The sequence below is a fragment of the Rhineura floridana genome, chromosome 11 (genome assembly GCF_030035675.1).
Source record: "Rhineura floridana isolate rRhiFlo1 chromosome 11, rRhiFlo1.hap2, whole genome shotgun sequence".
NCBI lineage: Eukaryota > Metazoa > Chordata > Lepidosauria > Squamata > Rhineuridae > Rhineura > Rhineura floridana.
This window is the reverse complement of record NC_084490.1, coordinates 24,944,898-25,073,138: the sequence shown is the minus strand read 5'-3', so window position 1 is coordinate 25,073,138 and position 128,241 is coordinate 24,944,898. Positions and strand designations below refer to the sequence as shown.

At 43.1% G+C, this 128,241-nt stretch overlaps 5 protein-coding genes and 1 pseudogene across 7 annotated transcripts; 1 reads left to right on the top strand and 5 right to left on the bottom strand.

Annotated features, from left to right (window-relative positions):
• Positions 1-7,964: 7,964 nt before the first annotated feature.
• LOC133367561 (vomeronasal type-2 receptor 26-like) lies at positions 7,965-22,948 on the bottom strand. The gene is made up of 6 exons (XM_061591654.1): positions 22,731-22,948; positions 21,240-21,531; positions 15,986-16,843; positions 14,052-14,279; positions 10,513-10,639; positions 7,965-8,866 (listed from the first exon to the last, which is right to left on the bottom strand). Exons 1-6 carry the CDS (start codon positions 22,946-22,948, stop codon positions 7,965-7,967), a joined length of 2,625 nt encoding a protein of 874 aa, XP_061447638.1.
• A 10,316-nt stretch (positions 22,949-33,264) lies between these two features.
• On the bottom strand, positions 33,265-48,985 carry LOC133367560 (vomeronasal type-2 receptor 26-like). The gene is made up of 6 exons (XM_061591653.1): positions 48,771-48,985; positions 47,315-47,606; positions 45,748-46,605; positions 37,801-38,028; positions 36,954-37,080; positions 33,265-34,166 (listed from the first exon to the last, which is right to left on the bottom strand). The coding sequence occupies exons 1-6, from the start codon at positions 48,983-48,985 to the stop codon at positions 33,265-33,267; spliced, it is 2,622 nt and encodes an 873-aa protein (XP_061447637.1).
• Positions 48,986-54,728: 5,743 nt separating this feature from the next.
• Positions 54,729-73,391, bottom strand: LOC133367559 (serine protease 27-like). The gene is made up of 7 exons (XM_061591652.1): positions 73,382-73,391; positions 70,144-70,166; positions 62,657-62,683; positions 62,519-62,571; positions 59,617-59,888; positions 57,048-57,220; positions 54,729-56,175 (listed from the first exon to the last, which is right to left on the bottom strand). Exons 1-7 carry the CDS (start codon positions 73,389-73,391, stop codon positions 55,936-55,938), a joined length of 798 nt encoding a protein of 265 aa, XP_061447636.1. The 3' UTR covers positions 54,729-55,935.
• On the top strand, positions 70,055-108,174 carry RNF112 (ring finger protein 112). 2 transcript variants are annotated; one of them, XM_061590264.1, is made up of 16 exons: positions 70,055-70,302; positions 73,485-73,542; positions 77,997-78,085; positions 78,497-78,571; positions 84,667-84,970; positions 86,746-86,961; positions 91,439-91,576; positions 92,471-92,575; positions 93,103-93,153; positions 94,163-94,219; positions 95,404-95,490; positions 96,598-96,718; positions 101,377-101,507; positions 103,755-103,808; positions 104,536-104,610; positions 106,213-108,174. In XM_061590264.1, exons 4-16 carry the CDS (start codon positions 78,549-78,551, stop codon positions 106,744-106,746), a joined length of 1,896 nt encoding a protein of 631 aa, XP_061446248.1. In that variant the 5' UTR covers positions 70,055-70,302; positions 73,485-73,542; positions 77,997-78,085; positions 78,497-78,548; the 3' UTR covers positions 106,747-108,174. The 2 variants fall into 2 exon arrangements, with proteins under 2 accessions (XP_061446248.1, XP_061446247.1); XM_061590263.1 differs by lacking the exon at positions 73,485-73,542.
• On the bottom strand, positions 72,208-72,326 carry LOC133368151 (5S ribosomal RNA; annotated as a pseudogene).
• A 633-nt stretch (positions 108,175-108,807) lies between the features above and the next one.
• Positions 108,808-124,752, bottom strand: MFAP4 (microfibril associated protein 4). 2 transcript variants are annotated; one of them, XM_061590275.1, is made up of 7 exons: positions 124,558-124,752; positions 117,698-117,775; positions 116,846-116,930; positions 114,495-114,650; positions 112,775-112,871; positions 112,137-112,319; positions 108,808-110,567 (listed from the first exon to the last, which is right to left on the bottom strand). In XM_061590275.1, the coding sequence occupies exons 3-7, from the start codon at positions 116,852-116,854 to the stop codon at positions 110,320-110,322; spliced, it is 693 nt and encodes a 230-aa protein (XP_061446259.1). In that variant the 5' UTR covers positions 116,855-116,930; positions 117,698-117,775; positions 124,558-124,752; the 3' UTR covers positions 108,808-110,319. The 2 variants fall into 2 exon arrangements, with proteins under 2 accessions (XP_061446259.1, XP_061446257.1); XM_061590273.1 differs by lacking the exon at positions 117,698-117,775 and having other exon boundaries at positions 114,495-114,655; positions 124,558-124,744.
• Positions 124,753-128,241: the final 3,489 nt, after the last annotated feature.

Below are 128,241 nucleotides of genomic sequence, written 5' to 3'. Positions count from 1 at the left end.
ACTGCACCAAGAACATTACTGATAGTTGATAAAAGAAGTGTTGCACAGTTAGTACTACTTTCATTGATGAAATTGACTGTCGCTTCTTCGGCTTGTCTCAAGATCCATCTGTTGTGGAAATTGATCCGGGTGTAGGTACCAGGGCAGTTAGGGGTGACACACGCATTCCCCTCAGCAGCCCCAGCCCAAGCCCCAACTCACTAGCAAATCAGTAGTCCTTCCAAATCCCCCTGTAAAGAAAAAAGGAAATTAAGGGGCACCGCTAAGGGCTATTTCATCTTTTACATGACAGCTGTTTATAAGCTAAAATTTCTCTTGTGTAATGCAGGGTCAGCCATTGTGAAGCTCTCTTTTGAACACAGTCCAAAAGGTTTTATCAATATAATCCAGGTGTGTTCAATATATTATGATGATACCAGACTTCATCTTCAGCAACATCCGTCAGTGGCATACAGTATATTCAAATATACCTTAACAATGCCTTAACACATACTATCTAACTAGATGAAGGAGGAAGTAAGTAAAGCCTGAAAAAAGCAATCCATATATATCAACAAATAGTTTATTACAGAAGAAATCTGTGAGGAAAGAATAGGTTGCCTTTCTATCAGCCCCATTGATTCAAGATTCTCGTTACAAGCCTTGGTGCTTTACTCCCAACCCTGGTCTGTAGCTTTGGAGGAAGTGGCAGTGTCAAGAGGCAGCAGCCAACCCCTCTGTCATTCATAATGCCAAAAGAGGGATGTCACATTACCTTATGGGGCCCATGGTACACATTGCCACTGACCTCTTGTCCTACTGGTCATCCCACAGCCATGTTTGGCATGACCTGGCCCAGCTTGCTTGGGAAAGTCTTTCTTGCCCACCAACCAGTGTCCTGAATGACTGGATGTTTTCTGTAGTTGGTGACATAGTTACATTCCACTGGGTCAACTTGGATGCTGAACTGACGCCGCAGTTAGAATTTTTTTTAAAAAAATAAAGTTATATTATACAGCTGTGAGAGGGGCTGTTTACCCTAGCCAGCATGGATTGTTCACCTTCCACCATGTTAAAATAAAAATACACCTCATGCCATTCTGCTGCTTCTCATCCTCTCTCCCTTTCCACTACAACCCCCCCTTCCCCTTCCTCTCTCTCTTTCCCCTCCCCTCTCCCCTTCTCCTCCTTTCTTCCTCTCCTCCTCCTCTTCCTTCTACCCTGCCAACCAAAGTCTGCCCTGCCTCCTGAGTGGTCAGTTTCCCCTATGTTAAGCATGATTGCACTGGAGTAAAACACACTGAACTCCATAAGCATGAAAATGATCAAATCTGCCCTCCTCCCCTCCTGCCTGCCCCCTCCCCCTGCCTGCCCCTCCCCCTCTTCCCCTCCCTCCTCCTCCCTGTGGAAGAAACAAGGCTTTGCATTGTGGTTAAACCAAATATTGCCACACTCACTTTTATTGAAAGGAAAACAAACAGCTGTTTGGGGGAAAATTCAAACAGTCTAGGAGGCTTCCTGTCAGTTCAAACAGTTCTCTGCCACTGACTATTCTCAGCTCGTTCCTATAGCAACATTTCTAAGGCATGCAGAAAGCAGATTTCTATCATCACTCAAGAAATGATGAGAAAGAAATGCCCAAGCTATGCACATGAGTTTATCTTTTGTGTGATTTTCTAGAAGGTTGAACATCAACAGTTTTCTTGGAACATTCGGTAACACTCCCTATACAAGTACTCTGAAGCATTTCCTCTTCATTTTATGCATTATTCCCTTTGTGTATGAAAGGATCAGACCAAAGTTTTGAGGGCCATAGATTTTTAATTCCACAATTCCTCCCTTATGAGCTTCTACAGCTCAACACAATCACAAAATTCTAATTGTATTAAATTTTTGATTTCATCCTTCTCGTGTTCTTTCATTTCTATGATCTCCATACACATGTTATGTATTTCCTGTATTAGTTCAAAGACTTTTATATTTGTTTCTTGGTACAACTTAAGCAGCAATGCACAAGCAATACAATAGCATAAATTCCAACTAATACACCTAGTGATACTAGTAAGCCATATACCCCAAGAAGCCCACTCTGCTCCTTCCCTGATGGTTTTCTGGAGACTTCTGAAAATGATCTTGTTCCGGAGAGCCTTTGGGACGGACTGGAGGTAGAGCCTGAGACTGATTTTATGGCTTCTATGTCAATTTTTACCTCAGTAGTCCCTTCAGTACCACTCCCTATACATGCATATATGTGTGTATGTGTATATGTATATATTTTACTTTATGTATTTTAATTGCATTTTATGTATTTTAATGTTTTTGTGATTTTTATTGGGTATGATTTTCTTATGTATGTGCTTGATTTTATTGTTAGCCGCCCCGAGTGCCCTATTATAAGGTAGAAGGGCGGGATAGAAATATTTTAAATAAATAAATTAATTAAATATATTAGAGTACAGCCAAGTGATTCAAAAATAGAACTGAACCATGACCACAAATCCCGTTTGTCTGCCTGATGGAGCTTAGCAGCTACTTTTCTAATATATGTGGTTATGTCATGAAATGTTTCAGAATTATATGGGATGTACTATATATTTGACAAGAAAAGATTATATCTCTCTGAATTCTGCAAGCACCATATTTAGCATCATGGATAGTAAAGGAGGGACTTGTGCCCTCATTGGAGAAGAATGTGACAGTTATATCCTAGATCAGGGGTGGCGAAATTTTGGCACTCCAGATGTTGCTGAACTACAATTCCCATCATCCCCAGCAAGCATAGCCCATGGGCACAGATGATGGGAGTTGTGGTTCAGCAACATCTGGAGTACCAAAGGTTTGCCACCACTGTCCTAGATAGTTCTGAAACCATTCACGACTTAACCAGAAACATTAGAAAAGAAGCTGCTAAGCTCCATCAGACAGAGAGATGGGATTTGTGGTCATGGTTCAGTTCTATTTTTGATTCATTTGGCTCTTCTATAATACATGGCTTATTAGCGTTGCTAGCTGTATTGCTTGGAATTTATGCTATCATATTGCTGGTGTGTTGCTGCTTAGGTTGTACCATGAAACAAATACAAAACCCAGAACTAATACAGGAAATACATAACATGTATGTATGGTTTTGCTCGAACCATTAAAAAAATCAAGCTGTTGTCTACTATATTACAACAACTTAGCAACGACACAGCTGGTGCCCTTTATAAATTAACTACTGAATTATTGGCCATCAGGCCATGGTCCTCCCAAATAGAATAGCTTAAGATTTCAACTTGGCCAGCAAAGGAGGGACTTGTGCCCTTAGTGGAGAAAAATGCTGCACTTTATTTTCTGGTATGCTGACATTTATTATTAAGAAAAACTACCGATTTTTTTTTAAAGAAAGAGGTGCAAAGGGGAGAGAAATGGCATGACATAAGCTAAGACAGAGTAATGATGGAGAAACATGATTTGCCAAGAATTGGTTAGAGGAATAAAAAGCTGAAATCTACTCTCTACCTGTGATAAGGGAAGTGTGGATCTGTCAGTTTTGGTTTCTGTCAGTTTCTCCTTTCTTCAAGCTTCAGTTCTCTACAATTCGCTATCAATTTGCAATGTTGTTTAAGTCCTCATAAAATTCACCACCATTTTAGAGCAAATATCTGTTAATATACAAATTTTATGCAATTTCCCTAACATACATATTTTTGCAAACCAACTTTCCCTAATACAGTATAATGTAGTTTTCCATGTTAATATATTCATTCATATGCACACTTTACCCTAACACATGCATTTTTGTACTCATTACTTAGCTGGTGACTGCCTTGAAAATTCAGAGAAGTGCAAATTTTGATGGATGGTGCTGTTTTGGTTTATGTATTTTTTAAAACATTTGCCTTTGAATACAAACTGAATTGAATCCTCCCTCCCACTCTTACATGTGACCATCCACCATGACTGCAAAGGTATAAAAGTGATGTGTGTTGGAGGAGTGAATTCTACTCCCCACAATTCTGGATTTCACACTCTCAAAGTTTTTCTTCTACAGCTTCTTTATTCTCAACTGATTTAGTTTATACTGATGGAGAGTTTATGAAGTTCTTAAAGCTCACCTCATTATTGAGGTAGGCTTTAATGAGCCCTAGAACTATTTTTCCAATCCTGGCTTGGATAAACGCTGTGGACATCCTATCCTCAGAGGTTTTAATTTAGGAAAGGGGGTCTAATCATTTTCCCAACAATATTACATATCCATGTATGATTTCTGTAGTCCAGCAACATCTGAAGGTTATCTCTCCCCCCCCTCCATTCATCCTAGAGTCTGAAGCACAGTTTGTGTTGAAAGAGATGGGATATGACACATCCCTGCTCTGGAAATTCTAATTAACAAAAGAAATCAAACAACTGGAAATCCAGACCACAGATGTCTCATATCCCATCTCGTTCAACACAAACTGTGTTTCAGCTTCTGGGGATGTGGGGAGAGATGTAACCTTCAGATGTTGCTGGACTACAATTTTCACCATCCTGGATGCTGGCTGTTGCTCATGCTGGCTGGGGCTAATGGGAAATTGAGTTGAGTAACATCTGCAGAACCACAGGTAACTCACTGCTGCGGTAGAATTAAACATTTCAGTGACCAAAGAAACAAAATACAAAATACAAAATTGAAATTGTGAAGGTCTTACTTAAGCTCTTCAGACAATGGTGCTGAGTGTTCTTTGGTGAAGGCTTCTGAACTAGGCATGATGACAAAGTTGTGAGAGGCAATACTGCCAATGATGATATCCCCTTTCTGATTATACTGATGAAATGGAGTATGGGGATCATGGACATTGCATTTTACAGTGTGAGGCTTTCATATTGCCTACAGAAACAGTGTCAGCAGCAATACCAATAATATCACAATCCTACATACAAATACTGCCTCTACACAGAATTCCCCCAGTATAATTTGTCTCTCTGACATCCACAGTGTAAAAACAGAAAAATAGTGATGGATACAGGTGGGACCTTACCTGTTCTTAGTCCCTAATTCCATCTGTGATTGCTGGAGAGGATATAATTATACCAGATGTCTCCAGCCTATATCCTCCAGATGTTTTAGATTTTGATTCCCATCATCCCAAGATGGTTGCAGCTGATGGAGTCGTAGGATACCAAGTAGAGGTAGATTGATTTATATTTTCACAGACTACCTCACTGTCTTTGTTAGTTCAGTGCAAGCCAATGGGTTTTATTTTTATTTTATTTTTTTTTTTTCAATAATTTTTATTCAGATTTTCATAAAACATACAAGACAAAACCACAAAACATTCAAAGACAAAAAACAAAATCAAAAATAGTTAAACAAAAAGAAAAAAAAAGAAAAAAAAAAAAAACAAAAATAAAAAATAAAGAGTAAAATATTGACTTCCCATTTGTCAAAGATCAAATCAGTTATAAGTCTATAATATATAACAATCCTGTCTCTTAAGTCATATTATAAAATCACTTTCCTCCAGTAGTTATCTTACTTAATCATCAAATCTCATAAACATTACTTTATTCTTTCCACAAAAAGTCAAAGAGAGGTTTCAATTCTTTAAGAAATATATCTATCAATTTTTTTTTTCCAGATAAGCATATCGATTAATCCATCTCATTACTAATTATGATAATCTTATTGTCATAACCATAGTCAAAATAAACATTTCAATTAATCCATCACATCAGAATCTGTTAGGTTCAATAATTTCAGTAGCCATTGTTCTATTATCTCTATTAGTTCCATTTTCCATCTTCCATCTTCAGTAGTCTTGTTAAGTCCAGTAATTTCAATATCCAATCTTCCATTATCAGTATTCCATAATAATCTTGCTGTCAAAGCCATAGTCATATAGTAAGAGTCTGATGGGGATTACCTCTATCCCAAATATTTTCTTGCCATCCATTCTGAATAAGTTGCTGAAATACTGCTGTAAAATCATATCTCTGTTCTTTTTTTCAAAATACACTGGGTCATCTCTTAAAAGTTTTTCCATTGTCACATGGCTGCAGTTAATTCCATAGATTTTCTCTATATTGGGCTCCATCACATCATTCCAGTCCAGAAGATTATCCATGCCATTGATAACTTTATCTCTAGAATCTTCATTCATTTCTTCAGAGATAACATTGAGTTCCAAACAATAGATTTTATTTCTAAAGTCCATAGACTCCAAATCTTGTTCCTGTTCCACGTTGGTTCCAATCTCCGGGATCTCCTCTCTCACAGGGACCCCTATTCCAGTCTCCAGGGTCACCTCTCTCACAGGGACCCCTGTTCCAATCTCCGGGGTCTCCTCTCTCACAGGGACCCCTTCCAGGGTCACCTCTCTCACAGGGACCCTTATATCTTTAATCTCCTGCTTCATTTTACTCAATTCAATTTTCATTATCTCAATCTCATCCATTATTTTCTGAAACATAGTTATTTCCAGATTTTCAGCCACTTTCTTAATTGCCATTTTAAAAGAAAAATATAGGAAAACCACTTCTTATTTCAGCAACAATTGGGTTAATACTCCAAACTTGGTGACATCACAGTATAAACAGAGCAGACAGCCTTATCTCTCCAATAGTTAAGTAAACAAAATGCAGTTCCCAGGATCGAAACAATTAATGGCAATCGTCAAGAAACAGATTCGTCAAAATAAAATAGACCAAAAAGAGAGTAGTCTCAAAACAGTATAATATTTTTCAAAATAAAAATCTGGAATAGAAATCCCTCTTCTGTGTATATCTTTAGAATGCAAATCCAGGACAGCTTTTTGCAACAAAAACAGAGATAAGCTATTAATTAGTGCGTAGCAGAGAGAAGTTATGGCTCCCCAGTGAGATGTCAAAAACTGATCAATCTGGCAAATCTCTTTTAAACAGCAACAATTTAAGTCAAGTAAAAAAAAAATATAGAAAGAAGGGTGCTTGCCTGTTAGTGCGTTCTCTCTTAGAAGATAAGGTGAACGTTCGCTTTATCAGATAGAGCTTGCTGTTAAAAATCCGTCCCACCTCCGTCGGCTGGACCTCGTCCCATAAATTAATGAGATCTGGTCGTCCCAACAAAAATAGGCTTTGAGGTTAATCTCTTCGTTTCTCCCTACCCGGGAGAAGTTTAATCAGTCAAAAAAAAAAGAAAAAACTGACTGATATATCTGAATAAGCTTCTTTTGAGGCAGGAGCCCGTCTCAAAAGCAGGCACAGGCTAAGTCACCCTTCCCGGAAGTCCGGTTTTATTTTTATTTTTCTATGAGAGGGAACATTAATTACTGTCCTTTAATAATAATAATAATACATTTAATTTCTTTGTCGCCTATCTGGCCGATGGCCACTCTAGGCGACTTACAAAATCGTTAAGATACAATTGATAAAATACAGTAATACAATATAAAAACAATACATCTGCAACAACAATATTAAAACTGGGCAGGAGGCATTACAGTTATAACAATTAACCCTCCCCGGATACCCCAAAGGCCTGTTGAAAGAGCCAGGTCTTTAAGGCTTTCCGAAATGCATTTAGGGAAGAGGCGTGCCGGAGATCTTGTGGGAGGGAGTTCCAAAGAGTGGGGGCCGCCACTGAGAATGTCCTCTCCCTTGTACCCGCCAATCTGGCAGTTTTTGTTGGCGGGACTGAGAGAAGGCCCTGTGTGGCCGATCTTGTCGGGCGGCATAATTGGTGGCATTGAAGGCGCTCCGTGAGATAAACTGGTATTTCAGATAATTAAATGGTAATGTCAACTTGTTTCTTTCATTTAACAGTTTTTATTTCCAATTAGGTGAAATGGATCATTTGGTTTAAATGAGAAACTAGAAAAAGATGCTGGAATTAAAGATCTGGGTCTGGAACTAGAGAGAAAATGAAAAGTTATCAGCTTGGATGAGCAAGTTTAATCTAGTGGAACTCCAGCTCAACTGGGCCACACTAGTGTAGTAAATGACATATATAATAATACCACAAATGACACAAATATTTGAATTCTTTAGTATTTCCTTTTGATTAGCCGATCCCTATCATTCAGGTGAGGCCTCAGCAAAATAATGTAACATTTTGGGGAAAAGATGCAACCCAGTAACCCAGCACTGGAGGATAAGATAGAAAAAATCTCCACAGCCACCGTGTATTTCCCCTTCGTGCTCAAGTAGGTTGGGACAAAGGAAAGCCAAACACTGCAAAAGACCAACATGCTGAAGGTGATAAATTTGGCTTCATTGAAACTGTCAGGCAATTTCCTAGCAAGGAAAGCCATCATGAAACTAATAACAGCCAGAAAGCCCATGTAGCCCAAGACACAGTAAAACAGAGACACCGAACCCTCATTACATTGCAGTATAATTTCTTCAGGCATTGACTTCATGTCAACATCTGGATAGGGGGGAGAGGTCGCCAGCCACACAGTGCAGATGACTACTTGGATAAGGGAGCAGGAAAGAACAATGGAGTTGGGCAGTCCTTTCCCCACCCATTTTCTCATCCTGGATCCTGGTTTGGTGGCCATGAAAGCCAGAACTACTGTGACAGTTTTTGCCAACACACAAGACACAGCCACTGAGAAGATGATGCCAAAAGCACTTTGTCGGAGGAGACACGTCAGTTTTTGTGGCTGGCCAATGAATAGCAGAGCACAAAGGAAATTGAGCATGAGGGACATGAGGAGAGTGTAGGTGAGGTTCCTGTTGTTGGCAATGACTATGGGAGTATTGTGGTGCTTTGTAAATGTTCCCAGCACCAGAGCTGTGATCAAAGAGAAGGAAAGAGAAAAAGAGGCTAAACTGAGGCCCAAAGGTTCTTCATAAGACAGGAAACTTGTGTCCTTGCGAATACATAAATTCTGGTTTTTATTTGGATATTTTTCATCTTCACATTTGTAACAGTCATTCATGTCTGCCAAAAAAGAAAAAAGGTTTTAATCTCAAAAATATGATGCATGTTTTATGTTACAAATCCAAACACAAGTTCAAACAAGACAGATGGTAAATGATGGAGCCTCTCTCCCCAACCTCGCACCACCAAGGCAGCCTATCAGATATACAGAACTGGCTGAGGAAAAATGTAGTAGGGAGAAGTTAAGTTCCCTTTCCTGATTTCCTAGCACATCAGTCAGAAACCAACCAGGATTTCCAAGTCAATATTATGCAATCCCTCCCTAAAGCATCTTAAGAGGGAATTCATCAGTGGATACATATGTATCTAGCAGCTCACTCTTTGTTAATCAGTGAGTCATTCATTTAAGGAACTATTATCAAATTCAGTCTTTGCCAATTTTGATCTGCGATGATCCGATCTACTTCACTTAGAGTAATGTGTGGATTGGAATTTAGCCCTTCACTGGTTTTTGTAGTTCTTCAAACACTGTGACAGAATTCTCTGAATCTTAAAATTATCAAAACATGAATTTAAATATTGTTATAGGATTGAGATGGATGATGTCTTTGGAGGCCCCCTCTCCAGCTTCTGTTTGAGAATCTGTATAGATGGAGTTGGAGCAAAGAAACCTGCTCCACTAGTCAGACTAGTTCCATTCATAAGTAAACCATGCGGGTCAGTGTCTTTCTTTGCTGGATGGACCAAATCTGCATATGTAAGAATGTAGTCCAGAGCAGAGCTTGGAAAAGTTACTTTTTTGAACTACAACTCCCATCAGCCCAATCCAGTGGCCATGCTGGCTGGGGCTAATGGGAGTTGTAGTTCAAAAAAGTAACTTTTCCAAGCTCTGATCCAGAAAAGACATAGGAAATCTTGCAAGAGACATTCCCCCATACAACAAGGAAGCAGTTTCTGTGTCTAATTTAGAGTTTGTCTGAGGAGAAGCTGGGAACTGGAGACAGAGAGGTTTGCCTGTTCTGTATGCCATGGGTCTGGGGTGCCTTTCTGAAAGCCTGATCAGAAAACAGTGATCTGAGGGACTGTTAATGCTGAGAACCCCTTTATATTATGCTGAAGTTGTATATATGTGTAAATAAAACCATATATCCCAAAGACAGCACAATCGCCACTGACCTTCATTCCAAGGACACCAAACCCTGGATAACCACTGCAACTTCTGGAATTCTTGCACTGCTCAGAGACTGAGGTGCATGCAACAGTATGTTTTGTGAGAATAAACACACACCTGATTTTTATTTTGAGGGGAAATATACATTTAAACACATTTTTGAAAGGAGTTTTTAATTTAAAAAATCACAAGTTATAAAATGAGCAAAAATATGTGAAAGTGCCAAGGAGCAGAAATAGAAGAGGTATCCAAACAGATTTCAAGGACAAGAAGAAATATATATCAAAGTTTTCAAATATAAATGTATTGTAGATGAAGTGTGCAGACGTCTTATTAAACATATCAACTGCAACTAAATAAGCACACACTGCCTCACACACACACACGAAACTGCCTCTTTCACTAGGTCTTTCTCCATCGAAATCTTTCTACCGTGTTTTAAAAACTGTAAAAGGAACGTTGGTGAATGCATAATCTTTATGTGTATGTTCTTCTTGAATACAGGCAACAAATTATACATTTGTACAATTCTTACCCTCCTGCTCTGAAATCTTCCCTTCTGGACATGGGATGCAATCGTAGCAGCAAAATGGCTCCCCCTCCTTCACTTTCTTGCTAGAACCAGGATGGCATCTCTCAGTACATACAGAGTTAGGCTGTGTCTAATTCATAAATGAAAAAGATAAAATGATAATCCTGAGAATATTATGTTTGCCACCCTCAAGATTTGGCGTATTTGCTTGTGTTGGTGAAGTAGCAACGGATGCTGCTTCAATTTAATTTCACTTTATTTGTATGCCTTTCCCGTTGATTTCAATGTGCAAACACCAATTCACTGTTAATATTTTAATTGTTAGTAATTTTATTCTTATTGTCAGTAGTAAGTATATGACCAGATAAAATTGTGAGTTAAGACCTTTCACGCTGTGTACTTTTTTGTGGTCTTGTAAAAAACAATTTTAGATGGCAAAGGCCTTAATCTGCTCTTTAGTTGTATCTGGAAATTTAACACTCAGAGGTAACAGGGCTTGAGCTTTTATTGTGATTCTTCTGTAAAAGTTGATGTCACATCTATGTACAGTATCTTCCTTAACTAGGCATGGCCATAGATTTGGGGAAGAGACAAAGATAGGTAGCTCAAATTTTGCAGGCATTATCTTGTGAAACCCATTGGGTAGAATTTGGAATTTATAAATGCCAAAGCATGAATTATGAACAGAGCTTGGAAGATTACTTTTAAAAAGTAATAAATTACAGTTACAGTTATATGGCCCAAAAAAGTAGTAATTACCGTTACAATTACAATTGCTCTGAAAGTAACTGATTACTTTACTTTTTCTCAAAAGTAATCACTACAGTTACATTTCAGTTACTTTTTCAAAAAAAGAACACCTAGGGGTGCTGACCTTGGCTGCTGCACATCTAAGTAGCCTAAAACAACATTAAAAATAAACACACACATACAGAGGTAGTAGAATAGTTCTGTTTATCCATGATAGCAATGGTGGTCTCTCCGCTGGTAAGGGAGGTGGGGAGGGAGGCAGAGGCCACTACTCAGATCTTTGCACGTCAAACCAAGTGCAACCCCCCCACTCAGCCAGCCAGCATAATCTCTCTCACTTAACCACCTCCCGCACCCTGCCTTGCCACCAACTAAGGGACACTCACCCAAGAAAACATTTTCCCCTGAGATGCAAAACAGTTAAAATACTGCAAATGCAGCACAATAGCCAGAGAGGGTGGTGGAGGCCACTTTGTGTGCTAAGTGCAAGCACACACGTCATCTTTCACCTCCACAGTTCTTTATCTCCATTCTGCTGCTGCCTCCTTCTCCTCCTTTATCCATGTTCTTGCCCTCCAGCTCCTTTTTCTCTCCACTTCATTTTTTAAAACAATTATTTTCTCCACTGCACCGTCTCACTCTCCACCTCCTTCCTTGTCACCTCCTACCCACCCACAGACCATTATGATAATGAAAGTTAAAGTAGAAAGCACAAAAGCAGGAATACAGCTGAATGTCAAGAAAACTAAAATAATGACAACAGAAGATTTATGTAAATTTAAAGTTGACAATGAGGACATTGAACTTGTTAAGGATTATCAATACCTTGTTACAGTCCTTAACCAAAATGGAGACAATAGTCAAGAAATCAGAAGAAGGCTAGGAGTGGGGAGGTTCGCTATGAGAGAACTAGAAAAGGTCCTCAAATACAAAGATGTATCACTGAACACTAAAGTCAGGATCATTCAGACCATGGTATTTCCGATCTCTATGTATGAATGTGAAAGTTGGACAATGAAAAAAGCAGATAAGAGAAAAATCAACTCATTTGAAACGTGGTGTTGGAGGAGAACTTTGTGCATACCACGGACTGCAAAAAACCCCACAAATAATTGGGTGTTAGAACAAATTAAACCAGAACTGTCCCTAAAAGCTAAAATGATGAAACTGAGGTTATCATACTTTGAACACATCATGAGAAGACCTGATTCACTAGAAAAGACAATAATGCTGGGAAAAACAGAAGGGAGTAGAAAAAGAGGAAGGCCAAACAAGAGATGGATTGATTCCATAAAGGAAGCCACAGACCTGAACTTACAACATCTGAACAGGGTGGTTTATAACAGATGCTATTGGAGGTCGCTGATACATAGGGTCGCCAAAAGTCATAATCCACTTGAAGGCACATAACAACAGCAATAAATGACATGATCACTGCACATCTTGGAGACCATTGTCTCTTTTATGTCCTACTCTAAAATAAATGAAGTATAATTTACTAAGCTTTTTAAGGGTGAAATGACATTGTGTCCAGAACCAGAAATAAGGAGGCGAGTCACAGGTAAATGGACTGAATTAGGACCACATTTATTTCCAAGCACTTCAGCAGAGGAAACATAGGGGAAAGGTTGTGACTCAGCTGTTCAGTGTCATAAGAATATAAGAACATAAGAGCATACAAACATATGAAGAGCCAGCTGGATCAGGCCAGTGGCCCATTTAGTCTAGCATTCTGTTCTCACATTGGCCAATGGGAAGCCTGCAAGCAGGACATGAGAGCAACACCACTCTCCCCTCCCTTTGTTTCCAGCAACTGGTATCCAGAAGCATACTGGTTTAAGTGGCATGGCAGGGGGTCTGGGATCCAAACATACCCTTGTTCTACCCCGGGCATGACCCTAAACTGTCCCTGATATGCCCCCTTTAACCCTACTGACATCTGTTCTCTAAGGCCATATCTGGCGGACAAGTGGCAGACACAATGGGATGAATGGGGGAGGCAATGGGATGAGCGGGGGAGGCAATGGGACGAGTGGAGGAGGCAACAGGATGAGCGGGGGTGGCAGGATGAGCAGACTGGAAAGGGTAACACACACACATCGTCACTCACCTCCATTCTGCTACTGCTGCCTTCTCCTCCTTTATCCTTGCTCTCCAGCATGGTCTGGCTCTTGACTTCTTCCCTCGTGCCTCCTGACAGACAGCACAAGGGAAGGAAGAGCGACGCTGTGCAGAAGCCAAGTTTGAGGCTCATGTATTTTGTCTACCAATCAGAGCAGCAGAAGACTTCCCCTGCTCCCCCCCAGTAACGTCCAAACGTAACGCAGGAAACGTTACCATTGCTGCTAAAAAGTAGGGAAATTACTAGTTGTTCTGTTACTAGCAAAATGTAATGAAATTACCCACTCATTGCTTTAAAAAGCAATGAACTACAAGTAACTCATTGTTTCTAACGAGTTACTTCCAAGCTCTGAATATGAATTGGTATATCTTCAATATAAACAAAATCTAGTTAGAATTCACTTCTCCACATTATCAGTGACTTTATTCCTATTCAATGAAACAGGAACCATTGTATAATTTGTAAGCCTAGCTTATGACATTGATTTACCCTGTATACGTTACTGTGTAATTTTCAATTCCAAGATTTGTCTGTCTGTCTGTCTGTCTATCTATATCTCTGTCTGTCTGTCAAAGTTGAATAGTGATCAGTGAACTTCATTGTCTATGTTACTCTAGAGTGCTCATTCCAAGTTGGAAAAGTTCACAAATGGCTGACAGTTACACCCTACCTGGTTGAACCAGTTGTGCCATGTTATGGCCTTCTCTTTGATGGTGAAGACTTGATCTGGAGGACCCTGGGGATCCATCCTCCCAACTTTCACTCTGTGAAAAGATTGGTTTGGGAAAACAATCCAATTGGTGACATCAAATCCGGCTAAGATCTCCCCATTCTGGTCAAAGGAGACCTCATCCCCAGCATTGTTGTTAAATGAGACACCCCTCAGAAAACAATGCAGCTAGATTGAAAAGGAAATGGCAAGCATTTAGGAAAGGCTGCAGATCAGCAGGGCATAGTGATGCTTTGCACCTTTCAGACTGAACTTTCTAACTGTTGCCTCTGGATGGAAACAACTTTCTATCTTTCTATCTTTCTGGAAGCAAATTTGTTTTAAATATTTTTTTTCCCATTCCTGCGGCAGCTGTTTCAAAAATCAATTTGGAATGCACACACAGCTGTAAAGATTTTGGCAATTTACAGAAAGTGGGTGCTCTGTACATTTCATTGTTTATACATGGTGGGTTTATAGAGCCTCCTAAATATTTATCTGCATTTTCTCTAATTATAATTAAATTGAAAATGCTCTCCCATGCCATTCTGATGCTTCCCATAAGCTTATTTCAAAACAAAACCTTATAAAATGTATAGCCCTGAACTCAGAAATGCTTGCTTAACAACTCTATAAAATTTCATGCCAATACACAAAACAGAAAGAATCAAGAGTTCAAAGTCTAAAAAGAAAGAAAACAAAACCCTATCCCTTTTGGACTTTTTTTCTGTCAGAGTTCTCATTATTTGTTGAAATTAATTAAAAATTAGCCACATTCAAAGAGTACCTGTAATCCTATTACTGACCTTGCCCCAGACTCTAACCTTAATCTTCTGCAGTTTAAAAGTTAAAAAAAAAAAGACTGGCTGATTTTCAAGTAATTTAAGAAATTTAGCATTGGAGATAATGATAAGCCCACACTCAATAAGAACCAACTGTCATTGTTCTAAAAGCCAGACTCACAGCTGCTTGGCTTGGCTAATCAGTGGGCCACACCCACACCAGACCTTTATTTCACTTTAGAGAGTCCTGGCTTCCCCCAAAGAATTCTGGGAAGTGTAGCATGTATGAGGTGCTGAGAGGAGACTCCTATTCCCCTGACAGAGCTCCAGTGGCCAGAGTGGTTTAACAGTCAGCTGCTCTGACAGAAGCTCTGCAAAGGAAACAGGGCATCTCCTAGCAACTTTCAGTTACAAGCTACTCAGTATCAATTTCAAGCTACACAGGAAGTGGATTGAACTGTGCAATACCAACCCACATTGTGTTTGCATTTTTAAAAATTGGTAGGGCAGTACAATATCTCAGACAGGATGCCAGTTCTCCTGATCCCCTGGTGCATTCACTATAGCTGCCCAATTTCCCTGCTTTGTAAAGTTTGATAGAAATATCTGTGGGCTAAAGGGACATTCTTAAACTGCAAGGTTTTTTGCCTATTAGTGAATATTCTTAAACTCATCTAGATCAGCAATATTCACAAATTTGTGTTGGCAAATCAGGCTTAAGCAATGAACCATATGAAGTCGAGATTTTGTCACCAACGTGTCAGCAGTTCCTAAATGATGTGTTTACATTATGGTTCAAAAAGAAAGTGCTTGACCTGAGGTCAACTATGAGTTCTCTTCCTCACTTGTAACATTTAGTATAACTGTTTTGAATCTAACTTTTCCCATTACATGTCCATAACGTCATATTAACAAGCAATATAATAAAACAAGCTTATGGACTTATGAGTGAACATATATAAGGGTGCCATGGGCCAGAAATAGATTGATTTCTTAGTTCCTCATTTAGGACCAGTGCTGTAGTTGCATGTGACAAAGTGGCAAAAGGGACAGACTGAAAGGCAACCAGAATATGTCTTACATCTCCTTGAGTGAGAATGTTGAGCCCATTACCTGCCACAGCTGTTGGTTTTGAAACCTCAGTCCTCCTCTCTCCACAGTTACTCTCTGATTGACTCTAGAGAACATGGCATGTAAAGCATGCGCCACAGCATACACAGCATTGTAGATGCTGTAGCTGTGACCAGTCATGCTCATTTCAAAAAAAGGCCCAGGAAGCCTCTCCAGTTTCTCATCTCCAGTGCAGATATCCCCGTCCACTTCACCCAAAACAGTGTCAGGGAATACACAGCCAAATGCCTGTTGCCAGAAGTCCCTAATGAAACCATCTCCTTTTGTGTTGGAAGGGGTTTTACTCTCAACAAACTGGTGAAATCCTGGGAGATCTTTAGAATGAAGGCTGCAGGAGAGAGCCCCATGGAGTATTTCTGTATCCCAGGTCCTTTGGTAGACAAATGAAGTGAACTCCATCTGAGCTGTCAGAATCCACACTTTACCTTTTGGCTTTCTTGCCATGTGTTCTTGTTTTGATAGATAAGGCAACCATCTGAAAAATGGCACAGCATACGATTCCCCATAGACCATAATTGCATTGGCTTTGCTATCAATGATTCTATCATGTATTTTGGCCCCATTTTCAAACAAGGCATTAAACTCACTAACATAAGTAAATTTCTTAGTTCTTTCTGTGAAGGCAAAACAGATACCACTCTGGGAGAAAAGTGGAACCACAGTTTCTACAAGTCTATCTCCATATTCATCTTCAGAGGTAAGGATCCCAACCCATGTCCATCTGAAATGCAGAAGAAAATACAGGATCCCCTCATATTGAAGGTCTTCCTTGGGGGTCATCTGATAAAAGGAAAGGCCTGGAGTTTTATCATTCATCACTGGTGCAGAGCCATATATGAGCTAAAGAGAGATGTGGAAAAAGTGGCAGGCACAACAATAACAACAACAATTTTGCATACCACTTTCAAGTACTTAGAACACTTGAAATATAAAATATCAATTCAGGTCTCCAAATTTCTGCACCAATTTCTTTTTTTAAAGAAAACCTCATGAAAATTCTTCAGCATTTTAATATGATTTTCCCTAATAGATATATTTTAGCACACATTTTTGCAAGGAATTTCTCCTAATAAAATAAATTTAAAGTTTAAACTTCAAATGTAGTTGACAGAGAACCAGAAGAACTATGGATTGAATTCAGAGACATGATCACAGAAGAATGCAAAAAGATAATACCTCTAGTTAAAAAGAAAGACCTCAATGGATGACTGACAAAACACTTAAAATGAAAGCAAAAGGAGATAGAAACACTTAAGTCAGAACCCTAAATGCAATAATACAGCAACTAGTACGTAGGGACAAAGAGAACTATTACACGGAATGCGTTTTACCATCTTCGTCTGGTAGCCCAACTACGCCCCTATCTGGACAGGGACGACCTCGCCTCCGTTGTCCACGCTCTGGTAACTTCAAGATTGGATTACTGTAATGCGCTCTACGTAGGGCTGCCCTTGAAGACAGTTTGGAAGCTTCAGCTGGTGCAGAACGCAGCTGCCAGATTATTGACGAGGACCAGTCGGTCTTCGCATATAACACCTGTCCTGGCGCGTCTGCACTGGCTTCCTATTTGCTTCCGGGCGAGATTCAAGGTGCTGGTTTTGACCTATAAAGCCTTACACGGCGTGGGACCTCAATACCTTGTGGAATGCCTCTCTCGCTATGAACCTACCTGCTCACTTCGTTCAGAATCTAAGGCCCTCCTCCGGGTACCAACCCATCGGGAAGCCTGGAGGGTGGTTACGAGATCTAGGGCCTTTTCTGTGGTGGCCCCTGAGTTGTGGAACAGCCTCCCCGAAGAGGTACGCCTGGCACCTACACTTCCATCTTTTCAGCGCCAGGTAAAGACCTTTTTATGCTCCCAGGCATTTTAATCTTCTTAATCTTTTTAATCTTTTAATCTGTATTTTTAATTTTTGTAGTATTTATTTTGTTTTTGCTGTGCTTTTTGTTGTTTGTTTGTATATGTTTTTGTATTTTTATTATGATATATTGTATTTTATCTTGTTTGTTCACCGCCCTGAGAGCTATTTTGCTAAGGGCGGTATATAAATTGAAATAATAAATAAATAAATACAACAGTTATTGTATAGAAATAGAAGAGGACAACAAAAAGAGTAGAACAGAGCCCTATTCCAAAAGATTAGAGAAATGAAAATGAAATTTAAACCACAAGTAGGGATGTTAAATAATCAACAGGGGAATACACTGACTGACCGAGATGAAATAAAAGGAAGATGGAAACAATACACTGAAGAACTCTATAAAAGAGATGCAAGGATGACAGATTCATTCACGGAGGAACCGTACGATGAACCAGAAATTTTAGAATGTGAGGTGAAAGCTGCTCTTAAAATACTTGGAAGAAATAAATCACCAGGAACATATGATGTACCAATAGTTGCTACAAGCTATTGAGACTGAATCTGTCAAGATTTTGACAAAAATTTGTCAGCAAATATGGAAAACTAAACAATGGCCCACAGACTGGAAACGTTCACTATACATCCCAATTCCAAAAAAAGGGGACACCATGGAATGCAGTAATTATTAAACTATTGCCTTAATATCCCATGCAAGTAAAGTAATGCTCAAGATTCTACAACAAAGGCTCTTACCATATATGGAGCAAGATATGCCAGATGTCCATGTTGGATTTAGAAAGGGAAGAGGTACCATAGATCATATCACAAACATAAGTTGGATAATGAAATGGACCAAGGAATTTTAGATGCAAATCACCCTGTGCTTTATAGAACACAGCAAAGCCTTTGATTGGGTAGATCATGAAAAACTGTGGAATGCCTTAAAAGAAATGATGCACAACCTATACTCTGGACAAGAAGCTAGAGTAAGGACAAAATATGGAGAAGCCTATTGGTTCTCAATTGGAAAGGGTGTGAGAGAGAGGGGTGTATTTTATCACCCTACTTGTTTAATCTATACACAGAACATATCATACAGAAAGCGGGATTGGAACAAGATGAAGGAGGTGTGAACATTGGAGGGAGAAATATCAATAATTTAAGATTTGCTGACAATACCATACTACTAGAAGAAACTGTCATGAACCTGTATATGTTCATGAGTTATTAAAATCCATAAAGGAAACATCTTGGTTCAAACAAAGAACTCTGGGAGCTTAAATGTTAAAAAAGACAGGCCCCTGATAGAATATCACTTTAGGTTTCGGTTTCCAGCTGAGGACGGTTAAGAAGAAGCCTAAACAAGCAGCACCTGGCTATCTGTGCTGATTAACAAGTGCCTGGCACCCAAGGTCATTCTTGGCCTGTACAGTGAAACACCGGTTGGGAGGGGGGCCTGGAAGGCGCGAAAGAGTGAGAAACATCTAGAAGGGGGTTACATCAGACATCTTCTGATTGGTTTCTGAATCCTGGACCGTTAGGATTCTTTCCCTTAAGTATAGGGCTAGAGACCCATAGCCTTTGTTCTCTGCTGACTTGGTTCCAGAGTTCCAATGCTTTCTGCCTTTTATGGTTCCATGGTGTTGCCTAGGGGAGGTAACCTATGCCTGGTTCCATCGTTTTGTGGTTAACATCCATCTCTCTTAGGAGAGTTGCCACTGCAACCAACTACCTCATGTGTAAGTAGCTAGGTAAGCTAGTTTGTTATTGTTGTGTGTATGAATTCTCTTGTATGTACCTAAACCGCTGTTTGGGTGTATGGTCTTAAAGAATTACTTGCTGCTATATTTGATGTGCACTTATATATTTTAATAAAGCTACTTCTATTTAACCTGGTGTGTTCATTGAGAGAAAGGGTGGTTCTGAATTTAGCACCTTAGACCATCTCAGTCACATACTACCAAAGAGGGAAAAAGAAGTTAAAAGCTTAATTCTACTTTGTGGGTTTTACCAGAGGTTTCCTGACAAGGAGTGTAAAGTTTGGCTCTTGTCTTTTTGGACCTTGGTTTAACTAGTGTCTGGGCTCAAAGATCCCCTGGCTCTGAGTGGTACCAGTAAAAGGGGTGGTGGCAGCCTACCTTTCTACCTTGCAGGGTTGTTGTGAGCGTACACAGCCTTGGCAAGGGGAAATTGGTATTTTTTCGGTTCCAGTCCCATTTCCCTAAGGGTGGGGTTGGGTCTGACGCATGGTCCTTGAGCCTTGATGGCAGGGATTCATGACAGAAACCACTAATTATTTCAAACGAATGCTGATAAAAGTTAAAGAGGAAAGCACAAAAGCAGGACTACAGCTGAATGTCAAGACAATGAGGTCATTGAACTTGTCAAGGATTTTCAATACCTTGGCACAGTCATTAACCAAAATGGAGACAATAACCAAGAAATCAGAAGAAGGCTAGGACTGGGGAGGGCAGTTATGAGAGAACTAGAAAAGGTCCTCAAATGCAAAGATGAATCACTGAACACTAAAGTCAGGATCATTCAGACCATGGTATTTCCGATCTCTATGTATGGATGTGAAAGTTGGACAGTGAAAAAAGTGGATAAGAGAAAAATCAACTCATTTGAAACGTGATGTTGGAGGAGAGCTTTGCGCATACCATGGACTGCGAAAAAGACAAATAATTGGGTGATAGAACAAATTAAACCAGACCTATCACTAGAAGCTAAAATGATGAAACTGATGTTATCATACTTGGGATGCATAGTGGGAAGACAGGATTCACTAGAAAAGACAGTAATGCTGGGAAAACCAGAAGGGAGTAGAAAAAGAGGAAGACCAAACAAGAGATGGATTGATTCCATAAAGGAAGCCACAGACCTGAATTTACAAGATCTGAATAGGGTGGTTTATAACAGATGCTCTTGGAGGTTGCTGATTCATAGAGTCACCATATGTTGTAATTGACTTGAGGGCACATAACAAAATGAATTTTTGTATTTTTTTTTCACTCATACAATCATTTTCATGCACACTTTCCCCTAATGTATACATTTTGTAAGCATTGTTTTGTTGGAGAATTGCAATGCAAAATTAGATTAACTTTAATTATTTCATAGGATAGATGCATTATAATGATGATTATGTTAATGTTTATTTATATATATTCCTGTTGTTCACTAATAGGTTGCAGGGTAGGATACAAAATCTAAAATACACTATTAAAAAGAATTAATATGCATTTCAATAGAGTATGAAAACATACATCTCACAAAGTCCAAGACCAGAATAAAGAGTTGTGTCTATAGCATTTATCAAAAACTGTACAGCATTAAGAGAGAGAGAGACAGACAGACAGACAGAGATCTCCCACCTGTGGAACCTTATAGATATCCAAAACTGTTGCCACTTGAAGAGATGTTTGGGAGTCCAGTCCCCCAATGACGGCTAAGAGGTTTTTCTCAAGGCCACACAGGTAGTTTGGGATAAATGTCTCCAATGTGAATATAAGTAGCATTGTGGCATGATAGGTCCACTGTGCATTGAAATAGCTGTCATAGATGTAGAAACCCAAGGTGACATTGGGTAATATCCGAGGGTTTTCATTGATCTCCTTCATTGCGAATTGCAAGGCCAGGATATGCTGGTAATTCTTGGGCACGACACTAAAATGAGAGTTGCATTTTGTATCAGAAAGATATAGTAAACTTTGTAAATATATATTCAACATCATCTACACTACTTAGGTTATTTACTGCTTGAGAAAATTCTTATTCCCAGGTAGTGTTCTATACCCAAATATTAGATAAACAAGGTAAATGCTCATCTATAGAACAGGAAGCACCCTCTACTTTCTTTGAAAGGTACAGCCACATTGCAAATGTTGGGAGCCAGAGCTTTTATGGAGCCTCAGTTTGGTTCTCTGATCTTACATTCTCTTGTTTTTTATTTATAGAAATACACACTTAAGGGGGAGGGGTTCACAGAATTACAATCTTCACAACTTTAACAGTCCATCAGAGCTTGCTCTCCATTGCCAATAGCTTTGGGGGTCCAGAGAGAAAGCAAACCTCTCTGTCTGTCTCCCTAGTCCCCAGCTTCTCCTCAGATTAGACTAAGAACACAAGCCTTCCCAGGATATGGGGGAGAGAAGGGGAAAGGGCCTCTCTCCTGAAAATAAGAACAGGATCTGTCTGGCCCAAAATGTATTCACCTGTTAATGGGCACTTGACAGACCCATCAGCTCACCTCGCCACTCTATTAGATTGACAAAGGAGACTAGCCTGACCAGTGAAGCAGGTGTCCTTCTTTGCAGGTTGTATCTCTTACAGGCACACAATTATGAATTAGAAAGAGTCTCACAGATACTATCCAATCCTTTCCCCCCCCCATCCTATGACAATATTACATGTTTTTGTATGATACCTGAATGTTTCCCTCGGTGGGTAAAATGGCAACTCTGGTTGGAAGGGGGATGACTAAAGGAAAGCAGTGTGGGGGAAAGGGTGAACCCATCCCCCAATGCTATGACCCCAATCCAAAATCAGGGGAACAATGACTGGTATTAACATTTTGTCAAACAACTGGAAATCCTGATCCCAGGAATAACATATCCCATCACTTTGGACCCACCCAAACTGTACGTCAGCCCCTAGGAGGGGTGGAGAATCTGTAGCCCTCTGTAACCCTCCAGGTGTTCTTGGACTGCAACTCTCGTCATTCCTTACCATTGGCCATGCTGCCTGGGGCTGATGGCGTCCAACAACATCTGCAGGGTCACCTGTAGTCACCCCTGTTCTAGGACTGGCACTCCATTGGCCAAGGAAGGAATCAACATGCAAAACTGAAATGATTAATGTCATACTTCAGCTCTTCAAGCAGTGCTGGCGGGGGTTCATTGGTGAAGGCTATTGAACTAGAGATGATGACACTGTGAGAGGCAATAGCACCAATGATGAGGTCTCCTTTCTGATGATACTGGTGAAGTGGAGTGTGTGGATCACGGACATTGCATTTCACAATGTGAGGCTTGCATGTTGCATGAGGAAGTAATATCAACAGGAAGACCAGGAACACTACCATCCTTGGTACCAGCTTTCCCGCTACACCAGATTCCCCTATTTCCATCTACAACAATATTATTAGAGCCTCTAAGACTAAAATGGCCTCACTTACTTGGCCATTTAATGAGCTGATATGTCTGAACTCTGAAGTGTAAAATCTAACATAGCAGTGATGGGCCTCAACTGTTCCTAGTGCCAAGTCATGCTGTGATTGCTGGAAGGAATATTTATGCCATCATTCAAGACTGTCTGATTCTTTTTTGCTAGTGGCCTCTGCAAGTCCACAAGAGGTTCTGACAAGTGGAACGTTAATTATAGTCTTTTTCATAATTGCAGCTGAAGGTTCAAAGTTGGGAATTCCCTGGGGTGGCAAACATGTTTGTCAGATCTGAAAAGAAATGTTCATTTCCACCTAGTATACTGCACCAAGAACATTACTGATAGTTGATAAAGGAAGTGTTGCATTATTAGTATTACCTTCATTGATGAGATTGCTTCTGGGGCATGTCTCAAGATCAATCTGTTGTGGACACTGTTCTGGGTGTAGACATCAGGGCAGTTAGGGGTGACTCACACATTCCCCCCAGCAGCCACAAGCCAAGTCACAATTCACCGGCAAATCAGGAGTACTTCAGTATTCCATATAAATAAAGGGGGAAATTAAGGGGCACCAGCAAGGGCCATTTCATCTTTTACATGACCAGCTCTTTACAGGCTAAAATTGATCTTGTGTAATGCAGGGTCAGCAATGCCTTAACGCACACTATCTATGTAACTGACTAGATGAAGGACCATAGAAGTAAACCCTGGGAAAAGCAATCTACATATCAACAAATAGTTTATCAAGGAAGGAATCTGTGAGGGAAGAATAGGTTGCCTTTCAGTCAGCCCTGTTAGTTCAGGATTCTCGTTACAAGCCTTGGTGCTTTACTCCCAACCCTGGTCTGTAGCTTTGGAGGAAGTGGCAGTGTCAAGAGGCAGCAGCCAACCCCTCTGTCATTCATAATGCCAAAACAGGGATGTCACATTAAAAGAAGATTAGACAAATTCATGGAGGACAGGACTATCAATGGCTACTAGCCATGATGGCTGTGCTCTGCCACGCTAGTCAGAGGCAGCATGCTTCTGAAAACCAGTTGCCGGAAGCCTCAGGAGGGGAGAGTGTTCTTGCACTTGGGTCCTGCTTGCGGGCTTCCCCCAGGCACCTGGTTGGCCACTGTGAGAACAGGATGCTGGACTAGATGGGCCACTGGCCTGATCCAGCAGGCTCTTCTTATGTTCTTATGTTCTTATTGCCACTGACCCCTTGTCCTACTGGTCATCCCACAGCCATGTTTGGCATGACCTGACCCAGCTTGCTTGGGAAAGTATTTCTTGCCCACCAACCAGTGTCCTGAATGACTGGATGTTTTCTCTAGCGTGTGACATAGTTACACCCCACTGGGCCAGCTTGGATGCTGAACTGATGGAGCTGTTAGTATTTTTTGAAGTAAAACTCCAGCTGCTGGGATACTCCAGCCTGCCTGCTTGTTGCATGCCTGCCTGTGCTCTGTCTAAGCCTCTGACTGTGAAAGCTGTCTGCACTGCTACTGCGGTAAAATAGTTATTAAACTACCTCGATACTTGCTGCTACCTGCCTAAACTACCACTGCAATAGCTGCTGCCTACTTGCCTAAGCTAAAAATATCTCAGGCGGCTGCCTGCCAGTGGCTATCTACTGCCTGCCTGTACCCATCTCCTTGCTGCAGCTTTGCCTGTCCACCTTGCTGCCTTTAAATTCAACTCTGCACTCAGCAGATGCATTTTAGTGCCGCCTGACGAGGGTGTTATCTGTTTTTCTTACCTGTCTGGGAAACTGAATTGCATGTGTGCTTGCCGTAATTTGTTTTCTAAAATATTCATGGAACAGGCCAGACACAGGAGCTTGAGAATCAGGAGGATTTAAAAAAAAAAATGGCCATGAGAGTGGCTGTATACTATAGCCAGCATGGATTTTTCACCATCCACCATGTCAAATTGAAAATTCATCGCATGCCATTCTACTGTTTCTCCACTCCTCTCCCCTCCCCTCCTCCCCCCTTCTTCCTCTCCTTCCGCTCTTTGTCTTCCTTCTACCCTGCCAACTAAAGCCCTCCCTCCTTTCTCTGTGATCAGTTTCCCCTTTCGTAAGCGTGATTGTATGGGAGTAAAACCCACTGAACTCCATAAGCATGCAAATGATCAATTCTGCCCTCCTCCCATCCCCTCCTCCCATTCCCTCCTGCCTGGCCACTCCCCCTCCTCCCCTCTGCCCTTCCTCCTACCCTCCCTCCTCCTCCCTGTGGAAGAAACAAGGCTTCATGTTGTGGTTAAACCAGATCTTGCCACAGGCACTTTTACTGAAAGGAAACAAACAGTTGTTTGGAGAGAAAATTCAAACAGTCTAGGAGGCTTCCTGTTAGTCCAAACATTTCTCTGCTATAGACAATTTTCAGCTCATTCTTATAGTAACATATCTAAGGCATGCAGAAAGCAGATTTCTATCATCACATGAATATCTCTTGCAATGAGGAATCAGAGAGAGAGAGAGAGAGAGAGAGAGAGAGAGAGAGATTGCCTGATTACTTGGAATGTAGATACAACTATTGGGCACTGAAATAGCTGTCACAGATGTGGAATCCCAAGGGGTCATCGGGTAAGATCAGAGGGTTTTCATAGATCTCCTTCACTGTGAATTGCAAGACCAGGATGTGATGGTAATTCTCGTTCACTACATTAAAATGAGAGTTGCATTGTCTATCAGAATGATGTGCTGCACTTATCACAACTATGTTCTGCATCATCCTCACTAATTATAGAATTTATATAACATTACTTGAAGCAATTCTAACCCCAAGGTGGTGTACTGTATCCAAAGATTAAACAATTAAGCAACCACAGTGTTTGTTTTCAGAGCAGGACACACCCTATACTTACTTAATAAAGGATAGCCATATTGGTGTGCACTGCAAATGCTGTGAGCCAAATTTCATAAGCAGACTTACTCTGGTTCTCTGGGCTAAAATATTCTTTAGAAGTAACCCAGTCCTCCTTTCTTACAGCTGGACTGAGTACACCTAAATGTGTTGCCAGCACTGCCTTTAATTTGCAAGGTGAATTTAGTTCATTGAGTAGCTTAGCATGGATATACGCCATTCATTATTGGCTCCAAATCTGCACCTCTCCCTCTCCAATCTCTCTGGCATATGAGTTTCTACTTCATTTCTTTTGTGTCTACATGGAAAAGAGAGTATATGGGGAAATTTTGTGTTGTTGGTCTGTCCCCTCTTTATCTGCTATCTTTGGATCTAGTAAGGTATCTATTTAGAGGTGGTTGTACTGAAACAATTGATATTATTCAAAATCTGGGAGACACAGTGGGGAAGCACTATTGCGTCATCAATTTCAAGTGAAAAGAGAGGGAAACAGGATCATGAAATAGATGGACCTTTGGTTTGATTCAGCACAATTCTTCTTGTGTTCTTAATATCCCCAAATTCAAAGCAAGGAGGCATCAACAAAGTTTATATCAAGAATCATGACTGCCTCTCGGTGGCTCCCATAAGGTGATACATCCCTACAAGGTTAATCAGCTGAAATAAACAAACTCTTCTGTCTCAGAAATCTCAGAAGGAGCAACAATTGAGAATTATATAGCAAAGAAGAATTTCTAATGCATAGAAATAGTTGATATTACTTTTTTTACAGAATGCATTTCAGATGTGTGGCACAGACCTTGATAATTCTCACATGGAGTAACTGGGGGGGGGATGCAATCCCCAAATTGCCAGCAAACCTTGGCCATTTGGGAGGGGATGATTCTCAAGGTTCTATAGATGAAGAGTAGCAAATGTTTTATATGCAGATGGAAGCAGATCAAATCTCCAGTATCTTATCTTAAATATAGGATGTGAGGATAGGGATGGGATAGACCTCTGTCTTAGCCCTTGGAGAACTGCTTCATAAGAGTTAGAACTGGGCTAGTTGAACCAATCATATAACACAGGTTTAGCACACCTTCATTGAACTGTGTGATCATCCTGCTGAAGAGAAAAGTCTCTAGGAAGTATGGGAGAACGACAAAGAATTTTGAAAGAGTTGTGTGAATAAAAAGGGAAATCTCTGGGGGGGCTTAGAGTTAGGGGCTATTTAAATATCATTTAAAATGCTAAATGTGATGCTTGCAAACTTGAGAGAAATTATTTAATTTTTCTTAATATTTTGGCAAACATATTTTCCTCAGATTTCTTACTTTAGGAAAGTGGGTCTAATCAATTTCCCAACAATATTACATGTCCATGTATGATATCTGTAGTCCAGCAATATCTGAAGGTTATATCTCTCCCCTGTCCCAAGGTTGAAGCACAGTTTGTGTTGAAAGAGATGGGATATGGAACATATCTGGTCTGGATCTGCCAAAAAAATAATAATAATCAAACAATTGGAAATCCAGACCACAGATGTGCCATATCCCATCTCGTTCGACACAAACTGTGCTTCAGCCTCTGGGGATGGGGGGAAAGATGTAACCCTCAGATGTTGCTGGACCACAGTTTTCACCATCCTGGATCCTGACTGTTGTTCATGCTGGCTGGAGTTGATGGGATCTGGAGTCAAGTAACATCTGCAGAACCACAGGTAACTCACTGCTGCTCTAGGACTAAACATGCCAGTGGCCAAAGAAAAAAAATTCAAAATACAAAATAGAAATTGAAAGTATTAAGGTCTGTCCTAAACTCTTCAAACAATGGTGCTGAGGGTTCTTTGGTGAAGGCTCCATCATGATCATGATGCTGTGAGAGGCAATACTAGCAATAATGAAATATCCTTTCTGATGATACAGGTGAAATGGAGCATGTGTATCACTGACACTGCATTTTACAGTGTGAGGCTTCCATGTTGGTGTGGAAACAGTGCCAGAAGCAAGAACAATAATATCACAATCCTTCATACAAATCTTCCCTCTACACAGAATTCCCCCAGTATCATTTGTCTCTGTAATAATGTGTCTGAGTTCCACAATTTAAACCAAAAGAATAGTGATCCATATGGTGGATCCTTGCCTGTTCTTAGTCATAAGTCCCCCACAACCTTTTGATTAGCAAACTGGTCAAATGCGGACTAGATGGAAATACTGTCAGGTGGATTCACAACTGGTTGGAAAACCGTACTCAAAGAGTGGTCGTCAGTGGCTCTGCTTCGGACTGGAAGGAGGTTTCGAGTGGAGTGCCACAGGGTTCTGTCCTGGGGCCGATACTCTTCAACATTTTTATCAATGACTTAGATGATGGGGTGGAGGGAAGCCTTATGAAGTTTGCGGATGATACGAAACTGGGCGGGATAGCTAACACAATGGAAGACAGGAATAAAATCCAAAGGGACCTGGACAGACTAGAAAATTGGGCTGAAATTAATAAAATGACATTCAATAAAGACAAATGCAGGATTCTGCATTTAGGCCACAAAAACAAAATGCACAGGTACAGGATGGGAAATACCCGGCTTAGCAGTAGTGCGTGTGAGAAGGACCTTGGAATTGTAGTGGATCGCAAGTTGAACATGACCCAGCAGTGTGATGCTGCGGCAAAAAAGGCAAACGCGGTTTTGGGCTGCATAAACAGAGCTATAGTTTCCAGGTTGAGGGAAGTAATAGTCCCACTATATTCTGCATTAGTCAGGCCTCATCTGGAATCCTGCATTCAGTTCTGGGCACCTCATTTTAAGAAAGATATAGACAAGTTAGAGCGGGTTCAGAAGAGGGCGACGAGGATGATAACCAGTATGGAGAACAAGTCTTATGAGGAAAGGTTGAAGGAACTTGGCATGTTCAGTCTGGTGAAGAGAAGGCTGAGGGGTGACATGATTGCACTCTTTAAGTACCTGACGGGCTGTCACATAGAGGAGGATACAGATTTGTTCTCTGCTGCCCCAGAGGGTAGGACTAGGTCTAATGGTTTTAAGTTGCAGGAGCGTAGATTCAGATTGGACATTAGAAGGAACTTCTTGACAGTAAGGGCGGTTCGGCAATGGAACCGACTGCCTAGGGAGGTGGTGGGATCCCCTTCGCTGGATGTCTTCAAGCAGAGGCTGGACAGCTATCTGCGGGAGATGCTCTAGCTGTGGATTTCCTGCTGTGAGCAGGGGGTTGGACTCGATGGCCTACAAGGCCCCTTCCAACTCTAAGATTCTATGATTCTATAATTCTATCTGTGATTGCTGGGGAGGATATATTTATACCAGACTTCTCCAGCCTATACTGTCCAAATGTTTAAGGTAGATTGATTTATTTCATAGACTACCTCAATGTCTTTGCTAGTCCAGTGCAAACACATGGGTTTTATTTTCATTTATTTGCATTTTTCTATGAGAGGGAACATTAATTACTGTTCTTTGAGATAATTAAAGGGAAATTGCAAAAGCCAACTTGTTTCTCTACCTTAGCAGAAGATTTTATTTCCACTTAGGTGAGATGGATCAGTGGATTTAAAATAACGGAACAAGGAAAAGATACAGGAAAAAACAAGATTATGATCTGGAACTAGAGAGGAATGAAAAGTGGTCTGCTGGGATAATTAAGTTAGATCTGGTGGATCTCCAGCTCAGCTTGAGATGTACTAACATAAGTCCCTCATCCCATTTCAGATTGGGCTCAGCTGATTCAGCCGAGGCCAGCATCAGTCCCCAAGGAGAGGTGTCCAGGGGCAACAGTTGCAAGCGCACTTGGAGGAAGCAGATTATCTGGATCCATTTCAATCAGGCTTCAGGCCTGGACATGGGACTGAAACGGCCTTGGTCGCCTTGGTGGATGATATGAGGAGAGCACTGGATAGGGACGCATGCACCTTCCTTGTTCTCCTTGATCTCTCAGCAGTTTTTGATACCGTCTGGAGAGGTTAGGTATAAGGGGCACTGTATTGCAGTGGTTCCGTTCCTTCCACTCTGGTAGGTACCAGAGAGTGGCATTGAGGGATGAGGTTTCGGATCCTTGGCCTCTCACTTGTGGGGTGCCACGGGGTTCTATCCTCTCCCCGATGCTGTTCAACATCTATGTAAAGCTGCTAGGGGCTATCATCAGAGGATTTGGGCTGCAGTGTCACCAGTATGCAGATGACACGCAGCTCTACCTCTCATTCAAGTCCTCACCAAGGTTGGCTATAGAAACCCTGTCCAAGTGCCTGGAGTCGGTGAGTGGCTGGATGGGAAGGAATAAGCTGAGGCTGAACCCTGACAAAACCGAGGTACTGTTCATGGGAACAAGGGAGGGTTGGGAGATGTTGACCTGGTCCTCAATGGGGTACAATTGTCCCTGAAAGACCAGATCTGCAGCTTGGGGGTCATTCTCAACTCCCAGCTGTACATGGAGGCTCAGGTCTCGGCTGTGAGCTGGGCAGCACTGTATCAACTCCATCTGATATGGAGGCTGTGCCCCTACCTTCCCAACCATCTGCTCCCATTGGTGGTACATGCCCTCGTCTCTTCTCGCCTAGACTACTGTACATGGGCTTACCCTTGAAAACGTTCCAGAAGCTATGACTGGTACAGAATGCGAAGGCTCGCTTGATCAAAGGCAGCCGCCAGCAAGATCACATCACTCCAGTGCTGAAGGAGTTGCACTGGTTGCCGGTTATTTTCTGTGCCCAATTCAAGGTGTTGGCTTTGACCTTTAAAACCCTATATGGTCTCGGCCCAGTTTATCTTAAAGAGCACCTCCGGCTTCATCAAGGATGCCGCGCAACACAATCAGCCTCAAAAGGCCTCCTCTCTATCCCACCAGTTAAAACAGCTAGACTGGTGAGGACTAGGGAGAGGGCTTTTACTATTGTGGCTCCCACTCTGTGGAATTCCTACCCAAACTATCTCCATCATGCCCCGCTATGATTAGCTTCCACCGGGCCTTGAAGACCTGGCTCTTCAGACAGGCTTTTGGGGTGGGTTAGGTTTATTACTACTGTTGAGATTTTAATGTTTTAATGTATTTGTATGTTTTTATTCTGTATGTCACCCAGAGTGGCTGGACAACCAGCCAGATGGGCGACTACTAAATCTAATAAATAAATAAATAAATGGTGGTAGGGAGTCCAAGCACATATGGACTTCCTCTGGATCATAACTCTGTTCAGCTCAGTCACATGACCTGGCATCCCAGTGGAACTTACACTGGCGAACATGGTGGTGTAAATAAAACTCTATTGAGAGACTTGTTTTCTATTTGCCAGGCTAGGGCCTGCTCAGCCAGCAGTAGTCTTGCTCCTCAATGGGGTTTGGATCTGGTGTACTTTAAGGTAGTTTAACTTAAGCTGTCACATATTATGCTGGCTTCCCATAGTTAAGAGTGCTCCCAGGCAAAGCAATCCTGAGTCATGGAAGTCAATGTAAAGCATGCCAGATCTCAACCTTATTTAAGTGTGAGGCTAGTGCTAGCTGAGTTGGCCCAAGCCTGACAAAGGGAAAACAAATCTGCAGAACAGACTTCAACTTACACCAGTGAAAGTTCAACTGGTGTAGGTTCAGAGCTGAGATGAGCAAGTTATGCTGGTGTAGCCTTGCTGAACAGGCAACCAGACAGCTGAACCAGAGACCCACCAGATCCTAGCCTCATCTTGGTAGATCTACTCTAAATGAAGCCTGTATGAAAGCAATTTCCTTATTCCCATTTTGTAATAAATACAAGTTTAGACATTTGTGTTTTTTTAATTTTTTTTATCAGGGTCTATAGAACTCCCTGCCACAATAGCTCACATTTCCTCAGTGTGACTTTTATCTGTTGCTACCCAATTGAAAAGTAAACCCAACAGTTAATAAAATAAAAGATTGTAATCAAGTTCATTTAATATGGACTGCCTTCAAGTCGATTCCGACTTATGCTGACCCTATGAATAGGGATTTCATGGTAAGCAGAATTTAGAGGTGGTTTACCATTGCCTTCCTCTGAGGCTGAGAGGCAGTGACTCGCTCAAGGTCACCCAGCAAGCTTCATGGCTGTGTGGAAATTCAAACCCTGGTCTCCCAGGTCATAGTCCAACACTCTAACCACTATGCCACACGCACTCTCAAGCTTATAATATAGGAAGGGTAAATTTGATATAGCAAAATAGATTTACAAGCCTCACTAGTGTAAATGCCCCGACTCACTTTAACGATTTTGCCTTTCCCGTTTTACCCACTTCCTTCAACTCTTACCCAGGAACTTTATTTGAAAATGTTCTTTAGTGACATATTATTATTATTTATTAGATTTATTTGTTGCTTGTTACCCAAAGGTCTCTAAGCAATTTACAACATTTTTAAAAACAAGATAAATATATCATAACAACAAAATAAGCAAACAACTACCACCCACCTACAGCCACAGAAAGCTTTGGCAGAGCATGAATACAAATGACATCCGGTTTTCCTCAGAGTACCCTGTAGATATGGACTTATGACGAGGACCATGCCAAGAACCAGCACTCAACACCTGAGAAGCAGTCCTTGTTGGTGATTCAGCAGGTGCCAGATGTCCAGGTTTTCTACAATCAACACTGCAAGAAAGTACACTGACAACAGTTCTGAAATCCAACCAGTCTAGCCAAGAGACTCCCAAGATTCCAAGAAGCAACAGCTGAATAACAGATTTGTTGCTTCTAGAGCCTTTTGTTCACAAAACTATACAGTAGCAGTTAACTAAGAAGGTATGAAGCGGATTCAGTACCACAGCATTACCCAAAGAAAACACTATGTATAATTGAGGCAGATTTATTAGGAATGACTAAAAATAGCAACATTAAAAGAGAAGACAGAAATCCTTAAGAAATATAATTAAGAACAGTCAAGAAATACAGCTAGGAATTATAAACTACACTACAACAATATAGCTAACTTGTCCTGGCTCCAGATAGACAGCATTTAACCCAACAGCGACAGAACACATAACTCACAGTGATGATGCATTGGTTTTGGGCAAAGGTTTTTGGCACCAGAACCAAGAATGAGCCTTAAACATATAACAGGGTTTTATTTTGTTTTCTAAAAACATTTTATATATGTAATTGCTTATTAATGTTTTCATTGTGTTGTAAATCATTTGCGATTCCTCATAAGTAGTGATTCATACATGTGTGTGTGTGTACTGCCTTCCAATTCCAACTTATGGTGACCCTATGAATGAGGCTGAGAGGCAGTGACTGGCCCAAGGTCACCCAGTGAGCTTCATGGCTACATGGGGATTCGAGCCATGGTCTCCCAGGTCGTAGTCCAACACCTTAACCACTACACCATGCTGGCTCTCTCCAATTCATACATATATAATCCAGCAAACGACACAAATACTTGAATTCTTTAGTATTTTCTTTTGATTAGCTGATCCCTATTATTCAGCTCAGGCCACAGCAATATAATGTAACATTTGGGGGAAAAGATGAAACCCAATAGCCCAGCACTGGAGGATAAGATAGAAAAAATCTCTACAGCCACCATGTATTTTCCTTTTGTGCTCAAGTAGGTTGGGACAAAGGAAAGCCAAACACTGCAAAAGACCAACATGCTGAAGGTGATAAATTTGGCTTCATTGAAACTGTCAGGCAATTTCCTAGCAAGGAAAGCCATCGTGAAACTAATAATGGCCAGAAAGCCCATGTAACCCAAGACACAGTAAAACAGAGACACCGAACCCTCATTACATTGCAGTATAATTTCTTCTGGCACTGACTTCATGTCAACATCTGGATAGGGGGGAGAGGTCGCCAGCCACACAGTGCAGATGATGATTTGGATAAGGGAGCAGGAAAGAACAATGGAGTTGGTCAGTCCTTTCCCCACCCATTTCCTCATCCTAGATCCTGGTTTGGTGGCCATGAAAGCCAGAACTACCGTGACAGTTTTTGCCAACACACAAGACACAGCCACTGAGAAGATGATGCCAAACGCAGTTTGTCGGAGGAGACACGTCAGTTTTTGTGGCTGGCCAATGAATAGCAGAGCACAAAGGAAACTGAGCATGAGGGAGATGAGGAGAGTGTAGGTGAGGTTCCTGTTGTTGGCTATGACTATGGGAGTATTGTGGTGCTTCGTAAACGTTCCCAGCACCAGAGCTGTGATCAAAAACAAGGCAAGAGAAAAAGAGGCTAAACTGAAGCCCAAAGGTTCTTCGTAAGACAGGAAACTTGTGTCCTTGGGAATACATAAATTCTGGTTTTTATTTGGATATTTTTCATCTCCACATTTATAACAGTCATTCATGTCTGCCAAAAAAGAAAAAAGAAAAAGGTCTTAATCTCAAAAATATGATGTAGGTTTTATGCCACAAATGCAAACACAAGTTCAAACAAGACAGATGGTAAATGATGGAGCCTCTCTCCCCACCCCCTCACCACCTATCCAGCCTATCAAATACACAGAACTGGCTAAGGAAAAACGTAGTAGGGAAAAGGTATGATACCTTTCCTGATTTCCTAGCATATCAGTCAGAAACCAACCAGGATTTCCCAGTCGATATTCTGTAAACCCTCCCTAAAGCATTTTAGGAGGGAATTCATTAGCAGATACACATGTATCTAGCAGCCCACTATTTGTTAATCAGTGAGTCATTAATTCAAGGAACTATTATGAAATTCAGTCTTTGCCAATATCTGAAATGACCTGATCTACCTCACTTAGACTAATGTGTGGATTGGAATTTCGCCCTTCAATGGTTTTTTGTAGTTCTCCAAGCATTATGATATTATTCTGTGAACTTTAAAATTATCAAAATATGCATTTAAATGTTGTTAGAGGATTGAGAGGGATGATGACTTTCAGTTGCTCCTTTGCAGCCTCTGTTTGGGAATCTGTACAGGTGGAGTTGGAGCAAAGAAACCTGCTCCACTAGTCAGTCTAGTTCCATTCATAAGTAAAACATGCGGGTCAGTGTCTTTCTTTGCTGGATGGACCAAATCTGCATATGTAAGAATGTGGTCCAGACACGTCCTGTTGACATAGGAAATCTTGCAGAAGAGTGATTCCCCCATACAACAAGGAAGAACTTTCTGTGTGTAATTTAAAGTTAGTCTGAGGAAAAGCTGGGAACTGGAGACACAGAGAAGTTTGCCTGTTCTGTGTTCCATGGTTCTGTGCTGACTCTCTGGAAGCCTTGTAAAAAACCAGGATCTGAGGGGCTGTTACTGCTAAGAACCCCTTCATCATACACTCAGGTTGTATATATGTGTAAATAAAACCATATATGCTAAAGACAGCACAATCTCAGCTGCCCTTCATGCCAAAAAAGCCAAACCCTGGATAATTACTTGCACCGCTCAGAGACTGGGGTGTGTGCGACAATAAGTTTTTTGAGAAGAAAAACACATGAATATTACTTTGAGGGACCATATACATCTAAACATATCTTAAGAGAAAATGCCAATTTAAATAATATTTTGAAAGGAGTTTTTATTAAAAATAATGCTTTATAAATTATGAGCAAAAATATGTAGAAGTGGCAAGGAGCAGAAATAGACGGGGTATCCAAACAGATTTCAAGGACAAGCAGAAGTGAAGTACAATAAAGTATTCAAATATAAATGTGTTGTAGATGAAGCGTGCAGACTTCTTATTAGACATATCATCAGCTGCAATTAAATATAAACACTCTCTCTTCACATGAAACTGCCTTTCACTAGGGCTGCTTTCACACATGGGGCTGTTAGGTCCAAACCCAACCACGAGCTGTCCACAACCTTACTCACGTCTTGTTCACCCTGGGAAGAGTGCGGAGTTGAGTGACTTTTCCCCACTGCCAGAGGCCAGGAAAACACGACAACAGAATACCTTGGCAAAGGGGACCCAATCCGTCCAGCAAGATGCCTTCCAGAGTTGGGAACCTCATTTATTGAAAGGGGTCAGAATATATACCCTCAGAGAGGTTGCAGGAAAGGGAGTAAAACGTCATAAAACATAAAGAAAAAACTACATGTCAGTACAGAGTGCAAAGGAGGGGAAGGAGTAAGGAAGGGGAGGTGACAGATTTGCCAGGGGCAGGTTGCCCCCTTTGGAGATCAGCCTTGTGTATTATACAGCCTTGAGATAAGGGGGCTGGTGCCAGGATGCTTAACACAACAAACAGGGAAAATGCAGACTCTCAAACACATACAGAGTGCATTCTTTATAGGTCAAAGGCTTTTCATCCACTGACATGTCTGCTAAAGCTCAATAAACATATGGAGATATGGATTCAACCTGAACCAAGCTTTACTCGCACAGCTTTCTGGGATGTGGGGTCTGGTGAGGGGGGAATAAACCAAAATCAATTTTATTTCAACTAATGTTTCATTTTTAACTCAACAGGGCTAATAGCACTAGTTTAACAGATTACAAATCTAGCACTTCGTTCTGGATTTCAAAAATCCCTTTCACACTACAGTACCGATTTAGCAGCATTTCGCGCAATGGTCTTCCACACAGCACTCTCACCTACCGCGGCCGTTAGACCTTTTCTATTCAAAAGCTCTGCTGTTCCTTCTGCATGGGGGGGTTTGAAAGAGGCGCGATCGCGATCAGCTGAGAGGCGCAGCAGCGCAGCAGCAGAGGTGGTGGTAAGGGCGGGAACGCACTGCATGCTGGGATGGCTGTTTGTAAGGGCGGGAATGCACTGCATGCTGTGATGCCTGTCACATGAGCAGCGGCAGCTAGCGCAAAACTCCCGCAATCTTCCGTTTTCCCGGTCTTGCTATCGGAATTTTTCAGGTATCATTTATTGCGGAATTTAGCGCTAAACTTCCACTACATTCCACCAGAATTCCGGAGCTACCCGTTATGTCGTGTGAAAGCTCAAATTTTATGCGCAATTTAACAGGAAATAAATCGTCAGAATAACAGAATAAAGTGCAGTGTGAAAGGGGCCTAGGTCTGTCTCCAGCCAGACTAGGTCTCTCTCCAGTCTCTTTTGACCATGTTTTAAAAACTGTGAAAGTGACCTTGATGAATGCATGATCTTTATGTGTATGTTCTTGATTACAAGCAACCAATTATGCATGTGTGCAAAGTACATTTCTTACCTTCCTGGTCTGAAATCTTCCTTTCTGGGCATGGAATACAATCATAGCAGCAAAATGGCTCCCCCTCCTTCACTTTCTTGCTAGAACCAGGATGGCAACTCTCAGCACATACAGACTTAGGCTGTGTCTAATGCATAAATCAAAGAGATAAAATGATAATCCTGTGAATATTATATTTGCCACCCTCAAGATTTGGCGCATTTGCTTGTGTTGGTGATGTAGCAAAGGAAGCTGCTTCAATTTCATTTCATTTCATTTGCATGTCTTGCCTATTGATTTCAAAGTGCAAACATCAATTCACTGATAATGTTTTAACTGTTAATAATTTTATTCTTATTGTCAGTACTAAGGACATGAACGGATAGAATTGTGAGTTAAGACCCTTCATATAGTATAGTTTTTTATTATCTTGTAAAAAAGAATTTAGACAGCAAAGGCTTTAATCTGCTTTTTAGTTCTATCTGGAAATGTAACAGTCAGAGGTAATAGGGCTTAAGTTTTTATTATGACTCATATAAATGTTGATGTCAAATCTATATATCCTCTTTAACTAGGCATAATCATAGATTTGGGAAACAGACAAAAGATAGGTGGCCCAAGTATTGCAGGCATTATCTAATGTAGCCCATTGGGTGGAATTTGTTTTTATATGCCGAGAATGAACAGGAACCAGAGTAGATGTTGTAAGCCTAGCTTATTACGTTACTGTTTCATTTTCAATTCAAAGATTTTTATATGTATATAAAGGCTGAACAGTGATCAATGAACTTGTGTGTGTATGTTACTCAGTCTAGAGTACTCATTCGAAGTTGGAAAATTTCACAAATGGCTGACAGTTAAATCTTACCTGGTTGAACCAGTTGTGCCATGTTATGGCCTTCTCATTGATGGTGAAGGCTAGATCTGGAGGAGCCTGGGAATCCATCCTCCCAACTTTCACTCTGTGAAAGGATTGGTTTGAGAAAACGATCCAGTTGGTGACATCAAATCCAGCTAAGATCTCCCCATTCTGGTCAAAGGAGACCTCGTCCCCAGCATTGTTGTTAAATGAGACACTCCTCAGAAAGCGATGCAACTAGATTGAAAAGTAAATGGCAAGCATTTAGAAAAGGCTGCAATTCAGCAGGGCATAGTGATGTTTTCCACTTTTCGGATTCAGTTTTCTAACTGTCCTGTCTGGATGGAAACAACTTTCTATCTTTTTTTCTCTCTTTCTGGAAGCAAATGTGTTTTAAATATATATTTTTCAGTCCCTTTGGCAGCTGTTTCAAAACTCTATTTGGAATGCACACACAGCTATAAAGATATTGGCAATTTACAGAGAGTGGGTACTCTGTACATTTCATTGTCTATGCACAGTGGGTTTTTATAGCATATCCTCTAAATATCAAGTTCAGAAGTAAGCGTGGATCCTTCTTTATAAAAAACAGCACCATCCAGATGCAAGAGGAAGATATAAGCAGACTTGGGAGAACCCCAAGTTTTGCAGAACTACAAAACAATGTTTTAGAAAAAGAAACTCTGAGAAGAGCAGGAAACCCCAAAAGTAGCCCAATGGGACTGAGTATGCTCAGCAGCCTCAGGATGCTGTCTTTCTGTTCAGGAGGAAAAGTGAAAAACCAGGCAGGGGGATGGAATTGTCATGGTATGTATCCTTCATATAAGTTCTCATGCCCCAGTAGCTAAACAAACCCTGAGTTGCACTAAGAGTGTCCGCTTAGGCGGACAGATGGGCGACTAATTAAATAAAATATTATTATTATTATTATTATTAAGCAGAATGTGTTCTCCATAAATAATCAGAGCTTGGAAAAGTTACTTTTTTGAACTACATCTCCCATCAGCCCAATCCAGTGGCCATGCTGGCTGGGGCTGATGGGAGTTGTAGTTCAAAAAAGTAACTTTTCCAAGCTCTGTAAATAATGTACACCTTGATTTCATGTGGCTCTTCCTGACAGGTATTGGATGGACATTAAATATAATGTCCATCCTGTTGCCCAGCAGCTTCTCTGACTGAGCTGGCAGAGGCCATCTCGGCTGTGGTATTGGAGGAGCCCAGAACAATAGTCCTTGGTGATTTCAATGTCCATGCTGAGGCTGCCTTTAATGTTCTGGCTTGGGACTTCATAGCCTCCATGACAACCATGGGGCTGTCTCAAGTTGTCACCGGCCTGACGCATACGGCAGGGCACACCCTCAACTTGGTTTTTGCTCCAGATGGAGGAAGGGGTGGTCTGGAAATAGGGAGGTGGATGTCACCCTATTGTCATGGTCAGACCACTTCCTGATGTAGTTTAGACTTGTAGCTCTGATCCTTCCCTGAAGGAGTGGTGGACAGATTAAGAAGGTCTGCCCCCAGAGACAAATGGAATCCACTGGAATGCTGAATGCCCTGCGGGAGTTACCAGTAGATAGAGCAGGTGAGCCTGTTGAAGCCCTTGTCACATTGTGGAACAGTGAGGCTCATCAGACTCTTGACACAGTTGCCCCCGAGCTCCCTCTCTGGCATTGTGGAGCCTGGTTTGCACCTTGGTACACCAGTGAGCTAAGGTCAATGAAACAGGCTGGATGACGGCTAGAGCACAAGTGGCAAAAGATATGCTGTGAGGCTGATCGGACACGAGTAAAACATAACCGTGCCTACTGTGTGGCAGTGAGGGTGGTGAAGAAGGCCCACTTCTCTGCCTCCATCGCATCCTCAAGTAGCCGTCTGCTGGAGCGTTTCCATATTGTCAGGAGTCTGTTGACATCAGCTTCAGGTAATGGAGTCTTGGACCCTTCAGAGGCCCATTGTGAATTGTTTGCAAGGCACTTTGAGGGTAAAGTTGCTTGCCTCCGTAGCAGTCTTGATGCCTGATCCACTTCTACTGTAGTCCCCAATGAGGTGTCCAGTGCAACGTCTGCTCCAACATTTTGGGAATGGTTTCAGTTGATGCGGCCTGATGATGTAGACAAGGTGCTTGTGATGATGCGTCTAGCAAGGTGTCCTTCTTGGCATATTAAAGCTTGTCAAGGGGGTTTGACTAAGTGGATCCAGGGTGGTCAATGCATGATTGCAGGAGGGAGTGGGTCCAACCGCCTTGAAAGAGGTGGTGATCCAACTGCTCTTGCAAAAGCCCACCCTGGACCCATTGGTATGTGACAGAGCTTGGAAGATTACTTTTAAAAACTAATAAATTACGGTTACAATTACATGGCGCAAAAAGTTACAATTACAATTGCTCTGAAAGTAACTGATACTTTTTCTCAAAAGTAATCACTACAATTACATTTCAGTTACTTTTTTAAAAAAACACCTACAGGGTGCTGGCCTTGGCTGCTACACATCTAAGTAGCCTAAAACAACATTAAAAATAAACACACACACACAGAGGTAGTAAAATAATTCTTTTTTATACATAAGATAGCAATGGTAGTTTCTCCGCTGGTAAGGGAGGTGGGGAGGGAGGCAGAGGCCACTATTCAGATCCTTGCATGTCAAACCAATTGCCGCCACCCCCACTCAGCTAGCAAGCATTATCTCTCTCACTTAACCACCTCCTGGACCCTGCCCTGCCACCAACTAAGGGACACTCACCCAAGCAAACATTTCCCCCGAGATGCAAAAAAGTTAAAATATTGCACAGTAGTTAGAGAGGGTGGGGGAGGCCACTTTGTGTGCCAAGTACAAACACACACACATGTTGTCATCTTTCCCCTCCACAGTTCTTTATCTCCATTTTGCTGCTGCTTCCTTCTCCTCCTTTATCCATGTTTTTGTCCTCCAGCTCCTTTTTCCCTTCATTCTTTACCACCACAATCCATTTTTTTAAACAATTGTTTTCTCCACTCCACCCCATCTCACTCTCCACCTCCTCCCTTGTCACCTCCTACCCACCCATACAGCATGAGGGAAGAGTGACGCTGCACAGAAGCCCAGTTTGAGGCACATTATTTTCATCCACAAATCAGGGGAGCAGAAGACTTCCCCTGCTCCCGCCCCAAGTAATGCCCCAAAATAATGCTGGAAACATTACAATTACTCCACAAAAGTATTAAATTACTCCTTACTCCTAGTTCTATTACAATCAAAATGTAAAGGAATTACCCACTCGTTCCTCAAAAAAATAAAATGTTTTTAAAGTTGTCTTGTTTTAGTGTGTTTTAAGGTATGTTTTTGTGATGTTTTAAAATGTTTTTAGTGGGGTTTTTTTTGCCCTGGGCTCCTGCTGGGAGGAAGGGCGGGATATAAATCAAATAATAAATAAATAAATAAATAAATACAAGTAATGCGTTAATCCTGGACTCGGTGGTGGGCTGGATGAGGGCCGATAAACTGAGTCTAAATTCTAGCAAGATGGAGAGGCTGTGGGTTGGTGGTTCCTGAGTTCAGATAACTGGTCAGTTGCCTGCTTTGGACAGGGTTGTACTCCCTCTGAAAGTGCAGGTCCGTAATCTGGGGGTGCTCCTGGTTCCATCTTTGTCACTAGAGGCCCAGGTGACCTCCATGGTTAGGAATGCCTTTTACCAGCTTTGGCTGGTCAGACAGCACGGCCGTTTCTGGACTGGGATACCCTGACCACTGTTGTCCATGTACTGGAAACCTCCAGGTTGGGTTACTGTAATGTGCTGTATATGGGGCTGCCCTTGAGGTTGGTCCAGAAGCTGCAGCTGGCGTAAAATGTGGCGGCGAGCCTGCTCACTCTGGCAGGGTATCACCAACATGTCACCTCACTGCTAAAAGAACTGCACTAGCTGCCCATTTGCTACCGGGCCAAGTTCCAGGTATTAGTTTTGGTGTACAAAGCCCTGCACAGCTTGGGACCAGGTTACCTGAAAGACCATCTCATATACCCAGTTGATCACTGCACTCTGCAGGTGAGGGCCTCCTGCAGATATCTTTTCAGGAGGTCTGTTCCACACAATATAGAAAACAGAACTTTAGTGTAGCGGTACCTACCCTATGGAACTCCCTATCCTTAAATATTAGACAGGTGCCATCTCTGTTATCTATTCGGTGCCTATTGAATACCTGTCTCTTTCAACAAGCCTTTTAAGTTGAGACCTTATCTCAGTCTGCTTCTGTGTTGGAATTGCTTTTTAATATGCTTTTAAACCTTTTAAAAAATATCTTCAAAGCTTTTAAAAAAAATGTTTTTAAAGTTGTTTTGTTTTAATGTATTTTAATGTCTGTTTTTATGATGTTTTAAAGTGTTATTAGTGCTTTTGTTTGTCACCCTGCACTCCTGCTGGGAGGACGGGTGGGATATAAATCAAATAATAAAATAAAATAAAATAAATATAACTCAAATTACTTGAGAGGTAGGTCATTATAAAAATTAAGTAATTTACTTCAGAAATCAAACAACATTACAGGATAAGATGTGGTATAAGTGTGTAGAACGTTCACCAAAAAAGGACAACCATTGTAGTTATAAGCAAGAACATATCTCAAACTTTTCTCATAAAAATGCAAACAAAACTAAATTTCCCCTGTATCCCTGCCCCTTAGAATTCTTTCTAAAGAATAGAGATGTGGAGAAATACAATCTTGTTTCCATTTTTATGAAAAATTAGTTAACGTACTTTTTGAGCATACCAAGAAACAATTCACTAATACGCAAAAAAAACCTGCTTGCAGTTTAAGAATGTACCTATAGCCAACAGATATTTCTATCAAACTTCAGTGGGATTTACTCTGGTGCAATCAAGGCTAAGATAGGCAAAACTGATCATGGGAAAGGAGGGGATTGGAAGGGAGAGGGGGAGGGGAGGGAGGAGCAAAGGAAGGGGGAATGGAGGGGCAAGAGGGAGGGAATAGGGGGAGGAGGAGAGCAGGGTAGGCTCAATCATTTGCATACTTTTTGAGTTCAATGTGATTTATTCCTGTGCAATCATGCTTAGGAGAGGTGAAACAGACTTGGGGGAGGGGACGAGAAGGGGAGGAGATGGGGTGGGTGGGCACTGGGCAGTGGAGTTTTATTTCACTTTATACAGTCATGGCTTCTCCCACAGACTCCTGGGAAGTGTAGTTAGTGAAAGGTGCTGAGAGTTGCTAGGAGAGGCCCTGTTCCCCTCATAGAGCTTCAGTTAGAGTTGCTGACTGTTAAACCACTCTGGCCACTGGGGCTCTCTCAGGGGAGTAGGAGTCTCCTCTCAGCACCCTTCACAAACGTCACTTCCCAGGGGGAAGCCATGACTATCTCAAGTGGATTAAAGGTCTGTCGTGGGCACGGCCAGCTCCAGGCATGCCGGGTGTCATGGCCCCTTCAGAGGACTCGTCAGATGAGGACGACTCGGGAGTAACAGCCACAGACCCAGAAGGGGAAAGAGAGGAAACTCCTGAGAATGCAGCTCCTACTCCTCCTCAGCTAGAAAGTGTCCAAGACACAGCTGAAGCTCTTCAGCCAGAATCAGAAACTGACCAGGAGACTCCCCTCCCACCTGTAGAGCGAAGACGACAGAAAGTCAGGCAGCAGAGAGGCTGGCCTGTCCGTTTAAGGCTGGCACACTTGCAGAAGCCAGAGGGGTGATTGTTCCCACCTGTCTGCAGAGGTGTTCTTTAAAAGACAAACCCTGGCTTCAGCGTGTTACTGACTACAACGTCAGGCGTGACCACTGTGTGTCTTCCTATCCCCTGAAACTTGACTTGGACTGCTGTCTCGGCAAACTGGACCCAGACCTTCACTGACGTCTCTTCTGGATTTCTGGCTTGGCACGTGAGCTTGGAATGGCCCCTGCCCTTATCTTGCTACCTCCTTGCTAGCCTGGCAGATTTATAGCCAAGGTGCCGGCTGAGGACTTACAGTCTGGCAATTACCAAGGAATTTCCAGCCCTGCCTGCATCCCCACCAACACTACTGTCTCAGTGAAAAGCTGACACTGGGGCCCTTGGGCACTAGCCTGCCCTGGGCCCCTCCACTCTCCTGCCGCGATCTGCGGAAGCAGCCATGGTAGGGATCTCAGGACAGCAGGTTTTGAGCAATCCGCCTTCCCCCCCGCTTCACCTACCATTCTGCTGTTTTTTGCGGCTGCGCGCACTGTGCGCACAGGTTTGTCATCAATCAAGATGGCTGCCGAGGTTTCCCTAAGGAGCTGAAGCCTCTGCCACAATCTTGGTTGATGGCAGCAATGCGCACATGTAGCACGCATGCATGCTATCAACCAAGATGGCGGCAGAGGCTTCAGCCCCTTAGGGAAACCTCGGCCGCCATCTTGATTGATGGCAAAAAAAAAAAAAAAACAGCAGAGAAAAAGGTAGGTAAAGTGAGGGGATGGCGGGCAGTTGGAAAGCTCTTGTCCCGCGATCCGCAGCTTCTGTCCTGCTTCTGTGGATCGTGAAAGGAGAGCAGAGGGGCCCCTGTAGCTCCAGGGGCCCTCAGGCTAGTGCACCACATGGCCGCCCTTTAGAATCAGCTCTTGTCGTGGATGTGGACCTCTGATTAGGCAAGCCAAGCAGCTGTGAGTCAGGCTTTTTGAACATTGACAGTTGGTTTTTACTGAGCATGCCTGGGCTTATCACTGACTCCAACTCTAAATTTCTTAAATTAATTAACAATTAGCCAGACTTTTTTTAACCTTTAAACTTCAGACAATGAAGGTCAGAGTATGGGACAAGGTCAATAATAGGATTGCAGGTACTCTGTGAACATGGCTGATTTTCAATTCATTTCAACAAATTATGAGAACACTGACAGAAAAAAGTTCAACAGGGGTCTGATTTTTTCTCTTTTTAGACTTTGAACTCTCGATTCTCTCTGAGTGTTTTGTGTATCACCATGAAAATGGAGCAGGTTGTTCAGCAAGCGTTTCTGAGTTCAGGACTATAAATTGTGTAAGGTTTTATTTTCTAATGAGCGTATGGGAAGTAGCACAATGGCATGGGACATTATCAATTTAAGATGGTGCAATGTGAAAAATGCATGCTAGCTATAGTATACAGCCCTCTGATGACTGTATAATTATCCTTCAAAATTCAGACATTCTTGAACTTTGTGACAAAGTTCATATTAGGGGAAAGAGTGCATAAAATGCATACCTTGGTGAAAAGACATGCATTGAATTACAGAAAATTACTTGTAAAAATGTATATATTGGTCAAGTTTATAGAAATATTTCATAAGTCCTTTTTTAAAAAAAGGAAATTGCTGCACAAATTAGAATAACATGATTTAAGAGTAGAAACCCAAGAAACCAAATTGACAGATTTATCCATCTCTATAAAACCTTTTCTTTTCTTTTACCCATGCATTCCACATTTCTCTTACCTAAAGGATCTCTCTGAGCTTTTCTGAAAGGAAAAGAAAAGCCTATGATCACGTGGGGGACCAAGGTATCAAAAACCACCGACATTTTTATCTGAACTGCATTTATAAGCTAGATCAGCAATGATCACAAATTTGTCTTGGCCAATGATTCTTAAGTAATGAACCATGTGAAGCCCAGTTTTTGTCACCAAGGTGTCAGGAGTTCCTAAACAATGACTTCACATTATGGTTCAAAAAGAAACTATTTCACTTGAGGTCAACTACGAGTTCCCTTCCTTACTTGCAACCTTCAGTAGAACTGTTTTGAATCGAACTTTTTCCATTACATGTCCATAATGTCATGCTAAGAAGTAAAATAACAAAACTAGCGTATGAACTTATAAGTGAACATATATAAAGGTGCCATAGGCCAGAAATAGATTGATCTCTCAGTTCCTCGTTTAGGAGCAGTGCTGTAGTTGCATGTGATAAAGTGGCAAAAGGGACAGACAGCAAGGAAACCAGAATGTGTCTTGCATCTCTTTGAGTGAGAATATTGAGCCCATTACCTGCCACAGCTGCTGATTTGGGAACTTCAGTCCTCTTCTCTCCACAGTTGCTCTCTGATTGACTCTAGACAACATGGCATGTAAAGCATGGGCCACAGCATACACAGCATTGTAGATGCTGTAGCTATGGCCAGTCATGCTCATTTCAAAAAAAGGCCCAGGAAGCCTCTCCAGTTTCTCATCTCCAGTGCAGATATCCCCGTCCACTTCACCCAAAACAGCATCAGGGAATACACAGCCAAATGCCTGTTGCCAGAAGTCCCTAATGAAACCATCTCCTGTTGTGCTGGAAGGGGTTTTACTCTCAACAAATTGGCGAAATCCTGGGAGATCTTTAGAAGGGAGGCTGAAGGAGAGAACCCCATGGAGTATTTCTGTATCCCAGGTCCTTTGGTAGACAAATGAAGTGAACTCCATCTGAGCTGTCAGAATCCACACTTTACCTTTTGGCTTACTTGCCATGTGTACTCGTTCTGACAGATAAGGTAACCATCTGAAAAATGGCACAGCATACGATTCTCCATAGACCACAACTGCATTGGCTTTGCTATCAATGATTCTATCATGTATTTTGGCTCCCTTTTGAAACAAAGCATTAATTTCATTAACATAAGTAAATTTCTGAGTTCTTTCTGTGAAGGCAAAACAGATACCACTCCGGGAGAAAAGTGGAACAACAGTTTTTACAAATCTATCTCCGTATTCATCTTGGGAGGTGACAATCCCAATCCATGTCCACCTAAAATGCAGAAGGAAAGAGAGAATCCCCTCATACTGAAGGTCTTCCTTGGGGGTCATCTGGTAAAAAGAAAGGCCTGGAGTTTTATCTTGCATCACTGGTGCAGAGCCATAAATGAGCTAAAGAAACATGTGGAGAAAGAGGCAGACACAATAACAACAACAATAATACCTTTTGCATAACACTTAAAACACTTGAAATATATCAGCAATGCTTACAACATGAGTGCTGAAATTCCATTCTTCAAATTTCTGCAGCAGTTATTCAGTATTTTAATATGATTTTCCCTAACACATTTTTGTCTACAGTTGATGACTATTGCAACATTTTTCCAATGAATTTTTCCTAATATAAAACATTTTTGTATGTTATTTTCACTCATACAATCATTTTCATGCACAATTTCCCCTATTGTATGCATTTTTGTAAACATTCTTCGGCTGGAGCATTGCAATGCAAAATCACTTTAAGTTTCTTTATTTCAAAGGATGGCTGCATTATGAGGATGGGGATGATGATGATGATGACGATGATGATGATGATGATTTATGCCTGCCCTTCACCAATAGGTCACTGGGTGGGTTACAAAATCTAAAATACAGTATTAAGAATTAAAACTCATTTCAATCACAAGAATAGAGTGAGTTATAAAAACATACATCTCACAAGCCCAAGGCCAGAGTAAAGAGTTGTGTCTTTAGCATTGGCCAAAAACTGTACAGCATTAAGAGAGAGAGACAGAGACAGAGACAGACAGAGAGAGAGAGAGAGAGAGAGAGAGAGAGAGAGAGAGAGAGAGAGAGAGAGAGAGAGAGAGAGATCTCCCACCTGTGGGACCTTATAGATATCCAAAACTGTTGCCACTTGAAGAGATGTTTGGGAATCCAGTCCCCCAATGACGGCTAAGAGGTTTTTCTCAAGGCCACACAGGTAGTTTGGGATAAATGTCTCCAATGTGAATATAAGAAGCATTGTGGCATGATAGGTCCACTGTGCATTGAAATAGCTGTCATAGATGTGGAAACCCAAGGTGACATTGGGTAAGATCTGAGGGCTTTCATTGATCTCCTTCACTGCGAATTGCAAGGTCACAATGTGCTGGTAATTCTTGGGCACGACACTAGAATGAGAGTTGCATTCTGTATCAGAAAGCTAAGTCATACTTTGTACATGTATGTTCTATATCATCGTCACAACTTAGATTACTTATTACTTGAGGCAATTCTTATGTCAAGGTGGTCTACCAAACCCAAATACTAGATAATTAAACAAGGTAAATGCTCTTCTTTAGAAGTGAAAACACCCTCCACTTCTTAGAAAGGTACAGCCACATTGCAAAAGTTAGGAACCAGAGTTTGTATGGAGCCTCATTTGGTTCCCTGGTCTTAAATTCTATTGCTTTTTATTTACATACACACGTATTTAAGGGGGAGGGGTTCACAACATTAACAATCCTCAAGGCTGGCTCCCCATTGCCCATAACTTTGGGGGTCCAGAGAGCAAGAAACCCTCTCTGTCTGTCTGCCTAGTCCCCACCTTCTCCTCAGACGAGACTAAAAACACAAGCCTCTCCTTGGCTCCAGGGAGAGGAGGGGGAAGGGCCTCTCTCCTGAAAATAAGAACAGGATCTGTCTGGCCCAAAATGTATTCACCTGTTAATGGGCACTGTACAGACCCGTCAGCTCACCTGGTCACTCTATTAGATGGACTAAAGAAACTAGCCTGAACAGTGGCGCAGGTGTCCTTCTTTGCAGGTTGTATCTCTTACAGGCACAAAAATATAAACTAGAAATGGCCTCAAAGAGATCATCCACCACCATCCCAATCCTATGAGAATATTACATGTCCTTGTATGATACCTGAATGTGGGGGAAATGGCAACTCCAGTTCAGGGGGAATGACTAAAGGAAAGCAGTGTGTGGAAAGGGTGAACCAATCCCCAGAGCTATGACCCCCCAATCCAAAATCAGGGGAACAACGACTGGTATTAACATTTGCTCAAACAACTGGAAATCCTGATCCCTGAAATGATATATCCCATCTCTTTGGACCCACCCAAACTGTACTTCAGCCCCTAGGAGGGGAGAATTTGTAGCCCTCTGTAACCCTCCAGCTGTTGTTGGACTACAACTCTCGTCATCCCTGACCATTGGTCATGCTGCCTGGGGCTGATGGAGTCCAACAACATCTGCAGGGTCACCGGTAGTCACCCCTCTTCTAGGACTGTAACTGCATTGGCCAAAGAAGGAATCAACACACAAAACTGAAATGATTAACGTCATACTTCAGCTCTTCAAGCAGTGCTGGCGGGGGTTCATTGGTGAAGGCTATTGAACTGGATATGATGATACTGTGAGAAGCAATACCACCAATGATGAGGTCTCCTCTCTGATGATACTGGTGAAGTGGAGTGTGTGGGTCACAGACATTGCATTTCACAATGTGAGGCTTGCATGTTGCATGAGGAAGTAATAGCAGCAAGACCAGGAACACTACCATGCTTGGTACAAGCTTTCCCACTACACCAGATCCCCCAATTTCCATCTACAACACTATTATTAGAGCCTCTGACACTAAAACGGCCTCACTTAACCATTTAATGAGCTGATATGGCTGAACTCTGGAGTCTAAAATGTAACATAGCAGTGATGGGCATCACGTGTTCCAAGTCCCAAGTTGTGCTGTGATTGCTGGAAGGAATATTTATGCCATCATTCAAGACTGTCTGATTCTTTTTGCTAGTGGCCTCTGCAAGTCCACAAGAGGATCTGATAAGTGGGAACATTAATTATAGTCTTTTTCATAAATGCAGCTGAAGGTTCAAAGTTGGGAATTCCCTGTAGAACTGAGATGGGAAACATGTTTGTCATAACTGAAAAGAAATGTTCACTTCCACCTAATATACTGCACCAAGAACATTACTGATAGTTGCTAAAAGAAGTGTTGCCCTGTTAGTACTACTTTCATTGATGAAATTGACTGTCACTTCTTGGGCTTGTCTCAAGATCCATCTGTTGTGGAAATTGATCCGGGTGTAGGTACCAGGGCAGTTAGGGGCAACACACACATTCCCCTCAGCAGCCCCACCCCAAGCCCCAACCCACTGGCAAATCAGTAGCCCTTCTGAATCCCCCTGTAAAGAAAAAAAGAAATTAAGGGGCACCACTAAGGGCTGTTCCACCTTTTACATAACCAGCTGTTTATAAGCTAAATTTTATCTTGTGTAATGCAGGGTCAGCCATTGTGATGTCCACTTTTGAACACGGTCCAAATTATCAGTATAATCCAGGTGTGTTCAACCTGGTTGGCCACTTTGAGAACAGGATGCTGGACTAGATGGGCCACTGGCCTGATCCAGCAGGCTCTTCTTATGTTATGTTCTTATATCCTGATGATACTAGATGCATTTCAACTTTTAGAACCTTCTTCAGTGGCATATATTGAAAAGAAGCAATGCATCAACACACATTATCTCTGTAACTAACTAGATGAAGGAGGAAGGGAAAAAAGCCTGAGAAAAGCAATCTACATATCAACAACTAGTTTACTAAAGAAGGAATCTGTGAGGGAAGAATGGGCTGCCTTTCTATCACCCTGGTTGGTTCAGGTTTCTCATTACAAGCCTTGGCGCTTTACTCCCAACACTGGGCTGCTGCTTTGGAGGAAGTGGCAGCGTCAAGAGGCAGTCGCTAGCCCTTTTGTCATTCTTAATGCTGAAACTGAGGTGTCATGTGAGGAAGGATTTCTGACCTTTGACCCCAGACGACCGTTATCCAAAAAGGAATTGCTTTTGGACTTCCGGGAAGGGTGACTTAGCCTGTGCCTGCTTTTGAGACGGGCTCCTGCCTCAAAAGAAGCTTATTCAGATATATCAGTCAGTTTTTTCTTTTTTTTTTGACTGATTAAACTTCTCCCGGGTAGGGAGAAACGAAGAGATTAACCTCAAAGCCTATTTTTGTTGGGACGACCAGATCTCATTAATTTATGGGACGAGGTCCAGCCGACGAAGGTGGGACGGATTTTCAACAGCAAGCTCTATCTGTTAAAGCGAACGTTCATCTTATCTTCTAAGAGAGAACGCACTAACAGGCAAGCACCCTTCTTTCTATATTTTTCTTTTACTTGACTTAAATTGTTGCTGTTTAAAAGAGATTTGCCAGATTGATCGGTTTTTGACATCTCACTGGGGAGCCGTAACTTCTCTCTGCTACGCACTAATTAATAGCTTATCTCTGTTTTTGTTGCAAAAAGCTGTCCTGGATTTGCATTCTAAAGATATACACAGAAGAGGGATTTCTATTCCAGATTTTTATTTTGAAAAATATTATACTGTTTTGAGACTACTCTCTTTTTGGTCTATTTTATTTTGACGAATCTGTTTCTTGACGATTGCCATTAATTGTTTCGATCCTGGGAACTGCATTTTGTTTACTTAACTATTGGAGAGATAAGGCTGTCTGCTCTGTTTATACTGTGATGTCACCAAGTTTGGAGTATTAACCCAATTGTTGCTGAAATAAGAAGTGGTTTTCCTATATTTTTCTTTTAAAATGGCAATTAAGAAAGTGGCTGAGAATCTGGAAATAACTATGTTTCAGAAAATAATGGATGAGATTGAGATAATGAAAATTGAATTGAGTAAAATGAAGCAGGAGATTAAAGATATAAGGGTCCCTGTGAGAGAGGTGACCCTGGAAGGGGTCCCTGTGAGAGGGGAGACCCCGGAGATTGGAACAGGGGTCCCTGTGAGAGAGGAGACCCTGGAGACTGGAATAGGGGTCCCTGTGAGAGAGGAGATCCCGGAGATTGGAACAAACGTGGAACAGGAACAAGATTTGGAGTCTATGGACTTTAGAAATAAAATCTATTGTTTGGAACTCAATGTTATCTCTGAAGAAATTAATGAAGATTCTAGAGATAAAGTTATCAATGGCATGGACTATCTTCTGGACTGGAATGATGTGATGGAGCCCAATATAGAGAAAATCTATGGAATTAACTGCAGCCATGTGACAATGGAAAAACTTTTAAGAGATGACCCAGTGTATTTTGAAAAAAAGAACAGAGATATGATTTTACAGCAGTATTTCAGCAACCTATTCAGAATGGATGGCAAGAAAATATTTGGGATAGAGGTAATTCCCATCAGACTCTTATTATATGACTATGGCTTTGACAGCAAGATTATTATGGAATACTGATAATGGAAGATTGGATATTGAAATTACTGGACTTAACAAGACTACTGAAGATGGAAGATGGAAAATGGAATTACTAGAGATAATAGAACAATGGCTATTGAAATTACTGAACCTAACAGATTCTGATGTGATGGATTAATTGAAATGTTTATTTTGACTATGGTTATGACAATAAGATTATCATAATTAGTAATGAGATGGATTAATCGATATGCTTATCTGGAAAAAAAAATTGATAGATATATTTCTTAAAGAATTGAAACCTCTCTTTGACTTTTTGTGGAAAGAATAAAGTAATGTTTATGAGATTTGATGATTAAGTAAGATAACTACTGGAGGAAAGTGATTTTATAATATGACTTAAGAGACAGGATTGTTATATATTATAGACTTATAACTGATTTGATCTTTGACAAATGGGAAGTCAATATTTTACTCTTTATTTTTTATTTTTTTTTTCTTTTTTTTCTTTTTGTTTAACTATTTTTGATTTTGTTTTTTGTCTTTGAATGTTTTATGATTTTGTCTTGTATGTTTTATGAAAATCTGAATAAAAATTATTGAAAAAAAAACAAAAAGGAATTGCTTTTCTTTGCTCCATCCAGTTAGGCCTTAGATATTAAAATCCTTTGCTCTTTTCATGCATTGTTTCGAAGCAATATTTTGAGGAACTATGCCCTGCCTAAAATTGAAAGTTCATGTTTAGCAACCATTGGGAAAGTTTGTGGTTAGGCACAAACAAGCGTGAAATGTCACAGAGTGATGTTATGAAGCTTGAGATGCTGCTGCAAATGATTTGACTTGTTTATGACTTTTAAATGCATTTCTAAACAATATAGGTACTTTCCTCTTTGACACGTGGATAGGCAAGGCCAAAACGTGCTAAGTGACCACCCCAAGGTGGGAGGGCATTGTTATTTGGATTGGTAAAGGTGTATTTTGATTATTAATGTATGCATGACATATAATCACTTTATAAAGCTATGCACTGCCTGATTTTCTTCAGAGTTAGTTCTATGGAACTTCTCTCCCAATGCGCTATTGGTATATGTATTTCTCAATAAACTCTGTCCTCTGGAGCACAATAAATCGACTGGGAAGTTTTTCCTTCGATACACGTTACCTGATGGAGCCCATGTTAGACATTGTCACTGACCCCCTGGCCTACTGGTCATCCCATGGTCATGTTTGGCAGGACCTGGTCCAGGTTGCTTGGGGAAGTCTTTCTTGCCCACCAGCCAGTGTTCTGAATGAGAGGCTGTTTTCTATAGCATGTGACATAGTTACACCGCACTGGGCCAACTTGGATGCTGAGCTGGTGGAGCAGTTAGTATTGTTTAAAGTTAAACTCTAGCTGCTGGGACATTCCAGCCTGCCTGCCTGTTGGATGCCTGCCTGTGCTGCATCTTAGACTCTGATTGCCAAAACTGTCTGCAGGATTAGCTAATGACAGTAAAACAGTTATTAAACTATCTCAGTAGTTGCTGCTGCCTGCCTAAGTTAAACTACCACCGCAACAGCTGCTGCCTACTGTCCTGCCTAAGCTGCTGCCTGTCAGTGGCTCTCTACCGCCTAGAGTCAAAACAATTCTATAGGCAGGACACAAGAGAAGGCTGGGAAAAGCAGTGTTTAATCTTCTTTCCTTTTTATAAATTTGCTTTGTAGTTTATACATGAGTCGTGGTATAAAGTGAACTGTCTTCTGTAACTAATGTATAAGGTATATATCATTATTTTCCTAAAAATATTTTAGTAGCCTTACCTGCTGAATAGTACATCATCAGCCTTTAATGTAAGCAAGTATTCTCTTAAAAGATTGTATCACATCATAAATCCAACAAGTATACATGAACATAGATTATATCCCAAAGCTTTAATATATTTCCGGAGCTGTAAAGTACATGAACCAAAATCTGTATAGATGTTAATGTTGCCCATACATACATACACAAGTGACTATATTACACTCCCCTACACAGTTCAGATGTGTTGAGTCATATCTGAATATATATATATATAAATCCTCTCAGTTCTCAAGTTCCTGTGTTTGGCCTGTTGCAAGAAAGTCCGCGGCATTGTGTCCAAGCCCACGGACATTAATGCGATTGATTATTGGTACAGGAAAACATTTCAGTTTTTGGGTGGTATTTCTAAGGCGGATTTGTGAATGCAAAAATCCTTACTAATTTGCAACATCATATTGACAACAGTGAATTAATGCAGACACAAAGCGATAACATTGCAGATTATACAGTTGTATGGATGAGCCCATAGTCTCCCATCCCTAGTCACAACTGAAAATGCCCTTTCTTGTGCCATTGCTGCCTAACCTCTTTAACGTGTGAGGCAATGAACAGGGCCTCATCTGCTGACCATAATGTACAGGTTGGTTTGTTTAGTGGGGAAGATGCTCCCCCAGCATAATTATGTAGTGTTATTGTCTATCCTGAATCAACTGATAATGACTTTTATTGGAAACTTGCTCCCCTCCCTGGTTCTAACATGCCTACTAACCCTTGAGAAATAAGAACAAACAGGCTCATTTGGTGCATAAGCATTCAAAATGACCTTGGGCCAGTCACTGCCTCTCAGCCTAACCTACCTCATAGGGTTGTTGTGGGGATTAAATTAGGAGGGGGAACAAGCACGTACACCACTTTCAGCTCTTTGGAGGAAAAGTGTGACAGCTTACAGTTGCCCAGGAACTATGGTCTCTTCTCAGAACAGGTTGCATGCCTTTTCTCCTTCTCTGGAACTCTTTTTGCCTTTTCTGTGCTTTGTTACTTTTCCTGTACTAGGATGACTCCAGAGAGACACTACCAAACTCTTTTCTGCATCCCTTACCAAAATGCTCTGTCAGCATTTTTCAACAGATCTTTCTTTGTGCTTCTTGTACCCCTCTCAAAATGTTTTTTCCTCCACTCTCAATCCAAATTTAATCCCCCTTTTCTCTCTCTTTACCATTTCTTCCCAAAGCTTTGTCCAGAACATCTTCAGAAACTCCCCACCCCACCCCTCCCCCTCTCTCTTGCATGCCCACAAGTCCTTTAGACTTCTCTGCTGGATCCCTGCAGCACAATTTTTCTTCCCCTGCTTCTGTTAAAAAACCCCAAAGGTCACACCATTAGTTGCCCTTATCTCTCCAGAACTTAGCTCTTCATATTTTTCAAGTTACCCCCAAACCTCCCTCATTTATTTTTTTAAAAAATCCAAATTGTGTTTATCACGTCTTTGTTTCCCATATTTTCCCAAAGTATGGGCATGCTCTCCCCATACTCTTCCTGACTAGGTTCACTGCATCCTGCCTTTGCCACGTATTTCTAGGCATGCTTTTAGAACTAACAGCTTGTGTGATTACTTGTAACTTTTTTATTATTTTTAAACTCTTTTAAACTTAGCTTATTGTTATTGTGTCACTTGTGAAAGTTTGTGTCAACTGATTTTCTTTATAATAAGTACGCTAATTCCCTTTCGATGTTATAAAATCACTTTTGATTTAGCTTTCATGTCATCGTTAATTCTTGGGTTTCCAAATTCTAGAGTGTGTTCAGGTCTCAAGGTCAAAAGATCCTAAAGGGTGGGAGGGTTGCTTGTGAGAACTGCAGGCTTGCATGCAAACTGCACACTTCATAGTAACTCCCAGAAGTCTGTACAATTCTCAATTCTGGGAAAGCAAAGGAAAAGCATGACATTTGGTAATAGGTGCAGGATGCACAGTCTTTTTCCATTTCTTCTAGAATGTGGCAACTTAAGAAACTTTCTCATCCTTATGGCTCTGAAGCGAACTTTGAAAGTGTGTGCAAAATGCCTGGTGAAATCTCAGAAGGCAGTAGAATTTCCAGTAGTCGGGGATGGGGGATTCAGAACTCTTTATAGTTTTTCTCCATGCCATGCAACTCGCAGAAACAGGATCAACTTTGCTAACTAATTTAATCTACGCACACTTGCTTAATTTAACTAATTTATACAGATCGTAGAATTCAGCTATAGCATATCATGGAAAGTGCCCCAGGAAATAGCCTTTCTCATAGAACACATCTACACATTGAAAGCAGGGAAAAGCTATCTTATATTCTCTCCAAAACAAAGCTTCATATAATGCCAAAAGTATCCATCATAACCTAGGAGCTATAACCAAGAATGATTTCCCATTCATCTTTGCCAGAGATCATTCCCAGCAGAATCAATCACAATCTAGGCAGACCCTTATAATATATCCTACCAATGCACAACACTAGGCACATTACTGTTAATCAAGGCAGTACAGCACTATTAGCACTAGGAAACAGGAGCAACCCCTGCTGGGAGCACCATTGATGAAACTGATAGCCACTTCTGGGGCATGTCTCAAGATCCAACTGCTGTGGGCACTGACCCGTGTATAGACACCAGGGCGGTTTGGGGCAGCACATACATCCCCCCAGCTCACCACACCAGCCACAAGCCAAGCCCCATCATGTGGGCAAATCAGTGGTCCTCCCGAGTCCCCCTGTAAAGAAAAAAGGAATAAAAGGTTACTTATAAGGAATATGGGAGGACACTTCCATTGTCTCCCCAACCCCACTTCTGTCACCATGGGCTATTGCATCTTGCACAGAAACCGTGCTCTTCTTATGTTCTTAAGAAGAGACCTGCTGGCTCAAGTCAAAGGCCCATCTAGTCCAGCACTCTGTTCTCACATTGGCCAACGAAATGCCCATGGGAAGCCCGTAAGCAGAACCTACACACAACAGCAGCTGGAATTCAAAGGCATATTTATCTGACAGTGAGACATCTTATGCTTTTCTATATACAGAGTTCTACTGTGGCCCATATATCCAGAAGCAGAGAAGCAGCTGGAACATCTGAGGATGGAGCAGAGGAGACTATATACAGATTTAGCTCTCTGTAGTAACTCTTGTCCATGTTTTTTGTATTTTGAATGTATTGTAAACCCCCATGAGAACCTTCATGTTGTAAGTGCTTCAGTGGTGCTATCATAGCACCTGGCGCCTGCTCACCAGAATGAGCAGGAGGGGCCCCAAATGCAACAGGGCTGGCTTGTCACATTTTTGAAGTAATTGATTCAATTTGCATTATCATCGAAAGAAGACAGGCATAAGACAATTAAGTCCAGTCTAATAATTACTTAACTGCACCGCTGGTAGTAATTAGACTGGTGTCAGACTAGACCCAGGAAGATCTAGGTTCTAATCCTGTTCAGTCATGAAGTTCACCAGGTGAACGGTGTGTGGCAGTCTCCCTCCCTCCCTTGCTTTCAGTATAGCCTACTTTATAGATATGTTGTGAGGAAAAATGGGGGAGGCTTGAGCTACTTGGAGAAAAGGTAGGATAAAAATGTCATAAATGAATACATTGTACCTGGCAAGCATCCCTCTTTCCTTCCAAGTATCCTGCACACATCATGTCATCTTTGATTACCCCAGTACTTGTAGGTGTTTCATCTTTAAAGTCGCTGTAAAGGGCCTCGCAGATAACAGTATCCATCAGTGGAAGCAGTACTTCCTGTAGGGGTTCAGGATCAGGGAGTGGAACTGACAGAAAGGTGTGATAAGGTGGGTTTGTCCAGAGCTTGCTTTGACCAAAGCCTCATCTCTGAAACCTCCTTTGCACTTTTTTCAAACAGGCAATCACATGTTTAGCCACTGCTAAAAATAGAACAGAATAGGATAGAACAGAATATCCTTAATGTGTCACCATTTGTGAGTCTCAGGATGGGGAGAAGAGTTCTGAAAACTGCTCAGCCCCTACAGTTGAGTCAGCCTCATAGTCAGGGTTCTGAAAGTAGCTGACCCTGAACTTTCAGAATTTTGGAGGATTTTCAGCCTGTCTCCAGCCTCATTCAATGGTGCCGATTCCTTGTTGCTGGCTTCTTCTGGAAACGTCTGCATTTTGATTTGTAAAATATTCTGCTTCTCTTCAGGGAGGGCAAGAGTGGGAAACTCATGGCACTCCAAATGCTGTTGGACTCAAACTCCCATCAGTCCCAGCCAGCATGGCCAGCAGTCAGAAATGATGGGAGTTATAGTCCAGTAATATCTGGAGGGTTACAAGCTCTACACTAGGGGGATCTAGGGGGAGAGAGAGAGAGAGAGAGAGAGAGAGAGAGAGAGAGAACTGAAAACAATTACAGTAAGCGAACCAACAATTTAAACAGATTACTGGTTCAGCCTCTTTCAAGGGCATCCTTTAAAAAACAGAAAACTGAGAATATCTGCTCAAGGTATACATTTGCAACACCTTGCAATCAGATTATAATAAAAGAACTATCAATCTAGGGTTGAATTTGATTCAGTTCATATTTAAAGCTGAGTCTGTCCAATTCGTACTTTCTGAAACAATATGTGAAGTGAAACACAACCATTCTTCAAAATTCGCACTTATCCAAATTTTGCGATGCATCTCTCCAACCAAACAGTGTTTACAAAAATTGCATATATTAGGGGAAAGGGTGCATAAAAATTCTATATTATTGAAAACTACACAAATGCATTCTGTTAGGAGAAATTGCTTGCAAAAGTGTGAACATTAGTCAAAACTGTATACAAACATGTGCTTATTAGCAGAAATCCACACTAAAATGATGAAGGATTTTCATGAGGATATTTTAAATAAAAAATTACAAATCTCTGCAGAAATGTGAAGAACTGAATTTAAGATTGGAAAAATGGGAAAGGGAGAGAACAAAACTGACAGATCCTGATATTTTCTCTCTGTGTTTTGTTTTTTAATTTTTGGGAGAAATCAGAGTCTAGAGAGGCATGCAAATGTACCACTGTGAGGGGAGTTTCACCGCTTTGCCAACAGACATATTCTTTCCATTTAAAGGCAATGTGTAAATAAAAAGGTAGGGAGATTTTGAATAAAGAAATGTGACAGAACTTGGATCAGGATGATCCACCTGTAGCTGTCCCTAAGGATCTACCTCAGGCAGCTGATTTTAGATGTCATGAAAGTCATTTAATTTATTGTTATTACTGTATTTTTAAATCTGGGGAGAAAGAGAAGTGTTACTGGGATTTTCAGCCTCAGGTGCCAGAATAATTTGGCTGGCCCAGGGTTCTACACACCTTGATTTATAATTAAAAAATCACTTGATGTATGTGTGTGTGTGCCATTTGCTGTTCCAACTGAGGCAGCAAAATGTCTTGGCCCTGCTCAAGAATCTGCCCACTGTACTAGTGTGGTTGCCATCTTTTTAGCTCATCCTTGCTGCTGTGCTTAATCTGTTGCAGCAACGGGCAGATGGAGCTCCTTTTCATGGCATGGAGACAGTTATCCATCACTCACACCCCTCCAGTAAAGTTAACAGCTGTCAGGCTTGGTTGAAAAATGTGTCACCTTAGCTGCCTCTTCGCTCCGCAGTAGCCAGATATGCATTTCCAGCTTTGAGTAAGTTTGCAAATTGAATGTGACAGCTTCCTTTCTAACAGTCATTTTACTAACACAGAGAAAGGAAAGCTAATTTATCCTAACATTTATTTATTTAAAGCACCCACAAAACTCCCCCAAAAGGCAAAATGAAAGTCAGTGATTTGCCAAGGGCAGGTAATAGAAAACTGGGTATCCGAGTGGTAAATAAGGGCAGATGGAGTATATGTAGCTGGGTCCCTGCAAAATCCATAGACATGCTTTTTCATTCTCAACAGAGTTGGTATCAGGAGGTGGCATCTGCTGCTGCTGCTGCTGCTACTGGCCTGCAACACCCTTGCAGAGCCTACCACTGATACCTGCCCTGAGCACCCTTAGAATTTGCTTTTCAACCTGCTGCTTTGAGCAGCGCGAGGCAGCTGGGTCTAGCTGCTGTTTTAATTCCCCACAATTTCTCCTTGAAATAGTGTTGCTTCAGAGTCTACCAACAGAGGAAAGGCCCAGCAGAGGGGCATTACCAGGGTTTCATCAAATGTGTAGCCAATCCAAACGCCCTCACCTCCTGGCTGGATGTTCCCCCAGCCTGTGACCCAACAGCCCAACCTTGGAAGGAAGGAGATGGAAGGTCCTGGGATGCAGGCAGGCAGGATGTTGCGAGTGAAGTTGACAGGGGCGTCCAGCTCCATAAGGGCAATATCATTGCCATCCCTGTATCCTGAGAAGTGGGAGTGGACGATGATATGCTTCACCAGAACGGACACGGCTTCAGGTCCAGGGTATGAGACATTGTGGGCTCCCAATACGACAACAAACAAGGAGGGATCTGAAATACTGAAGAAAAGATAGTGGCCAATAAGACACAAGGGGAGAGCACAGCAATGCATTCAGAGTTTTGACTTCAAACTTCAGCCATGTGAGGGACTAGGCCAAGGTCTAGTGCAGCATTTCTCAAACTGTGAACCAATGGGCCCCTGGTCATTACATAGCCTGTGTTTGGATAGATGCCTGTAACAGTTCCCTACTTGCACAGTACATAGGCACATATGGGAATTATTTTATTTTGTTTATTTTATTTTGTGGTTAAATTTCTGTCCCACAGGTCTTCTCAAAGGAGCCCAGGGTAGCAAACAGCAAAGTAATAAAACAATATAGTTAACAATAAAGAAGACTTTTTTTATATATTCCAGCAGGCATTTTAACTGAATTCAGTTTTTATAATTTTAATTGTATTGTATTCCTTGTACACAGCTTAGAGACATCTGTAGTTAAATGGTATATAAATGGTCTAAGTAAAATGAACAAAATAATAAACCATCTAAAACATTTAAAAACAATTAAGCACATATGAAAAAAAAATTAAACATATTTTAAAACAGTCACATACCCTCACAGCTAATAATGTCAAGGTTGTCAGGAACAGCATCTTTCAGCCATCAAACAAGGATGTTTTTAAATGTCTCCTGAACATTAATAATGAGGGAGACAGATGCACCTCATGGGAGCGACATTCCACAGATGGGGAGCTGCCACTGAGAAGGCACTATCAGCAATCTGAACTGACCGGAGAGTGAAGTGTAGGATGTCAAATTGGAGGGGAAGAAAAGAAAGAATGGGAAGAAAAGAAAGAGGAAATGGCTGATGTGGCTGGCATCAGCGTGAGGGAAAGAAAAGCAAGAACAGGAAAAAGGGATGCAAAGGGACAGGCAGTTGGACTGAGGGGAAGGAAAAGGAGAAGTCCCGGAGTTCTTCCTTCTGTCCCTCTCTCCTGCAGAGCCAGGAAGCCTCTGCTCCCTCCTCTAGAGCAAAGGCCAGAAAGGGAGGGTGTTCTAAGATAGTAGGAAAAGAGATAAAAGGACAACAACAACAATAAATAATAATATGGACAGGAATGAGAGAGGGATGTTATAGGAGGAAAATGAAAATAAAAATGGATCAGGAAAAGGAAAAAAGGAAATTGACAGTGTGGGTTGGAGAAAAAATTACAGCAGATGAGTAAAAATACTTTGAGAAGCATGTGAGAAAGGAAACAGAGTAAAAAAAAACCCCTAAAAGCTTTTTTCCACTTAGAGTCTCTGGATCACCAAATTCTGTCTAAAATGTGAAGGTACTGTGCACAGTATCTTCTGAACCAATTTTCTGTACTTACCTTGAGGAAAGCTGAACTATGGAACTCCCTGACACAAAGAAATCACTGCAGCAGAGGGATTATATATAAACAGAAATTGATGCCAGTAATTAACCTTCAATTATGTCAAGTCTCCATTTTGTTACTTTAGTTACCTTGCATTGCTATCTTGTGACTGGTGGACCTCTGTGATATTTAGAATACAAAAGTGGACCCAAGGGCTAGAGAGTGGTCTAGCGGGTAAAAAGCCCAAAACCTGATTGAGGAAGACTCACTAAGTTTGGCTGATGGTTTGTGGAAATATTAGGCCTGGCAGCCTGAACTCCTGGGAAAAGAATGAGTCTCTACATTAGTAGGAGGAATCCCAATTCCTCTTGGAGGGATGTGGGACCTAATGGTATATGTCAGGCATAGGGAATATTTTTTCACCCTGAGGACCACATCCCTGTGGTCAGGGCCGCATTATAACTTTCGTGGGCCCTAGGCACTTTTGCCTTCGTGGGCCCCTTCCTCTATAATAATATCAATATTAAAAATCATTTTTGATATAACTTTAAATACTTCAACATTTTTTTTCTGTTTTAGGCAAAATTTAATAGATCTTTGTGGGCCCTAAAAGTTTCATTTTTTTCTGATGTGAGAAAAAAATTAAAACATTTTCATGGCCCCCTAAAAGTATTGTGGGCCCCAGACACTATGCCTACTGTGCCTAATGGATAAGTTGGCCCTGCCTGTGGGGGGCAGAACCAGAGGCACCAGTGGGCAGAGCAATGGATGGGACTTTTCCTCTTGAATGAGTAGGCTACACTCTCTTTTGTACAGTAGGATGCACACCAAAGTCAAAGGTTTCTACACCTACACACACACCTTTCCATGATCCACCCAGGCAGGCAAGAAAGCATTTATCACAGCTCAAGGACACATTTCAGCCAGACAAAAGTACTTGAGGGTGCAAAACAGAGTCAGTAAGGGGTGTGGCCTAAGGAGGAGCATTGGCCTGAGGAGAGTTCCTAGGGCCAGACAGAGAGGCATGGAAGGCCACATTCAGCCCCTGGCCTGAGGTTTCCTACTCCTGTGTGATATATGGGAATGGCAGATGACAACCATCTTGGTGAGGGAATCCAAGTTCCAGCTGCTCAGAGGCCTGGATTCTCTGTAAAAGGAGTATACTCTCATAATTCAATTTCCAAAGGATGAGAGCCAGGACTCCTTGGTTCCCTTCTCACCTGCTAAAGCAATGTGCAGCTGTGAGCACCCAGCGTGAGGAGATGAGGGTGCCCCCACATTGGTGTGAGTCAAAAATCTGCAGGCTGGCCTGCCACGGCCATGCACCCACCTCAGCCTCTGCACCACCCACGATTCGGGCAGAGGAGACCATCCGGCCACAGGCTGCGGGGGAGAGCAAGATGGGCAGGTGAGCACGTTGGAAAGGGGATCCCCAAAACCAAACCCCATGGCAGAAGTTGTTATTCACCTGGTGGTGGCTGGGCCTCTCTAATGCCTGCAAAGACAGGGAGAGCAAAAAAATGTCAGAAGCCACAACTTTCCATCACATTCGGCACAATTGGTTGTAACGTGAGGATGACCACTTGTAAATGATGTCAACATATTTAGCTGACTTATGTTGAATTGGGCCATTTGAACATCTAGATCACCACTGTCTACTCTGAGTAATAGCATCTTTCTGGGGTCTCAGGGTCTGGTCTGGCTATCTGGCCAAAGTCAAGATGAAGAACCATAAGAAGGGTGAGCAGAGGCCTTGGAGTTGCCTGTCAGCGCTTAGCACCTGGACAGCAGACTAAGCAGGCGCACAGGTCACCTGGTCACAGTTATCCCTGCTATGGTGTGACACATTGTATTTCTACTTAAATGAAAGTAATTATTTATACATTTGTGTTAATGCACATAAATTACCCTATGCAATTATGTTTTACAAATCTGTACCCTCACTTTTTCGACAATACATTTCCTCTTTTTTGATGTTATATAAGGGGCCACCCAATCTTTAAGTGGAAATTGCCATCTCTAGTTTTGGACCCACGGCCTTGAAGATATGCTCTGCCACTTACCAGTCTCCCCACCCAATAAAGGCACCCGAACCTCCCCATCACTGGTCTCCTTCTGCCTGCACCTCCTTCTGTGTCTTTGAGGCAAAGGGGTGGAACCTGTGTCCCTCAAGATGTTCCTGGACACCAATTGATATAATCCCTGCCCATCGACCACCTTGGCTGGAGTCAATGGGAGCTGGTATCCAACAGAATCTCAAGGGCTTCCCCACTGCAGCTTCAAGGAGTTTGCAGGAGGTGGAAGATGGGCAGGAACAATTTTTTTCCTGTTTCTGTGAGTAAACAAGTAGTAAAGGTTCAGGATCACTTTATATATTGCTCACCCTCCTTTTATAGCAGACAGAAGAGAACATTATATTTATTTATCACATGTCTACAACCCCCAAGGAGGACCGGGTACAGCATACATTTCATCCAACCTTATTATCCCCACGTTTCACCATGGCTAGGCCTTGGGGCAAGTATGGGGAATCTTTGGCTCTCCAGATGTTGCTGAGCTATAACTCCCATCGGCCCCAGCAAGCATGGTGAATGGCCAGGGATGATAGGAGCTATAGTTCAGCAACATCTGGAGGACCAAAGGCTCCTTACACCTTCCTTACAGTGTAACATTTACACATGAATCCCACGCCAACTTGGAAGGGGGTCAAAAGACTTAAACTTCCTGGTCCATCTACAGCCTTTACTACAATTGGAAGAGGTAGAAGAACAGGCTGACCGGGTGTTTCTAAAGTTACTAACTTTTGTATTAAATATCAAGGAAGCACCAACTGCTTCCTAGATTTACTGGAAAATATCAGGCACAAATCAGTTGCTGCAGGCACGCCCTGACATTCCCCTAACAACTATCCAATTGTCCTCTGTTCCTCAAATTGCTCAGGAGTTCAAAGTCAGGAAAAGAGAGGAAAACAGACTTTGATCCTCTTGTCCCAAAGCATTTCCAAGTGCCAGCCTACGTCAGGCATTGTTAACATTTTTGGGTCCATAGATATTTATCTGCAAACAGGAGAAACTGTTGTGGGCCCCACACACAAGCTGCAACCAAGAGCTAAGCACACTCTGGAACGCATATTGACTACAATACAGTGCTTCTTTGTAGCCTAATTTCAGCAGGAAGAGGGGACCCTGTGGATGTGAGGAACGGCCTCTATGGGTACACGTTGGTGACCCCTGACCTACACACACAATTTTATTCTTAGCAGTATATTCAAACTAGCCCCAATTCAGTGTCAATAGAGCAGTAGAGTGTCCTCATGTAACCAACTGTAGGGGGCAACTTTAAAGTCTGGTGGGGAAGGGATGTCTTGGTTTTATATGGGAGTCAGTGTATTATTGGGTGCTAATGTGCTATAGTGATTAGAGCATGACTGGGGAACCTCTGGCCCTCCAGACCTCATTGGACACCATCAGCCCCAGCCAGCATGGCCAATGGACATGAATGATGCAAGCTGTAGTCCAGCTCCCATCTGGAGGGACGCGGGTTCTCTGTTTCTGAATGATCTTGGGTTGGTTGTCATCTTTCAGCCTAGGCTACCTCACAGGATTGTTCTGGGGACAGAATGAGTGGGGAGAATCGTACATGCCATCCTGACCTCCTTGGAGGAACAACATGATAAAAAAATAACATTGATGCATGTGAAGAGTGAAAATACTTAGTACAGCAGCAAGTAAAATCAACAAACCTGATAATGTGATACAACCCCTCTCAAATTTCCCCAGTACTTTCCAAATCTATGTTCCTGCCAGTCGAGAAAACCTCTCTTTTACTTCCTTTTTGTTTTCATTAAGATAACATCATGTGCATACCATAATACAGTTTATCTGTGATTTAACTAAACATTCAATCAAAGCACATGGGTGAAAATATGATGGTAATTCTATACTCTTTTACCCAAGTTGATAACCCTATTATAATACTTTCTCTTTAATAACAGCCGTAACTATTAGCCTGGCCTTTCTCTTCATTACTATTAAAATACTGTCAACCCATAAGCATGTGTTTGATAACAACTCATTTTTATTCCTGTATTCAGTAAAATTAACCCATATTAACCTAAAGTTGTTGTGTTGTTTTCCTTCCCTGAATCTAACAAAGTGTGCTAGCTTCGCCACTAAGGCAAATTTCCATGCTTTATCAACAGTATGAACAGCTTTCATGAACAGTATGATTAGCAGTCTCCACGTCCTTGAAAGTAGTATGGTAACTGCTGCCAGCATATAAGAAACTAGTTCGTTATGACCTGACCTCACTTATACCTCCACATAATTCAGTAAGATCAGTGAATGGAATGAAATTTCACATTATAAAATCTTCAGCCTAAAATTTTCAAAATTCAGAATTTAGGAAGCCTGCTAAGTAAAAGCAGACAAGATGGCATGAGTTTGTGTGTCCCTGGCTTCAATTCCCTCAGTTTCACGTTCTGAAAAGAGGTAGAGGTGCTCTCTTACCAATCAGAAGGGAAAGGATGGTGAGCTCCTGTATCCCAAGCCAACTCAGCATTTTCTGCTTGACTTGACTGGCTGACTCTCAACAGAGGCCCCACTTAGCAGGTAGAGGAACTCTTGAAGAGTAGAGTCAAGTGCCTGGAACTGTAGCCTACTCTCCTTGGTATGTGGACTTCGCCCTCCCTTTGATGATGACTCATCTCAACAACGCTTAGCAAGTTGTCTGTTGCTATTGACTGGGGATTATTTCTTTGAAATGAACCTCCCCAACTGGACTGATTAGTAGGACTTCTGAATTCTTCCCTCAGCACAGGGGAGAAGAGAGAGCAGGGTTAGGTGTCCAAATCAAGGGAGGTTACATTCTTTGGGGTAGAAGTATGTCTGCTACATAAGAATATGAGAGTCCTGCTGGATCAGACCAAAGACCCAACTAGGTCAATGACCCTGTTTTCCACAGTGACCACCCAGGAAGTGCACAAGGATGTCACAATATGGCTTTCTCATTCCCAAAATACCAGAAAGATCTCTGTGTCAAGAGAAGCCATCTTCTAACAATGAACGTCCATTAAAAAACACAACAAAACACCCAATGACCATCCTGTGCCACTGGGAAACATTAACTGATTTCAGACACGGGGCTTATTGCGTTAGTTTAATGGATTGAAAAGGTAGTGCTTCTGTCCCGATTCCTAAAATTCCTTTCACATTGCTATACCTGTTGTGTTGAGGAACCATGGCTTTTTCAGCTGATATAACAGCGTTTCACACAAATGCCTTTCATGCTGTTGCAACGAACATCTAGTTTTTGTCCCTCACCCATTATATTTCTTGTTTTTGTCCCCTCACCCATGCGCACTGTAATTCTCCCATAATTCAATGCACAAATTAGTGTCTGGATACAGCAGTGTGTGTGGGAAAGGGAGGAATGAGAAGTTGCTACCCGCCCCTACACCGAAATGCCAGTGCAATTTTCATCAGGCAAAAAGAAATTGGTGCATGCCTAAAGGGTGGGAATGCATTGCATGCCAGGATGCCTATCACGAGCAGCTACAGCTAGCGCAAAATTCCCGCAATCTTCTGGGTTCCAAAGTTTGCCAATGGATTATTTCTGGAATAATTTATCACAACAATTAGCTGTAATCTCCCACTATATTCCAGATTTCCAGAACTAGTTTTTATGTCATGTGAAATGTCAAATAAAATGCAAAAATTACCAGACAAGGAATCATCACAATAATGAAATAAAGTACAGTGCTAAAGCAGACTGTCATTCTTTCTTCTTCCTTTTTAAAACCCACTCTGATCAGGCATTGATTTAAGGCAGGGAAGGGAACCTATGGTGCTCTGGATTTTTTTGTACTCCAACTCCCAGCCACCATGGCCAATACCCAGAGATCATGGGAGCAATAAGGTTAGGCAGAATGAGACAGCCCACATACCATCTAGGTATCCCTGGCTTCCAACATTCCTTGTTGTAAAGTAGGGTTGGGAAAATGTGTGGCCCTCCAGATGCCAGGCTAGCAGGCCATATGAGAGGAATATAAGAGAATACTGTTGCTGGCTTGCTGACCACACTTAAAGAAGTAACTCTGCTATGAAAAAAATATGTTATCTATTGTCAGATACTGGCTTTTTTGTTACTTATAGGATACTGTTGCAAGGATCTGCACAAAAGTATTTTAGGAAATATCTATAAATTGCCATGCTGGTGTCCTGATTTGGTGATAATTTTGTTATTTATTTCATTGCACTTTTAATCCTTTTTTATTCCTTGCTGTTTTTTCCTTATTCCTTTGTTTAGTTTTAGGGAGGTTTTTTATCCTGGTTTTTTATGTTGCAACAGATGCAGTTATGATGTCAGTCACTAGATGTCATGGTTAGCCCACTTTTCACAATTGGTTCCTTTTTTTTTCCCCTGGTTAACTCTAGCTGGTATAGCACAGTGGGGAGGAGACCCTGGCTGAGAGTCCAGCGTCTGTGAATTCAAATCTCCCTCATGTCTCCTGGGTGTCAAGGGCCAGCTAAAGATCACCCCCACAGTGAGTGGCTCAGGGGTTACGTGCCCTGCCACCTGTACAGCCGTGGGCAGGCTGCATAGTCCCAAGGAGCCCAGTTGATCCCCAGCAGTCGCGGACAAAGAAGGGGCTGGCTTGTGCATCTGTGGCAAGCTGAGCAGGCCCTAGCCAGCTGGGGAGGACTAGCCTTACAGGGAGGCAATGGTAAACCCCCTCTGAATACCGCTTACCATGAAAACCCTATTCACAGGGTAGCCATAAATCGGGATCAACTTGAAGGCAGACCATTTCCATTTTCAATTTAAATCAAGATGTGAATTTCAGATAATCTACTTGCATCTTTGCTCTTGCTGTCCACCACCTCACATGTTCCAAGCCTCCACAATTCCTTTGCTGGTCATTTCACCTGAAACAAAAATGGCAAGAGCCTGGCATTGTTCCTTGAAGGGTGGGGCTATCTGAGCAAGAACCATATCACTGGTGACAGAGTATAGATGTTTTGCATGCAGAAGGCATTGAGTTTAAGGTTGCCAGGTCCATGATCTGAGACTGATCCTGTATCTTTAGAAGAAGAGAAAGTCAGCCCGTACACTACGATCTGCTACGAAGGCCCTCCTCCGGGTTCCGACTCATAGAGAAGCCCGGAGGGTGGTGACAAGACCTAGGGCCTTCTCAGTGGTGGCCCCCGAACTGTGGAACAGTCTCCCCGAGGAGGTGCGCTTGGTGCCGACGCTGTTCTCCTTTCGGCGCCAAGTTAAAACCTTCCTTTTTTCCGAGGCATTTTAATTTAAATTTATCTAAGTTAACTTAATTGTTAAATTTTGTCGTAATTGATTTTGGACTGTTTTTATTGTTACATGTTTTTTGCTGTATTATACTGTGTGATTTTACTGTATTTTTTATGTTCACCGCCCAGAGAGCTATTGCTAGTCAGGCGGTATATAAGTCTAATAAATAATAATAAATAAATAATAAAGTGCAGGTGTTCTTGCAACTCTGTAATGGGAAAAACCACAAGGTGGAATTCTGCCTTCCTCCTCCACAGCTTTTAAAGATACAGAAGACCTCTTGGAGGCCTGGCAACCAAGAGATCTTCTGTATCTTTAAAAGTTGGGCAGGGGGGAGGGAGAATTCCACCTTGTGGTTTTTCCCATTACATTGTTGCAAGAACACTTGCACTTGGCTGACTTTTACTTCTCTTAAAGATACAGGATCAGTCTCAGGCCCTGAGGCTGGCAACCCTACTGCTACATGTGGTGGTCATTAGTTTACATGGCTTTAAAAGAGTATGAGATAAATTCATGGAGGACGAATATGTGTCTAATGCCACATAATGAGGGGTGGTGCTGGAGGAAAGGAGTATCCTAGAAGAGAGTATGGATGGGTGGACAGTTGGAACCCTGAACAAGAGCACCCAATGCTGCACCATTTTGTTGCAGGCCCTACTTGTTTCCTGATCTTCAGACTGCTCCAACCAGCTGCTAAATTAGCAAAACAAAAACTGTAGAAGACAGTCATAATGAATTTCCTACTTCATTTTCAATCTGAACAATAGAAAAACAGCAGTCTTGAGACGGAGATTAAATATTTTGTTGTGTCACCAAAACTTTTTATTTTAAAAAGTCTGATGGAAAGGAAGGGGTGTGTCTGACCGAAGACAGGGCTTTTAAGTTTGGATAGGGCCTTGGGTCCCCCTCCTTAAGGTTATCCCCTTTAATATTTTTATTATTTATTTAGATGGCTGATATAGGGCTTTATATGTCAAAGAAATCCCTTGAATGATTTACAACATTATAAAATATCACAAACAAATACAAAAAAATATAATAAAAACTCCACACCTGAAAGCACAGAACAATTCCAAAAGAGCCTCTTAAACATTAATATAAACAAACTTCTGGCACATGGGGACCATCATCACTGCTAGCAGGTCCAAAGGCAGAAAGAGCAAAAGCAACCAGCCCCGTCCACCAACCATGTATTTATAGATAGCAACATTTCTCATTGGAAGGAAGGGGCTTTCAGGTGGGGACAAATCCGCCCCCAGGCCTTGCACCTGCCGCGGCATTCGGTCTTCATTATGGGATGGTTCAGTTAAGCAACGCTTTCCACCGCTGCAGAAAGGGAGGGATTACAGAGTGGATTTTTAAAAGGGGGGACAAGAAGGGGGGATGGGAGCGCGCCCAAGGAATTTGATTGTGTCAGGACGGATCTTGCGTGAGCATGAAAGGAGAGGGCGTGGAATCCGCTGCACCATTCATCTATTCGTCTCTGTTCCCTACATCCAAACTCCGGAAGACCCGCCTCCCACATCTTTGACTATTAACAACTCGACTCTTTTTCTTCCAGATCTAGACAGTTTCCTTTATCAGATCACACGCTTTCTCTCTCTTTCACACACACACACACACTCCGCCCCTCCCAACCGCAGTCACCTCTGGAATCGCCCCTTCTTGGCCTCAGTCATCACCGGAATGCGGAAGTAGCTGACCATTTGTCACGCAGTAGCATCAAACGACAGCATGTTTTTACTTTCACTCTTTACTCTTTCGCCCCCAGGCATTGAGGTGTTTGTGGAGCCTGATCGGGGACAGGTAGGAGTGTGTGTGTGAGAGAGACAGACAGAGAGAATCTCCTTATGGATGGGGACATTTCATGCCCCCTCTCTTCTCCTCCATGTGGGAGGCTGATCCCTCTGCCATGCACTGTCATGCTTGTCTGACGGAGAGGAAAATCCTCGCGTCCCTTCTTCCTCGGGCTCCCAGGGCTTGCTTCTTTGCTTGTTTTAAAAATCGAAACTTAGTCGCATTTTCTCTCCTGCGTTGCATTAAAGATCGGGTTGGATTGGCGGCCCGCACCTTCACTCCTTTTGACAGCTGCAGTTTTTTGAAAGGGAGAGAAAAACGCGCACAGGGGGAGGGGCGAGGAGATTAATTAATTTCCATTCAGGTTCTCACAAGCGTTTTTTGATAACGAAGGAACTTCTTTATTGAGTGAGGGAGACCGGGGGAGGGAGACCCCAAGTGAATATTTGAGCACTGAAGAAGTGAATATTTGGGAATCATTTTGATGTTGTTACTGCATTGCTAAGAAACCTTTGTGCTGCACAATCCTAAATGACATATAAATCCTGCTATGACCAGGCAGCAAGTCCTGAATCAAAGGTAGGAGCTGTGGTGCCCTTTAGGTGTTATAGACTACAATTCTCATAATTCCTGACTATTGGCTATGCTGGTGGAGACTGATGGGAGTTAACTTTCAAAACATCTGGAGGGTGCCAGGTTGGCAACCCTTGTCCTAGTAAGTGTGTTTATAAGAGTAGAGCCTGAGGCAACAAACCTAAATACCCTTATCCAAAAGTTAGTTCTACTGGACACAGTTGGATTTGGTTCAGAATAGACATGCATAAAATTCTTCTGTTAGCCTGAAATATAGGACTTCCAAATGTTGCTGAGGTCAGGAAGGATAAAAAGAGGAAGAGGGCCAATTTCCAACCAAGCATGCCTTTATAGCCAATTAGGGACTGATATGTGAATGATAAATAAAAACCTTTCAGCCCCACCTAACAACAAAAAAAGCATTTATTGCATTTTAACTGTGTTAGGTTTTTACTGTAAACTGCCTTGGTGATCCTTGTATCAAAGGTGGTTTAGAATTTCCATCAATAATGTAGAAAATTAACTCAAGCACATATTTCCAGCTGTAGGCCTCCACAATACTCTGTCAGCTGTTTCGCCTATAAAGCCCAGATATGTGGGCCTATGCAAGTCACCTATGGCTCAGTGGTGTGTGTGTGTGTCACTTAGTGTATGCTCAGAGACACTGTGGGCTGGATTCACAGAAACGTAAAGTTATGCTTTAGTCCCATTTAAATCAATGGTACCAGATGATCATGACTTTATCCCCCATTGATTTTACTGGGACTAAAGCTTTGCTTGTTCACCGCCCTGAGAGCTATTTCGCTAAGGGCGGTATATAAATTGAAATAATAAATAAATATAAATAAACATACTCTCTGTACAAAACTTGATGTTATCATTTGAATTTAGCATGTTGTATGGCTAGATGCTGGCACTGAAGCTAACAGTTCTGGGGTTAACGTCTCAGGGGTCCTTGGCTCAAGTTATGCCTGGGACTGGGAGGAATCAGACTCCAAAGACTCCAAAATGAAAACTCCTCAGACATACATAGCATATAAGTAGAGCAGATGCTCTGCATGCAAAAGGTGCCTGGTTCAGTCTCTGGCATCTTCAGGCAAGATTCTTGCCTGAGATCTTGAAGAGCTGCTGCCAGTCAGTGTCAACACCTACTGAACTAGATGGATCAATAGTTTTACTTGGGTTTTACTTGCTTCTTTATGATCCTATATCCCTTGTTGTTGTTATATGCCTTCAAGTCGATTACAGCTTATGGCGACCCTATGAATCTTTTTTTGGATATATTCATAGGGTTTTCATGGTAAAAGGTATTCAAAGGTGGTTTACCATTGCCTTCCTCTAAGCCTATAGCACCTGGTATTCCCAGGAAGTCTTCTATCCAAGTACTAACCAGGCCTGACCCTGCTTAGCTTCCAAGATCAGACAAGACTGGGCATGTTCAGGGTAGTATGGCCGTAGTCCCATATCCTTAAGGGGGGGGGGAAATCCAGTTCTTGCTTAGTTTCTCCCATTTTTTCACCAAAGAGAACATCCTCATCCTTGATTAGAGGTCCCTTCCTCCCCAGATAAGTCTAATATTTCTACCTCCCATACGAAAAAAGAGATTCTGACTGCAATCCAATACACACTTACCTGGGAATAAGTCCCATTGAAACAAATGGAACTTGCTTCTAAGTAAAAGTGTATTAGATTGCAGCTTTATTCAACAACACCCAATAGCCCAAAGGCTGCCAACACCCTGTATTGTTACCACTGAAGTTTAATTAGCAGAGCTACTGTAGTACAGCATCTGAGGCTGTAATTTCAAAATCACAGTACATACTTTTGAGATAACGTGTAGGATCGAACTGTATGATGCTGAGCTGTGATGCAGTGAGCCACAATTCCTCAGCCACAAGCTCATTGGGTGGCCCTAAGCAAGCCACTATCTCACAGCCTTGGCCCCCAGGTCCTCCTGCAATTTGGGAATAATAGCACTGACCTATCTTAAAGGGCTGTTGTCAAGATTGGTCAGCTAATGTGTGTGCAGTGAGCTCTCTAAAGCACTGTAAATGTGCCTTTGGTTATTGCTGCATGGGGTTGGATTTTCATTCAAAAGTGGCACTTGTGCACTCTACTCCAATTGAGAAGCATGCTACGTGCGGGGGCTCCCATGTGTGCATGGAGCTCCCATATTTGAAATGGCTTCCTGAGCATTCCAGCACAGTCCTCCATGTGCATGCTTTGTACAGGGGAACTGCTCGTCTCCACTGGAAGAAAAGAGACAGTCCTCGTGTATAAATGATGTCACACTTGCCTCTGAGCACATGCAAATCTCTGAATGGGTGTGGGGAGAGCAGAGGGCTGTCTGCATCCTGTGGAGAAGATGCCCAAAATCTTATTTCAGAACAGAATGGCCAGAAGAAGCACTGCAAATGTTACTTTAAAACAGTAACAACAAGGAGGACACACACACACCTCTCCTCTGCATTCATACCTGGTTCCCTTTGATATCTTACCTAGTCCAATTTTGTACCAAGAACCATTTTAGCCAAAATAACAACAAGTGTCTAGCCTATCTCTGCCATCTCCTATTCCTTGCCTCTGACACAGTTTCTCCTCATCTCTTTTTAATGCAGAGGCTCACATGACTGCTCCATTAGTTCAAGGGCATTTCCAGACTCTTCCTTTGCCTAGGTGAGTCTCACCCTCAGCCAGCCTGGTGCCCTCCAGATATTTTGAACGACAACTCCCATCAGCCCCAACACTGACAGCCTCTGATGTTATTGTTAAGCGTTTACCTCTATGCCACCTTTCAGCCAGAAAGGCCCCAGCCCGAGACATAAGAAGAGCCTGGTGGATCAGGCCAATGGCCCATCTCACAAAGCTTCACATACAACACACACCATTCAAGTAAAAGTGCAATTTACGAAAACGTATGACAGCAAAATCCCAACATTTTAAAAAGATTAAGCTTAAGTGCATATTTTGTGTCCTAATCTGATATTTGTAATATATAAATAAATCCAATAAAAATCTTAAAAACAAACCTAAAAGCCAAATATATTCATGTTGCTGCCAAACAGCGAAGGGCAGTCCCCATAAAAATGTCAGACAGAGCAGGTGAACTTAGGGAGCAGCTCCTGCTTATAAGAGTGCCAGGCAGGGAGGTGGGACAGGACTGATGGAAAATCCTGCCCCTTCATGATCCTCCAGTCTCCCCACTCCAGGGTCTTCTAGGCAGGGTCTCCTACTCATCAGCTTCTCCTTACAAGGGTCCCAGGAAGACACTAGGTTGGCTAGGGCTGATCATACAAACTGAAACCCAGCCGCTATTTCTTATGTTTCAAAGAAGAGCCCTGCTAGATCAGGCCAGTGGCTCATCCAGTCCATCGTTCTGTTCTCGCAGTGGCCAACCAGATGTTTATGGAAACCTGCAAGCGGGACCTGAATGCAACAGCACTCTCTCCAGTTGTGATTGCCATTAACTGCCATTCATTCAGAGACATATTGCCTCCGACAGTGGCGGTAGAACATAGCTATCATGCCAATGGGCGGCCTGGTCAGGCAATGGCCAAGGACCCCTGCAACTGGGAGGGTGGAGGCCCTGCTCTGTGATCCCTGCCAGCATCGGGTTGTGGGGCATGACACCACCCCCGCACGCATGCGTAGCCAGCATGCGCTTAAGTATGCCCCGTTGCATCACCTTTTGCGTCATCACATGTCTGCCATCACCCAAGATGGTGATGCGGGCATGTTGACACCCCTGCTGCCATCTTGGGTGATGGCAAGCATGCACGCTGATGCGATGACACAAGAGGTAGCACAACTGGGTGTGTATTACAGTGCACACATGCACATGGGGGAGCATAGGGGTCTGGTGCCGGCTCTGATCATGCCAAGTAGACACTGATAGCCTTTTCCTCCATGAATTTGTCTAATCCCAAATTTTGTCCACATGTCAAATATCATAAAAACATAAAAGAGCCCCACTGGATCAGGCCAGTGGCCTATCTAGTCCAGCATCCCGTTCTCACAGTGGCCAACTAGATGCTTATGAATAGCCCCAAAGCAGGCCATGAGAGCAACACCACACTTCCCTCTTATATTTTCAGAAATTGGCATTTAGAGGCATACTTCCTACACCAGTGAAGGTAGAACATTTCCTGAAATGAGATCCACTGTGATGGAGCAGTTAGAATGTCAGCCTGGGACTTGGGAGACGAGGGTTCAAATCTCCGCATGGCTCACAGGGTGACCTTGGGCTAGTCACTCTCAGCCTACCCTACCTGATGTGGTTATGGTGAGGATAAAATCAGGACGGGGAGGACCATTTGGTATGTCGCCTTGAGCTCCTTGGAAGAATGGTGGGACGTCAATGTATAATAATAATAATAATAATAAATAAATAATAATAATAAATAATACATGTTAAGGTGGGGGTGAGGGAAGGACAGGTGGAATTCTGGGAGACCCAGGCAGCATACCTAATTATTATTATCTTAAGGTCTCAGTATTTTACCTTTACATTTATTCTGAAGAGTGTGCATGTGTGTGTGCGGGCACATGCATGTATTCACACACTCATGCCATTTAATAAACTACAGCAGCCTTCAAAACGCACCAGATTTTTTTCTTCCTTTCGTTGGTTGGCTTGCTTCTTGGCCTGGGTGCTGAATGGCGGTGGCCCACAAAGAGCCCCAAATTGACCATGACTTCACATTGCATGTGGGAGCCTTACAGTTCTTTTTGAGTTAGAATTTGGGGGAGGGGAGAGAATGAATGAGTAAAAAGGGGGGAGTTTATCTCTGTGGCAAGGAAAAGGTGGTTGGCAAATGTGTATAGAGTAGCTTTTGAGTAGATTTGCCTTACTTCTGCTTTTCAGTGCCTGTCTGCTTATCTGCATTAGCCTGATAGTAGCAGATGTGATAAATGCTGGAAAGGCCTCTCAGCTGGAGTCTTAAGACAGAAAAGATTAAACTTGGAGGGCTGATATCTCTAATCACTAGCATCTCAGGGGCCAATCCTATTATATCTGCTGTACATCAAATGAATTTCCTTAACCATTTTTGGTGCACTGATAAATAATTCAATCAAGAGAGCCAAGCCACATGTTACCTGTGAGAGCACCCTCCCCTCTCTTTCCACAAACGTTATCATCACAAATTGAGCTCTTCCACCCTCTGGCACATTTTATTAATTATTTCTTTCATGACATTAAAAAAAATCCCTTCTTCAAGGAGTGCAAGGCAGCAGATGTAGTTTTCTCCCTGCCCAATTGATCAGGCCAAGAAAGTGACTGGCACCCACAATCCCTTGGTGTGCTTCATGGCTGAGTGGAGATTTGGACTTGGCTGTTCCAGGTCCTAGCCTTTCAATTTTGCCTGGGGAAATTCCTTTTCTATCCCCCCAAACCAGAAATCATTCTATGTATAAATAAACATCAGATCCTGAAGTAAGTCCACTGTTTTGGCTGATGGTCCACATGTGCATATTAACTCTATGAAAACTTGCAGGTATAAGTGACACATCACAAATAGAACTTCCACAAGTGGGATCTGCAACAAAATATTGCACCATAGATTGCTTTTATTCAGAGCTCCAGCAATTCCTTTCCATAGTCCATCATAGTCCATCAGCATCCTATAGCAACTGAGCATTTTCAGTCCTCATTGTGCTATCTTTTTTTGGGGGGGGGGGAGGAGTTCCTTCCCCATTTAGAGTTTCTTTCCCTACAGATTTTTTTCCTGCAAACCTTGGGTTTTCCTCTTGATACCTTTCTCTTGAACAGTTATTTTGGCTGCACAAGGAACAAAACTCACAGCCCAAACACTGGAAATAGAATGAATATCATTTCACATCAAGTGTAGTGGTTAAGGTGTTGGACTAAAACCTGAGAGACCAGGGTTCAAATCCCCACATAGCCATGAAGCTCACTGGGTGACCTTTGGCCAGTCACTGCCTCTCAGCCTCATGAAAACCCTATTCATAGGGTCACCATAAGTCGGAATCAACTTGAAGGCAGTACATTTACATTTTACGTTCATCACAATTCAGCATGGGGGGGGGAATCCTCTTGCAGGAACAAGTTTCCACACATTAAGGTGAAGTAGATGTGCACTTAAATATCCAGCTATGTCTGCATCACAGTGCTAATTCTGGTCCTGTATTTCATAGCTCTGATGGTTCAAACCGGGGCCAGCCTTAAGGGTGGGTGAGTTCGGCTGTAGCACGGGGCACTGAGTTGAGAGGGATGCCAAGCTGAACTCAGTGGCTGTGTTTTTTGAATGTACTATCTACGGTGAGCTAAGGTGGCAAAAACACTTTTTTCAAGATTCTATGGGTTTTTGGGTGTCTGAAGGCACATAAGGCCAGCTCCCTGCTGAAGCTAAGCAGGGTCAGGTCTCGTCAGTGCCTGGATGGGAGACCGCCTGGGAACCATATGTAAGCCTCCTTGGGTTCCATGGTGAAAGAAAGGCCGGGTATAAATGTAATAAATAAATAAATAAGTGCAAAAATGGTCTTCCTTCACTTAGCTTTAAAGTCTGTTTCTTTTTCAGTTTCCATGTAGATGTCATTTGTGGTAGATAAAAATCAGTGGTACACAGCTTTGCTTTGAGGCAACATTAGCACTTGGTACTTCAAACACTATAAACACAAGTGCTGTACAAATAATAATAAAATAAAGCTGCAAGAGGTCTTTTTGTTTATAACTTTTTCTTTGTTATTTCTAAAGATAAAAATAATGGATATTCTAAAATAAAGAATGCTTACCAAAAGATTGGCGCTGCTACAAAATAAATAAATGTAATAAATAAATAAAGCCCGTGCTCGTTCTCCTGTGTTCCAAAGTACACTGCCACAACTCAGGATGTGGCCTTTTGAGCTGTGACTTGTGCAAGCTGTTACACAGTTTTGAGCAATGCTAGTCTTGATGGATAGACAGTTATATGACAGGGAAAGGTGCAGAAGTGGTGCGAGGCCAGGCTTTAAGGGACAAATCCTTCCTGAGTGAGTAGTGGAGAAGGCCACAACCAGAAGACCAGTGAGACTGAGCCCCAGGGAAGAAACTCTGCCAAAAGGGCTTTGGAATTTGGAGGAGGTATTCAAGAGAAGCACAAGCCAGACTCTATTCTCTTATCCCCATGCAGGAAGAAATTAAGCACATCTATCATTCTGCTTGATCCGAGAGCAGGGAGGAGCTGCAGAGGAGAATTCTCACATGTAGTCCGTGCATAAGGTAATTCTTGCATGTGGCCTCCAGCTTTGTACACACATGCATGGGTCTTTGTAGGGGACAGCACCAGGCCCTATAAACCTTCTTGGTTGCCCTGTAAAGCTGACCATGAGGAGAGGAGGGAGTTCCAAAGGCATACCTCTCCCAGGGCTCTATTTATGCCAGTTCAAACCTTTATTCTGGCTTAAATTTCTCAGTAGCCAATGTATAGCCACAATATTTTGGCACACATAATCTTCTGCTGCCCAAATGGTTGCTAATTTGGTGAAAGAAGAGATCTCCCCTGAACTGTTTTCTGGATCTCCCCTCCTCCTCCTCCTCTCTCCCAATTCTTGATTTCTCAGTTCCTTACAGCACACAGGATATTGAAAAGGGGAGGAGCTTGCTCACAGTAAAGTGATCTTTTTGTTCTAGGAGCAGGGAAGTTCATCTTGTCAGAGGTGGCCAGCTTCACCCTCTCCTCAGGATGGGAAATGAAAGTACTAAACCGTGAGTTGGCTCTTTTTTAATTATTTTCCCCCTCCAAAAACAAAAAGAAATGAAACATGCATGTCTTAACAAATGATGACTGAAAAGATCAGGAAAATAACCAGATTTGACTCAACCTTTGAATTGGTTTTGGGCACGATTACAGCAATACCTCAGTTAACAAATCCTCCAGGAAAGAAGTTACTTTTCACACTTTTTCAGGGGCGCGTGAGGGAGCGCACACTCTGACATAGTCAGAATGGTGCTCCTTGTCTACTGGATTGCAGCTGCTGCAGGCAGCTCCCTCATATGTGGCTGGAATGGTGCTTCTTGCCAGGTGGCTCAGGCGCCTCCACAGTAAACAGTGCTTCAGGTGCCCTGGAAGCACAGTTTACTGCAGACGTGTCTGGAGCGTAGGGGAGAATGTCAGAGAAAGAGACCAAGCACAGGGTGATGTTGGTGGCTTCCCTTTGCCTGCCTGCTCGAGTGTATGGAGAGGAGAACTTTGCTCAAAGCTTTAGATTGCTATAGTAAGATGCTACATGATAAGAGAAAAAACACAAGACAGACATCCCTGGATGCATTTTGGAAGAAGCCTTCAAATGGTCTGTATGCAAGGCTTACCTGACTTGGTTTGTTTCGTTTCAGACATGCTTGTTAGTTTTGAATAAAAAGGTTGTTGAAATACGTTGAACTGCTCTTTTGTGTGGTGTAGGAACCTATCCCTGTTCTTTCCATGTTATTCCTGCCGCTGTTAAAGAACTGATGTCCAGGAATGCATCTGCTCCTAGGGTTAAATCCCTGCTCAGTCTTGGCATTTGGTGGGTGATTGTGGGCCAGTCACTATCTCATCCTAGTCTACCTTACAGTGTTGTTGTAAGGATAACATGCGAGAATCTCATTTGCTCCCTTGAGCTCATTGGAAGGAAAGGTGGAATCTAAATGCGAGAATCACAGTGGGATATTTAAACAAAATAGTGGATATATGGGTGTTCAGATTTCTATAGTTCAAAGGATGGTACTGTTCTAAAGAGATAAGGAGCTATATCCCAGAGCCCCTTTTTTGGGGGGAGAATTGTAAATAAAGGACTCCTGATACTTCATACAAGATCACTGTATTCACTCTCCCCCTGCCATCTTGATGCATTTCAGTGGCCACAGGGAACGGCACTGATTTGACCATTTGAAGATGGTCCTTAAAAGACCCACAGCATAGGCAGCCAGTTATCCTTATTTTATTGCAAGGGTGGGGAACTGTAGCTGTCTAGATGTTGGACTGCAACTTCCATCATCCCTGACCACTAGATGCACTGCCGGGGGTTGATGAGAGCTGGCGTCCCAACAACCTTTGGAGGACCACAGGTTCCCTATTCCTGTTTTAATGCAATGGCCATCTAAGAATTTGACCTATTCCTATGGCCATTTGGAAGGAATCAAAATGTTACAATAGCTATTTGATGTCAATATGCTGGTAATTAAATCTGCAAATTTGATAGCTCAGCCCTATGCATGTCTATGTAGAGGTAAGGTCTGCAGAGTTTAATGGGTCTTACTCCCAGGTAAGTATTATAGGATTTCAGTCTTAACCAGTTTGATAGATTAATCGACTAAGACTGTAGTTGAGTAATTCATTCAGGACATTTCTAATTGGTGAGAGCACATTTTAATTGACGGACTGAGTCTTAAGAGGTTGCTTGGTATCTATTCCACCCCCACACCCATACACATCAAGTTACTTTGGTTCTGGTATGTTACTGTATGTAATAAGGAATTAAAATATTAAAGTGAGCAATTGCTTTTGGTTACCCATGTTATAAGTCATTACACACTTCCTTTCACATCTCAGAGAAGGTTTTTTTGATAATAAATAAGCCAATTCATTTAAATATAACAGATTATTCTATTAAAGGGGACAGGAACAAGTATCTAAAAATATTTTATTGATTGACAGCCCTGCAAACATGTACCAGTAATAAATATTAACATCACCTCAAAACGAAAATGACACCAAATCATTCTAATTCAGCCAGGAAAAGCTACTAAGAATATGCAGCATTTCTGAAGGTTAACCAATATTTAACAAAAGTAATTAGTCTAGAAGTGTGCAGGCAATGGTTGGGGACTGAATAACCTGTGCCTCAGGCTACCTAAGTAGCAGACTGGGGAAATATATGTGTGTGTGTGTGCATACGCGTACATCTGCTCAATCCTGACAATAGTGTAGTGGCTAGAGTGTCGGACTGGGACCTGGGAGTCCAGGATTCGAATACCTGCTCTGCCATGAAGCTCACTGGGTGACCTTGGGCCAGTCACTGCCTCTCAGCCTAACCTACCTCACAGGGTTGTTGTGAGGATAAAATTGAAAGTGAGAGAATCATATTTGTATGCCACCTTGAAGGAAAGGTGGGATATAAATTTAATAATAAATAAATGAATTCTGAAGTGCAGGAACTCATCACACTCACCCCCATAACCACAATCCCAAAGGAAATCCAAACTCACAGGCAACTGTGCTGATCCTCCTATGTAGTGATCTAGCAAACAGAGGTGTAATGGTGACTACTCTGGACTCTAGTGCGGGAGACTTGGATTCACATCCCTGATCAATGAAGTTCACTGAGCGACCTTGGGCCAGTCACTGTCTGAGCCTAGCCTCTCTTGCAGGGTTATGATGAGGATAACTAACCTCTCTTACGGTAACCTGTAGCCCTGCAGGGTATTCCAGCAAGGCTAATTTTGAACTATTTGATCAGCAGGATCTTCTATTTTATGGGTAGTAAAACACATTGGCCCAAGTCTCTTGGAGTTTATATTTGAACACCCAACTTCACCTTGGCATGCATACAGTGACTCCTAGAAGCTTTAGTATGAATCATCCTCATCAAACTGGCTGGCCTGCCCAGAAGCAATCTCTGTTCTACTCCTTAAGAGGAAATCATCAAAGCCATCTCTCAACTCAATGAGCCTAAGAGACTGCACCTCCCTAAGCCCTGCTGACTATCCCTTTTGAAGTGCAAAACTTCCTTAATTTGCTCAGTCACACCTGAGCCTGTGAGTTCAAGGTGGAACTATCAGCAAGGCTTTGCATTTCCTTATGCAGTTGCAATAGGACTCCCATGTTATCTAAAGTGCAGGTAATAAATCAATCCTGAGCTGAAATCACTGTAGGGCTCCCTGTCTCCGCATACTAGATAAGCAAATAACCCCTCCCTTGTTACCCGCAAAGTGTTGAGTAAACACCAAGCATACATACCAGGGATGGTGACTAACTTGAGGTCTCCAAATGTTGTTGGACTTCAGCTCCCATCAGCCCCAGCCAACATGTCCAGTAGTCAGGGATGATGGGAGTTGTAGTCCAATAACATCTGGAGGTCCCATCGCTATCCTATACCTTTTATTCAAAATAGGTGGCCATGATAGACTGCAACCCTAACCCCACTTATCTGTGAGTAAGCCCCATTGAATTCAGTGGGACTTACTTCTGAGTAGGCATAGTTAGGATTGCTCTGTCAGTCTGTTGTGCAAAACAGCAAAGATTCTTGTGGCGCTTCAAATATCTACCTTTGTATTATGGTATAATTTATTTGTATACTGCATATTGTGGAAACATTTCAAGGGGCCTTTAAGTAAAGATCCTTTAAAAATACAGGGTCAACCATGCAAATGAATACGAGAGCATTAACAAGCAGTACAACATGTAATTTAAACTTTTAACCAATGGCTGCCATCAGAAGCCAGCAAAGGCCTCAAACAGGTAAGTTTACAGCATGTGCCCAAACTGAATGACTGTTGGAGTCAATTGAATCTTTTGTGGATCACAGTCCACAAAAGCTGGTGATAAATTTGTTTGTATTTAAAGTGCCACAAGACACTTTGTTGATTTTGATTGCCGGGGAAGGTGTCAGAGTGGCTTCTTAACTATTTATTTCTTTATTTGCAAAAAAACATAAACACCCTATTCTGCCAACATTAAAAAATATATATACCATGGGGGTGAATAGCATAAAATCAACAATGAATTCATAGAACAAGTACAAAATACATTACAAGCCAGTAGATCAGCTTAATACATCACCGTAGCTGGATCACCCCTTGGGGAAAACCTGGGTGAACATTAGAGTTTTAAGCAGGTGCCGAAATGCCAATATGGTAGGTACCGGGCCAAGTTTAAGGTTCTAGTTCGGTGTACAAAGCCCTATACAGCTTGGAACCAGGATACCTGAAAGACTGTCTTACCCCTTATATACCCAGTTTGATCGCTATGCTCTGTAGGTGAGGGCCTCCTGCAGATACCATCTTATCAGGAGGTCTGTTCTGCATGACATAGGAAACCCTTTAGTGTTGTGGCACCAGCCTTTGGAATTTCCTCCCCTCAAATACTGGGCAGACGCCATCTCCGTTATCTTTTTGGCTCCTACTGCAGACCTTCCTCTTTCAACAAGCCCTTTAAGTAGAGACCTTATCCCAGTCTGTGTCTGTGTTGGAATTGCTTTTTAATGTTCTTAAAGCTTTTTTTTTTTTTAAAAAAGATGTTTTGTCTAAATATGTTTTAAAACGTGTTTTGTTTAAATATGTTTTTAAAGATGTTTTGTTTTAATATATTTTAAATTCTGTTTTTGAAATGTTTTAGAGTGCTTTTAGTGTTTTGCCTCCCGGGGCTCCTTCTGGGAGGGGGGATATAAATTTAATAAATAATAAATAAATAATACCTGCCTGATATACATTGGGAGTACACTCAAAGGGCTGGTGTCACCACATTAAAAATCCTGGGCATAGCAGACATACGATACACCTCGGCAATAAACAGAGCCTCCTCCCTCACGATGATGATGTTCCTAAGTACTGATGGTTGGAATACTTTATTTGGGTGGTATCATGCTCTCCGCCACCCTACAGGTGCCAGGTGCATCCTCAGGACCCAATTCCCAACCCTGGGCAATTGATCCTGACCAACTGCTCCCCCTTGCCAAGGCTGTGCAAACCAACACCAACCCTGCAAGGTAGGAGATAGGTTGCTACCACCCCTCAAACTAAATGACCACTCTGAGTCAGGGGAAACCCAGAGCCCAGAAATAGTCCTGCCAGGGATTTCCAAGGACAACAGCCAGACAGGCATTCTTGTCCTAAAGCCCCAAGCAATGCCAAAACACGGTAGTTAGTGATCAGTGGCCAAGATACCAGATTCAGAGCTAAGTTTCCCCTCCTGCAATAAACGCACATGGGTAAATAAGAAGTAGCTTCATTGAATAAAATATAAGTGCACAATTAATAGCAGCAAAACAATTCCTTAAAACCAATACCCAAACAGGGGTTTAGCTAGAACATACAAGAGAGTTCAGTCACAACCAAAAATAACAAAACTAACTATCCTATTCTACTTGCTTTGAAGAGGCAGCAGTTGCAAGTCTCACCTCTCCCCAGAGAGGCATAAGTTAGGTAGTGAAGGCAGTGGAACCCCACTCAGGTAACCACCCATCTAGATGGAACCCAGGGGAGCAAAGGCTATAGGTTTCACCCCTTATACTTAAGGAAAAATCCCCAGCAACAGTCCATAGTATTTTAGCCAATCAGGGGGGTTTCTAATGAAGTAATGCTTCCCAAAGCTTCTTCAGTTTTCACACCTAACAGGTCCCCTCCTTCGCCCTGATCTCAACTGTTCTCAGGCCTGCTTGACCTTTATACCAGACCCCCATCAGATAGCAGAGATAACCAGCTGCTGCTTCTCAGTTAGCTGCAGCTGAGAAACAAAACTTAAAGTTTTCCACTCACACAGAGGCCCATCTCTCTCCAAGATGAAATCCCCACAATTCCCTGCATCAGAGCCATGTTACATTAAACCATTCGGAACCACGCTGCAATTTCATGACAGGTGCTATGTGTGTGCTTGTACAGTGGCTTCTTCTCTTTTGCTCTCCTGGAAAGAGCATTAGGCAAGGGGAGGTCATGCTCCATTGGAGTAACTGAACGGGACATGTGAGTCAATGACTCAACATGCATACAAGTGGGCCTGGTCTGCACATGCAGCAGAGTGAGGTGGAGTCAGAGCCACAAATGGTTGCCATGGTCCTGGGCCTTCTGCTGTTTAGCTCTATATTTTTTCTCTGTGTGCCTTGCAGGCCGAGTTCATTCGCAGACCCCACAAAGAGGTCTGCAGGAGGCATGTTCCAGGACCTGAAAGAGGACATCACATGCTCCATCTGCCTGGAGCCCTTTGAAGACCCCGTCTCCATTGACTGCGGGCACAATTTCTGTAGGGGCTGCCTCTCTGCCCACTGGAGCGGATCCCCACACTATGGGTACCGCTGCCCTGAGTGCCGTCACCCCTGCAGCCGCGAGAGGATGATCCCAGACACTCGCCTCCGGAGCTTGGTGGAGAAAATTGGGCAGATCCCTGTGCAAGAGGAGGTTGACAAGGAACTGGTGAGACCAAATGTGGGGAAACTCAGGGTTCATCCATACTTCTGTTTAATCTGCAATGTAAGCCCCTTGTGCCTCCATTAATTTTCCCTCTTCCATATGATGTTGGCCTCCAATCACTGTCTTCCCACACTTTTCCCTCCCTTCATGTGTTTTTTTTTCCATACCAGCTATAGTGCGAAAAAGAGAGAAAAAGTGATCCTAGGGAGAGAACTCAGCTTTTCCACCTCCTTCCATGCCTTTTGCTTTCTGATCTGAGCCAGTCAGCAACACTCTATGTGCTGGGAGGGGAGGAAGGAGGGAGGGGGAGTTTATAAACAGAAAAGGTCATGTTTACAAGTATGGATGAGGAAACAGTTTAATTTGAGCACAAAGGAAGTGCAAAGCAATCAGGCTTGGACTACCAGGAGACAATTCCAATAAGGAAAACATGGATTTTTAGTATGGTTTGGATGAACCCTTGAAGTGGCTTATAAGTAATCATGCCAGACACAGTTTCCAATAGGACACTTAAAATACAACTTGAAGGACATTTGTTGGTTGGGAAAAACATTTTTCATTTCACTAGTTCCTCCTCTGAAAATGTGATTTCCAAAAGAAAATGAATGCCACAAGGCAGCTTGATCACAGCAAGTTGTAACCATATGTGCATTTACACATTTCCATGTCAGAATAGACCAAAGGCCATTGTGTCCAGCATTCCATTTACAATATCAACCAGCCAAATGCCTTTGGATGCCCACAAGGAAAGCATGCTGGGTATAGTCATGTGGTTTGTCTCTGTCATTAGGTATTCAGGGATATACTGTCTCTACCTGGAGTTTCCACAGTTAATGTGGCTGCTAGCTGTTCATAGGTCTATCCATTATGAAATTGTTTGGATCTTTTTAATAAAGTTCAGTGGCCATTGCCACGTCTTGTGGCAATGAGTTCCATAAATTAACTGTAAAAGTTGTGTAGGGGGAAGGGAGAATTCCACCTTGTGGTTTTTTCCATTAGTGTTGGAAGAACACTTGCACTTGGCTGCCTTTCTCTTCTCCTAAAGATACAGGATCAGTCTCAGGCCCTGAGCCTGGCAACCCTAATTGAAAGCATTGCTGCCGGAGAGAGAGAGAGAGACAGGGTGGTGTAGTGGTTAGAATGTCAGACTAGGACCTGGGAGCACAGGATTCAAATCCAAATCCCCAGTCAGGCATGAAGACTTATCCCTTGGGCACTCTGTGTCAGCTTACCCTACCCTACAGGGCTGTTGTAAGGATAAAATGGAGAGCAGGAGAAGCATATGTGTCCCTTTAACTCCTTAGACAAAAGGTGGGATATAAATGCCGGGGACTGAACCTGGGAGCTTCTGCATGCAAAGCAAATGCTCTACCACTGAGCTATGACCCATGTGCAAATGGCCACTGGCTTAAGATTCATGGAGGCATTTATTGTTCATCCCTTGCCCTCCCCAAAAACACCAATGCAGCTTAAAACACCTTAAAAGACTACCATGGTGCACAGCTTTCCCTGAGCTGAACACTACAGGAAAGATAAGGGCCGTGGTGAGATTTATTGGTTGAGAAAGAAAGAGGGTGCGCAGCAGTGAGTGCCTGCCAGCAAAATTTGGGGCACAGACACTCAAGTGCCAATCTCTTGTGTAAAACTTTGATTGCCATTGCAGATTGGTCTGCCGCACTTTTCTCTGTGTTGGCATACATAGGACTGACTGCTTAGACAGCACATAGTGGGGCTCTTTCAGGACTAGCTCTGTTCCAGCTGATTCACATCTCTTTCAGGAGAAGGCAGCAACTCTGTTGAAGTCAGGAGAAGCAGTGCAGCTGGTGGGTGTGGATGAGAATGGAGATCTCTGCTTGAATGAGGGTGCCCTGAGCCTCTGCTTGGAGCAGAGGCGAGTGAAGGATGCCCCGGTCTGCCTGATCTCCATCCTCGGGGAGCAACGCCGTGGCAAATCCTTCCTGCTGAACTTCCTCCTACGCCGGCTCCGAAACCTGGTGAGCACCCAGCATGAAAATGTGTTACGTGTGTGTGTTTTGATAGGGTGAAATGGGTCTGGCTTGGACAACGCTCCTCCCCAGATCGTATGCTTGATTGACAGATTTTATCCAGGCAACCTGTGTACATTGGATTTTAGGTAAGCATACATCAGATTTGAAAGGTGGTTTATTTTGTTTTGTTTCTTCCATCATGGAAACCAAGGCAGGGTACTTGTGGTTTCCAGACATTGATCAACCCCAGCCCCAGCCCTGGTAAGCTTCAGCAAGGTAGTGACTTCATGTGCCTTCTGACCACACCCTGGGAGAAGATTGGGGACAGGGCAGACATTAAGCTCCTGCATGGATGTCTAAGGACATCAGAGGCATAAGAACATGAACGTTGCTGGATCAGGCCAAATGCTCTTCTAGTTTAGCATCTTTTTCTCACTATGGCGAAAATGATGCCTATGGGAAGCCTGCAAGTCGGACATGAGTGCAACACTGCTCTCCCCACTTGCGATTCCCAGCAACTGGTATTCAGTGGCATGCTGCCTCCAACCATGGAGGCAGGACAGATATTCTACATGGGTGGGGAGGGAAGCCAGGCACGCTTTTGCTCTCCTCCACACATATGGGCTCTGGGCCAGGGAGTGGTGGTATCATCCAATCTTGCTCACTAGCGTATAGCTTATCTACCCAGTCTGCAGGCTTTAGCAGTATTACCATGCAGTTTGCACAATCTCCTCCTCATATCTTAAGGACTTCCTGGTCCCTTATATCCCAGACCAGTCACTGAGATCTTTGGGGGAGTCTTGTTGGTGGTCCCTCACAGGTCAAATGCATGCCTCATAATGACTAGAACCCACCCTTTCAGCGCAGTGGGCCCAAGCCTGTGGACCTCTCTTACGATGTGAGATTAGAAAGGTACCCTCTTTGTTGAACTTCAGGCATATGACTTAACATTTTCTTGTTCCAGCAGGCATTTTAAGGTAGTGTTTGAGTTTATGATGATTTTATTGTTTATTTTATGTAGGTTCATTTTATTATACACCATTTAGACATGTAAATGCTTAAGTGTTAAATAATAAACAAAGAAACCATCTTGTATATCTAATCCCAAAGTAGAATCATAAAATAGCAGATGAAAGGGGCCTACAATGCCATCAAGTCCAACCTCCTGCTCAATGCAGAAATCCAAATCAAAGCATTCCCAACAGATGGCTGTCCAGCTGCCTCTTGAATGACTCCAGTGTCGGAGAGCCCACTACCTCTCTAGGTAATTGGTTCCATTGTCGTATGGCTCTGTTAGGAAGTTTTTCCTGATGTTCAGTCGAAAACTGGCTTCCTGCAACTTGAGCCCATTATTCCGTGTCCTGCACTCTGGGACGATCGAGAAGTGTTACTTTTGACATTTTCTTTGGTGATCACAATGGAGTATAAGGCCATCTATCAGTGGATGCTCGTCATGATGGCCATATTACCTCCAGGATCAGAGGTACCATTCCTTCAAATAACAGTTGCAAATAACAGTTGCTGAGAGACATAACCAGGGGAGTGTCGTTGTGCTCATGTCCTGTTTTCAGGCTTTTCATAAGGATCTGGCTGGCCATGGTAAGAACAGGATGCTGCACTAGATGGGCCATTGGCCTGATCCAGCAGAGCTCTGCTTATGTTCTTACACACCATGTCAATTCCTTGTTCCCACTTTTGATTGCAAGTGAGATCGAGTTGCAGTGATGAAAAGGGGAAATGTAGATCCTGTTAAGAAGCTCATTTAAAAAATAAGAATAGGAAAAATCACTTGAAATGTTGGAGGGCTTACCTTAGGAGATATACTACCCCATTATTCAGCACTAATCACTACACACATGTAGCCCTTTTTTGAGAAGAAGATGTAGAATCCCACAACTGGGATACTTCCACAGAAAAAACCCTGTCTCATCTTCCTACCAGCAGAACAACTTTTGGTGCTGCTGCTATACAGTGTATCCCTCCCCCAAAAGAGATTCACTTGGTGGGAGCACGAGGGAGATCTTCTCTTGTGGCAGCACCTCAGTTGTGGGATCCCCTCCCCAAGAAGATGGAAATAGCCCCATCTTTGGTGGCCTTTAGATGGGCAATGAAAACATTCTTATTTCTTGTATTCAGTAGCTTTTGGTCTGTGGTTTTAACTCTGCTTCTTTTAATTTAACATTATTGGATGATGTCTAAGTTGTACTCACTGTAGACTCATTGAAATATATACACTAAACTTACTTAAGTTCATTGATTTCAGTGGGTCCACTCTAAGTGTGACTAACACTGGATATCTCCATTTAGCTTCTGTTTCTTAATAGTATTTTGTTTTTGTTCTTTTATGAAAACTTACCTCTTATAGACCTGGTTTTAGAGTGCTTTTAGTGTTTTTGTTTGCTGCCCTGGGCTCCTTTTGGGAGGAAGGGCAGGATATACATTTAATAAATAAATAAATAAATAATTCTGGGATGGGTCTATGAAAAGTGATTTTTTTTCATTAATTTTTATTCAAATTTTTAAAGACAAAAACCAAACCAAAACAAAAATAATTAAACAATAAAATAAAATGTTGACTTCCGATTTATCGCAGATCAGTTATAAGTCTACAATATATAACAATCGTGTCTCCTAAATTATATTATAAAATCACTTTCCTCCAGTAGTTATCTTAATTAATCATCAAATCTCATAAACATTACTTTATTCTTCCCACAAAAAGTCAAAGAGAGGTTTCAGTTCCTCGAGAGATATATCTTTCAATTTTTCTCCAAATAAACATGTCGATTAATCCATCTCATTCAAATCTGTTAGGTCCAATAATTTCAATAGCCATTTTTCCATTATCAATGTTAATTCCATCTTCCATCTTCAATAATCCTGTTAAGTCCAATAATTTCAGTATCCATTCTTCCATTATCAGTATCCCATATTAATCTTACTGTCATAGCCATAGTCATATAATAAGAGTCTGATGGGAATTTCCTTTATCACAAATCTTTTCTTGCCATCAATTCTGAATATGTTGCTGAGATATTGTTGTAAAGTCATATCTCTGTTCTTCTTTTTTACAAAATGCACTGGCTCATCTCTTAAGAATTTTTCCATTGTCACATATCTGTAGTCAATTCCATAGATTTTTTCTATATCAAGCTCCATCACATCATTCCAGTCCAGAAAATTATCCAAGACATTGATAACTTTATCTCTATTATCTTCATTAATTTCTTCAGAGACAACGTTAAGTTCCAAACAGTAAGCTTTATTTCTAGTATCCATAAACTCCAGATCTTTTTCCAATTCTACATTTGTTCCAATCTCCAGAGCTTGTATCTTCCCTTTAATTTTTCTTTTCTCATCTCTAATCTCAACAATCTCCTCTCTCACAGAATCCACTATTTCTTTAAACTCCTGCGTCATTTTGCTAAATTCATTTTTCATCTCCTGTCTACCGTGTCTCAGGGTTTGTTTCGTTATCTCAATCTCATCCATTATTTTCTGAAACATAATTTCTTCCATGGTCTCAGCCACTTTCCTGATTGCCATTCTTAAAACCACAAAAACAAAAATTATTTCAGTCACAATTGCGTTAATATTCCAGGCTCGATGAAGTCACAGTGTAGACAGTATAGCCTGCCTTATCTCTTATGTTCAGGAATACAAAACAGATTTAGTTCCCAGCTTCAAAAGAGTTAGTGGCGTCGTGAACAAGTAGATTTGTCAAAATGAAACAGACCAAAAAGAAAATAGTCCCAAACATATAATGCTCCAAAGTTCATAAATCAAATTTATTTATTTTTTTCCCTCCTCGAAATAGAAATCCCTCTTCCGTTTGTATCTTTAGAATGCACTTCCAGGCCAGCTTTTTGCAATAAAAACTAAGATAGGCTTTTTCAATTTCTTTCCTCCTTAGTTTCGTGAATCAAGGAGAAAATTTTTAACTCACCCAGAAGATCTTTATAGCTGATTCATTGACAAATCTCTTTTTGCAGCAACGATTTAAACCAAATGAAAAAAATATATAGAAAGAAGGATGCTTGCTTGTTTAAGTCCGTTCTTCTTTAAAGAAAAGATAAACTTTATCAGTTAGAGCTTGTTGGACGTCCTCCGTCATTGCTGGCTGAACCTTCTCTCATAAATTAATGAGATCCAGTCCTCCCAAACAAAAACAGGCTTTTATGGTTAATCTCTACATTTCTCCCTGCCCAGGAGAGAATCTTCACTAGTCAAAAAGAACGTTCTGACTGATTTAAGCTGAAAAAGCTTCTTCTGAGACGAGAGCTCGTCTCAAAAAGCAGGCACAAGCGAAGTCACCCTTCCCGGAAGTCTATGAAAAGTGATTTTAAAAAAGAAAAAAGCTTCCAGATCCCTCTTCCCCATGAGATTCCACTCTTAGCCCAGAAATCTCCACCATCTTGGTACCCAAAGTTCACCTTGCTTTCAAATGAGGTCTCCATACTCTGCTTTTCTTTCTTGTTGGCAGGGAGCTGAGGACGAATCATGGATGGGCCAGGAAGGTGAGCCACTGACGGGATTTGAATGGCAACCAGGACCTACCAGCACCACCAAGGGGGTGTGGATGTGGAGTCAGCCATTTTGGGTTCCTGGTGAAAATGGAATGGTAAGAAGCATTTAGGAGCACAGGATGTAAAGATGAATGGGGAAAGGAACAAGAGGGAGGAAAGATGGGGGAAGCTTCTCCCTCTAAATGAGAACGGGACCTTCTGGACATTCCAGCCCAATGGAGACCTGCCCATGAACTGCCACCTTTCCACAGAAGCTCTGTCTCACACTCTGGCTTGCCTCTTCACATCCTAACCTAGCCTTCCCCAATCAGTTGTCCTCTAGAGGTTTTGGACTACAGCTCCTGCCAGGATGGGGAAGGCTGTCCTAAATTAATTTCAGCTCTGTCCCCTTGCCTCTGAACCCTCCTCTCAAAATCTGTTGCCCTGCCACCTGAACCATGGTTCTGTTAAATACACTGAAAACCTTTTCCCGGGCATAAGGAAGCTGTGGCCTGCCGGATATTACAACCACCATCAGCCCTGTGGAGAAATGATGTACATATGTTTCCTTATGTTTATGTTAGAAGAAGAAAAAATGTTGTGACCTCTGTGACTGTCATGAGGCCTTGTGTTGTTGCATTGTTTCAAGCCTGCTTAGCAGTGACAGCTAGGTGACAGGTTCTATAGGATATAAATGTAATAATATTAATAATAATAACTGTAACCACTACACTGTCTCTAAATAATTAAGAGGATATATTGAGCAGGGCCTCTCCAGAAAATCATAAGACAGTGCACTGGGAATTTGGGTCCAAAGCTATTTAGGGCTTTCTTGGTATGCACCAGCACATTCAATGGGGCTCAGAAGCGTATAGGCAGCCAATATCACAGACACATGCCACCTATAGGCCAAGAGTAGGTACTTTGGATCCTGCTGGCCAAACCCATCCCTTTTCTCTTAGGAAGTTCCTCCTGTGAGAATCTATTAATTGCTTCCTTGGTCCTTCTAGGTTGCCATGTTCCTGATGGACACAGAGGGTTCGATGGATCTGGAGAGAAGGAGAGAAAATAGCGTCAAGCTCTCGGCTTTCTCCATGCTGCTTAGCTCTTGTCAGGTGGGCTCCTGCCAGACCCCTCCTCCTCACATGTACGCCCTTCTCTCTTCTGCATCAGCAGGGGTGTAGTGGTTCAGGGCCTTGGGGGGGGTCTTAGAACCCTTACTTCTCTAGGAACAGGATCTCAGGAGGGTCCCTTTTTCACAAGCATCCTATCAGAAAGCCAATATGAAAGGGGTATGTGTTAGCCACTGAGAAGAGTCTTCTAACATTCTTCCTTGTCCTTTCCTCCTGGTTGAAGCCAATCAGAGTGAAAAAAGGTCAGGCAGCCACCAAGAAGACTCTTTCAAGTAGCTAACACCGCCCCATTTCATGCTTATTGGCTCTAAGAGGCATCTGTTGTTGTGCGCTAAAGTGTTAACAAACATCTCATTCTCAACCCAGCAGCAAAAAAGTGTGGTGGTGGCAGCTGTGACTGTCACTAAGGGCCCCTGGACTTCTGAATTTGTAACTACACTACTGTGCATCAGTGAGCTCTGCACGCCACTTCTGACACCCCCGTTGTTTCTTCCTTTTATATCTCCCAGATATTCAATTTAGCCACCATGATGAAGGACACGGATTTGGAATACCTCGAAGTGAGTAGGATTGTAAAGGGGAAGAGGAGGGCCTGGCGTTGCCCCAGGGAAGGAAAGGGGCAATACAGCATATGTTGGGCTGGTATAATAATCAGGTTCTCTATGTGTGGGCTAGAAAGAGGGGCAGGAGGTAAGATCCGCAATTCCTGAGCTCCACCAGGTCTCAGGGCAGCAGAAGGCTGGATACGCAGAGCTGGAAGCGACAAAATATCTTTTGGTCTTACTCTCTCTGGTCAAAGGGAGGCAGAGCAATCCACACAGTCCGGACTGCCATGTGCTGCAAGCAGAGAATGTTGTGCATTGCCAGAAAGTGCTTGAAAAGCAGTTGCCAAGAGATGGCTGAAGCGAGCAAGGCTGCACAGTACAGTGAAAGGCAACAAACCCTTTAAGCCTGCCTTCCCCAGACCTGATACCCTCCAGATGTCATTGGACTCCCAGCTCCCATCAAACCTAGCCAGAGTCCAACAACATCTGCAGGGCACCAAGTTGGGGAAGGCTGACTTATGCTCATCATCCATTCTGACCTGCACAGCGGTGATGGTAGAATCATGCTTTAGACAGCTTTCTCTTGAGGAAAAACCTGTCAATTGAGCCATGTCCCATTGGAACACATGTTGATTTCAAAGTAGTTCCTTGATACCGAAAGCCAGTGGATAAAGTTTTGGTCTGGGTTCAAAACCTGGGTTGGAATCCTTGCTTGGCCATGAAACTAATCATGGGCAGTCACCATCTCTCGACCTTGCCTACCTCTCTGGGTTGTTGTGAGCATAAAATGTGATGAACCCAACTATGCTGCCCTGAGCTTGCTGTGGGGGGTGGGGTACAATTGATAGTGCAATATAATAAATCCCAAAAGGTAACAGCCGTACATTTATCAACTGTGGTTTTGGCTCCTACCCTCTGTCCCTGCTGGCTGTTGGGGGAATGGATCTGGTGGAAAGGCAGAGGGGCTGAGTGAACCAGATTTCCTCATTTCCGTGGTGTCTCATCCATTTCCTCTGCCCCACAGATGTTCATGTATGTAGCTGAGACGGTGGGACATGCCTGCAGATTGAAGGCCATTCAGGTAATGAGCACGGACTGACCCACTTCCTTCTCTTGTCACAATCTCTTTTGCTCCTCCCACGATTGCCATTGAGTTCATGCCCTCTAGTCTCACCACTCTGTCAATGAGCCCCTTTGTTCCTGTCAATGAGCCTTGTGTTCCTCCGCCTGGCACCCTCATCTCTTTCTCTCTCATTTGCAAATGCCACCCTCCATTTGTTGCTGTGCTTTTAAAATCCCTTTTTTAAATCAATCATTAGGAGAGAGTTCCAGTTCCACAATAATGCTTCTGAGGAGCGGGAGGATTAGATCTAATGTGTCAGCTAGGGTGGTGTAACGATTAGGGTGTTGGACTATGACCTCGAGACCAAGGTTCAAATCCCCACTTAGCTGTGAAACTCACTGGGTGACCTTGGGCCAGTTACTGCCTCTCCCACCTCACAGGGTTGTTGTGAGGCTCAAATGGGGAGAGGAGAACCATGTATGCTACCTTGAGCTCCTTGGAGGAAAGGTGGGATATAAATGTAAATAAATAAATAAATAGTCTACATGTAAAACAGGTCTGGGGAGTTGTGTCTATTCCAGGGGTGGGAACGATTTTGCAGCTCAAGGGCCACATTCCCTGCCAGATAATCTTCTGGGGGCCGCATGCCAATGGTGAGCATGGACACAGGCAAAAGTGAGCAGAGCAAAAAAAAAAAAAAGTATTTTCTACGCACAATCACACACACACACCCGTATCCCCCATTCAGAGAAGCAGGAGACATTGTCAGTGTCCAGAGACACATTCCAGCCAGGCAAAAACACTCAAGGAGAACACAGAGTGAAGATTAGATGGGTCTGAGGAGGAGGTGTAGCCAGGAGAGACTCCCAAGGGCCAGATAGACAAGCCTAGAGGGCCGCCTCTGGCTATTCTTTCCATGAAAAGGAGCAATCGCGGAAGGAGAGCAAAACCAGCTCCCCTTCTTTTCTGACCCTCACTGTCTTCCATGGCCGTGGGTTGGGCCTCAGTCTAAAATGTATCCAGGAGACCTTCTGGGAACCACATGCACACCACTTTGGGTTCTGCGATGGAAGGAAGGCAAGATATAAACACAAGGCAGTAGACAAACAATTGAACAAGTGGAGGATGGGAATGGGAGGAAGGGAAATCAAGTCTCTCAGGAATTCAGGACCCGGGCAGATTGCCTTGTCTCTCTCTTACAGCATCTTGATATCTTGGTGCGTGACTGGTTCTTCCCACCTGTCTTTGGACTCCAGGAGGGGAAGAAGTACCTCCAAGATATCATACAGGTAATAATAATCTTTATTGTTATGGTCAATGACCAGCATGAGGGATCATACAGGTAAATGTGGTGACGGTAAGCATTGGATGGAAGGCCCTTCTCCAGGTTCTCCACACCAACGGAAGGAGGGGACCTTTTCAGTGGCGGCATCCCGTTTTATGGAATGCACTCCCTGGGGAAACTTGCCCGGTGCCCACCCTGTGGCCTTTTTGGTGAAGACCTTTTTCGTTTTCCCACAGCCTTTAATTCAGGGATAAAGAACTGGATCCAGCTAGTGGGACAGATCCTTATCTCCCCCATCCCCAATGGGCCACATTTGTCCGGTGGGCAAGGCCACCCACCTGTCAATCACCTCATGTTACAATGACATTTTTGCCCACACTATTTGAAATCAAACTGTACACAGCCCTGTGCTTTGCAGCGGCTGATAATCAGCAATCATCGGGGCTTGCAAACCACCACGTATGGGGCTTTGCACTCGGTTTTGCCTGCGCTGCTGATCAGCTGATTGGAGATGCCTGGAATCCCCCTTTTGGCCCAGCCGCATCTTTACCGGCTCCACACCCGACATCACATATCGCATCAGCTGTGGGGCAGGTGGGCGTGGCTTGGATTGGCTGAAATGGCCTCACAGGCCAAACAGGAAGGCCTGGAGGGCCTCATTAGAGTTGCGGGCCAGAGTTCCCCACCACATTTTTAATTGCAACAGATTTCTCTGGAGCATTTGAATTGTTGCACCAAATACTTCCCCCCTTTCCTAATTTTACGTCTGTTCTAGTTTGTTTTTACTTGCTAGGCCTTTGTTGATTTCTAGACTTTTAAAATTTTAATTGCTGTTTGTATTGGTTATAATTCATTTTATTGACTTTATCATTTAAGTTTTGGCTTGTTAAATGGGTTTTAATGAGTTTGTAAACCATGCAGAGCGCTATGCTGTAGAAGCAGGGATATACAATGAATAAATAAACCCAAGGCTTGTTAGTTAGTTTGGAAAGGCACTGGAGATCTTTAGGGATCCATCTCCCATTCACAACAAGAGGGACAGATTTGCTCTGGCTGGTGGTTCTAGGACAACTATATCTAACTTTCTCTTTTTGTCTTCTCTTGACCTCAGAAGCTGGATCCCAACAGGCACCCACGAGCCCTGGGGGCCCTCAAAAGCATCAGTACCCGCTGTTACCTGATGCCCTTCCCTGGCAGGAACCTGGTGGTGGGAACTGAGGGCACCCTTGCGGGTAAGAACCTCTCCCCTTCCCATCATTCCCACTTTATACATCTTCCAGGTCCTTGCATCTCTAATCTGCATTTACTTTCTGGGAAATGCAACCTATTGCTTGATGCATCCACCAGGGGGAGCTCGGGTTTCATAATACAGTACTGTAAATCCCCTTGTCAATCAGCGATGGAGTTTTCTTGGTTTTTAAACACAGACCTTAAAAAGGACAAGACGGTTTAGTTCTGCTTTCTGGAGGCTGGCATTCCTGGTTCCTTTTGATGCCGGCTTTGTTTCTCTGGACTCTGCTAGGGCAGAAGCAACATCTACCTATAGAAAACAATGGTAGAGCTGGGACTGGATCAGCCTTTCCCAACCAGTGTGCCTCCAGATGTTGTTGGACCACAATTCCCATCAGCCTCAGCCAGCATTGCCAATGGACAGGAAAGATGGGAATTGTGGTCCAACAACATCTGGAGGCACACTGGTTGGGAAAGGCTGGACTGGATAGTAGTGTGTTCTGTCCCCCAGCCCAACAAGAAGCAACAGAAAGGTCTTTCTAGCTTGGTGTATTATCATGTAAAGAAAGTGACTTCTATGTTGATTTTTTTTTCAAAACGGAAAAACATCCCTGCCAATGCAAATGCAAATACAGTCCATTGCTTTTATAGCTGTATTGCAGCTATGGGTTTGGGAGCGGGGACTGTGGCTGAGAAAGTATGGCTTACAACAGCCCAGCAGTGTAGCCCACTGTCAACATTTTTGGTTAGAGGTGGGTCTGAAGCTGAGACAACATATAAAACAGCCCTGTAATGTAGTCCAGTGTTGTTATCCTAGTGGTTTGTATTATGGGCTCTGCTATGAGAGTTGGTTCTTAACCTCTTACTGGCAGAGCTTTTTCTGTTACCAACACCACCCTTCACCCTCCCACACAGAGTCTTCCTATCCCTCTCCAGCAGGCAGGACCATCCCCTATTTTTTTTTCTTAATCCAGTACGAATTTGTAATACAAGCTGCCTTCCCACCTATGATCCCATCCCATGCGTACAGTCTCATGAGTCATCAAATAAAAGTTGCTTTTATAATTCTGAAATTACGTATTCTTCATTTCTGATATTGCACCATGTACACTGGTGCTGCTTTTTACAATATTCCCAAATGCCCCCCCCTTTGTGATTCTTGTTTAACATCCAGCCTGTTCAACAGAGCTTGCTGACAAATACTTGACAGTTTTGGGGCCTAAGAAAAGTATCATTCTCTTGATGTTTTGATTATTTTTTATTCTACCGAAGTGGCTGCAAATATTTTATAAGCAAACCAATTTACTTTAAAAATTTGATTTTTTTTTTTACTTTTTCATTACAAAATGACACATGATTTCTCCCAAATCAATTTCTTTGGCAAGGTAAGGCTTGATAAAGTAAGTAAATGCTTTAACTGTTTTGCCCCATAGTAGAAGGAGTGCAATTTTTGGTGAGTGCTACTTTGCCAAAAAGTTGTGGGCAGTATGCAAAAATACCTGCAGGGCTACATACATTTCACTGAAAATTAGAAGCAATTGCTTAATGTAACTTTTGTTTAATAAGATAAGCAGGTGTAAATCATACTCTTCCACCCCTCCATAAAAGTAGACTTAAAAGGGTTTTTTTTCCTTCTTCAGATGCAACATTTCACAAGGAAAATTCTGTGAAAGAACTGTTGACATTTAGAGTGCTTCCAGTCAGCTGTTTGTTGTGGGATGAGTTTTCCCAGAGCTTGGAAAAGTTACTTTTTTTGAACTACAGCTCCCATCAGCCCCAGCTAGCATGGCCACTGGATTGGGCTGATGGGAGTTGTAGTTCAAAAAAGTAACTTTTCCAAGCTCTGAGTTTTCCTCATGCAAGGAGGGTTTTTTGTCGCTGTTGCTCTTTACATGATTCACAGTTATGCCCTTGGCATCAAAAGCCAACCTGTATTTGTTCCTTGTTTAATCTGGATTTACCCTTTCAGGGGGAAATCCAAGAAGTAAAACCCAAACAAAACCTGTTGCCAATAATCCATTTGCAATATCTCAACAACCCAGTTACAATATGAAGCCCCATCTGGAACCCTTCGAAACTTCTTCCATTTCCTCATGGTCTAGGGCCGCATATATTGGGCCTGAATGTCATGTAAAACAGATGTTATTGCTTGCTTTGATCTACAATTTAGCCTCATTTAGGGTTCCTTCACCTTCCCTCTACAGGCACTTCAGAGGTTCTTCCTGCAGCTGCTCCCCCTGGTGGCCACAGACGATAACACAGTCACTTCCAAATACATTTGCTCATTCACCTAGGGTTTTATTAATGTAATGATACCTTTTTCCCCCTCAGCGCACAAAATATTTCATATGCATAATTTCCTTTACAACACGCTTTTAAGAAACGACAGTATTACTATCATTATATTACAGGCAGGAGACTGAGAGACGGCAGCTTGCTTAAAGTCACCCATAGAGTACATAGCCGAGTGTACATTTCAACAGCAATCTCCCCACTCATAACAGGTGCCCTTCAAGAACTGTGCTACACCAGCTCGCTTGAAGAGTGCAACTTCACAAGGCCTAAACCAAGGATGGGGAACCTGTGGCCCTCCAGATATTGCTGGACTACACCTCCCATCATTCCTAACCGTTGGCCTTGCTGGCTGAATCCAAGAACATCTGGCAGGCCATGACTTCCCCATCCTTGGAACTGCACGTAAGCCTTTGAGCTGCTACTTAAAAGTCTCTATTCAGCTGTTCGCTGGCTTCCCACTCCTTGTATTCAGTGGGATGGGCAGGTGTAAAAGCCGTGGTGGCTGGTGACTATTGGAACTGGTGGAGCAGAAGGCAGAGAGATCAACAGAAGGCAGATCCAGAGCCAATGGCAGGCAGAGCCAATTAATATTAATTTTGTCCCCATCCTCCCTACTGAGTTCTAGAAAAGCAACACTGAGGATAAGGAGGAGGAAGGTGGCAGGCAGTATTTCTCCCAGGACTGGACATAAGTAAGACTAAGAAGGAAGGTGAGTGAGGCTCTAGCTAAGGGCAGGCTGAGATTGGTGGGGCAGCACCTAATGGACCACTCTCTGCTGTCTAAAAGAGTACAGGACTCCGGCACCTTAATAGTTGTATTGAATACAATCATGCAAGCTATACCTGCTGAAATTCCCTTTTCTAGACTATTAAAGGCACAGGAGCCCTTTCTGTTCTCTTTTGCACCTGGCCATTTAGTGACTGGCAAACAGAGTGATTCACTTCGTAACTTTTTAAGCAGCAGCAGCATAGGATGCTTCCAGACAGGGGCTTAATTTCCAGAAGAGACATTGAAATATCGCAGTCAGGTCATTGGCAGCTAGGGATGGAAGGATCTGACAATTTTGGTACTCTCAGTTCCTCGTTTTTTTCCCATTCTTAAATTCAGTTCTCCACATTTCTGTAGCAATTTGCACTTTCAAAAAATCTGCATGAAAATTCTTCAGCGTTTTAGTACAAACTTCTCCTAGTAAACACCTTTTTGTACACAGTTTTGATTAATGTACACATTTTTGCATGCAGTTTCTCGTAATGTGATCTATTTTTGTAAGTTATGTGCACTAATATTTTATAATGATGCACTTTCCCCTAATATATGCATTTTTGTAAACATTGATTGGAGAACTGCATCGCAAAATTTGGATAACGGCTAATTTTGAAGGAACGCTAAATCAAATTTCTCCCTCATTCCTATTGGCAACATATTTTGGGTCTTTGTTTTTTACCCCAGAAAGGGTAAACATGGATTAAATGGGAGGAAAAAATATGAGCTGGCATTTTGATGTCAAACACCCATCTGGAATCGCACATAGGGTTATGCATGTCTACTCAAAAATATGATGCCACATCCACACCAGACCTTTATTCCACTTTAAATAACCATGGCTTCCCCCAAAGAATCCTGGGAAGTGTAGTTTGTGAAGGGTGCTGAGTGTTACTAGGAAAACCCTGATTCCCTCTCAGAGCTTTAATGGCCAGAGTGATTTAACATTCAGCCTCTCTTCCCAGAGAATTCTGGGAATTGAAACTCTGTGAGGGGAATAACAGTCTCCTGTGTGGATGTGTTAAGGCTGCAGACCTGTAACCACTTACCTGGGAGTAAATCACATTGAACTGATGTTTAAGATTGCATTTTAGAGTGTGGTGTACAGCCAAATCATTTAAAGTGTGCAAGATCGAATTGGATCTCCCAAGTTTGTTTTAAAAAAAAAAAAACATTGTAAAGCAAGTGGAAAAGAGCTCAAAGTTTGATCAGAGGAAAGGGACTAGGGAGGTAGTGTTTAAACTTTTCACCCTGAGCTGTTTTTGCCCTCTCAGTGCCTGCATCCCCACACCCCGTTTACTATTAGCCATCAACACACACATGCATACGCATGCACACACACGATTTAGGTCCAGGAGATCTCTCGGGGGGGGGGGAACAAAACAGTGGCAAGACATTTTTAAAATGATTAAATATCCCAATCCTAATTTTTTACAGTGTAGCTCTGTGACAAATAAAGTGCAAGATTCTGTAAAGACTTTCAGTCAGTAACTAAAGCGGCTGCATTATCCCTTGTGGCCATCAGGAGGAGTAGGTGTGCCAATGGTGTCATTTGTTAAGTGTCCCTTTGCTTGAATTGTTTGACTATTTTTTTTCCTTCCAGATATGGATGAGGATTTTAGGGACTGCTTGAAGGATTATGTGAATGACATAGCCAAATCAGCTGGAAAACATGTAAAGAGAGACCAGGAGGGGACGGCCCTCACAGGGACACAACTTGCAGCCAGGGTAAAGGTGAGAGATGCAGAATTAAGTATCTAATGGGGACAGAACATGGAACATTACATCTGTTGAATTTCAACCTATCACACTGCCCTTATACTGTATAGATAGACCCTTTGTTGCATCAGGAAAGAAATGACAACCATGGGTAGGGTGGCCTGATGGAAAAGAGGGCAGGGCCCTTTGACCTTTTAATAGTTGTGCAAAAAAGGGAATTTCAAGAGGTGTAGCTTTTAAAGGCACAAAAGCTCTTTCCTCTTTTTCTATTGGGCCACTTTAACAGTAGAGGGCTGTGGGATTATGAACTTTGTGATGGAGAACATGTTCTGTAGACATGTGAAAGCATATGGAGATCACATGCTCATGTGACACAGCTTAAATTGCCACATGATGAGGAACCATTGCCCTGGTGTGCTCCTGTGCATTTAACAGAGGTTTGATCTGCTGCAACAGATGGCCCTCTTGTAGTTGGACTCCAGCTCCCATCAGTCCCAGACAATGTGGCCAGTAGTCAGAGAAGATGGGAGTTGTGCTCTCACAACATCTGGGGATTGTATATGTTCCCATTAGGGTTGCCAGGTTCAGGGCCTGAGACTGATCCTGTATCTTTAGGAGAAGTCAGCCCAGTGCAGGTGTTCTTGCAACACTGTAATAGGAAAAACCACAAGGTGGAATTCTCCCTGCACAACTTTTAAAGATACAGAAGACCTCTTGGTTGCCAGGCCCAGCCTCCAAGACGTCTTCTGTATCATTAAAAGTTGTGCAGGGGGAAGGGAGAATTCCACCTTGTGGTTTTTCCTATTACAGGGTTACAAGAACACCTGCACTGGGCTGACTTTCTCTTCTCCTAAAGATACAGGATCAGTCTCAGGCCCTGAACCTGGCAACCCTGGTTCCCATCCCTGTGCAACCATCAGCAGGAGAAGCTTTTTCACTGACACAGAGCTAAACATTGTCACATGTTAATAGAGTTTCTTTTAAATGCACAGCTGCAGAGGCTGACTGAAAAGTTGGCCTATGTGGGCCTAAGTCATAGAGGGCTGTGGGGAAATTCCGTTTTCGTGCGAGGCTCTGTTTTGGTTGTATGAAGAACTGCCTAGTATGTGTGGCTTGTACTAAGGCTGTGTGTGTGGATTGGTGTGACCAAGGAAAAAGAGAATCCCACTGGTTCTACTCTGAACATCATTTAGACCTGCCTAATATCCAATGGGTGGCTGGAAAAATTACTCTGGTCAGTCTGAAGAACCATAGACCAGTGACAGTGCATCTGCTTTGCAGGCAGATGGTCCCAGGTTCAATCCATGGCATCCCCAGATAGGACTGGGAAAGACTCCTTGCCTGAAATCCTGGAGAGTTGCTGCTAGTCAATGGGGACTGTGCTAGATGGGCCTAATGAGCTGACTCGGTATAAGGCAGCTTCCTATGTACTTAGAAACAGGGAGCAATTTCTTTCCACTGCTGCCCTCACCCCGCCTTCCTAGGCCCAACTCCAGGCCTAGTGTAGCCAGTGCTGCCACTGTCAGTTAGGAGAAGGGAAGAGATGAGTCCTCCTGTTGATGACAGCAGGGATCACATGTCGGGCCTTATCTAGGCCTGGCGCACCAGTAGAGCTCTGAGGTGTCCCTGACTCTCTTCATTACGCTGAAATGTTAGCATGAGCTTGGCGAGGCCTATCGTATTGGCTGAGCTTCCCTCCCCAATTCCACAGGAACAGATCTCAGGATTCGCTGCCAAATGCACCGTTTGCTTTTGTTTTGTTTTCTGGGATTTGGCAGCAGCCGTGGCTTGGATTTCATTTATCTTGTGGTTTTTATATTGTAATGTGCCAGCCCTGCTCTGTGTGTGTGTGTTTAAGCCATTACGCTCTTGGTATTTGATTGTGTTCGTTGTATTAATTAGTTCCTACGTTTATGATTGTAAGGCTGCCTTATCAGAGCTGAAAGTCAAACCAAAAAGAACTTCAGAAACAAATAAACGTCCAAGTTCTGTGTGTGGGAAAACAAATGATGTTTGTGTGTGTGTGTGTGTGTGGACTGCATTCTTCCACAGCATTGTGGATTCTGGGTTGTATTCAACTAAATCCTACTCAGCGTAGATTCATTGAAATTAATGAGCCTCTTAGTCATGTCTGTTAACTTTAATGGGTCTACGGTAAGACTGACATTAAATATCACCTTCTGACAGTATGTGTCTGTCATTTGGGAGGGGAGGTTGTGAACCCCATCCTCAATGGCCACTTCTTTTTCCCTTCCTTTTTAGAATTTCTCCGACCTCATGAGGCAGTATCAGTTCGGCTTCTCTTCCGTCACCCAGGTACCAAACTCCTCATCTTCCACCCTCATCACCAGCAAACAGATGCTTGTGCTAGCTTGACTGTGACCTCTTTATTGCTCTTAGTTTGGCTCATCTCTTTGTTTCACTCAAGCAGAAGCTGCATTTTAGCATGCTGTGGCCATCAGCCAGGGTATATCCCGATGGCACATAATACAACATCCTTGCTGAAATTAAGCAGGTCTGGGTTTGGTCAGTGCCTGGATGGGAGACCACTGTTAATTCCAATAATGGAAAAACAATGGGATATAAAGGCAAGAAAGGCAAGAAACAGCCTTTTAAAGGATTGAAAGTTCCATGGGGGGAAAATGGCAGATTCTGTTGATGCTGGAGGAGCATGTTGATTTATCAGTGAGGAAGGGCTCAGTGGTAGAGCATATGCTTTGCATGCAAAAAGTCCAAATTCAATCCCTGACGTTTCCAGGGAGGGCTAGAAATGTTCCATATCTGAGACCCTGGAGACTCAGTAGATGGACCAATGATTTGACTCTGTATAAGGCAGCTTCTGATGTTCCTGTCCGTCACCACAAGAGAGATGGCCACATGCAATCTGAAGAAAGTGGCTGACACAAGCAGGATTGGTGCATGAATCAACATCTGCCTTCCTTCTCCCTTTCCCTTGCCTCTTCTTGGCAATGGGATGTTGAGGGAACTTGGTGGAAGACATACCCATATTTGCCACTCTTTCCTTCCCTTTCACGCTCTCCAGATGGCTGTCACCTTATACAACCTGGACAAGCTAGAAGCCCTGCGGCGGGAGTTTGCAGAGTTTATCAGAAATCAGGTATGAGCAGAACCAAATTAATTGGTGTAGTTGTGAGATAAGAAAAGGGTTGGCAAAGAAGACTGTGAAGAATTTTTGAGGAATGGATGTGGGAGAAGAAAAGAGATGGACCGTGCAGGATGCTGGTGTCAGAAGTCTGCTTACAATGCCGGACAAATGTTGGTTAAAATGTAGGGATCTGCCTGGCTTTAGGAGCTAAGGCAAGGATGGGATCCCTCTGGCCCTCCAGATGTTGCTGGACTCCAACTCCCATCATGCTCAGCTATTGCCCCTGCTAGCTGAGGCTGATATGGGAACTGGAGTCCAGCAACATCCACAGGTTCCCCATCCCTGAGCAAAGGTTTTCAGTGAATTTAACTAAACTACAGCTTATGTTTGGGAGTAAAATGGCAACAGATTTTTGAGGTGAGAATTTGGAGGGAAGGGGGCAGAGTTCAGATGTGATGAGGTAGGATTAGAAAATGGGACAGAGGTTCCCTGGACAATGGTAGTTTTAAATATGATGGTTTTGGGGTGGAATGTCCAGACAATTCAATTTTCATTTAGAGGGATGAAACATGGCAGGGGGTTTGATTTAGACTGAGAGAAAAAGCTCCTGTCTCAAGGGAGTGGTTTTGGGATATGGGATGATGTTCTCTAGGAGGTCTGTTTGAAACAGTTGGGGTGAAATGTGCTGCAACTGTGAGATTTTGAAAATACAGTAGATAGTGTTTTTTCAATAAGTAAACTGTGGGGAAATAATTGCATTTTTGGAGGATTTGGACAGGATGTGAAATTCCAAGAGTTATATTATTTTGTGGTTTAGTGAGGAGAGAGAGAGTCACTGTGATCTAGTGACTAGAGCAGAGGTAGTCAATGTTTTGCCCTCCAGATGCCTTTCGACTCCAGGCCCAGTCTGCATGTCTGGAGGGCACCACGTCGGCTACCCTGGATTAGAGTGTAGAACGTACACTAGGGAGACATGGGTTTAACTCTCCAACCAGCCACAAAGCTCACTGCATGGCTATCTCTCAGCCCAACCTATCTTGAAGGGTTACTGGGAAGCTAAATGGGGAAGAGACCATATGGCTGGGGTGGGGAATCTTTTTCCACCCAAGGGCCTTGCTTCCTCCTAGGCAACTTTCTGGGGGCCACCATGCCCATGTGGTCTGTGGGGCCAGAGGCAAAAGTGACTTTTTCCTTTGTACTGCAGGCTAGTTCCTGCACACATTCACACTCCTCTCTATCCTCCATCCAGGCAAGCAAGAGGCATTAACAGACTTCAAGGAGGCATTCCTACCAGGTCCTCCTGCCACCCCCAAAAAGAACCACCCTCAGGTAGATTTCAAATTAGGTACAGTGAGGGATGTGGCCTGCAGGTGTGGTTAGGAAGGAGGTGTAGCCTGGGAAGAGTCCTGAAGGCCATATAGAAAGGCCTGGAGGGCCACATTTGGTCCGAGGTTCCCCACCACATGGCCCACTTAGAGGAAGGGCAGGAGAAATATAATAGTACTTCTTTGTAGTGGGATTATTGTGGGTAGTTGTGGCTATGGAACTGAGATCTCCTTTCTCCTTCCCTTCTCCCCTTCCCCCCTTCTGTCACCCTGCTGTCCTTCCCCTCAGGATGAGCTCTGTCGTCCCATGTTTGCAGGCCTGAAAGTGACTCCCAGCTCAATGACACGGCGCCTTCTGGAGAAGCAGCGCGAGCTGGCCCGGCAATGTGAGGAGTCACTGCGGGGCAACGAGCCAGGCCGGACGGATTCCATCTTGTTGCTGGAGTCCCGCTTGCAGGGCGATGCTAGAGGTTTTGTGGAGCGCTACAGTCAGCGTTACAAATCCCATGCTCTCAAAGCTGGGGTGGCTGTTGGGGTGGGTGCTGTGGGGTTAGCCGGTGGGGTCATTGGGGCTGGGGTGGCAGCTGCCCTGTTGGCTGCAGAAGCCATTGCGTTTGGCACCACTGCTACATTTGCCATCGGGACCGCAGCTGGGGCAGGCACCCTTGCGCTTGTCGGCGGTGGGGTGGGGGCTGGCGTTGGGTGCAGCATAGGGGAGCGCAGGGCCCGGGAGGCTGAGCATGTGAGTGAAGACGAGGCTGAAGGAGAAGAGGAAACTGACCCCTCAGATGAGAGGTGTCTCCTTGATGAATTGGCATCTTAGGGTTGACAAGGAGGCCGTCCTGTGATTAGCAGCTTTCTCTGTAGCCAAGTGGCAGCTTGCAAGATGATCCTTATCCTGCACTCCTCTTGTCATGGAGGCATAGATACCCAGGGGGACTAAGGAAAATAGATCTTGCACGCTGCCCTGTAATAAAAAGAAGAGCTGCTCTCCCCTTCCTTCTAATGGCTAGTTCAAGGATAGCCAAATGATACACATTCCAGTGTGGATCCCCATGGAGACACCAGTGATGAGTGAAGGCCTCATAATGAGGCCTTCTGATGCTAAGGCGATTTTGTTCTCTTTAGTGGTAGGTAATGGAACAATACTTCCCTCTGTATTCCTCTTCACTTTTCTTGTTCCCCAGGAATAGGCAACTCAGCATAGCCAACCCCTGGCACATCATCAACCCTTTCTCAGGTTGCAAGGCACTACCGAGATAATAGAGGGGATGAAGAAATTCCCCCCTCTTTTTTCTTGGCCAAGTCACCACCCAAGTCAAGCTAGATGGCATCCTTTTCTCTGTGCAGTGCATTCTGGGAGAAACACTGCTGCCATCTCTTTAAAGCGGTGCTTTGCAATAGGTGAATCTTCTCTTCAACCCCTGTAGGGTGGAGACAGGGAATGAGAAGAAGTACTTTCCTCCTTCTCCATGGAATTCGATGGCACCCTCTCCCACTCTGTAGTGAATTTCAGGTCAAAGCTCTTCAAATATTTGCCCTTATTCACTGGGTTAATGAGTGTCGATGCCCTGTTGATTCAGTCTTCTCAGGTATGAAATGTGGGGCAAGTGAGGGGTGCAGTTCCCAATTCTATTGGACTGCAGTAAGGGCTGCTGGGAAATTTTCATTGCCTCATGGGAGCAAAGCCTCTCCTCACATCCTCAGGGAAATCTTCCCTAACATACTCCATCGTAAGAATGGACCCCCTCTTTGCAGTCCTTCTGCCAACAAGCAAAGACCTTCCTATTCCAACAAGCCTTTGGAACTGAAGGCGAAGGATCGGGCGTGAAGGGTGCTGCATTGCTAATGTCTATTATATCATTTTTAAACTAGTTTGAACTCTTTTAGCTATATGTGTGTATGGTTTTAATATTGGAAATAGTTTAATCTTATTTTAATGTAGACTTTGTATGTTTTTAATTATACGTATTTTTTATCTGGAAGCCACCATGAGTTCCAGTTTTGGAAAAATGGCGGGGTATAAATAAAGATAATAATAATAATAATAATAATAATTAATAATAATAATAATAATAGTATATTCTGAAGTGCCCAGAAACTCGAGGGTTGGACACAACTCCTTTTAGCAGCTGTCATTAAAAGTCCACGTTCCCTTCCAAGTGCCTGGTTTTTATGGCTGCTCATGACTTGTTCTGCCCACCCTGCGTCTCTTGGGTCATCTTTCAGGAAATACATTTATTTATTTCAACTTCTGGCTTAGATGTGTGTGTTTTTTCCCCTTGCTCACACTGCAGGCAGGGGAACTCAACCTTCTCTCTGGTAGGTCTTGCCACCAGCCTTTTTCCTTAACCCCCCCCCCCCGCCCATGACACAGCCGGGTTTTATGAGAATATAGAAAGAATGCCAGGTTTCCCTGGATCTCTGCCATCGCAGTGCTGTAGCCTCAGGTGACTTGTAGGCTTAATTGCAGGGGACAAAATCCAGATGTGAACAGCCTGAAGTCAAAACAAGCCTATTGGCAGGACACGAGAGACGGCTGGGAACAGGCCATGTTTAATCTTGATTTCCATCTTCTGGACAGCTATTTTGGCCAGCCAGATGTCGAAATGCAAGCCCACAATGTAAAGAACTAATGGTGTGTATGTGGGAGAGGGTGTGGTTTTGTTCAGTAAAGAAATTAACAAATCACCTAAAACAAGGGTGGGGAATCTGTGGCCCTCCAGATGGGGCTGGACCCCAACTCCCATCAGCCCCAACAACCAGTGTAGTTAGTGGCAGGGATAATGGAAGTTGAAATCCATCAACATCTGGCTACAGATTTTTCACTGATGGCCCCCAAGAGCTTCCCCTTCCCATTACAATTATATTTATGTTGTCTCAGTTTCAGAGAATGGGGCTTTATTTCAAAGTAAAAGCCAAAAGGGTACAAAGAGGATGATAATGATTCTTAATCTTTTGGTAAGTGCTTCGTTGGGATGATGTTGCCTGCGGTCTTCCCCCTCTTCCCATTTTTTTTCTCGTGCTCCGTTTGAATTTTAATCCAGCCAACTCTGCTACAGACTGCTACAATCCTGGCCTCAAATAAAATGAAGACAGTCTCCCTAAGCAAATCTGGGCATGTCTTTGTTTTGTGTTTAAGTGGGTTTCAAGCTACTTTAACTATCTTCAGTTTCCAAAGAACTCTGGGACTCCTTTCTGGAGAGCGTTAGAAACTCTTTAACAGATTATTGAGATCCTTGCTGAACAGTTCAACAGTTCTGAAATACTGCTCTGCCAAAAACTAGCACTTAGAAAAACACCTTTCTCCATCTGTTGATATGAAATTTTCATTAGAGGAATATGTGAGGTTTTTTGCACTTATGTTACTATTGAGGTGGCCAAGGGGTGTTTCTGAGCGTCCTTTCTTTCTTTCTTTCCTACAAAATATAATTCTGGTGGTCTGCACTCCGCAGCCTTTCCATTCCGGGTGCTTGCACTTCCTGAAAACCCCATGATTTACCCTGGTAGATTTCCCTGTAAGTATTAGAAACCAGGGAGGGTGTCTACCATGCTTGTGATAGCTGTCTGGTTTTTTTTAAAAGTGAAGTATCTTTTACTTTTAAATAAATCAGTGAGGGGGAGGGAAGTTTAAGGGGGTTACGGTAAAAGAAAGGAATTGGCATAGGAATGTTTAGCCCTCTAGATGTTGCTGAACTACAACTCCAAGGAGCCCTAGGCCTCTAGCCGGCATGAAAAATGGCCAGGTTTTATGGGAGTTGTAGTTCAGCCACACCTGCCTTAAAAACAAAACCAGCAAGTGCACCTGTAGCGAACAGGTGCTAAACAGCGTTCTCAGCCTCCCCTGTTTCAATTGAAGCTTAGGGGAAGACATCTTGAGGTAAGTCATCCCCCCTTTTTTATTCAGACCAGAAAGTGCAGGCAGCCATGAAGGCTGCAGAGCGCTATCACTGTTTGCCACCTTGCAATGGAAGGTAAGCTCGACCTCATACAAAGTGCACTGAAAAAAAGCTAGAAAAACAGAAGCCTTTTTCATCAGGCAAGGAAACCTTTGAGAAATTAGGAGGACCAATTTTGGCTGGATTAAATCTGTTAGGATAGACCAGGTGTGGGGAACCTCTGGCCCTCCAGATGTTGCTGAGCTACAACTCCCATCAGCTCCAGCAAGCATGGCCAATGGCCAGGGATAATGGGTTGTAGTTCAGCAATGTCTGGAACACCAAAGTTCCCCACATCTGGTGTAGACAATGGCTTTAGTTCCATCATAATGCTGGTTCTTAATCCCAGATCCACATCCTTTGTCACAACATTTTTTTAAATGGAAATCCGTCTTCCCTCCCGTTTCCAGTGGCTACTGAAGGGAGGAATGGGAAGAAGCCACCAGCCACCTCAAGTCTCAGACACGATGTATTTTCATCTCGCTTCTCTTGAGGGAGTAATTGAAGCCCTTCCACTGAGCCCAGTTTATGCCATTGGCATATGAGAGGTGGGCCCCGCCAAGGTAGAAACCATTGAGATTGGAAAAATGGCAGCTCTTGAACCACCAGGCACCCGAAGAGAGTGATGCACAGTTCTGCACATAAAGGTCCTGGTCACGGTCAAACGTGGAAAACTTCTGGCCGCTGTGGTAGGACAGTGAGTCACCTGGTGGGAGCACAGAGGGAATGAATGACAGGCACATGAATTCCACAAAATAAGGGTGGCTTTGCTGCAGTCATAGGAACATAAGAACATAAGAAGAGCCTGCTGGATCAGGCCAGTGGCCCATCTAGTCCAGCATCCTGTTCTCACAGTGGCCAACCAGATGCCTATGGAAAGCCCGCAAGCAGGACCCGAGTGCAAGAACACTCTCCCCTCCTGAGGCTTACGGCAACTGGTTTTCAGAAGCATGCTGCCTCTGACTAGGGTGGCAGAGCACAGCCATCATGGCTAGTAGCCATTGATAGCCCTGTCCTCCATGAATTTGTCTAATCTTCTTTTAAAGCCATCCAAGCTGGTGGCCATTACTGCATCTTGTGGGAGCAAATTCCATAGTTTAACTATGCGCTGAGTAAAGAAGTCCTCCAGATGTTATCAGACCTCATCTCCCACCAGCCCTAGTCAGTGTGGCCAGTGGTCAAGGATGATGGGAGTTACAATCCTTCAACATCTGGAGGGCCACAGAGCAGCCACCCCTGCCAAAAGGCTGTTTGAATGAAAAGCCCAGTCAGAGTAGAGTGCTTACTTGAGAGCAGACCCACTGGGAGCTGGGATGCTTTCCCATGAGTGGACCTTCTCATGACCAGTGTTTCAAGTGGCAAGCTTGTAGGAGACTTGTGGAAACATTAGCATGTGTTTACCAATCTCCTGACTTTCCTACAATAAGCCACATCCTGGGAAAAGAACTAGAACTAGTGTACTGGATACACTATATGACAACATACTAGACCTGGACCAAACCAAGCACTAAATGTGTAATACCCCAGAGATCCAAATGAGTTCTATCCACATGTCCCATATCTGTGCACATATGTAAAAACTTGGGTCACTTAAGAAAAACATTCTCCACCCCAAAAAGCCTTTAAAACAAAGTGGCAAGTATGTCCACTACATTGATGTGTAGGAACTAACAGCAAAGAAATCCCCCCAAAGTGAAAATCCAGTCTATGGGAGAAGAGTTTGATCCAAAGGGTTGTGCATACATGATTCAGAACCAGGATGTCTAGGTTCATATGGGAATGGGGTGGGGTTGGAGGACATTCTGTGGACCCTCTCACTGTAGTGAGGTACCTGTTGTCCTGCAGAAGTTCCTAGACTCACAATTCCCATCCCCCCATCGGCTATGCCAGTTGGGGTGGACAACGGCTGGAGGATCACAGGCTCCTCAGCCCTGGACTCCAACTCCACATGCCCCTGACCATTAGCCATGCTGGGTAGGCCTGATGGGAGATGATGTTGAAGTCCAACGATATCTTGAGGGCCTATGGTTCTCCACCACTGCTGTTGAAACTGAAGGAGATCCTGGGCAGGGGATGAAATAATTGTGGAAAGGGGTAACTAGACTACGACCTGGGAGACCAGGGTTCAAATCCCCACATAGCCATGAAGCTCACTGGACGACCTTGGGCCAGTCACTGCCTCTTAGCCTCATGAAAACCCTATTCATAGGGTCGCCATAAGTCAGAATCGACTTGAAGGCAGTACATTTACATTTAGGCACCTATGGCCTCTTACCTGCCCCTCCATCAACAAAGCCAGACACATGCAACGTGTAGCCATCCTCTTCTGCACTGATAGCATTTGGCGAGAGCGAGAAGTCTGTGTACTTGGCAAAAACTGTATTGTTCTCAAAGTCGTCCAGCTCCACACGTAGCTCATACTTCTGCTTAAGGGTCAGGAGGTGGATATTTTGCAGCCCTGGGCCACGGGGGCAGATAAGAAGCACGAGTTGGGTACCTACATTGTACACACACAAAATGCAACCACCCCCTTTCCTCCTTTCCTTTGGGAGTTACAGATCGTCTGAGCCTGTGTCTTGTAACAGAAAAGAGGTGGGCAGACAGAAATATGAGGGATAACTTGGCCGTGTTTCCTGGCCCAGAATCATTGTAAACACGCTCACACTTAACGCTGGAATTGTCTGGGCCCAGAAACATGTCTTAGCTGCGTAGGGGAGAAACCCAAACACTCGGCGGTCCAGAAAGTCCTGGCACAGAAATATGTCTGGGTCAAAAAGAGCTGGGGAGGGGGGCATGGCTAGGGAAGGAGGCAGGCCAGGAAGATCATGGGAAGAGAAAAGACGAGGTATTTTAGCACAAAACCCCATGGCCTGCTGAGAAGGAGGGCATTTCCCAGTACCCGTTTCTGTTTACCCAGCCAGTATTCGCCATCCGCTCGGCCAAAGCCAAACCGGTAGTCGTTCCAGCCCCGAAAGAAACTGATGGAACCATTGAATCGTTTCTGGAAAACCTGGAGAATGTGGCAGAAGAAGGTGAGGAGATAGGTGGGTGGCATTATCATCATCATTATTATTTAGATTTATTAGTTGCTTGTTACCTGAAGGTCTCCAGGTGACTTACAACACTGTTAAAAACAAAAGTAAATATACTGTACCCTAAAAACAAAATAATAACCACCACCTCTATACAGCCACAGAAAGCTCTGGCAGCACCCTAATGCAAACAATGTCATCTCAGCCGATCAAATCCCTGGGACAAAAAGGTAAGTCTTTCCCTGGTGCTGAAAAAATGATATCTAATTAACTGGTACCCTCTACCCAAGCTGCATTCTTGGCTTCACCAGAGAAACTATAGATCCCAAAATGGAGCTGGGGTTACATGAAGGAGATGTTGAGCAAATAAAGTCACAAACATACCCTCTTCTTATCCACCTCTCACTCACCCCTCCCCACATTTTGAATTTTTTAGCTTAATGTACTTGTACCCTGCCTTTCCTGTTGCAAAACCTTCAAGAAGGTGAACATGAAAACCAACAGCAATTAGATATACAGACCATTGGATTGACCACCAGAGTCATGGAACAAAAGGCCAGCAAGCAGAGGAGAGTGGTCCATTAGGGCAAATGGGACACTGTCCCACCAACCTCAGCCAGCCCCCACCCCATGCCTGTCTTCTTACAACCAGTCAAGATAGTAGCCCTGCTGCTACTGACCTAGTCTATGTAAAAAGGAACATCAGATCAAGACCTGCACTGAGCAGGGGGTTGGACTCGATGGCCTTATAAGCCCCTTCCAACTTTACTATTTTATGATTCTGTGATGCAGATCTAAATTATTCATTCATTTGATTTATATCCTGCCCCTCCTCCCAAAGGAGCCCAGGATGGCTGGTGGACAGGTTCATATGAGTGAACAGGTTCGTATGATAGAAGGGGGTCCTTCTCCAATATAGATCAAAGCCAACACTTTTTGGTTCATTTGAAAACAGACCTAAGTCTATGTTGGTGAAATACGTTCAGACAGGGACATTGTCTTCCCAGTTAGCAATCCAAATTCTGAGTCTGTTGCAGTTTCCTAACAATCTCCAAAGGCATCCTTACAAACAGCACATTTCAATAATGTTACCAAAATGTGAAGAAATATGCCAAGGTTATCTCTACCCAGGAAGGGCTGCAGCTAGGGCACCAACTGATGTTGGCGGAAGATGCTTTCTGCCATATATTCTAGATACCTCCAAGCCACCCTCCCTATTCCTCTTTGCTCCTTTTGCAAATGTTTCTGTTTGCACAGATTTTTACCTTCTGGATGTGCTGAATTTGCCTGTCTTTATCTGTTGCACCTATGCGCTTAAGCGCATGAGTGCAATTACACATGCATATGTGAATATGTTCATGAATTAAGGAAAGAAAGTTCCAAAGGACGAGGGGCTGCACAGCGGCCAGAAAGAGACATGAAATCATTTACTCACTAATTGCACATAAACTTTCTTCCACTGGAGTGCCTTTTGGAGCCACAGTGAGACATCAGTGTGAGCACAGAAACAGGTGAGCTACCTCTGCCAAGACTACCCGAGCCCTGTGATCTCTAGTGCCCCAGTGAGATGGGCCTCCCATCCCACCCGTTGTTCTATTTACCGTCCATTTTCCATTGTCGGTGGTCATGTCGCAGTACACAGGCACAGGGATGTTGGGGCCTGCAGGATAAATGAGGTACACACCATCCGTCTCGGAGCCTTGGTCATAAACATCTTCACAGTCTAGCGGGAGGGAATCTTCGCAGTGCTGCGGCTGCTGGGCTGCCCCAGTGGAGGAAAAATCTCTTTTAAACCCACCAATGCCAAATATCCCAAGTCAGATGGTTCTATCCTAATATCAGACTGTACTGTTATGGCTTCTGGTTGACCATTCCTTTGTTAGGCTCATTAACAGTCCAGGATGGTTGATTAATATTCTATAAGTAATTGGTGGAAATTTCCAGGAAGCAGATCTTGGCTAAACCTTTGGAGAAACTTCCTAATGCTAAAATCTGTTCAATAATGGAGCAAACGGCCTCAGGACATGATGAGGTCTCCCTGGGCAGAGAGGCTGGATGCATAGAGAGAGAGATTGTAGCTGCAAGATTCCTGCACTGAGCAGGGGGTTGGGCAGGCTAGATGACTTCCACAGTTCCTTGCAGCTCTAAGCACATTCCCACTATACATTTAAAGTGTATGGCTTTCCCCAAATAATCCAGGGAATAGTGGTTTACCCCTTACAGGGCTACAATTCCCAGCATCCTTAACAAATGGCTGTTCTCAGGATTCTTGGGGAGGGAGTCATGTGCTTTAAATTATACATGTGTGATTCTATGTATCCTTAAGGGGGGCCCAAAGTGAGGTGACAGCTGGAAATCTCTTTTGAATGAGGTACTCATCTGAGGTTTGGGCAGTTGAACAGAGAAAGAGTGAAGAAACAACAGTTGCCCATTTTGCAGAGAGAAATTCTCTGAGTTGACGAAAGACGAGGCAACTTGGGGTGAAATCTCTTTTTGGGAATGTTTTGCTGGGATAGCATATCTGCTGGTTTACTTGCAATAATTATTTGCTTGTGTGTTTGTTAATCAAGTAAATAGTATACAAAATGCCGTAGTCCTGTTCAGAAATTCTCCATGGATAGGGCTAAATGCACAGAGGGGGACAACGACCACACCCTCTGGCCTTGGCAGCCCAGCCAGTGTAGTGTTGTGGTTAGAGTGTCGGACTAGGACCTGGGAGACCAAGGTTCAAATCCCCACTCAGCCATGACATTCACCAGGTAACCTTGGGCCAGTCACTGTCTCTCAGCCTAACCTACCTCACAGGGTTGTTGTGAAGATAAAATTGGGAGGGGGAGAATGATGTTTGTACACCACCTGGAGCTCCTTGAAGGAAAGGTGGGATAGAACTGTAATAAATGAATATATGTTGAGAACAGATTTCTGCAAAGGGGTTTCTTATGAACATTCATCTGACTATAAGAAATCAGTCCACGTGACTGGAACCCCTGTGCAATTGATAATCCTGACTGTGTGGAGTACATAAGTAAATGTGTTTAGCTAGCACATGCAGGCATGAATTCAGTGCAAAGACATTAGGGGAGGCATGTTCCTCCTACTCTGCATGCGTCTAGCCCTACACATAAATAGGATTTCTGAATATGGCCCATAAGTTTCCAGGACACTTTCAAAAGGAGACCAAATCTTTCAGTGCTGCCCCTGGAAACTCTTGCCACCCCTGGAAATGGGGCGTGTGCCATTTTTCCAAGCTGTGGGAAGTTTCAGGAAGTGCTTTTTACAAGAACGAGAATCCTGTAGACTTATGGGCTACTCAGAGTGAGGTGTGTCTAAGTCTATCGATTTCAGTCTGGATTGGATTGTAGAGCCATTTTTTGTCATTTCTGTTTATTTAGAAATGATGAGCCCTGGGAAGCAGGCAAGCATCGAACATCTTCAGGGGAAGGGCTGTAATTCAGTGGAAAAACATCTTATTTGCATGATGCAGGTCCCATTTTGAAGTCCCAGCATGTCCAGATAGGGCTTGAAGAGGCCACTGTCTGAAACCCTGGAGGACTGCTATCAGGGTAGACAATACTCTCTAGCTTGATATAAGAAGCTGGCAGCTGCTTATATTTAAACCCAAATTCTATTAATCCTCCATCCTCCAAAAGCAAAAGCCTACCCTTGGAGACCCCTCCCTCCCCCCCAAACCCCCTCAGCTCCTCACCAACTGCCTACACAAACACCATTCTGAAATAGATCTGTTTCCATTGCAGCCAAAATGGTGTCCAATAGCTGGTAGCCAGCAATCATCCGAGGAGATGCCAGGGATTGAATCTGGGACCCTTTTCATGCAAAGCATGTTCTCTAGCAGTCGAGCTATGGTCCTTCCCAATGGGAAGGGGTAGGGATGGCAGACAGCAAGCATGAGGGGTCTGGGAAAGCTCCACATGGCAGACTCAGTGGTGCTTACCTTGGGCATTGATGGCCTGTCCTTGTGAGGTGGGCAGCTGGACAAGGAGGAGGAGGAACAGGGAGCCCGGCTGGAACAGAGAGGCCTGGGAGAGCCAGGAATAAAAAGCATGATCTGTAAAAACATGGCACACACTAGGGGCACAATAGAAAATCTGGAGAGCTGTGGTCCAGGGTATACAAATGGCCCTCAATAACTGAGAAGCCTTTCATCACCAAGGTTTTCAGCTTTTTCTCTACCAAGGGGAAAAAGAGAGGAAGGGCAAGCCATTCTCCATTGTTGTACCAATCCAAGCAGTTTGGCTAATTGGTGCCTAAGGAGAAAAATCCAAATTGATGTCCTTTCTCACACTAGTAAACATGGGGCACAATGCACCAGGAAGTTCTCCTGCTGAAGGCCAATTCCAGCAACAATATTACTCTTGCATAGCCCCCATTTATTCAAACCACCCTTGTGTGGGAGAACCTTGAGGTGAACTGTGAACCATTAATAGGTTTTGATAGGGGCACCTCTGCTTCTACAGTTACAACACAGGGTGCCAGCATGAAGCAATGCACATGACAAGGAGACCAAGTTAAGAACTCAAGAAAGAAGGAGATAGACACATAGGTGGAGATTAAAAGAGAAAAAGGTGTGAAAGATGGAGATACTTAGAAGTCTTTCACATATAGGGTTGCCAACTTTTTTAGCAGTCCCTGCTCCTGTTGCCTTCTCTTGAGGTCTTGATCTACAGAGATTACTATCGCCTGAGTTTGCTTTTTTCCTCTTCCCTCCCTGTTCTGTTTTCCTTCTGTGTATAAATCTACGGTGTGGCCACACTTGGAATACTATGTAAAGTTCTGGTCGCCTCACCTCAAAAAGGATATCTGCACAGTTGGAAAAGGTTCAGAAAAGGGCAACCAGGATGATCAAGGCATTGGAGCAACTCCCCTATGAAGAAAGGTTGCAGGATTTAGAGAAAAATTTAGAGCCATAGGCAACATGACAGAAGTATATAAAATTATGCATGGCATGGAAAAAGTAGATAGAGAAAAGTTTTTCTCCCTCTCTCATAACACTAGAACTCGTGGACATTCAATGAAGTTGAATTTTGGAAGATTCAGGACAGATAAAAGAAAGTATTTCTTCATGCAGCGCATAGTTAAACTATGGAATTCATTCCCACAAGGGGCAACGATGGCCACCAACTTGGATGGCTTTAAAAGAAGATTAGACAAATTCATGGAGGATAAGTCTATCAATGGCTTCCGACCATGATGGCTGTGCTCTGCCACCATAGTCAGATGCAGAATGCTTCTGAAAACCAGTTGCCAGAAGCCACAGGAAGGGAGAGTGCTCTTTACTCAGGTCCTGCTTGCAGGCTTCCCATGGGCATCTGTTGGCCAGTGTGAGAACAGGATGCTGGACTAGATGGGCCACTGGCCTCATCCATTCTTATGTTCTTATGCTGTGTCTTTTAGATTGTCAGCCTATGGGTAGAGACTATCTTGTTTGAACTGATTATATGTAAGTCCCTCTGAGAGGCCATTTGCTAAAGAGTGGGGTACAAATGTTCCAAATAAATAATGTCTAAGCCATAAAAAGCCTCATATGCTGATGTAGACAAGTTCAAGCTCTTGTTATAGACACAGACATTCAGGGTGATTTTTGTTTTCCTGTTATGAATGGGAAAGTCCAACAGCAGTGACCTACCAATGCTCAAAGTGGGTGGGGTGGGTGGGAAAGGATGGCAGCAAGATGGTTTCCTGTCAAATTAGACTGGACTCAGTCATATACACTGACAAGAAAAGTTTTAGGTCTGCCTGGAATGTTTTGTAGATTTATACCTCGCCTTTTTTGGCTGAAGTCCACAAAGCTGCTTATTACAACATTGATAAAGCACAGCAGATTAAAAACAAAAACAAAAGAACCAGAATCTGACATCTGATGTTCCTTCCCACAGGGCAGTTGGCATCAGTTGATCATCTCTCTGTGTGTGGGGGGGTGGGGTGGGGGGTGACCATCCAGCTGGAGCAGACCAAGATGTTGCTTTTGCCTGCAGTTTTACTCTGCTCTCTCAGCCAAAGCTAAACAGCCACCTTGGCTCACAACATTTGAGAGCCTTAGGTTAACAGTTTTCCAGCTTTCTACCTTGAGCAAACTGTTTCCATGGAGACCTGTCTGATGAGACACTCCTGCCCATTGCAAAGGATTCTGGGGCATGTTTTGGGGAACACACACTCATTCCATGTGTGATGCTGGCTAAGTGGTCTGGGCCTCACTGTGACCCTCTGACACACTGAAGCCTAGAGCATGACTCCCTTTTCCATGGCTGGGTACACACCATAAATTGAAAACACATGACTTCCCTCAGAGAAGCCTGGAAAATGTAGTTTGTTAAGGGTGCTGGAAGGTGAAGGGTAAACTACAGTGCATATTTCAGGAGAAAGTTAGGAAGGGCAGTCAAAGCTGTCTTTCACAGCCAATGTGGAGTAGTAGGTTCTAGGAGTCCTTCCTAGAAGATTTGGGTTCAAATTTCCATCAATCTATGAAGCTCACATGGTGACCTTGGGATGCCCAGTCTCTCTGAGCTTAGCCTACCTTGCAAAGGTTGTTTATGAAGAAATAATAGCTTAGTTGGTAGAGTGCATGCTTGCATGCAGAAGTTCTCAGATTCAATCCTCAGCATCGCTGGTTAAAACAATTGTGTAGCAGCTGATGGGAATGACCTTTGCCTTTTGAGACCCTGAAAAGTTGCTGCCACTCAGATGAACAGGGTAGATGAACCAATAGTCTGGCTTGGCATATACAACTTCCAGTTCTTGGTTGCAATTGGTGCAGCATTCCATGTGCGGGGCAAATACATAAGAATGAACCAATAGTCTGGCTTGGCATATACAACTTCCAGTTCTTGGTTGCAATTGGTGCAGCATTCCATGTGCAGGACAAATACATAAGAATGTGAAAACTCAAGTGAGGCAAGCAGGGACTGGAAGCTCTTTTTCAATACAGTGCTTCAAATAATTGTGCTCCCTCCCCCCATCCCACACAAAGTGAAAAAGAAGCTAAACAAGGATGAGTTCTTCGGTTGTTTTCTTGGCGAAATAGAGATATGGGGATAGGGAAAAGAGCACCTGTCGAATTTTGCCTTCTTATGCAGGTTTCTAGCCATAGGAGAACCTGACTCCCTCAAGGTAGTTCTAGGCTCCTTGCCTGAATGTTTAGTTTTCATTTAAACAAAGAAAATCTCAAGCTGTTTTACTTCTGGAGCCATAAGGAAAGTGTGCAGCAAGAATGATACCCAAATGCTCACTAAGAAGTAAACTTGCTTCCATTATTCAATGGGCTAGCCAATGAATGCAAAAGCACTGGGATGTCTGATAAAGGACTAGGTTCTGATTTTTACATTTTCTAAGTTAATGTTTAATAACATTGATTTTAAATTGGCTGGACACTCACTCACATTGAGAAAAGGGCTGTAACTCAGTGGCAGAACATCTGTTCTGCGTGCAGGAAATTCCAGGGTCAATCCCCAACCCCCCAGGTAGGGCTGGGAAAGTACCCTGTCTTAACTTCTAGAGAGGTCCTGGCAGTTGGTGTATACAACACACACCAGATGGACTGATGGTCTGACTCAGTGTAAGACAACTTGCCATGTTCAAATACCTCTTCCCTTCTACCTGTTGGAACTGCTTTTTAATATGTTTTAAAACCCTTTTAAAAAAAAAAACACAATATGTTTTTAACATTTTTAAAAGATGTTTTGAAAGCTTTTAAAAATGTGTTTAAAGATGTTTTGTTTTAATGTATTTTAAAGTCTGTTTTTATGATGTTTTAAAGTGTTTTTAGTGCTTTTGTTTGCTGCCCTGGGCTCCTGCTGGGAGGAAGGGTGGGATATAAATCAAATAATAAATAAATAAATAAACTTCCTGTCTTGTAAAAATGGAATGGCTGGGATGGGGTGGCAGAGAGAGAACAGTCCTGCACTCCTTGGAGGAAGTGCACGATAAGAATGTAATCAATCCTTCCCTTTGTGAATGTCATGGCTTATGTAACCAAAATGGCACCACCCATACATAAGAGAGAAGTATCAGTAGGGTTGGGGAAACACTGAGCTTTGCAGAAGTACAAAAAAAAAATTGTGGGGGAGAAAAAGGGATGAGGTGACTGGGATCCTGAACAGGAAGGACTCCACACGGCAACATTTTGTTACAGATCCCTTTTGCAACTACAATAATACCTCAGTTAACAAATCCTCCAGGAAAGAAGCTTTTTTAAACAAAGTCTTTTTTGGGTGTGGGGGCATGCAGAGTGTGCACACAATGTGGCTCCTTGTCTACTGGATTGCAGCTGCTGCAGGGAGCTCCCTCACATGTGGCTGGAATGGCGCTTCTTGCCAGGTGGCGCAGGCGCCTCCACATTAAACAGTGCTTTGGGTGCCCTGGAAGCACAGTTTACTGCAGCTGCGTCTGTTCCAGTGTAGGGGAGGATGGCAGAGAGAGAGAGAGAGACCAAGCACATGATGTAGGTGGTGGCTGCCTCTTGCTCGAATGTATGGAGAGAACTGTGCTCAAAACTTTAGATTACAATAGCAAGATACTACATGAAAAAGAAAAAAGGCAAGGCAGGCATCCCTGGATGCATTTTGGAAGAAGCCTTCAAGTGGCATGCAAGGCTTACCTGACCTGACCTGGTTGTTTCATTTCAGACATGTGTATTGTTAGTTTTGAATGAAAAGTTTGCTGAAATATGTTGAACTGCTCTTCTTTTTTGTGTTGTAGGAACCTATCCTTGTTCTTTCCATGTTATTCCTACCTCTGGTACAAAGTTTCTGTTAAATAAATAATGTCCAGGAACACATGTACTTTGTTAACTGAAGTATTACTGTATTAAATTTCAGGGAAGTTTGTCTGCCACTACTAATCTTCTCTTTCAGGAACTCCTGATTCTAGGCTGAGAATTCCCTAGAAGAATCCTGTTTGAAAGCCACTGCTTTAGGTGAAAACTCCTGCTATATTCCATTGTTTTATTTGGAACTGAAAGGATTTTTTGGCCTGCAGCCTACATCCAGCAGAACTCACCAGAAATAAATTTGAGCTAACATCCATGCTAATCTTGTCTGAAACAGCTGCCTTCAGACTGAAACCTAAAATGGGCATGCCTTTTTATACTCCAAATGCTTTGCTTTGTTAAGAATGTGAAATCTTTGTTTATAGCTTGTTCTTTGTCATGAACTATCTATGAGAAGGTGGAGAAAAGTTACACACACACACACATACACACACACTGATGGAGTTCAGTGAAATCTAGAAGAGTGCTTGCTTTAAAAACAACAACAATGGAAGGGTTCAGTGAACTCTGTGGGGTCACTGATTCTACACTTCTGTTTCTGTGGAAGCAGTACAGTCATCAAGATTTTAATTTATGGTTAGGAGAAAGAAAGAAAGAAAGAAAGAAAGAAAGAAAGAAAGAAAGAAAGAAAGAAAGAAAGAAAGAAAGAAAGAAAGAAAGACCCTGAAAACACCAGAGCCTCATCTAGTGCAATCCTTTTCATATTTATTCAGAAGTGTTCAGTGATGCTTACTTCATAGTGATTGTGTTTAGGATTGTCCCTCCCCCGCCAAAATCAGTTTTCAATGCACAGCTCATCTGCGGTATGTTTGAAGTTGCTTTTATGATCAAAGCAAAAGAGCATGTCTAAGCATATGCAGAGTGCCTCTCCTTTGCCAGAGGCAGAGCATACCCATTACCCCCTCCCCAACATCTACTATTGGGGATAACATGTTCTAGATCAGATGGCTTGACAAACGGATAGCCTTCAGCCTGGCCTGGAGCACCCCCTAAGTTTTAACAGAGTAGCCACAGTGGCATTAAACTGCAGCGTTTTTCAGATGTTCATTGAAGTTGTGGAGGGAGGAACAAAGATCATGGCTCTCCATTCCTGCTCCCAAACTAGAGTCTAAGTGTTCATCTGATTGTCTGTGCAGCGCACACATGCATATTTGCTCACCTCTATTCTTTTCGCAAAGTGGTGCCATCAGGGCAGGACTTTGGGGCAGATGTCTGGGCTCCCAATCAGTAGTCTGAGCAGGGGGAGGGCTCCCAAAATGCAGTAGGGCTAGATTACTACATTTTGGATTCATCTCAAGAGGGTGCTACTGTAAGGGTGTGATCCTGTGTTATGCTTACTTAGATTAGACCCAAGGGATTTAAGCAATTTGAGCCCATTGACTACGGTGGGTCTGCTCTGAGTATGACTTGATTGGATATCACCCCATTAAATCCATATATTAAAATTGTGTAACTGCTCCACGGCTTTTACAGCTCCTTCCTCTCTCACTCCTTCCCTCTCCCCTTAATTATTCTTGCCCATTCCTGCTCTCCTTGTCTCCCCATTTCCCAGATGAAATTTCACATTTTTTTCCCTTCTGCTAAACTGTCATGTCCTATGGCTACAATATGGGAATGATGTCATATCTACTGGATATCTATATCTAATCTATCAATATGTATTGTTATGGGTTTGGGGGTTGAGATGGATGATTTCTGTGAGTCCCCTTCTAGCCTCTGATTTGGGACCCTGCACCTGGAGGTGGGCTCTGCAGCTGAGAAACGTGCTCCTCTGGTCAAATGACCCTCCTTTGTTAGTCTAACAGAGTGGCCTGGTGGGCTAATGGGTCTGTCAAGTGCCCATTAACTGGTGAACAGGCCAGAAAGATCCTGTTGTTATTGAAACTGTTCAGGAGAGATACACACACACACTGGGGCCAATAGAGAGGCTTGTTTTTAGCTAGGCTGAGGAGAAGAGGGAACTGGAGACATGCAGCGAGGCCTGCTCCCTGCACAATGGCTTCAGGATGCCTCCTATAAGCCTGATGGAAAAGAAACTTCTATTGGACTACTAATGCTTTGAACCCCTCCATCTTAAGCTCAGGCTGTGAATGTGTATAAATAAACCACATTTCATAAAGACACCATAGATTCTGCTGACCTTCTTTCCAAGAAAACCAAACCCTGGGCAAGCGCAGGGACCCCTGGAAATCTCTCTGACCGCTCAGAGATTGGGGTGGTACGCAACAGTATCCTTCACAATTCCATACATCTTGGATATGGATTTTGTTTGCTTGCTTGTTTCGGATCAAAGACGCCATTGCCAGGCTGGCTTGGGCTCAGGATTTCTCAATTTTAGAAACCAGGCACTAGATATTATTAGACTGATGGCTAGCACAAGTATTCCTGTGGCTGAAGGGGAATTAACTGCATGGCAAATAAGACAAGTGTCTGGGTTTAAGAATGCAAGAAAAGCCTTCCTAGATCAAACTCAGTGTCTATCCTTCCCCAGCAGCCAGCCAGAATAATCCATGGTGCCCACAGGCAGGATGTGAGGGCAATAGCCCTCCCCAGCGCCTAGTATTCAGAAATACACCATCACTGAACTTGGAGGCTCTGCTGTTTCCAGCTTTCTTCATTAATTCAAGGAACAACACAATAACCATTGATAGATCTCTGAGGCTTTAAAAGGCATCATGCTTTTCATGAGTGATGTTCATGGCCATCTCCACATCTTTTAGCGGTGAATTCCATGAATGAAATGTTACGCTTACCTAGATCACTGCCAAAAGCCATTGAAGTTAGGGGGATTATTGCAAAGCCCTGCACAGGGAATCAGATCCAGCTTCCCATCCACCCCACCACACACAAATACATCCCCTCCCCTCAGATGATTACATTACCTTCATGTTGTCCTACGGTTCCTCTTTGTGTGCAAGGCTTGTTCCCGTTTTTATAGGACTGGAAAGATTTTTTTCCTCTCTCTCTCTCCTTTAGAAGCCGTTTTCCACCCACCCTCTTCCTCCCTTGCTGGGTCTGGCATGCAGCTGCAACAGGTTGTCTGTCTACCCCCTCCCACCCCTGCTGCCTGCCCACTAACACCCCCAAAGCCAAGGATCAGAGACAATTTGTATATCCTGAATTTATAGCGCAGAACAAAAAAGAGCCACAAGGGTGGGAGGTGGAGGATGTGTAAAACAACAGTGAGACAGGAAACGAAAGTTGGGGAACGGGGACAGAGGCACTGAGCAAGCCAAGAGTTCAGATGCTATCCAGGGCTCTTGGCATGGACATGCTGTTATAATTCACCCTTCGCACATATGTGCAATAAGTGTGTGTGTGTGTGTACGCGCGTAAAGGAAGGGTTTTGTAAAGGGATGTTTAGTGGTTAGAAAACAGGGCCTGGAACTTGAAGTCACTTGGTAAAAGAAGAAAGTCTGGGAGCCAGGCAGGACCAGTGCCAGACTCAGGGGGGCCTTGGCACAGAGCTGCCAGTCCCTCCCCGCAGCTAGGGGATGGGAGAGAAATTCTACTCAGTCTGCACTGAAAGCCGAATCTATCAAATTCACACTTTCCAAAACAATATGAGAACCAAAACACAGCCATCCTTTGAAATTTGCACTTTTCTGAATTTTCCAGTGCAGTTCTCCAACCAACCAATGGGTACAAAAAAGTGCATATATTAGGGGAAAATGTGCATAAAAATGAATATATTTGTGAAAATAGCATACAAAATGTATTATATTAGGAGAAATAGCTTGCAAAAATGTGTACAATGGTCAAAACTACATATAAAATGTGCTAGGATAAATTTACAGTAAAATGCTGAAGTATTTCCATGAGGACTTTTTTAAAAAAAAAACTCACAAATTGCTGCAGAAATGTGGAGAACTGAATTTAAGACTGGAAAAATCAGAACTAAAATTCTTAGATCCTTTCGTCCCTACCCCTAACAGACACACTCCCATGGCCATGACTATACAGTATTTTTGTTTGTTTTGCTTCTTATGTTGCTATAGATGTTATAGTTCTATAGATTTCATGGATCTATAGGCTGGGTTTTATAGATATTTATAGCACTATAGGCTGGGGAGTTAAAGTCACCCACCCACCAGTACAATGGCCATCCAGGGGGCTAGCAGGTGGGTGGTGAGTGGCCGTGCAGCCAGCTCAGGCTGGTGAGGGGCCTTTCTCAGCACTTGGGAAGAGTGTCGGACCTGGCCTACTGCTGGTGTCTGGTCTAAAACCAGGACTTCTGGAAGAGGAGTGTGATCCAATGGCTAGGGTAGGAAATCTGGAAGCCAGGATTCATTGGTTTCTAGGTGGGCATTGCGGCTGGTGAAAAAGCATGTAGCCTGGAATCACAATGCTTACAGGGATGATGTAGGGCGTGGGGTGGAATGAAGGTGAGTTTGTCCAGTGTTCTGGCAGGCTCTCACCAGCAGGGCAGAAGTAAGTGCAGAGGTGTGTTCTGTCCCTTTCCATTTTTTTCTCTCCCATTGGGAGGAAAATTAATGGGATGAAATTACCCCTGCTCCTGGGCTGGTGTAATCTCTCTCTCCCCCTGCCCATCTGTCAGATATGCTTTAACTTAGATTCCTGCACTAAGCAGGGGTAGTCCTTATAGGCTCCTTCCAACTCTACTATTCTATGAACTTAATATTACCTTAGTATTAACTACACTGACTGGCAGGAGCCCTCCTAGATATCAGACTGGGATTCCTGGCCATAACTATAGATGCCAAGATTGAACCTGGAAGCATGCAAATTAGATGCTCTGTCATTGAGTTATGATATTTCTCCAAACCTGGGACCTTCTTGATGCAAAGCTTCTCTCTGCCACTTCCCAATAGAACATTGTCCATTTTTATTTTTGAAAAAGCGAAGATGCTAGCTTCTGCATGCAAGAATGCATGTGATACAGTCCCTCTCCACTTTTCCCTAAGTACTTACCCAATATATTCATGGTTGAGCCAAGATTTGAAGAGAGTTTTTGCAGCTAATAGCTCACACTTCTGACCACTATCCTACACCAGCCCTCATAGAGGGAAGGGGTGGGAGAGGGAGCTGGGAATCAGAGCCAGAGGACTTTCTGGTACTGGCAAAACAGGATGCAACTTTCTCCTCTGCTTTTAATTATATAGTGTTTGCTTTGCAGGTCTTCCACAGCAGCTGGCTGGGTCTTCCAAGTTTACCCAGGGCTGGATCCCAACCAGCATGATCCATGCTGTGATCATTTGTTCTCCAGCAGCCTTGTTCATCTGTATGTCAGAGCCAGATGGGCTTGGGTTGCCCCCATTCTCCTCTCTCTTGCCAGCATCTGAGGCCACACTGGGAAGCTGGCTGAAGGCCATAGGAACCTGGCATCCCTTCACTGTTTCCAAGCAGCTCTCAGAACTAGCAAGTTGAAGAAACACACACACACACACAGAGAGAGAGAGAGAGAGAGAGAGAGAGAGAGCGCACTGGGCCTCTGCACATTCCAAGAAAACCAGACGCTTCCTCTTAGTAGGGAATTTGCTGCAATCTTTCCTTTGTTGCCCAAAATAATTGTTTTCTATTAGCAGTCATAAGGCATCCATTTCATGCTGAAGCTAGAGATTGGACAGGGTCCCAGCAAATGGGTTCCCACCTTTGGATCTCTCCACATTTTCCATTAATTTATATTATTTGGTTTTTTAAAAAATGTTCCGATCCTACCTTTCCATGTGCTTGTTGAGGCATATAGTAAACAAAAATCACAGGACTATCATAAATTGGCTGCTCTTACTACAAGGATCCTAAAAATACACTGCAGTCCTAACCCTGCTTATCTGGAGAAAAGCCACATTCATTTAAATCGGATTTGGGTAGTGAGTAAACATGATTAGAATCAAGCCTGGCTCCAGCAGTGGGCCAGGAGGGGTACTGGTTGAGCATCCAGGAGCTTGCAGGGGTCCTTTACTGGCCCTAGCTCAACCCTGCTACCAGTTCCAGCCTATGGATGTTGTTAGAATATCAAACATTATTTATGTACTTTGTCTACACAAAAATGTTACTTTTTATCCCCCCCAACAGGGCCGGCACCAGCCTGCCCTGGGCCCTGGCACACACATGAATGTCCCACCCACCTACCTACCCACCTATCTACCAGGTGGGCGGAGGAGTGGGTGGTTGGGAAAGTGAGCTGGTGGGGGCGGAGGGTGAGCGGGTGGGCAGGTGGTGGAAGAGTGGGCACAGGTGGGCCGACGAATGGGTGGTCAGCTCCCTCCCTGTGATCCGTGGCAGGGAGCCTGCCGTGAAGGGGAGTGCTACTCCCCCACCATAACAAGGGGCCCTTGGGATGGTGGGCAGGTGGCTGGGGGGGAGGGGGAATGAGCAAGGGGGCAGCTCCCTCCCTGCAATCCCCTGCCACAGAAGGGAAGTGCTACTTCCCCACCACAATGAGAGGTCCTCGGGACAGCGGGCAGGCGAGCGAGGGAGATGGCAGAGGCAGAGGATGAGCGAGCGGGGGGCAGGATGGTGGGTGAATGAGGGAGCTGGTGGGGGCAGAGGATGAGTGAGGGAGCAAGGGGGTGGGACGGTGGGCAAGCAGGCGCAGAGGATGA

Coding starts and splice junctions, on each gene's coding strand:
- RNF112 (XM_061590263.1), top strand. CDS start 78,549: ATGGGAAATGAAAGTACTAAACC. Junction 86,962..91,438: donor TACGCCGGCTCCGAAACCTG/GTGAGCACCCAG, acceptor TCTTGTTGGCAG/GGAGCTGAGGACGAATCATG. Junction 93,154..94,162: donor CGGATTTGGAATACCTCGAA/GTGAGTAGGATT, acceptor TCTGCCCCACAG/ATGTTCATGTATGTAGCTGA.
- LOC133367559 (XM_061591652.1), bottom strand. Junction 62,684..70,143: donor AAGAAGGGGCGATTCCAGAG/GTGACTGCGGTT, acceptor CTGTCTTTGCAG/GCATTAGAGAGGCCCAGCCA. Junction 59,889..62,518: donor TGGGTGGTGCAGAGGCTGAG/GTGGGTGCATGG, acceptor TCTTTTCTTCAG/TATTTCAGATCCCTCCTTGT.
- MFAP4 (XM_061590273.1), bottom strand. Junction 114,656..116,845: donor ACAGGCCATCAATGCCCAAG/GTAAGCACCACT, acceptor CCACTGGGGCAG/CCCAGCAGCCGCAGCACTGC. Junction 112,320..112,774: donor GGATGGCGAATACTGGCTGG/GTAAACAGAAAC, acceptor CCCGTGGCCCAG/GGCTGCAAAATATCCACCTC.
- LOC133367560 (XM_061591653.1), bottom strand. CDS start 48,985: ATGGTAGTGTTCCTGGTCTTGCTGCTATTACTTCCTCATGCAACATGC. Junction 46,606..47,314: donor ATATCTATAAGGTCCCACAG/GTGGGAGATCTC, acceptor ATGTTTCTTTAG/CTCATTTATGGCTCTGCACC. Junction 34,167..36,953: donor GAAGATTTCAGACCAGGAAG/GTAAGAAATGTA, acceptor CTTTTTTGGCAG/ACATGAATGACTGTTATAAA.
- LOC133367561 (XM_061591654.1), bottom strand. CDS start 22,948: ATGGTAGTGTTCCTGGTCTTCCTGTTGATATTACTTCCTCATGCAACA. Junction 14,280..15,985: donor AAAACCAACAGCTGTGGCAG/GTAATGGGCTCA, acceptor TTTTCAATCTAG/CTGCATTGTTTTCTGAGGGG. Junction 10,640..14,051: donor GGCACAACTGGTTCAACCAG/GTAGGGTGTAAC, acceptor TTTATGAATTAG/ACACAGCCTAACTCTGTATG.